The sequence below is a fragment of the Trichomonas vaginalis genome, chromosome IV, assembly GCF_026262505.1.
Source record: "Trichomonas vaginalis G3 chromosome IV, whole genome shotgun sequence".
NCBI lineage: Eukaryota > Parabasalia > Trichomonadida > Trichomonadidae > Trichomonas > Trichomonas vaginalis.
The window spans coordinates 31731778-31851882 of NC_067206.1; the positions used below are offsets into that span (position 1 = coordinate 31731778).

Genomic DNA, 120105 nt, shown 5'->3' on the forward strand with positions numbered 1-120105 from the left:
TTAAACTTCTTTTCTATTGCATCTAATCTTGCGGTTATTTTTTTCAATAACTTGTCTGTATTCTTCATCATCTCCAGCAGTGTTTGGGTCTACGTTTAAAATATTCATTGTTAACCAATTTTTTAATCTACAAATTTATTAGTGTTTGATTCACTTCGTTATGATAACGGTCCATATTCTTTCAATACGTAAGTGAAGACAAAATGCGTCGTAGACCTTCAATTTAAAAGCTTAAAGAACTTTCAACCACAGTTTTGAGGGTCTGTCAGTGCGTCAATGAGACAGTATTCGAAGTCAGTCATAATCTTTTTTTAAGTCATTTCATACAGGATAAAATTTAATGTTGTAAGAAATAGTGTTTATCTCAGAAAAATAAGTTAGTTTTTATTTTATTTATTTTTTTTAATCCTGTATTTAAGAACAGTAATGTCAACATTAGAGAACACAACAACTGCTATCGTTCATGAAGCATAAATGAAGAATACGAATACATACAATATAACAAACAATTGAGCCTCATTCGTTCGTCAAAGATGATATGTAATCAAATGGCAAAGTATAATGAACGCTCTTCGTTCTCCAAAGCAAGCATATCATTGGTTGAAAACCAACAGGCAAAAGAACTTTTTAGAAGAATTTCCTCATATGATTGCTTCCCTCGGAAAACCGAAGGAAGAGATTCCGTACGAAAATCGCAAAGAATTTGGCACCTGGTTTGAAAGGTTATTATGTTCATGACTTTTAGTAATGCTGTAGCATGTGGGCTTTCACCTCGTTATGCTTGTTATATTTTCATGATGTTAGATGAACTATATAAAGCAGACGTGGAGAGATGGAAAAGAAACTTCAAGCAAAGATGAAGTCATTGATCCATTTCTGTGGAACCTGCAGGAAATCATACACATGTTGTAGCTGGTATTACAGACCCAGCAGGTAATGGAAAAGATTATATGCCTCCTTATATAACAATGCACGCTTGGATACGAGTTGGTTAAAATCTTTAACTTTACATAAATGAGCTTGAAAAGAAGTATTCGAACAACATCCATGGAGGTCATTTAAGAAGTTCAATGAAGCTGCAAAGAGTTGGGATTTACTAACAGAGCTGAAGTGAAAAGGTTCTTTGACAAAAATGTTGTACATCAAACAAAAATAAATCCTTACGACTACTTTTTACCAATTTACTCCAACACTCCTGACGCATACCAATTTGACACTCTCATTCAAAGCAGAAAAGGAGGACATAAACCATTCCTCATCTTCATAAATGTTAACACTCGTAAAGCATATGCGTATATAATGAGAAATAAAGGAACTCATGAAGTGTTAAGAGTTTTACAAAAGTTTGTAGCAGAACATAGCCCAAGTACTTTAACATCAGACCAAGACAGTGCATACCTCAGCAACGAAATCACAGAATTTCTCATTAAGCATAACATAACTCACTACACTACTGAAGACCATAACCATAACATACTCGGTATCATTAACCGCTTCATAAGAACGCTCAGAGATTTAAATCAAGAGCGAGACTTTACCGAAGAAACAATGAAACATTTTCTCGAAGTATATAATTCCTCAACACATTCTACAACAGGACATACACCAAATTCAATGACACAACAACAAGAAGAAAAGTATATACAAAAGAAACGAAGCCAAACACAAAATATCAGAAATTCAACACAATTTACTCTCATTCCTGGTACAAAAGTTCGTGTAGTTCTTGACGACAAACCATTGACAAAGAAACGTTTAAGGTTAAGTCGAAATTATTATATCGTAGACTCTACGCAAGGTAATGGATATCTTATAAAAGCTGCTGACGACTCCATAGCATTTTACCCTCGACATAAATTAGTCGAAAGTAGTAATGGCAAACTTGCTGAAACCATTGACGAAGCAAAGCGAGGAGTGGTTATTGAAATACTTGACTATAACACAAACGATGACACTTATAAAGTAAGATATGAAGGAGGCGTTGAAGATGTTATACCATCTAAGAACTTGAGAGAATCTAAACCAACTCATCTGGGACCATTAGAGCGGGAGTACTGGAAAGATAAAAACATGCCAGAAAGAATAAGAAAATTCTTCTAAACTTTTTCGTTGGATGTAAATCAGACAAAAATATAATTTAGGTGAAGAGGTGAGATTCACCTGTTTTCTCACCTCTTTTTTCACCTCTTGAACTTTTTATAACATTCGGTCATAACTTCATCAATTTCATTTAAATCACGATTTAAAAACTCATTGACTTCATCTTCAACCGTGTCATCTTGTAATAAGAATATTTTCTTTAGTTTCATGTCAACATCCCGAACAGCACAAAGGATAAAATCATATTCATTTCTTCCGTTAAACATACTTTTTCTTTCTCGTTCATCGTTAAATAAATTATTGAAAATATAAACAGCGGTGTAAAAGTTATGTACTGTGTTAAATGTTGAAGCTTCACCTATTTTAGATTTTAGGATTCTTTTAGTAAGTAAATTGTTATCGTTCTTTCTCTTTTCCTTATCGTTCATGTCGAATCTGTCGAACCACATATCCTGTATTTCATCGAATTTACGAACTATAGAATCCGTCATTTCCCTGGTTAATGAGGGGTAATCATTATTAATTTTTTCATATAATTTGTCCATATGATTTTCATCGACGTTTCCGGAAAGCATTTAATTAAAGCAAAAAATATATTATAGGTGAAGAGGTGAGATGTCACCCGTTTTCTCACCTGTTTTCTCACCCCAGTTTTTCACAAGCGTTTTACATGAATTGTACGATGTATATTTGAAATCCTAAACAATTTCGTAGCTTCTATTTCTTCTGTCAGTATGTCAAAAGTTTTAACAATGCCGAAAGTTTCTTTATATTTCTTCTTGACGTCAGATAGAAGGAAATCGTCAGCAGTTGGATAGTTTTTGTTCAGAAATGCTAACATGTCCATTTTATTTTCTGCTGGCTTTTCTGCTTCTTTCTTTAAGTCTGCATAGTCGTTTCGCATTCTTTCTATCTCTTTGACGGAGTAGTTATATTTCCTAATTGCTGCTTTACATTTAGAACATTGCGGATTCATTTTTGCGTTATATTCTGAAACCTTACCTGCTAAAACAACTAAGGCGTCAATGGTTTTCTTTAACTCAAAAGCAGTTGGTCTTATCTGTTCGTTCCATATTTTACCTCTTCTATCTTTATCTCTTATCTGCCATACACATTCAGCAACTAACGAAACAAAGTTATCGTAGGTCTTAAACTCCCCGGATTTATATATGTCAGAAACATTCTTATATACCATGTCGCAATCTTTGTCCATAACCTTATGGTTGCAATGAAATCCTAGAAACTCATAGTTTACCTTTCGAATGAACTTCTTTATTTCTACTGAGTCAGTTGGTTTCACTTCTATTTCATCGAATTCAGGAATAGTTAGTTTTTGATGCTGAATTTCAGGTAGTTTAGGTAAATGGTCAATAATGTCCTGCATTTCATAAAGATACTGTTCATTTGTTTCATCTTTCGCACTACAGTCTAAATTACTTGTTAAAAGTTCTTGCTTTATCTTCTGGATTTTTGTTTCGAAAGTATATGAAGAAGGAATGAAGCTTTTCATCTCTACTAACATAGATGTTGGATTCATGACTAACGAGTTTGGTGAAGTTGTTGTGGACAGAGTCCCGCCGTTCGCGGCTTGAATTGTTGTTGTGCCGATTGTTGAAATCATATCTTTACATACAAAATAAAAAAAATAAATAAAATAAAACTAACTTTATTTTTTCTATCTTAAGGAAATTCATGAAAATTCATGAGGGTGAGAAATTAGGTGAAAAAAGAGGTGACATCTCACCTCTTCACCTATAATATATTTTTGGTCATTTACACTCATTTACGAAGAAGTTATGACAAAGCATTTACGAAGAAGTTATGACAAAGCATTTACGAAGAAGTTATGACAAAGCATTACGAGAAGTTATGACAAAGTACGAAGAACAAAGTCACGAGGGTGAAAAAAGAGGTGAGAAAACAGGTGAAATCTCACCTCTTCACCTAAATTATATTTTAGGTCAAAGCTTCCACGAGAGAAAAGATTCCTCATTCGCTAAGGATTCCAAAAATGAAAAAATCATTGATTTCGGCTGAGAAAAAACAGCAAAACCCTTCTTCCACGGGAACAAAGAAATAAAGAAGAAATAAAGTAAATTTTTTATTTATTCCCGTGGAAGATAGAGCACTTTTATGACACTTTTTATTCACGACAAACAAGACAAATAAAGAAAATAAGAAAATACGGCGCTGTCGCGGTTCGAACCACAGACCTTGACCCCTCCATAACACCACCTTAGACCACTGTGCTACGTAGCCTGTCGACATAAGATTTTATAAATTGCATATTTGACGTAAATTTATTTCCATCTGGCTTCCCACTGCATAAGATATTCATACGTGTTTGTAAGACATTCATTAAACTTCTTTTCTATTGCATCTAATCTTGCGTTATTTTTTTCAATAACTTGTCTGTATTCTTCATCATCTCCAGCAGTGTTTGGGTCTTCACGTTTAAAATATTCATTGTTAACCAATTTTTTATCTACAAATTTTATTAGTGTTTGATTCACTTCGTTATGATAACGGTCATATTCTTTCAATACGTAAGTGAAGACAAAATGCGTCGTACCTTCAATCTTAAAGCTTAAAGAACTTTCAACACAGTTTTGAGGGTCTGTCAGTGCGTCAATGAGATAGTATTCGAAGTCAGTCAATAATCTTTTTAAAGTCATTTCATACAGGATAAAATTTAATGTTGTGAAGAAATAGTGTTTATCTCAGAAAAAATAAAGTTAGTTTTTATTTTATTTATTTTTTTATCCTGTATGTAAGAACAGTAATGTCAACATTAGAGAACACAACAACTGCTATCGTTCATGAAGCCATAAATGAAGAATACGAATACATACAATATAACAAACAATTGAGACTCATTCGTTCAGTCAAAGATGATATGTATCAAATGCAAAGTATAATGAACGCTCTTCGTTCTACAAAGCAAGCATATCATTGGTTTGAAAACCAACAGGCAAAAGAACTTTTAGAAGAATTTCCTCATATGATTGCTTCCCTCGGAAAACCGAGGGAAGAGATTCCGTACGAAAATCGCAAGAATTTGGCACCTGGTTTGAAAGGTTATTATGTTCATAGACTTTTAGTAAATGCTGTAGCAATGTGGGCTTCACCTCGTTATGCTTGTTATATTTTCATGATGTTAGATGAACTATATAAAGCAGAACGTGGAGAGATGGAAAAGAAACTTCAAGCAAAAGATGAAGTCATTGAATCCAAAGACAAAAGCATACAGAAAAGAATACCACGTTCAGTACCAAAAGGAAAGGAAAAGAGTTATAAGTATATGATTTATACTGAAGAGTTGGAGAAAGAAGAAGATAGAGATATGGTTATGTTGCATTTAGTCAGAAGAAACAACAAAAGCTTTTACGACCTTGCTAAAATATATAAATCTGACAGAAACTGGTTCTATCGTGAAAACTTACCGATTTCAATGACACCGAATGAGCAAATAAAAGAAATTGTCAAAAATACTCTTCCTCAAACACACTATGACATCAAAGGTTGCACAATACTTACCTTCAAAGAAGACTTAACATTACTGAAGGAAAAAATAACAGAATATTTCGATAACTTCAAAGAGGAAGAATGAAGTCACGACAACATTAACGAAGAAGTCACGACAACATTAACGAAGAGAGAATGAGGTGAAAAAACAGGTGATATCTCACCTCTTCACCAAAAATATATTTTTGGTTAAATAGCTTCAGGGTCAATTTCTTCAACCATTTCACTTCCTTCGTCAATGTCAATTGAAGCTTCTTCAACCTTTGGTAAGAACTTTTGTATAACATCTTTGTTCGTTATTGTCTTCAGAGATGAAGGATAATATTTCACAGATGTTTCACCCTTCTTATATTCTTTCTGTTCGGAAAGATTCATAGCAATACTGAAGAAGTCAATGTTGGAGTTCTTTATGACAGTATAGTGTGTATCTTTGACATTCACGAAGAAACCCTTTTGTTTCAAAACTACTGCTAACTCTTGTGAAGTATAACGTTTGCGGTCAATGACGATAGCTAATGGTCTGACATACTGACCAAACTTAGATTCTTTCACAAACTTCTTGTTAAAGATAACATTAACGTTTGAAGCATTATTGAACTCATTCTTGATGGCAGTAGCGAGAGCATTGTATGAAAAGAACTTGCAATCTTGCATGTGTTTCATTAAAATAAAAATATTAAATTATTTTGAAAAATAACTTAAAAAAAATCTAATCTAATTTTTTCAAAAATATTTTTTTATTTCCTACTAAAGATGTATCGGAAGTTGTCTAAGTTAGAACACTCGGAAATAAAACAACTTCTTACAGAAGCTAATATAGATGTTGCAAAGCATTACGCAACAAACAAAAAAGCACTCGCTGACTTCATTAAAGACTATAATGGTGCAATAAGTTATGATAGAATTCATGAGTTCATAAAGCCGCAACGCGGCGAGGACGAAGTCCATGCAAGAGCATTTCCTTTAAATGACATTGCTATTGACTTATATCATAGACGTTCAGTACCTCATGAAGTAAGAAGAGAGATGTTTGACATAACAAATGCAAACGTTGGTGAAACAAGAAGAGCTGTACCTCATGAAGTAAGAAGAGAGATGTTTGACATAACAAATGCAAACGTTGGTGAAACACGAAAGAAGAGACACACTGAAACAACAGAGAAGAGAGATGTTTAAAAGTGCTATAGAACAAGTTCGCAAAGCTAACGATGTCATTCGTTCCATTGACGACAAACCAAAAGAAGGTGAGAGATGGTTAAAGAAAGATGAAGAGAATAGGAAGAGAAATGTGAAGTCAGGCAATAGACTCATTGACTTTAACATCGAAGCTTTAGATGAACCAAACAGAGACTACTTACACAAACATTTCGGTAAGGTTTTCATGAGACTCTTAGAGAAAATTAAAATAAACTCGCAACAGAGATGGATGGTATGTTATAAACTTGGTGGAAAGTATGAATGTTCTACGTTAAACCTCAATAATATTGGAACATTACTACATCAGCTCTTGAAGGAGAACTTTATATCAGAGATAGAAGCAAATGCTGCAGGTATTGTTGAAATGCACTATGACTTCTTCTTGACAAACATAAAGAATCTTACCGAAATAAAGATGTATGATTTAACAGAATATGAAGGCTTAACGATGTCAGATGTAAAGAAAGGCAAACCAAAAAAGAGACCATATAGAGATGAAAGCACACTGACAAATGACCAGAAAGCCATTTTGGAAGCTCTTAAGCAAACAGGAAACCCAGCACTTATAGAAAGCTTTTGGAAAGATAATGGTGAAAAGAAGTTTTATAAGAAGAGAAGCGGTCAGTTCTGGAAGTATCTTTGCACATTACCTATAAATCTTGAACGCTACCAAATCTTCAATGAACTGAACAAAAGAACTGCAACACTTATGACAGAGGACAATTGTTTCGTTTATGCTTGCATTCAGGCTGGAGTAAATGAAGAAACTATTGACCACATGAGAGAAGTCATTCGTGTTAGAGACTTTCCTCAAAGTAAAGTACAAGAAATTTCCGACAACAGGTATAGCATTTAATGTTACCATTGGTTATTTCAATGACTCAAGACATAATGAAATAAAGAGATATATACCAAAAGAATGCGAAACTGTTAGAACTATTGACTTACTTCTTGTTGAAGACCACTACATGCTAAATGAAAGATTACCAATGACAACATATTTCATTCGCAACTATATAGAAATCTTGAAGGAGTGTGGTGGAATGAACATTGAGAAACAGATGAAGATTTATACAAAGAGAGAAGATAAATATGTAGTTCGTTATGATAGAACAACACCGCTATGGGATGTTATGAAAACATTGTGGGAGTGCAAATATTTCGAACCTATTTCTTATGGAGAACTTTTCACATATACTACTGACTTATATAAACAGAACCTTGCACCATTTAAAGATTTGACATATGCTCCAAAGTATTGTGTACAACTGAAGAAGAAAGCAGAGTCAAAAGAAGTAAATAAAGCTAAATGTAAATTCATTCCTGAGCACGTTTTCTTTGCTGACTTTGAGTGTAGCACAGACGGCTTTCATAAAGCTTTTAACATCTGTTATGACAGTGAAGATGGTTCAGTGAGTGAAAGCATTTGGGGTCAAAACTGTGCAACAGAATTTTTGGAAAGACTTCCTGACAAGAGTTTAATATATTTCCACAACCTCAGTTATGACATAAACTTCATCTTAAGACACATGACAGAAGTGAAAGGAACTCCCATCATTAAAGGTTCACGAACAATGCAAATAACTGGTTTATATAAAGGACGGGCAATTATTATAAAAGACTCTTACAGTGTTATAAATAAGAAGCTTAAACTATTTCCTGCTATGTTTAACTTACAAACAGGACCGAAAGAAGTATTTCCATATAACTACTACAGCAGTGTTTTGTTAGCAAATGACAACAGAACTGGTGTCATTTCTGAAGCATGTAAGTTTATCCATGATGCAGATACATTTATGAAAACATAGATTCCATCAAAGGTTGCAGAATAGATGAAAACCACTTCGACTTAGAAAAATATAGCACGTTTTACTGCAAACAAGATGTAAGAATTTTAAGAGAAGGTTTTGTAAAGTTCCGCAATGACTTATTGAAAGAGTTTGATTTAAACGTTTATGACTACGTTAGTATTTGTTCTATTGCTAACAAATTGTTTGAGAACAGAGTATACTTCCCGAATGGAAATCTTTATGACCTCTCAAATAAACCAAGAGAATTTATTTCGAGATGCATTCAAGGTGGAAGATGTATGTTGTCAGATAACATGAAACAAAAGAGCAAAAAGAAACTCATTGCTGACTTCGACACTGTTTCATTATATCCTTCAGCTATAGCAAGACTTTATACTTTAGAAGGTATTCCAAAAGTATTGAAGGAAGAAATGTTAAGCACAGAGTATCTCATGAGACATTTATTCGATGATGACCAAAAGGAACCCATTGGTGAAAAGTTTATGTCTGGCTTCTTTGTTCTCATTAAGATAACAGAGATTGGTATACCCAGACACTTTCATTTAATAGTTTGCGACCCTGAACTAAATCCAGAACTTAACGTTCCAAGAAGTTCAAACACTTGCTGTCTCATGTATGTTGACCATATAACATTACAAGACCTCATAAAATATCAATGTGTCAAATGTGAAGTGTTGCAAGGATACTATTACGATGGAAACAGAGATATGAGAATAAGAGATGAAGTAAAGAAGTTGTTTGAGTTAAGGTTAAAGTATAAGAAAGAAGGAAACCCCTTACAAGAAATTATAAAACTCATTCTGAACAGCATTTATGGCAAAACTATTCTATCTCCTATTGAGTCAAAAATAACCATAGTAAATGACAAAGATGCTATAAGATATGCTATAAGAAATTACAACCATATAGTGAAGTTCGAAGGTTTGGATGGTTCAGATAAAACTATTTTCAAGCTAACGAAAAGCATTTGCAGACACTTTAACTTCTGTCCACTTGGTGTTAATATTCTGTCTATGTCAAAACGTATTATGAATGAAGTATTCTGTACTGCTGAAGATATGGGTCTTCAAATCTTTTACCAGGATACCGACAGTATGCACTTATATAATGAAGACATCCCAAAGCTTGCAGCAGAGTTTAAGAAGAGATATGGTCGCGAACTTATAGGAAAGAACCTTGGTCAATTTCATAGCGACTTTGCAGAAATAACACCTGGAAAACAAAGTTTAGCTTATAAAAGTATTTTCTGTGGAAAGAAGACCTACATAGACTTACTCACTAACGATTTAAATGAAGTTGCATTTCACTGCAGAATGAAAGGCGTGAAGCAAGATGTTATTGCTTTAACCGCTAATGAAATGTTTCCTGAAGCTATACAATGCTATTACAATGAAGATAAGAACATTCACATACCTGTTGGAACATATGACAAAGACTCTGAGTTCAGTTTAATGAAACTTTACAAAGCACTTTATGATGGTCAAGAGATTGCATTCGACTTATGTAAGTCATGTCAACCTTGCTTTGCTGAAAAGTTCAACTTTTCAATAACGACTAAAACAAGCTTTATTCGTAAGTTGAAGTTCTGAGGTCATTTATTTTTGTCAGCAATGAGGTCATTCGTGATAAAAATAAAGCTAGCGTAGATTTTACAATACTGCGATGGTAGAGTTTAAGAGTTGTGCTTCAATGTAGAGACAGTCCTTATGGTCTGGAGGTAAGAACACTGGACATTTATGGTCATGAGTGGAGAACATGTCTATCCAAAACTCACGATTGAAGCCAGTTAATTTATAGTATTTAGGGTTAGGAAGTGGTGAAGTTCTTGTATGACCAATGAACTCATTTTCAACGCCTTTGGCTATATTAGAGTAAAGTATTGCTTGCTTTCTATCCCAAATGCCAGGTGTTACAATCTTTGAAAATTCATTTTTCCTCGGAAGCATTGCATCATAATTGAAAACATTCTTAAAATCATCACTTGGTTCGGAGATTTGAAATCTTATACGTAATGGATTTTCTTTCTTTTTAGCGACTTCATTGAATGGTGAGAATACAATGAATTGACAGTCATGTGTTCCATCTTCATTTTCATTAAATTCATAATGAAAGTCTATAAGTTGTGGCTGACTACCTTCTTCCTTCAGTTGTGCAAGAAACTCACGTAAAGGCTGTAAAGTTTGTACTTCAATGTTGAACTTTTTCTCGAACATCTCATTAAATGAAATCATACATTGCAACAATGTTGTATCGTCTTTAAAGTATTTGTATATGTGAATGTTTTGGGCGCTTAAAGACTGTTCGTCATTTTCTATCTCGACTTGAAGTATAAAGTCAACCTTTCTGAAAGCACGTGTTATATACATAGATGTTATGCCAATGTACTTCTCTTCATTTATGTTCACAATCCAGTCTGTTGGAAACTTAAACGTTACTCTGTTCCCCTTTATTTTGACGTCAGGGTTTTCACTACTGAACGCAACAGATAAAGGTATTTGTCTATACATTTAATTCGGATAAAAATAAACCATTTACTCTTTCTTTGCTTCAGCTTCCTTTGCTTTTTGTTCTTCCTTTGCTTTTGCTTCTTCTCTAGCTTTCTTTGCCAGCAAACGTGGGTTCTTCTGTCTTCCAGCAGCTAATGCAGCTAGTTTTTTTCACTAAGTTTTCTCTTTGGTCTCTCTGGCTTTTGTTCTGGTTTTTGTTCCTTCAGTTCGGATAAAATTTGTTCACGAATTTCTTTCTTCAATGCTTCAACATCTATGACCCCTTGGGTCTTGTCCGTAGGATTTGACTGAGTCATTTGACTGTAGATAAAAAACTAAATTAAAACTTTAACCGATGTAAAATGAGCTTGTCAAAATCAGAACGAGAGTCTATTATATTAAATGACGCCAGAGGAATACAACATCCTTTCTATTATGTAAGTCAGAGTAAAGATGGTAAAATATATGTAAGAAAAAGAAAGGTTCCATTAGCGAATACAGAGAGCGACAACATTAAGGTGCATGGCAAGGGCGAAGCCCACGAAGCCCATATAAAACCTTCTGTACAAACTGAGCCACCAATAGAACAAGAAGAAAAGAAGCCAGATGTACTTTCAATAACGAACCAAGAGCTTATTGCAAAGTTCGTGAATTTCATTGAAAAGCAAACCGAGTCAAAGAACCCTGACCCACCAGTGAAAGAAGTTGAGACAAAAGAGAATGTACAGTTCATTGAAAATGTCAAGAAACAACTTCCACCACGAATGCCAAGAAGAAGAGTGAGAATAATGAAGTAAATAGATATTTTTATCTGAAGTAAATACATGCAGAACGAACAGCTAAACGAATTTACTCCAGCAGAGCATATTCATCAGATTCGCTCATATTTCGATATCATAGACAATGCAGTTCAAATTGGTGACACTAATAGAAAATATTCTGACGCAAAGATTCCATCACAACCTGGAACTGCTAAAGATAACACATGGGTAACATTCAATCTCTCACCTCCTGGTGAAAATATGTTGGACCTTTACAATACATTCATTACGTATAAAATGGAAGGTCAATTTATTGTAGATAAAGAAATTGGTTCAGGTTCCAATAAAACAAACCCACCAGGATTTTGGATTGGTTTCGATGACGCTTTCTATGCAGTTGCTGGATATCAAATCCTTGCAAATGGTCGTATCGTATATTCTCAAGACAACGCAAGAGAAGAAGCATATATAACTTCAAACTCACAAACTACCGAACAAATAAAGAAAGTAGATGTTTTCTCAAAGACTCGACATGAAGATGTATGGAGTCATTCGGGAACATGCAGAACAGGACAAATTGTTAGTGGTCCAATTACAGCAGGAAAATCATTTGATTTTAAGCTTCGTTTAAGAATTCCTGTTAGAAGATTCCTTCCATTAGAAGCTATTCGATTTATTCCAGCTTTTGCAGGAAACATTCAGCTTAAAGTAAAGTTCAGTAGCGACGCCTTACAATGCACATCTATATCTGTAAATGATATCATTGCTTTCAATCCAACTCTTAAAGTTGCATTTGCTTCAGATTCAAATCCACCGACAAATAAATTTGTTCCATGGAATGAACCATTCACTATGATAACGAAGGCAGTAGAAGCTAGTGGAACAGTTACTATTACAACTGTAACCCAGCAACTATTTCGAACAAAGATGGATTTTAATGAATGTTTCATTCATCCAAAGTCATTCTCTTTAGACCCTAACATTTATACAGAACTTGTAGAACATTATACAAACGAGGCTTTATGTTTTCCTGTTAAAGTTATGGATTGGATTCCTATGGACGGTTCATTCTCAAAGAATACAGATAGTTCAAGTGCAACATTTACAGCAGCTTATACGCCTATTAATGTTAAAAGTATTTGGGCACTATTTAGAAAGAAAGACAACTATTATGTTAATTTTGAGAACCCTAAGTTTAAATATCTTCAGCTTTCCATGGGAGCTTATGGAAATATGCCTGCAGAACCTGAAAAATCATATGGACCTGTATTTTATGAAATGGTTGCGAACGCTTGCAATACAAACAATGATATGATTGGATTTAATGAAGATGTTATGAGGTCATTGGTGGATGATGGTAGTGTGGAACATAAATGGGATAGCTATGACAACACACATTTCTTATGTGGTTTTCCAACAGAAGTGGACTTTTGCTTCCAGCAAGGTCAAACATCTACTGCTCCAATAACATACAAATTGTCTGTTAAAGGACCTATTGAACTAGCAACTGAAAACGTACCAAAGCCACTTATTGGATTTATGAGGGATTGTTGCTTTGCAATACAAGTAAGACAGTCAGGCATACCAATAATAAGACTTGACGACTATAACTTAGCCACGGACGACAGTGAGGAATAAAGGATGAACGTTTATTTTTAAAGCTTATAAATGAGTTCTTCATCAAGCTCTCGTGAACCTTCACCATCTATGAAACAAACTTTACCAAACGATTATGGAGCACCTATTGAATATTTCTTACGAGCTGCACAATGGCAAAGAGCAGTCTCACCAAGGTTAGGTGTTCCACCAGCTCCTGTCAAAAATAGCATTTGGTCAAGTCCTTATATAAAATATGGTCTCCCACTAGGTTTGCTAGCTACAGCAGGAGCAGTAATGATGTTGAAAAGAAATAAAGCAAATGTTATAAATAATACTGAAGTAGCTGAATTTGAACAAACTCCGACACCATCGCCAAAACCAACGTCAAAACCAACGCCTTCACAAACAACACCTTCAATGACTCCTGAACCTATGAAAGTACAAACTCCTGTTCAAAAGTCAACTCCAAAACCGACTCCAACATTTAAACCAGAACCTACTCCTCAAATAAATCGTAAAACTCCTGCGTTTCCTTACTGAAAAAATAATGTTAGTTTTATTTTATTTGAACATTTTATTTAGAGTAAAATGACGACTAAAGTCACTGAAGCAATGAAACAAAAATTTTTGGTAGAATACATTAAATCAGGAGCGGTTCCAGAAGGTTTTTACGTTCATACTATGAAGGATGGTAGAGTTCAGTTTAGAAAGATAAAGCAACCATTAGATAGAGAAGGTATATTAAGGAAGATTAAACTTCATGAGGACAACATTGCTGAACTTAGGAAGAAGTTAGAAGAGTTGGAGAAAGGAAGAGAGTTATAAAGCAATGAATTCATGAGGTGAAAAAAGAGGTGAAAAAAGAGGTGAGATTTCACCACTTCACCTAAATTTATTTTTGTGCTATGTTTTCATACGTGTGAGGGTGGTGATATCATTAATTTTAAGTTTATTTTTTTATAAATGACAGAACAAAAATATAACATTTCTACTCAGCAGGAATGAGACCCTTACTGACTATGTATTCGTTTAATGCTTGATGAAAACAATGGTACATATTATCGTATGGGTATACACAGCGTCTGTTTCCATCGTCGTCGTATATGTAGAGCTCAAATCCAGTCCAACCTTCTTTTGTACAATATGTAGCTTTATTTAAGTATGCATTTATGTAGATAAGGCAATTTTCTTCATCGCTCCAGAAATAATTTTTGTTCTTTGTTGAAATAGTTTTCGTTCCTCTGCGACCATAAGGAATGTATGCAATGAACTTTGCGTCATATGGGATTGTAATATATTCGGGGTTTCTTTCATCGTCAATGGGTCTGTCTTTGTTAAAATGCATGTTTCTCAGTTTTACTTGAGTTTTGAATAGTTCACGGAAACGTTCTGGGAAAGAGTCATAGTAAATGTAGTCGGACATGTCTTTGTAATGAAATAAAAAATTAAAAAAAAAATAAAAATAGGTTATTTTTTATTTAGTGAGGACGGTAGTGAAGTCGTTAGTGAAGTCATTAGTGAAGTCATTAGTGAAGTCATTAGTGAAGTCGTTTATGTGTCAGATGGTTTTGTAAATATTTAAGGTTAAGTTGGTGTTATGGTTGTGTTGTAAAATATACGTTACCGGTTTCGTAAAGTGTCAAAACCGCTAAGTGGTGTACGGAGGCGCGCAGTGCCGCCGTACCCAAGTTAGGGATACTAACTAACTTACCGATTTCAATGACCCCAAATGAAGATGTGAAACAAATAGTTCAAGATACGTTACCTCAAACACACTATGATATTAAAGGTTGTACAATTTTTACCTTCAAAGAAGATTTGCCATTGTTAAAGGAAAAAATAACAGAGTATTTTGACAACTTCAAACAAGTAGAGTAAATTGCACTCTTTATTTTTACGCTTGACTTCAGATGGCTCAGGTAGCTCAATGAGGTAAATTGCCTCGTCAAATCCTTCTGGCATTCCGAGTCCTTCCATCCGACAGGAAAATATTTTCCCGACAACTGGAAAATATTTTCCCGACAACTGGAAAATATTTTCCCGACAACTGGAAAATATTTTCCCGACAACTGGAAAAAATTTTCCCGACAACTGGAAAAAATTTTCCCGACAACTGGAAAAATTTTCCAGTTGTCCGTCCGTAAACCATTCAAATTTTCGAAAATTGAGAAGTTTTTGGTCGAACTTCAGAAAAGTTTTTCTAGTGATGCGAAAAATTCCCAAACATATGGGGTTTCTCATATCCCGTCCCCTATCGTTTCCCCAATTCAATTTTTTTTGGAATTTTATTTTTTTTTCCCGCCCATTTGAATTAAAAATGGGCGATTTTCGTTAATGTGATTGAAATATCATAAAATTAATACGTATTTTAGCTAATAATTCTATTTTTATACAATATTCTCTCATTAAATCAACATTTTTTTCTAATTTTAATTTTTAATTTTTAATTTCTTCATAATTTTAGCGATTTATGCTCATTATTAGCAAATAAATAATATATATAATATACTTATTTCATTTTATTCAGATAGGTCTTTGGGATTGGGATACCTTGTCCAAATTCAGAGGAAGTTTGAGAGGTTGGGATGGGGTAGCCCATATTCAATTATCCCAAGTGTACTCCACGAATTTAAAATTATATTATATTATTGATGACATATCTAAATTTATAGATAAAAATTTCAATGCGTACACAATTTTTTTTGAGAAAATTCTTTTTTTTTACTTATTTTCATTCATAAAAGCTCACGTGAACTTAATTAACAACTGAGACATTTCCTATGAAATCATTTAATGCCGTCAAAATAGACATGTCTAAGCTGTTTTGAGTGACTTTCGCTCGATGTCTGATGCAATATCAGACATCGAGCGAAAGTCTCTCATATTGGCAACACATCCATACGATCAATACTATAGCTACGAATTACAAGCCTGTTTGGGCAATTTTTGGCCGAGTTCTGATTTTTCATTAGATCTCGAGCGAAAGTCTCTCAAATTGGCTGCCAGTTCATAAGAGTGAAACTCTAGCTACGAATTAGAAGCTTGCTTGAGAGACTCTCGCTCGCGTTGGGATCTGCATCAGAACTCGAGCGAAAGCCTCTCAAAGTGGTAAGACCTGCTCATTGTTGAGCAGGAGCTGCGTAATGTGTTCGAGCAGAGTGAGGCTCTTCTAAGATCTTCCTTGTGATTGGAAGAAATTAGAAGAGTCTCACTCTACTATTTTGTAATTGTATGCCCGGCCTTTGAGTGACCAGGGCTGCGTAATGTGTTCGAGCAGAGTGAGGCTCTTCTAAGATCTTCCTTGTGATTGGAAGAAATTAGAAGAGTCTCACTCTACTATTTTGTAATTGTATGCCCCGGCCTTTGAGTGACCAGGGCTGCGTAATGAATTCGAGTAGGATTGTACAATAGCTCGGCAAACGCCGAGCAAATTGATATAAACGTACATCCCACAAAAAATGGATTGTCAAAATTTATCCCAAATTTTACAAAACCACAGCGGTTATGACATCCCAGGGCTAAAAAAATTCGGAAACTCGCATCTCTAGTTTTTCCTTCCGACAGGAAAAAATTTTCCTTCCGACAGGACACAAACGGATGACTGACGTTTCTCTTCCTGAATGCCTTCCAAAGCCAGAAGAACCAACAGCCCCAGCACCACAACAGACTTACTAAGACTAAACACTTACATTTTTCAAGCTTGACTTTTTACAATTTGAAATTTGTTTGCGTAGATATGAATTCTGAAAGAAGTATGAGGGTCTTGTATGACTTTGTACTTCTCCCATAATTCATATCTGTCAAACTTACCTGCCATGGACTCTTTCATAAGTTCCATGAAATCGTCTTCGGACAATCCGGGGAAAAGTATTATGTCAGTAAGTATTCTTTTAACATCCTTACTTAAACTCTTTGCTGTCTGTACACATATTACGACTGAAATGTTAAAGTGCCTAAGTTTCTTGAGAATTCGACACATGTCTTGTTCTCTATTCTTTAACAAAGGATGAGAGGCGAAATCATCTAAGATAAGAAGACATCTATGAGGGTACGTTTTCCAATCATAAGATTGCAATTTCTTCGAAATGTATTCTATCTCTTTCTGTTTGTTTCTGAAGTGTTTCTTCTCTAATATTCTCTGCATTTCCTCATTTGGGTCTTTAAACTTAGAATTTATATACTCATTTATAGCATTATACTTCAAAACTCTTCTTTGGTACTTCTTTATCCAATCTAACAACTCAGTATCCTTTATACATACTAACTTAGACTTCTTTATAATATCTTTGAACGAATTGACGGTTTGGTCAAATTGACCAGAAGTCGAACAAATAACAACTAACTCATAGAATGGGTTCTTCTCATCTAGTTCTTGTTGTTGTGCAGCCATTTTAAGATAAGTGAAAGTCTTACCCGACCCAGGTGGTGCAATTAGACCTGTTATACCATTCTGAGCAAATAAGAACTTGTCATGTATGGGTTTTATCTGAGCATTTTCCAACTTCCTCTTGTTCTTGTTTAAAACATTCTCAAATTTTTTGTCAATGTCAGCAAACTTTTTTTCTAACATATTTTTAGAAAAATTAAAATTTTTATCTTTTAGAAAATGTCTAGCGATTTCGCTATCTATATTCGAGACAAACTTTTTGACAGCAAAACATCTGTCGACCATAAAATCTTACATAGTGTAAACAAGAAAGGTGAATTTGTTCTATAGTTCTGTTTCTGGGAATATGACAAGAACCATAAAACATTACAAAGAGCAGTCTTAAAATTTGTCAATGACAGACTTGTTGACAGAGATGACGCCGATTGGAAAGATGAAGTCCAACAAAAGTTCTTAGAATGCAAAGAAGACACATGCGCTGTTCTTGAAGATGAAATAGAAAACAGAATAGAAGAGCTATTAAAGGACAAAGAACTTTTACAAAAATATGGTTCTGAGAAGTTTGACATAACTCCACCAGAAAAGAAGAAGAGAGAAAAGAAAGAAAAGAAAGTAGAAGAAGAGAAGAAAGAACCAGAGCCAGAGAAAAAGAAATTTGACATGTAAAAATAAAATTTTATTTTTAGAACATTTCTGGGTCAATGTCAATGTTCTCTTCCTCTTTAGGAGCAAACACCGGCTTAGACTCTAAAATCTTTTTACCCAATTTACCTTGAACTTCTACAACTTTAGACTCATAATATTCATAGTCGTCTGTCTTCTTTGGTTCATAAGGTATAACAAGTTTGTATGCTTTGCCTTCTTTAAGGTTTGAAAACCTTCTGTCAAAACTTTCTTTGACTGTTAACAAACCTTCTATGTCTAAGTCTTCAAATTTCGCACCATTTTTAGTCACAATAGCAAACTTAACTGGTTCGATGTTCCAAACTTTGCTGAATGAAGACTTTTCAAAATGGTAGAAGTAAACATTCAAATATGTGAATGGTTCTAGTTCTTCTTTAAGTCCTGACATGTACTTATTTACTGAGATGAATTTTGCCATCTTTTCTTCAGAATAAAAAAATATTTTTTTTAAAATTTACTCAGAAAAATTTTTCTTTGTATATACACCATTCTCAACATCTAAAAGATTTTTGACATTTGCCAAGAATGTTCGTTTAGAAGCTGCCATATAACCATATTCTTGACAATATTGTTTATATTCATCATATAAAGACCTTTCATCTAATGACACAAAGTCAGTTTCATATATGAACAGTTCATATACACTCTTGTTTGCTTCTAACAGTGTTTGTCTCTCTTCGGTATGTGGAATTTGTCTTGGGTTGAACTTTGAAATATCTAATGTCATGAAATATGAGAACAAGTGGTTGTAAAAGTCAGATGTCAAACATTCTGACAAAGCGTCAAAATATTCAGTATCTTGCATATGAGAATCTGATGTTCTGACAACTACATATCTTCTGTCAGAACTTTCTAAATTCATCGGAACAGCATTGTTTGAAACCATAATGAAGTTTGCAACATTTTCACAAACTCTTTGGTCTTTATACTTTCTTTCAACAACTCCAACTTTGTCTGTTATAAGACTCTTCAAAGCATCTGAGTTTAAAACCTTTGTTGTATCTATACTTTGAAATTCATTGCAAACTATAAGTTTCATATTCTCAATTGAAGAGTTAAATTTACCGCAGATGTTTTCTAAGTTTGTCATATTAGGGTTCGAATAACCTTCTAACAGTTTGCACAAGATATCTGTAAAGAAAGTATTCTTACCTGTTCCTTGTTTTCCAATTATAATGAGAGCAGTTTCATTTTTAGCACTTGGATGTTGTAAGATGTTTGCAAACCAACATAAGATATACTCATAAACCTTTTCGTTTCCATTGCATATAATTTCTTTGACATGGTCTAACCAAGCTTCTATAATATTTTCTTTCCATTCTACTTGTTCATATTTATATCCAGTGAAGATAGAATAGAAGTTTGGAGATGGTGTATAAAACTTTATACCACGAACTGAAAAATCTTTAAGTTTTGACAATAAGATATCCCAAGCATCTAACATCTTCATGCCAACTTGTACGACTTTTATTTTCTTAAGTTTCTGTCTACATTCTTGTTCTGAAACTATTGTTGCTCTTGGTTTGTTAAAGACTACATCCCATTCTTTCATAACATAACATTCTGGGGCAGAGTCGACATAAATGACTAAACGTTTCAAATTCTCGACTGCTTTGTTATAGTCTCGAAATGGACACATATTTCTGAATGCTTGGAAGTCATAAAAATCTGAAACATCTATTCTGTACTTTTTATAAAAATAAAAAAATTATTTTTTTATTCTTGACTTTGTTGTTCCATTTGTTGCATTTGTTGTTCTTGAGCTTGTTGTTGAAGTTGTTCTTGTAATACAATACTTTCACCGGTTGCATCTTCCAATTCGAAACTTTCTGCCGTCATTGACAAATACATAGGACATAAAAGTTTTACAGGAACAAAGTTTGCGTCAACTAATGTCAACGTTATACTTGCCAAAGTGTTTGAGTTCACTAAGGTTGAAAATTCTGCATTCGAATGAACAATAGGCAAACCAGGCAGAGAAAGTATTGTTTATACACATAAGTATCTTTTGGTCATAATAGTTTCTGTCGACATTCGAATAACACTTTGAACCTAAGTTTGAAACAATATATAAGATTGGTGTGCTTAATGTCAATGGAATAGACATCCTTGTATACACCTTTTCCTGTTATAGGAAACTGTTGTGTAGTAAAAACCAGATATAAGTTTTGTATTATAGCTCATATCGTTTATAGTAAACTCAGTCGGACATCCAAACATAATGAAACCTGCTCTAGTTGCAGCACATGTTACACCCGTACTGAAAGTATTAAATAAGTCAACAAAACCTGTTGGTGGTATATCTGAATAAGTATCTTCAAAGGAGTATTTTTACCATTCACAACAATAAAGTCTTCTGGTGTCAAAAGAGCAAAACAGGCTTTAGTCGTCATTGTGTTTAAGGTTAGTTTACAATATCGTCCTTGAGGACTTTGTAAGTTTGTTGTTATAGAATTATATGACTCGGGGTTTTTAGTCGTAATAGTATAAACCATTATGTCTTCTGCCATTTACTTAGCAAAATAAATTTTAATGAAATGTTGTGGTCGTCAAATATTTTTATAACGTCTGGGAAACTATATTTTAAGTTCAACGTTTCACCTCCTTTCATAACGTATATCTTGTCAATGACATTATATGAAACACCACAGCAACTAATGTCGGGTTCTATTTCTTTGATGTTTATATCGTCTGCCTCTGTCAAAAGTTTCAATAGTTCTTTCAAAACTTCATGACTTGCATGAGTGCAATGACATATGAGTTCACCTTTACAGGGTTGTGTTCGACCAAGTTTAACATTATACCTAAAGCTTGACAAATCTTCTCCTGAGTTTGAAGTTTGTCTTTCAGTTGTTGGTAGTCGTTTCGAATATCTGCAACAGAACTTAAGTCTCTGTTAACTTCAGGATATGTTGGTTGTTCTTTTACAGGAACTATTGTTATACCATCTTCGTCTTCGTATGGTTTCCCCATTTCAACATCTCTGTCTTTGACATTGACAATAACACTTTGACTGTTTGTTTGAGTTGGTGAATTTAACTTCACATCTGCCACCGCCATTAAACCTTTTGAAACACTTACGCTTCTATTTTTCGGAAATGACATTTTACTTAGAATAAAAAGATGGACGTATTCGGATATCTTATTGAATTGAAGCAAAACAAAGTTTACACACAGAAACAATACAAGTTCATTGACAGAATAGTTCTTTACACAAACAATGGAAAATGTTATAGAATAGCAGTCTTTGCTGAACCAAAATATTTTCATAAAGCAAAGAAAGTTGGTATAACTGAAATGGTGAAAGTTCTTGAAGCAGACAAAAATATAACAACAAAACTGACCGATATTACTAAAGGAAAGTTTATAATACAGTATTATGTCAAAACTGGCGTACTGTCAATATTTGACGGAGAGAAGTCAGTTCAAGAACAACTTACTGACCTGCTGCCAAAATCTGCTCGATGGAAGCTGTCGTTATGCCAATCTGAGGAGCCCCAGCAGGTTTCATCGAACGAATCTTCAAAAGAGCATCTTCCGTGAAAAGTGCTATTGGTTTTGTAAACTTCTTTGCTCTCAATTCATCTGGACCGTCTCTGTCACCAGTATATTGTATTTGAACTGTACCAACAGTTGAAATACCACCCATAAAGTCTTCTGAGTCAGCAAATGGAATGCCAAGCCAAAAGTTTGAACGGTCTCCATTTGTATATTGAGTTTTTTGACCTCCTGTATGAGTCCATAGTTTTACATATGGCATAATAGAACTTTGCATTTCAGGGTTAATAGTTGTTGTGAAGTTGTTGTTAAAGTTCATAGCATCTAATGTCAAGTTGTATGACCTCATATCTTCAACTGTAGAATATTCTTCTCTTGGATAATATTTGCCATCTATGTTTATATGATATTTAATACCAGGGTTGTAGAAACAAGAATAGTCATTTATAGTTCGTCTGAACAGTACAAACATAGTATCTGCATGTTTCATTGCAGTTGTTAAAGCAATATCCGTTCTTGCACCTGGGTCAGCACTTTGGTTTCCAACTTCACCTGCAAAGTCTTTGACAGATATTTGGTGTATAGGGAACATAAGTGGAACTGCAATATATTTGGCAGCTAAAGCATTTGAAATATCTGGGTCCAACATATAGACTGCAAGTCTGCTTTCTATTCTCTTGCATTCAAACTTTTCGCATGTAAACTTAACTGGGTCCCAAGCAGTTCCAGCAGCATTGAAATAATAGTTTACTTCATTGTTGAAGTTTGAGAAACCAAAGTCTAAGTCAACTTTGTCTTTGCAAAATTCGGCGAATGATGTTTGATTTGTTCCCTTTACGTCTGTAATAGTGAATGGGTCTTGTGTTGGTGCAATGACTAAGTTATTTTTGCTTGGAGTAAGTTCGATAGAAATTTTTTCTGCCCAGTTTGGCAAGTATCTTAAAAACCTGAAGATGAGGAAAGATGACAAAGGAACTCTAAGTTTCAGTTTTACTTTGGTTACTGCTGCTGCAGTTTGTCCAGAAAGGTTAACATAAACTCCTGGAACGTTAGGGTCAAGTCTTCTTATTTTCTCAATAGTTGCATACTGGTCTGTTTGTTCTCTAGCTTGTGGTTGTACTGAGTTTCTCAAAGCAAACCATTCATAGTTTGCCCATGTTACTGTTTGAACTAAGTCAGAGTTAGAATATATCTTATATCCCATGAAAACTTCTGGAGCATATTGGTATCCGACATAGAAAATTCCATTGCAACCTTTCTTGTCAGACAACTTGGCAGAAGGTTTTATTTCAATGTCTTGTTCCACGTATAAGAATGAGTTGTCAATAGAAATAATGTGAAACCTGTCGCATGCAATATCTACTGTTGTTGAAGAACCTTCATCAAACTCACCTACATTTCCATAAGAAACAGCAGTTGTATATTCGTAAGTTCCAGGAACTATTTCTGACCTTCTAATGGCATTCTCGCATTCGTTATACCATTCGGAAACATTTCCGTTCATGGCATCCAAAACTGTTGGCGTAATATTCTGAGCGGCGTACATTTCATATGGGTAAAAATATAGAATAGTTGGATTTATGTGTCATAATAGAACCCACTCGGACCAAGCTTTACTTTCTTCCTGACTGAGTTTTTAACTCTTCTTTTTCCTTCATTGCCACTACTTTCACTAGATGAAATTACTTCTTCACTACTTTCACTTTGTTCTACTCTTCTCTTCTTCTTTGGTGTCGCTTTTGGTAACTTGCCCTCTGCTTCAAGTTGTTGCATCTTTGCCTCATGTTCACCTAGTATGTTGTAAATTTCCCATATCCTTTTTGCCTTTGGGCTCTGGTCGCCCATCTCAGGTAACCTATATCCTAGAAAGATTTTGTCATAGTTTGTATTTGAGTCTTCGCTTATTGTTTGCATGACTCTTTCCTGAGTTTCCGGTTCAAGCTCTTCAAACAGAGCTTGTCCATATGGAATAAGCTCGTTTCCAAATATATGTTTTTGTAGCCATTCTGGTTTTCTTTCCATGTTACCAATAATATCTTTTGTGAATGGGAAAGCTTTACCCAACGTTTCAGTCTTGCGTCATTTATTTCTGTAGTTGGTTTTATTTTGTCATGGAACATGTTTTTCAATACTAACATTTCATTTGGTACTGTCCATTTGAGTTTTCTTAAATATTCATCCCTTCTCAGTTCATTGTCCGCAAAGTAAGTTTTTATGACATTTTGCAAACTTTCGTTTGCAAGGTCATGTACAATAGGTTCTCTTCCTTCTCTCTCCCTAACTTTCTTTCTAAACTCTTCACCAAATATACCATCTCTATGGTTCTGTGTAGTTCTTTGAGATAAATGTTCTAGAACGTCAGGTGTTATATTTCCCTCAGCCATGTTCATTTCATACTGGTCCAAAATATCTGCATCTTTCATATCTTTCAATGGCATTAAAGCCGCGCTGAAAATACCAGCTATATCTGGTTCACCATTCACTTCCATTGCGTCTACAACTTCTTGGAATTGAGGTTGTAAGTTTATGAACCACCTATCCGGATTAGCTTTATGACCCCATCTCATTGTAGTTCCATAGTCTGCAGAAACAAAAGTAGGTTTGTTTCCATATTGGTTAGGTTCTGAATGAACTTTAAACAATGTTTCATTTCTATATGTTTTGTTGAAATTTAACCTTTTATTTTCACCGAGTTCAGCCAAAGATTGAACGTTATATGGTCGTAAGTAAAAAGGATTATTGTATTTGTGTACATTATCTTTCAGTTCTTCCATTCTATGCTGAATATTTTCATCTGATGTTGGAGTCTTTTGTATGTCGGTAAACATTTTTCGATATTCTTCTACTATGTCAGCCGAATTTTTCTTAGACTCTTGGAAAGATTCCATATTCTCCTCATACACTTGTTGAGGGTCAAGATTTTTCGGCTGTTCCAAATCTTCATCTAGTTCTGTGAAGTTAGTTTCCAAAGGAGGGATTTGTTCGTTTCCTTCTGGCTCTTCTAGCTGTTGTTGCTGAACTATTTCTTCCATGTCTGGTTGTATCTGAACTTCTTCCTGTGGAGTTTCTTGTACCTCATCTGCTGGCATTTCATATATTCCGAGACCGTTTTTAACAAGTTCCCTATCTAAGTCATCCGGACTCATAAACCTTTCTTCTTTCGTTCCGTCTCTATTTTTTACGCGTTTCATGAAGAGAGTTGAATTATCATTTAGCTCTGACATCAAATATCTCGGAGTAAATTCATTCATGTCATTTGGATGATATGCTATTAAATCATATCCCTTTGCGAGCTTGTATTTTCCAGGTTTGAGATTATATCCGATTTTATGCTGAACCATAAAGCTAAATAGGTTCGGGTCAGTATTTCCTTCCTTGAACTTTCTAATAGCTTCTTTATATCTGTCACTAAAGTCAAGAGTATCTGGGTAACCATAATCTTCCTTAAGCATTTTTAAGAATTCTTGGTTTCCTTTTTCTCTACTTCTTTTATGTCCTTGCTCTGTTTGTGGTTGTTGTTGTGCAGGGTTTTGAACTGTTGGTTGTTGTGCAGGGTTTTGAACTGTTGGTTTTGGTTGTTGTTGTTGTGCTGGATTTTGAACTGTTGGTTGTTGTGCAGGGTTTTGAACTGTTGGTTTTGGTTGTTGTTGTGGTGCTGGATTTTGAACTGTTGGTTGTTGTGTTGGTTTTGGTGCATGCCTATGTCTGTGTCCATGTGACGATGTAAATGTTTTAGGTAGTCCTGGTGCAGGTGCTTCTCTTGGAGGGTTTGGTGGTATATAAGTTCCACCAGCTGGCACATATGTTCCATCTGCAGCATAATGTCCTACCTGACTTTTCGTTTTTAAGAAAGCATTTACTAGGTCTGTTTTGGTCTGTTGTAACTCTTTTTCTTGACTTTCCACAACAGCTGCTCTAACGGAGTCATAGGCACTTTGAACTGCCTGTCTCGTTGCTGCATCTGTTATTTTCGTCATATTTTGTGCTACTTCTCTTAACTCTTTGTCGAAACCTTCAGACTTCAGTTTCTTTCCAGATGAGAAATCGTTCACTTGTTTCACCTTACTATGAAGAGCTTCGAAGGCATTCTTAAAGTCAGCATTCATTAAAGCTTCATTTGAACTGTCTTCATCCGCTTGTATTTTTGTCCTTATTGACCCTATAAGTTGGGCTGCTTTGGCGTTGGCTTGGGCATCTAACCAGTCATTATTAGCTTTTATATATTCTGCGCTTTTCATTGCCTTTTGCATGGCTGCATCGTTATTTTTACTTTCTTGTGCTAAGTTTTCATACTGTACAGTTTGGTTTTGCAACTGTAAAAGTTTTTCTGCCTTTACATTTGCTTCAACTTCTTTTTTATACTCATCGCTATCCATATATGTCTTCAGGGCTTTTTGTTTTATCTCTTCATCTTTCAGTACTTTATATTGAGTAGTATGGTTTTTCAAATTTATAACATCTTGTTCCATTTTTGCTACTTCTGCTGCTTTTTCTGACACTTTTTTCGCATATTCCTCTGTACTTAGTTCTTTCAGTTGTTCTTCTTTCTTCTTTTTCTCTACGTTTAACTCATTGAGTTTCTTTGTCTGTCTGTCATATTCTAGTTTCTTTTCGTTTTCACTTATTTGTTTCTGTATGTCTAGGTTTGACTTTTTGACATCTGTTATTTGATTTTTGAGTGAACTCAAATTCATTTGACTTTGAGGGTTATAAGCTGTTCCGTCTGCAGCTCCACCATAGCCTGCCATTTTCGCTAAAAGTGCCGCTCTTAAACCTCCACTCTGTGCACCAATAACTCGGTTTAAAAGCATAGGGTTGCTTGACATTTGTTGCAACATAGTGGGGTCATTCATCATTTGTTGTTGCAACATAGTGGGGTCATTCATCATTTGTTGTTGCAACTGTTGTTGTGGTGTCAGTTTTACTATTGGATGTTTCAATGCTTCCTTCCTCTTACGTATATTCTTACGTAGCTTACGTGGCATTTTAAGTGAAGTTAAAAAGCGGTTTTTGACAGATGTTTATATGACACTATTAATATGATGTAAATAACAACGGTTTTGGTTTTGTCACCGGCTGGTCAGCTGGGGTTCGGTCCTCCTCTTGGGTCTTGGGCAAAATTTCTTCGGGGCTAGAGGGCGCAACGCGCCTGGAAGCCCTCCGAATAAAAACTTCATTTATACTAAACATCTTCGGGGCTAGAGGGCGCAACGCGCCTGGAAGCCCTCCGAATAAAAACTTCATTTATACTAAACATCTTCGGGGCTAGAGGGCGCAACGCGCCTGGAAGCCCTCCGAATAAAAACTTCATTTATACTAAACATCTTCGGGGCTAGAGGGCGCAACGCGCCTGGAAGCCCCACTACCTTTTTTTAAAGAACCAAAGCATATATCCTTTTGTTCATATTTTCAAAGAATCCCCTAAAAAACTGCGCGAAATTGTAAATTAATAAATATATTTCAAGCATCTAACCTGATTAGAAAAGATTTTAAAGATAAGCACATATTTGATGTTAGATTCGCCATCAATAATGGTATTATATGCATGACAACATAGCATTACAAAAACAAAGAGAAAACAAATAGATTACAGAAGATTTTAAGCAAAGTATGCAAATTATAATGAATTATATAATATTGATTTTTCTTTTGACGTATTCTTGGCTAATTGATGATATTTTTCTCCATCAATAAAATGGTATTACTTTGGAAGGATATATTCAATTGATTTGAAATAAGATAACTTGATTTTTGAAATCAAGCAAATTTGAATATGTTTCAAACTAACTTTTGCTATATTGACTCAAAATCTTTATGAAAAATATAGTGATTGCCTTAATTTTGGTTAATGTTTTCTGTCGAATTTTTTACAAACTTGGAGACAGGCATACTATTTGGATCAAATAGTCAAGATCCGGACTTTTTTCAAAGATTATGCTTGACACCTGTTACAGAAATAACGAAACGAGCAGAAATTCAACAAAAAATTAAACGAATTATAAATATTATAAAATATATCACAAAATCAACGCCAAATACAGATGAAGAAATCCAAAATGCAATAGTTGATTGCTTTATTCGATTACTCAGCCAAGACCATAATACGTTTTTTTCTTTTTACGTGAAAGACCTGATCATGATGATAAATGATGGAATATATAGCTCGAGTTATATTGAATTACAAAATGTTTTTGCAAATTTAATCATTAAACATGATAGAATTGAAGTTCGCAAATTATTTTTATATTTAGTTGCATGGAACTCACAAAATATTCATTTTCATACAAATTGGATAGAAAACCTACATTTATTGATCGTTAATTTAGTTTCTAATACAATAATCAAATGTAAATCATTCGATTACTCAAAAAATCTTATTCTGAGGTTGGCAGTTTCCTTTGTTGCACCTAGATTTAATACATCTTGCGAAAAATATTCACAAAAAACAATTTTTTCGAATTTTACTTATCCCTTATCTGTATTAGAAAATATTGAAATGTTTTCCAAAGACCAAATCAAGTTCACAATACATACAATGAATCTTGCGTATTTTTTTGTATTTTCATCAATTACAAACAAATCAACAGATATACTTACTAAATTCGCACTGTTTTTGCAAACATGCGAAACAGCGCGTGCATCTATTTGCTATGCACTTTATCTTTTATGTTTAGACTCTTCAAAACATTTAATTCCAAGATTTCTTCAAACAATGAATTGCCCAATTGGAAGGACCATCATGGAACAACTGTTCACATATAATACATCAAAAGAGTTTTATATCTTAAATTCTCAATGCGGACAAATTTTCGTTCAATATTTTATGAAGTCCAAAAGATACTTCCCCGAAATGTTTATGACAAGTATCATGCCTCTCAATTTTCAGATTCCAACAGAAGTTGTTGAACAAAAAGATTTATTACCAGAAAAGAATGTTAATATGTACTTGCAATACATAATGAATATGGTAATCAGATTTGATTCATTTGATCCTATTGAAAAAAGCCAATTTATTGAATCAAATTTAATTTTATTGCTTCATCATATATTCAGAACAAGAAACATCCTTTTTAACATAGAAAACTACATTTCTGTCAGAACAATAGATCAGTTTTGTACAATTATCAGCTTGTTTTTTGATTGTACGAAAACAATTATTTTTGATCAGCCATTTAAGATCTCACTTATCAATGATTCATTTGTTGACAGTGTTTTGCTTTGCATGAAGTTTATAATGATCGCTAAAATACCAGAAGAATTCTCAAATGTATTTTTTAACGTGAAAAATGCTTACAATTCAATAATTTCTTTTATTACAAGAAACTCTTCAGCATTTACAAGAATTTTAGCATGCAAATTTCGCGTTTCTCTGCTCCCTGCTGTCATAATTTCTGCTTCCGTTTTAAATCTTCCACTTTGCACTAACTTAACTTTATTGAAATACGTTGCATATAGTACAATTCCAGCAACAGTATCAGCTGCAGTTCTTTTGGTCAGGAATTTACCTCCAACAAATGATTTGGCCGAAGGAATGGTTAATCAGTTATTAGCTTTCTATGTAAAAAGAACAGATAAGCAGAATTTGAGAGCAATTGAATCATACATGACTTTCATGACCATTAAAATCGATAAAAATCCAGAATTTTCAAAAAAGTTAGCTTTGGCTTCGAATTTCCTTTATTGCTATAATTCTCTTATTGGTTATCTTGCTTATTATGAAGAAAATTTGGATTCTCTTATTACACTCATTATTCTAATCAGTAGAATCAAAAATCATGAGCCCAAAGTTAAACTTCAAATTCCATATCAGTATTTGTTTGGAAAAGATGTAGTTAGACATCTAGGAAAACAAGGTTTGGAAGCACTTTTTGATCTCTTTATTGCTGATTTTGTTAAAACAGGAGCGAAATGTGAATTTCAACTTAAAATGGCCAATTATAGCGGCCAGACTATAAGAAATTTTAGAATTATCCAGCAATATATTAATAATCAAGAAATTGATCTCCAAACAATTGAAGCTCCAAATATTGATGAGAAGCAATCGCTCCCATGGAAAGTGAATAATGAGCTTGTAGAATCGCTTACGTTCTTGAACACAGTATATCAAAAAGATTTAGACCATTTCGAAGAGGAAGAAATTGTTGAATAGATTTTATATATGTTTATATTTGTTACATTAAATAGATTATTAGATTGATTATGAAATTATATTTTTTTTTCATAACTCTATATTGGTTTTGATGGTTCAAGGAATCCATTATATGAATTCAACTTATTAATACAGCATTTGGAAAGATATGTTCTTTCATTTTTGAGTAATGGAATTTCCACCAATTAGAGATGTAGATGTTCCTTTAAAGTATGAACAATTTACAACATTAGAAAGATTCATTGTTGACTCAGAGGGAGTCAATAATACAGATATTGCACAGTTTATTGCTGAATCTGGAATTTTGGATAATATTCAAGTACGTCAAGCATTGATGAAATTGAATGTGGATATTACGATTCTAATCGCTAAGAATAATAATACATTACGAACAGAATTAATCGAATTTTCAAAAGATCAACCAGAATTACTTCATAAATGCCTTGAATCTGATCTAATTTCACTTCAAGATGTCTTGAAAACAGTGAAAGAAGAAACAAATATCGAATATTTACAGGAATTTCTCAAAATTTTTTCGAAAGAAATTCCGGATCCATCATTCTTAATTAGTAGAATTCCACCACAGCATCAAAATGCATTAATACAAAATGAAGATCAATTAGACGAAGAAGAAAAGGCTCAATATGAAGTTGAACAAAAACTTATCGAAATTTTCAAGAAAGATGATTTAGAAACTCTCATTTCAACGTTAGACAATGACTTTGATTTAGATATCAAACTCACTAATCCACGTGATACAAAAGAAAATGCTTTTGAAAAAATAAATTTATTAGATTTTGCTGCATTTTACGGAGCTATCAGATGTTTTACACATCTTCTTGAAAAGGAGTTTTCTATCACTCAAAAGACACTTGTACATTCAATTTTTGGACATAATATTGAAATTTTGAAAATGTGCATGGAAAAGAAGTCATTTCCAAGAAAAGTATTACTTTATACTGTTGAGAGTCATAACTATGATGCGTTTGATATAGTTATTAATAAATTACGTGAAGGTGACAAATTAATTTTAAATCAAGAGATAATAGAAGCATTTCATGAATCACTGAACTATGGAAAAGTATTATTTTATGTTTATCTTAAGAACACTGGTGTATCTATTCAAGATTCCTTATTTTACTTGAAATCACCAATTTTTGTTGAAGATTTATTCCAAAAATCACAAGTAAACATGATCAATCTACTTCAGCAGACTCCTTTGTTCTGTGTAAATGATCTTGAAACAATTAAACTTCTTATTGAGAAAGGAATTGATGTAAATCGAAGAGACAAACTAAAAAGAACGGCCATTTTCATCGCAGCTCTCAAAAATGATTTCAAGAAAGTCAAACTTCTTATTGAACAAGGTGCAAAAGTTTACGAAGAATATGAAATCATTAGAAATTGTATTTCTGCTAAACTTTATAGAATGGCGAGACTTCTTTTGAATAGCGGAGCTCCAATTGATGAACAATCAAAGAATAGACTATACCAATTTGAAAATTATAATACTTTGGAAGACGATTTTTCTGATGAAGACGATATGTACGTGATGATGGAAGCAGGAACCGGAATCTTTCATAAGAACCAAGAAGATGATATTTCTTCTGATGGTTACTCTGATTTCGAATTATATTGAAATAAAAACTAAGTTTTAGCGTAAAAGTCTTTTGTTCAGCTTGAATTTCATTATAATAAACTAATCAAAAAGAAATATTTTTATAAAATCTCTAAATTTGATAATAAATGAAAAGATAAGTGTAATCATTATTTACAAGATTCTAATCAGCGTATGATTAATGATCAGTTTTTTTCAAGAACAGAATTTGATGGATCCTCAACAACCTGGACAAGGCAGCACAAAAATTTCAGTATTCGGATTATCATACAAAACTAACGTTAATGACATCTACAAGGCTTTTTCGAAATTTGGAACTCTCGTTGAATGTAAATTAATTTTAAATGAAAATAATGAATCAAGAGGGTTCGCATTCCTATCGTACAAAACCCAAAAAGAAGCCCAATATGCAATTGACTGCACGAACGGAAAGCGATTTGATGGTGGAATGTTAAAAATTCAATGGTCGCGTCCAAAAGACCAAGTTCAGCCATCTACTAGCAACAGTTCAACTACACATTCTAACACAAAAGAAAGAAAAGTTAATTTTCAATCGTTCCAAAAACAAATTGAACAAGAATTAACAACAACATACAAACCACACAGATACGAGAAAAATATGAATTCGAAAGTATGAAATTTTAGATTTAGTTATAATTTTATTTTTTATTTAGCTATGAATAGAAATTTATTACTTTTAACTTCCACAGTTAGGTGTCCATAAAGAAACTGATGAACATATTAAGAAAACAGCATCTAATATTTTATTCCCAAGAAGAAAAGCAAATTAGTGAATATGGTTGTGTTCAATCGCTATGATGGCTACAATATTTCATATAGAATTGGATGTTTTGCTTAAATAACATCAGATTTCAATTGATCTTAATTTATTTTGTCATATTGCATAAATAATTCTAATATATAAATACCAATAGCTACTTATTAATATTGCACATAGAAATTCTTCAAAATAAGAAATCAATGAAATTGATATTTTCAAAGTTATGATCCATATAGTTTGTACACTGTTTTCACCTTACCTATGAACCATTATATCACGAAGCGATATAAACCAGATCAGTTGCAACGAGAAATCTATAAAAGTCAATAGGTTTTGAATTTGAATAAATTACAAAGGTTTTTAAAAATGCTACATTCTTAATGTTTTATAACATTTCGTCATTTTATAATTTATTTCTGATCAATTTTGAATTGATAAAATTTTTTAATTGAATAATTAGAAACCTCATTTTACGATCGATATTTAAATTTTCCATACGTAATATGGTTCTCTATTTGACAAAGTAGTGATCGTAACTGTTTTCCTTTACATCCTCAAAAATATTTTTGTGAAGTTTACACAACCATGGATCAGCCAATATTCTAGTTCTAACGTATAATACGAAACTCATAAAACGAAAACTTTTCTGAAGAATTATAAAAAGTTATTTTTTCATATTTAATTTTTTCTAACTAAAATGTCTTTACCGCCACCACCAGGAGGAATGGGATCGAAATTCCCAACGCAAGGAGGTATGAGCGGTCTGCCACCTCCACCAGGAGGAATGGGAGGATTACCTCCTCCACCAGGTGTAAAAGGCGGATTACCTCCACCACCATCATCAATGGGAATGGGAGGGAACTCGATGTCAGGATTACCTCCACCACCAATGAGCACCGGATTTGGTTCAGGTCGCGGAATTCCGCCAAGTTTGCCAACAGGAGGCGGAATGGGTAGTGGTTTACCTCCTCCACCAGGAGGGATGGGAGGGTTACCACCTCCGCCTGGCGGAATGAATAATTCAAAAATGGGCGGATTACCACCACCTCCAGGAGGCATGGGAAGCAACTTTGGTACTAGTGGAGGACTTCCACCTCCGCCTATGAGCACAGGATTCAACTCAGGAAGAGGAATGCCTACTACATTAAATTCTGGAATGGGCGGAGGTTTTCCTCCAGCTCCAGGAGCTGGTGGATTGCCTCCACCACCTGGCGGAATGACAGGTGGATTACCTCCACCTCCAATGAGCCGGTTTAATTCCGGTCGAGGAATCAACACTTCACAATCAATGGTTATGACAGGCGGTCTTCCACCGCCACCAATGACAGGAGGACTTCCTCCTCCACCAGGAATCCAATCAAACAACCAGTTCAACTCAGGTCGAGGAATTGCACCTTCTGCTTCAATGGGCTTCACAGGAGGACTTCCTCCAGATCCAAACTTCAACTCAGGTCAATTTAATTCTAACCAACTCAGTACAATGAACTCAAACCAGTTCACTCCACACACACTGATGTCTATGAGTACTCTTGGTTCTGGAATTCCTCTTTCATCCCATTTCCGAAGTGCAGTTCCACCTGTTACACAGTCATCTATCATTGGTTTCCAAACAGGTCCACTTTCACCCGCACCAAGTCCTATGAGCATTTCAGCTGAAAGTTCAACACGATACAATCCACAACAAGAATACAACGACACTCCAGAGTCATCACTTCTCAAAACATGCAAAGTATGCAGCAAGATGTGCAAAGACAAGTATTTCTTCATGTTTGGTAACTGTTATTGTCCTGAATGTCTTAAATGCACTCGATGTCAGAAAAGTTTACGTCCTCCAGAATGTGTCATGTACAAAGAGCAGCCAATTTGTTTCGGCTGTGCTAAAATCAACGGCAAGTTGAACCGATGTCCAGTTTGCAGCGAATTCCTTGACAACGAAGAAGACATTGTCAGTCTTAAAGACTTAAACATCACAATCCACAAAGATTGTCTTCGTTGTTACGAATGCGGTAAGAAACTTAATGTTGATGAATACCAAACTATCAAAGACCAGATCTGCTGCAAACGTTGCAAGAAGAAAGCCACACGTCATTCATGCAAACGATGCGAACAACCTATTTTAGGTCGATACGTCTTCAACCGTAGCCACTATTTCCATGTTGAATGTTTCACATGCGAAGACTGCAGCCGTCGTCTCAATGGCAACAACTTTGTTGTTCATCACAACAGGTACTATTGTCCAGAACAAGGTATCAAGTACTTGAAGACATGTGCATACTGCAAGAACGAGATCCAACTTACCGACATCACACGTATTCGGTGGATGAACAAATACTACCACAAGCGATGTTTCTGCTGCCGCATCTGTGGTGTTGTTCTTGATCCAAACGATGCCAAATGTTGCCACAACCGTCCCCACTGCAAGCGATGTTACGAACAGCGTGTTAAAGACGGCGACATCACTAGAGACGGTCGAACTCCGAGTGACCAGAACCACCGTCACCGTCCCGATATTTCAGCCGCCCAACGTGAGCGCTTTCGTAAGAAATTTGGTGACGAAAACTGGAATCCACCACGATACGCGAGTCAACAAGAGAAGAAAGAATCATCCGAATCATCATCTTCATCCTCATCAAGCAGCAGTGATCATAAGCGCAAATCTAAACATTCTAGTCACAGTGGCCATGGCAGTCATCGAGGTCACGAAAGCCACAACAGCCGCCGTGGCAGACATTAGATTTTCTCATTTATTTTTATTTCTCTTTCTTATTTCATTTTATTTTATGTATTATTTTTTTAAATTTATTCATGTAAAATATCGGAATCATCCAAACATTTTTCTCCTTACTTCAAATTAAGATCAATATTTATGTGTTAAATAATCACAGATCATTTGTTCTTATATGGATGCGAGACAAATTGTCTCTGAAAAATTGTTCCGTCTATAAGTGTAGTTTCAGCAGCAATGATTGCAAAGAATAATGATAATTATTATAATTCTCAATAGGATGTAAGAAGCATATTGAGAGAATCAAATAAATCTCATAATAAACACATAAAACTATCAAGTATTGAAGTCTCATTGATGAAGAAAAAGATTATGAAGAGTTAGAAATGTTTACTAAAGTTTGTAAAAAAAGAGAAAGTTCATTAACTTTGGAAATTCTTTTTTTGATAATTGCAAATTCTGCTTGGCAATTACCAGTTGAAAGATGAATCAATTTGTTAGTAAATAGTTCTCTTCGATTAGTAGGTACTACATTTCTATAAAATGTATTTGAAATCGAATTGTCAATGTAACAACTATCAACTGTTAATTGATCATTATTGTTATCTATCAAATATTTACCTTGAGGAACAGTGTTGTTAATAAAAGAACAACTTTTTACAGTAAGATAATTAATTTGATGGTAAATAATTCCATAATATGATTGTGTATTAGTATTATTTATAATATTACATGAATCAATCAAAGCTTTATACCAAATATTTATCATATCTCCATAATTATTTGTTGCTAAATTATTAACAACAGTTGAATAGTTAAATTTTGTTGTGTATTTATCTGGTTTAGCTTCATAATGTCCAGCAGGTTCGTATTGAGCTTTATTTGATGAGAAATTTGTTGATGAAACTACGATGTTATCATACAATGTTTGAAAAATAGAATATTCACTTTCATTTCCTGCATCGAAAATGGAACTTTCAATAATAAAGTTTAAGTTATCTGTGTCAACTTCTGTATATGAAATTTGGCCCAAACCTTGGCCTTTGCACTTTATACAGCAGAATTTGCGTTGAATAATTGAACTATTCTTGCCAATTTTGTAGTAAACGCAACTTCCTTGTAATATTGAAGTGCAATTACTAAATGAACAGCGGTTATGTAGAAATAAAGTGTCGGAAATATCATTAAAATTGATAACACGGTCATGATCATCAAAGAAGTTGCACTCGTCTAAGAAATATTGTTTTTTTCCTGCTGGAAGATTGTAATTTTGACGGTTTCGAGTTTCTTCACCTGTGAATTGAACATTGTAGTAGCTATTCCAAACATTGTCATCCGCTGAGGATGACTTTCTTCCGAATTCATTCAGACTGTCAAATAACCGTAAAAATTCATTGAATAACAAAATCTAAAATTTTACCATTTAATATAATTAGTCGCATCTAGCCTTCCGAAAATTGAGGTTTTCATGTCTGAAGTTTTTACATCAAAAAGAGACCGAATCTAAAACAGTGATGATGGAAAAAAGTGATCAGTCTGCAAGTTTACCTAAGATTACCCTCATATTTTGGTTATGGATAGAATAGGTCATTAGAAGCATATCTTGAGACTAAGGTGTAAAATTATGCAAATCTCAAATATGAATGAAGGGATGAAAATTGAATACTTTTTCAATTTGCAACAATCTGTATGTCTGCTTGATTATCTTCAAGTTGACACAGATAGATCTAAGCCGATCCTTTCAATTTAAATTTGCGTGGGATTTACAAGTAGTTGTATGGATAAACATTAATCATTGTTGGTGAGAGCTCATAACATTTATAATAAGTTATAAATAAATAATTTATTATATACAAAAATACATTCAATTAGATTTAGCCATTTTGATTAACTTAGAAACGTCGTCATCAAATACTTCGTGTGGAGAAGAGTCAGACATTCCATCCCTGACCATTCTGTCTGTCAAGATCGTTGTCCACTGCACTAAAGAAGGCAATGAATCAGGAGGCAAAATAATGTCATCGAAAAGAGGTCCGACTTCGTACTCGATTTGTTTCTTCAGTTTGACTGAAACTCTGAAGAAATTGGAGTTCTCCAAAGGAAAGACAATAATGTGAGCGTCGTTGAACTGGCTCGTAATTGTCGATGTATCGTAATCAAATGTGTTTTCTGCCCATACAACGTGCAAATTGTCGTTTCCAATGTGTCTCTTCTTGTAAATTTGCTGTTTATCGGTTGGATCAATAGGCATTAAAGGAGCAGTGTGATAAAACAGCTCAAATCGAGGTGTCCCGTAGTAGATATGATATCGACCATTTGAAAAATTGGCTGTATCAAGTTTTCCTTGGAATCCGGAGAAATCTTTGAGATCTACAACCTCGCCGAGTGAAAGAACAAAGCTTTTGAACGCAGATGATGTATCTTTCCACTCGGTTGAGAAGATTTCGTTCTGTTTTTGGAGGCCATTTACAAAAATTAAGCCAACTTTGATGTTTTCACGGGGCGAGATACTGAAAACACGGTCAACAGCAATGTCTATCAGGTTTGATGGCTTAGTAGTGATGTAATTGTCTCCGAAAAGGGCCATAAAGAGGGATGTCGTTGGATCATTAGTATGAAACAGCTCCATGGAGGGTCTGTGCTCAAGCCTCATCCTTGGTGATGAAGGATTAGACGTTTGCTGGGTGAAAGAATTGCTGAAATCCTCAAATTTGTATTCTTTCAGCTGATTCTTCGAAATTATGTCGTCAACAAGAGTTCCAATGGATTGGGAGAACTCAGAATTGATCGTTTCTGCTGGAGGAACTTCGGTTTTTTCTTTATCGTATTTTGGTATTTTTGATTTTTCGGCTTTTGGCATGATTACTTTATGGGAAGACTTACTGAAATAGGTCTTAGTAAGTATGGTGAGTTCGTTTCCTTCATTCTTCAGCTTGTGAAGCGTTTCATTGTTTGTAATTACAACTAGATCGGATTTGTAGTTGTAATTGGATTCAATTAGGTCTGAATTCTTGTAGAAATTGAGTTCAGACCTCTTTTGAATCACTGTTTTGTTGTCTTTATGGAAATTACAAACTTCATCTAAAAATTTAGAGTCTTCTGTTTGGACAGTGATGTCAATAAGTACGTCAACAAGTGTATTGAAGATATTCTTGGACAAATCATCCCTTTTTATCAGGATTTCTTTGAGAATATTTCCAAAAATATCTGGAAACTCAGGGAATTTAGATCTAATGACATTAAAATACTCAGAAAAGAATGAGAATAGTCTCAATGAATTCATAGAGAACTTAATATCTCCAGAAAAGAAAGTTCGGATTAAATTTTTCAAATCTTCACTGAAACAACCATCAGATTTACGCGAATTCAGAGTTACAAGGGTTATTAGAGATCCAACAGCTATATTATCCTTAGGAATTTTGGCAAAAATCTTTTCAATAATTTGAATTATCTTTTCTTTGATTGTTTCTTGGTTTTCCATATTATTTCTCGTAGCTATACCATAACAAGACATCAATACTTGCAATGTCTTCCTCGGATCAGGCTCAAATTGTTCACAAGCAGAGATAATTGGTTCAATCAAGCAAAATGACTTATTAATCATACGCGAAAACGCAAGAATAGATCCTTCTATGCCAATACAAACGATCTCTGGATTGTCGCTCCGAAATGCAAAAAGTGTCATGTCAATAAAAATTTTTTGAGATTTTTCTTCAATAGGGGCATTCAAACCGACGATAGAAATGGCGGTTTTGTAAACTGGGATGAAGTTCACCGCTGTAAATTCAGAAGGGAAATATTTCTGAATAATTTGAGCGTTATCAGTGATATTTACCACTTCTACTATATGAGTATGCAAGAGAACATTGATATTGACTATTCTGTACACTAATTCTTCCTTTTTTCCTGGAAAATTCGTAACAATATATTCAAATATTTTGAAAATCTCTTGGTAATCTTCTGTAACCATTCTAAGCTCTGGGCATGTGCATATAAGTGTTGGATCGAATATCCTTCTGTAAAATTCAACAGGTCTATCGTAAATTAAATCCAAATTTGATCGAAATTCTGCTTTAAACCCTGCCAAACCTGTTCTTTTGATAGTAGCCTTGCAGCTCTTAGCTACATCACACAGATTATCCTTATTCAGTTTCATGAAGTACTTGCAATACACAATTGAAAGTAATTCTGCGAAAATTTGAAGAAATTTCGGTTCAAAGTTCTTCATATTGAGGTAACAAATGGCATTTGAGTGATAATAAATAGAGATAGTAAATAATTGAACGAAACATGAGTTCTTGAACTCAGGAATTTCATTTAATTTTTCAATAATCAAAGGATATATTGAAATCTTCTTTTCTGTGTAGTATTTTACAATGATATCAATGATACTCATCAATGTAACAACGTTTATGTTGATACTTCCCTTTGAAACTAAAAATTCGTTCTTAAATTTGTTAATTTGAAAGAAAATGATGTTAATTAAGAATTTGATAGATGTAATCTCATTGGATATGGAATTCAGTAAATCGTATGTGTATTTCTCGGCTTCGCTGTTTATAAATCTCGTGTTATAAGAAGAATAAGTTATTGGCTCAATTGGATCGTCAACCATGGTTGTTTCTATTCTAAATATTGAGAATATCAAAGAATCAATGATAATTGACTGTAATTTTAGATCTTCTGTTTGAATAAAAATCGGATGCAAATAAGAGCTCTTTGACCATATTTTGAGGTAGTTATTTGTAATGTTTGTTTGACATAATGACGTTGTGACCTTTTCCAATGACAACTTAAGCTTCTGATCCAAATTTGAGATGCGAAGTATGGAATACCAAAATAAATAGAAGGTATTAGTACTCGAATTCAATACTTGTAAAAGTTTTTTATCGGAATCTTGTATCACGTTTACGTAATATTGAAATAAATCTACCCATAATTTTGGATCTGTTGTAATTGAGAAAGTATTCATCGAATGGATAAGAATTTCGAAAGTATTGACTTGCATATAGTAATCTTTTTCACTGTATTGGTTCATTAATCGGAAGAAATTTAACAATTTTTCGAAATTACTTTGTTCAATTGGGGAATTTCCTAGTCCGGAAAAGCGTGATATTAATTCTTTCATTAGTTGTGTTAATTTATCAGTATTTTTCTGAATATTTGCTTCTTCTTGTATTTCATCGATGAGATCCTTCCAATCATTCATTAAAAGATCTGATCTTCTGGTTAGCATGTGATATTGAAATACATCTAAGAAAGAAGTTACTAAATATGAAACTACCTTAAAATAGTATCAATATTAATTTCAAATTTATTAACAATATCAATATGCTATTGTGTTAAAACCATATAAATTATTTCAGTCAAAGGCTGTAATTTCACTGTATCAAGATTATATAAAGATAAATTCAAAATTCAATCAAAAATAACTTCATAAAAGCAAGATTTTATCAATCATTTAGCTTTATTTTTATCAAATATAACTATTACAAAGCTATTCATGGCTGTATTTCATGATGTAAATTTTGAGAGAGTGATGTTGTGAATGGGAAATTTCGAAAGGATGAACAGGGATGGAGCTTTCGGTGGAAGGGCTGCTCCTTCATTGGCCAGGGCCATGTATAGCTCCCAGGTACCAGGTAGCTATCAGATGTCTTCCTGCTCTTCAACGCCAAATGCTTTTGGAAGATTTTCTCAGTCAAACTCCATTGGCTTCAATATCAACAAAGAACCGCGTTGCATACTGAATTGCTCACCAAGAGTTGAAGAAGTTGATGATGGCGAAAAGAATGAAGACTCTGGCTGGGCTACAAAAAACAAATTACAAAAATTAGTTTCGGAAGTCGAAAAGAACGTTTGCGATAAGCTCGAAGTTACACTGAACGAACACTACAAGCAGATGAAAGGTAAATTAAAACGAATCCAAGCAAGAATCGAGATAACGGACTCATCAATCGAAAGATTGTCCCAAATCCTTGATGACGTCTCAGAAACCATCCTTTTCCTACCTTCTCCTCAAGTTAGTCCAGTGATACCGCAAATTGTCCCAGGAAATACAAGAGTAATGGCTCAAAATATCAATGTGAACCAAAATACTCCTGCCAAGGGTAATACTCAGCCAACACCACTACTGTCATGGAGAAGAAACAAAAACCGAAACCAAACCCATGCAGGAAACCCTACTAATATGATTTTGTAAAAATCGAGTAAATTTTTGACAATTTTATCATTTGATTGTTTTTTATTACTTAAATTAAATGTATTTTTCAATTGTGTGCGCTTGAAAAGTCGGATTTATGAAATCAAATTTTGAAAAAGCTTTAATACAAAGAAATAAAACCAAAATTAATTTAGTATTCTATATTTAAATATCATATCCATAGATTAAAGTATAGTTGTTGAAAAATCTCGAAAATTAATTTTGAATATGGTAATTATGTCTTATGAAATAGGATTTATGCGAGGTATAGAATATGAATATCATATAATTAAAAAATCACATCAAACAAAAAGTGCGGCATATAAATGGACGACAGTGATTATCTTGAGGTCCTTAGTGATTTAACTACATGGATAACAGAGAGAAGGCAGTACTTACTTAGGGAAATAGCAATGTATGAACAAAAGATCAAAGAAACTCGTGAATTATTAAGCAACCCTGAATTTCTTGAAACAAGGCCTATTTCGATGCAAAACCTAGAAAAAGAATTCAATACTATGGTAAGAGATGCGTTGTGTGAGGTTGCTGATCAAAGAAAACTCGAAATTACTGAAAAATTTAATAATCTTACAAATTCTGTTTCAAACTTATTAAATGATACAGAAACAGTTCTTTCTAAGCTAAATAAAGGCCAAGAGAGTGCAGTTACTCAATATCAGGTCAAAAAAAATACCGAGGAAAAAATTAAAACTCAAGAATACCATAACGGAGCCTATGATGCATTAATGTCGAAGATATCTAAAAGCGAAGCCGCACTACGAGCCAAAACGCTCGAGTATGAGAAGATCAGAAAGGAACTCGAAGAAAGTGAAGAAAGAACATCCAAAAAGTCAAGGGAAATAGAAGCTCTGTCTGAAAAGATACAGAATTGCTACAAAAGGAAGCCGATCCGAAAATTTTCTATCATTCAAATTTCGGATGAAACAGTCAACATTATGCCATCATTGAGAACATTGATTCCGGAACGAAGGAATATACAAGTACTTGCTCCAATAAGAAACAATGTCCGTAGAGGTCTTCGATTATAAATTCGGGATCCAATAAACATATTTTTTAAAAATTTTGAAAAAATCTAATTTTTTATGGATTGTTGATATCTGTTGAAGTGAAATCATTCGAATAAGTCATTTTTTTATTGATATCCGATTCAATTTTTAGTCCTTTTGTTATTTTGAGAATGAAAATAATAACTACACCACTTGTAGAAATTATAGTGTGAATTATATGGAAATCATTGATCAGAAAACAATGAAGTATTAATGAAATAAATATATAATGAAGGTATAAAAGAAACTAATGAACTTATAAACCACCAAAATTTAATGAAAATTGCCCTTATCGATTATAAGAAAATTTGTGAAATTTACGTTACATTTTACAATTATTTTGACATCGAGTTAAAATTATTAGTTAGATATTTGTGAAATGAATGTTCGGATTGAGTTTTGTAAAGAAAAGGAATTGAATCGAAAATGACATGGCAAAAATTGTCCAATGAAAAAGCAGTTAAGTCCTAATATATAATGAATCCAACTATAAAAAATTGTTGTGATAAATATCGTAAATATTGAATTGAATATCTATAATATTTGAATAGAAAATAAAAATACATTCAAAATTATTTATCCTTTAACTATGATCGATTTGAAAAAGATAACACATGTTAAAGCTAACTATTTTTTCAAAATAGCACGTTTCATTAAAAAATTATAATTCTCGATACTATAAAAGCAACAAAAACAAGAAATTAAATACTGTAATTGACCCGTGTAAATAATCTAATTAAATATCACAATACCGTTTATCGAAATACTTTATTCAAACAGATATGATGCGAAATCGCTCAATTGTAAACCAACTTGTTCAAACTCGTTAAAGGCTTCGAGGTGAGAAGTAAAGTCTTCAAATTCTTTGGCACTGATTTCTTCTGTTTTTGGTTCGGGCAATTTAGGAATTATTCCTCTTCTGATAAAAGTACGCCATCTATTCTTAACATTTAACACTGTTCTGCCATTGAAATTTTTGGCGAGTTCTGACCATTTGTTTCCATAATTATTATGGAGGCGAAGCAATTTTTCATCTTCTTCAGGCGTCCATGGTTCGTTGTTGATATCTGGATTTAAATTAGTAAACTATCTTTCTCTGCATTGTTTTCCTGATCTGGTTCCTACAAATTTTGAAATTTGATTCCATTTAAGTTCGCCTATCTTCTTTACAGCTTGAACTAACAAGTAATCCTCTTCCTGAGTCCACTTGCTCTTGGGAGTATGGTTGCTTCTGAGTTTGTGGAATTGCATTGAAAAAAAGTAATTCGAAAATTGAATACAAAAAAATTGAATTTATTTGGGCAGTTGTGATCTGTTGGCACTTTTAGATTGAGAGAATTAAATCTATGAAAGATAACCTATGAAGTCTAGAGAATATATTTTCGTAATTTTCATATTGTGAATTTATAAGAAAAATTTACTTTCTCAAAAATTGTAAAGAGTTTTCAAAATTAGAGGTTATATCCACTTACAAAATAATGAGAATGCCGAATTTAATTTACAAATATAACAAAAAAATTTCAATCATCATTTTACGGTTGGAATTGAAAACATTGCTTAATGAAATATGATATATGATATTGTTGTGTGGCATTTTTAATGCCTAGGCGTTTCTGAGAGGTATCAACTTCTTAGTTAAGTTTTATTTCCAGATCAACCAGAAATTTAGAAATATCACGCAAATCGCGCAACGAATTTTAAAGTCAATGAGATGAATTATTTATGGAAATGATCTTTTGGTACATTTTCCAGAATTTCCGTCAAAATTTTAATTTTTTCGAAATTTATTATCTTCAATTATTATATAATATATCGAAAATTCATTAAAAAAATAATAGAATCATTCATAATTTTCTTTCGTTTAATTTAGAATAATTTTTTTTTATAGAAAAATAGAAATAAAGATGATAAGTATTGGGAAAATGCTTTTGATCAGGATATTTAAAATAAATGAAATATCAAATCGATTTGGAAATGATTTAATAATTTCCAAGCAAGAAAGATCATATTGGAGCTAAATAAATTCAATATCTGCAATCATTGGCTACAATTATGACACTAGGATTAGTAAAATAAGTCTCATACCACTTTCAAAAACTCAAAATTCGATTGAGTTATCAAAATTAGAGATGAACTATGTCTATCACAAATTGAGATTTTATTTTTGATTATTTGTATTATATCGAAATAAGAAGGATTGAAAATTATATTTTTAAGATTATTATATTAGTTTAAGAACAGTGTGTACTGATATATGCTTTACATTATCTCAAATTAACCAATACGGCAATGCGATTCAAAAATAGTGATTATTCGAAAAAAAATATCAAAAATTAAAAACATTATTAATCCCCAGTAGAGTTGATATTACAATCAGTTTTCATTGTCAGTGGTTGCTTGAAAATTGACCTTGATCTGCTTATTAGGTTAGTTTGAGAACTTTTTTCAAAATCATTTTATCGCTAGAAATGATAGATACTATTATTAGTTTGTAAAATGATTGTAAATTTGTTGGTTGGTGAACGTTATGTAATATTGTCAAACATTTTCGAAATTAATTCAATTTTTGAGAAGATTTTACAAATTTGAGTATGATCTCAATTCCGTTATTTAAGAAATGAAAATTACACATATTTGCACAATATATTGTAACAAGCAAAAGGTTCAAACTATATGTGAAAAAAGTTTATTAGTGAATAACAAGAAATATATGATTTTTTGGGGTAAAGAATATCTTAGAACAAATCTGCTTCATCTACTGCGTCATAAAAGTTGAATATATCTAAAGTAAGATCATTTCTTGTTTTTTCTTTGGCATATGTTGGTTCTAGACCTTTCAAACAAGTCTTATTGTTAAAAGATCTCCATCTGTTTTTAACACTTAGAAAAGTCTTTCCTTTAAAGTGTTTAGCTATTGCTGTCCAATTATTTCCATAATCTTCATGAAGGACAATAAGTTTTTCGTCTTCAGCTGGAGTCCATGGTTTTGAGTTAATATCAGGATCAATTTTTGTAAGCCATCTTTCACGACATTGTTTCCCTGATCTAGTGCCAACTATTTCTGCTATTTTATTCCATTTTAAAACCTTCAACTGGTTTACTGCCTTAATAAGAAGTAAATCCTCTTCTTCTGTCCATTTGCACTTCGGAGTATGTTTGGGCAATGTTTTTCTCTCACTCATTAAAATGGTAGTCAATTTAGATCTGCAAAGGTTTCAAAGGAATTCGCGGTTTGACAAACGTCGCTTTCCATTTAAATTTGAACTGAAGTCAATTCAATACTTCACGTCAGTATTTGAATAGAACTGTATTCTAGGTACATTATTGTATTGTAATGAAAAACAATCCGATGTAAACTTTACGATATTTCGGAAATTCGAATATGGAAGATCCAAAATTTCTTCGAGAATCTATTTCAAACACTCTAACGTTTATTGTACATAAATGTAATCTATATTTCTCCTTGATTCTTTTATATTTGACAGTACGTAAATTCAGCGATATCATTTCATTAAGTATTTCGATTCATTTTGGTACGCTATCGATCACATATATTCATTGCGCTTGATTCATTAGTTCCATATCATAAGATAAAAAAAATAATAAATTTTAAATTGAAAATAGTTAAATTAATCGACAAAATATATGCTTTGTGATAAGACATAGTTCAAAAGTTAGAACACTGAATACGATGCCTATAATTTGAGATATTAGGAATCGAAAGAATATTTGATGACATTCATAAGAACGTTTACATTAGAAGCAGTCTTTGTATAGCCTATAGACCATATTGCACCAATTGCTCAATCTTCCCGATGGATTACTATGGAGGTTTTTATAAAGAAAACGAAAAAGCGTTAGAATGATTGAAAATGATATGTTCCCCACAGAAATGATGTATTTTATAGGAAATGGAGATGAGTCATTATGTTTGTATGACTTTTCTCTGTTACCTGCTAAGCTTTATGATAAGTTTTTCAACTCTTTACCAAATATTTTATATAAAAAAGTTTCAAACATAGTTTTCTCATGCGAAACATTCGAAAAGTACAAGAATACAAGTAATATAACAAGTAAAAAGTTGAAAGCAATTACAGAATCAATTGCTTATCAAAAGAAAAATTATTTAAATTATCTGATGAAAATTTTAATCCAAATCCTTCCCAAAACCAAGTCACTTAGATCCCTGCAATTAATTTCATTGGATATCAGCGAACTTCAAATGAAAACTTTATTTACCTCAATTGCTCAATGCAAAACTCTAGAATGCATTTCATTCAAGAACATATTCACCACTGATGAAAACTTCAGTTATCTTCTTCAATACATTTCTCCTTACAAATATCGCGAAATTTCTTTTGTCAAATGCGGTTTGACAAGCAAATCATATCCAGCTATTTGCGAGTTTATACAAAGGAAGCCATTTACATCGCAAATCAACAGAAAACTCAGAATTCTTAACGTTGATGATTGTTTATTCAGTCTTGAAGAGATTAACAAGATTGAAGACTTAGTCAATGATGCTCAAGATGATCAAACAACTGTTGGCGTGGAAACAGTAACTGTTACTGTTGATTCTGAAGAAGATGAAGGAGAATCTCAAGCGATTTCAGAACCAGATGAAGCAATTGAACGTGGCTTACAGAATTCTGATGAACATGAGTCCAAATCCCTCGAAAGTCTTCAGAGCAGCACGATTAATTCTTCTAATTTTGCAAATGTTGAACTACCAAAGCACAGACTTCGTTCACTCAATCCTGAATTCACAGAAGCTACAATTCACCTTAAAAGAATGACTTTAAGCCAAGAATATGATATTTCTGATTTACCAGAGCCAGAAACGTTATCTGATTCTCAACTTGCAGCTCAGAATGAAGAACTTCGTAAGATTCGTGATGCTATTGTAGCAAAATTGAACGGTTCTTTGTATGATGACGATACAATTCTAATTGGCGAAGGATCCAAAGAACTCTGTGAAGTTATGAATGGTATGAAAGCCAAAATTGAGGAATATGAAGCTCTTCAGGACTAATTTTTGTTTTTATTTTAAAATATTTTTATTTGTGTTATGTGTTTAAAAAATCAATATAAATTATTTATTCATAGCCTTTATATACATTGAGAATGTATATGTGAACATTGAAAACGAAATTATTAAACACTCTTCGCCAAAAAACGCAACAATATAGAAATTCTGTGAGACTAATTTATATGCCAGATATGAATATGCAGTTGCTCATGATCTTGTTGGAATTGTAAGATAACCTATCACAGGAATTAAGATTAATTTGAAAATACACATAATATTCATTATGAGTTGTCATATTTATTGATGAGTTTTGGCCTCTCGAGTCTAATATTAAAATATATGCCTTCATAGCTTTGGAATTTAATTAGTACTTGATTTTCATTATTTTCTTCTTCAGGATTTTCATTCGTATTCGTTTGCTCTGTAATGAAATTTTGATCTACCATCCCATGCACTTTGTCTAATGTTTCGTCTGAAATTGCTGTATCTCCGTTATTATTTTCTTGATCGTTTTGATCTTGATTTTCGTTATTTTCGGGTTGCTCAGAATTTTGACTTTTAACTTCATCGTTATTTTGTTCGGTTTCGCCTTGATTTGAATTTTTTTCTGTTTTATTACTTCTTTGAGATGCATTTCCGCTTACGTTAACAGAATTATTGTTAGATTTATTAGATTTGGCAGAGTTCGGACTTGCTATTTCTCCATTTTGCGATTGATTTTCGGAATTATTTTTTGGACTTTGGGGATTTTGTTCTTGATTCGTTCCCTCCTCTGGTGTCTGGTTAGCTTCCAAACCATTTCCAGAATTTAAAGCTTGCTTTATTGATATCATTTTTTAACAAATCCCTTTCAAAAAAAATTGACAGCGAAATAACGTATATTATATCTTTGTTCTTTTGGATATGAAAACCATTTCCAGTTGTTAGCATACTTCAAAGAAAGCCTAAAGACGAGAGATTCAGTTTTAATAAAATAAAGAATTAAAGTAGTAGGATAGGATGGGTTGTGTGACTTTTTTTGTAAACGTAAGAATTCATACAATATCGAGCGATTTTGTATCATTTTTTTAACATATTAATTTTAAAATAATTTATTTTTTTATTCTTACATAAATGACCCAACAAGTAAAACCAGATAAAATAGATTATCGAATTTTAGAGGATGGTGTTCCTGTTTATATTCAAAGATTTAAAGGGAAGCAATATTATAGAATTGTTAATCCTGAATACATAAAACATTTATTTAAAAAGGAAGATTGTGAATTATTAAACGTTAATGAATATGAAACCAATAAATCAAAATTGGAATATAAATATATTGGAAGTGATGAAAGATGCAAAGATAAAGATAAAGTTTATACAGTTTCATATAATGAATGGAAAACCAATAAGATAAGAAAACATTTAGGAGATTATGGTAAAAGTTCTGAATTCTTTAAATCTAGTATGTACGAGAGAGTAAAAGAAATTAGAAATAATTATTTTCATGAATAAAAAATAAACTTTAAAAATTCATGTCTTACATTTTTGAATAATTTATTTTTAATTCGTATGAAATGAGCGTCAAAACTAACGACGTTAAAAAATTGGGATTCACAAATGAGGAAATAAAGGATATATTAGATGAGGCGGGTTATGAGGTTGATAAATATTATTTAAGAAATTGTCAAAAATTCGCGGAGTTTTTAAATGAGTTTGATTATGATGGAAAAATGAATAAAGATGATGTTATAAATTTCTTATATCCCACATCTAAAGAAGAAAAACCTAAAGAACCTGATGTTTTCCCTGAATATTATGAAGAACGGATTAAAGATGATGATGAATACGATGAAATTGAAAGACTGGAAAAAATAAGAGATGAAATAGATGAAAAAATTAAGGAATTAAGAGAAGTTGAAAAATATAATGAAAATGAAGTAGAGGGTTTAATGAATATCCCAGCTTCGGAATCAGAAGTTCAGAAATCTCATGAAGAAAGATATAAAAATTATGTCTCAGAATCAACACAAAATTTATTAGATGGTGAAATAGACGAAACACTTTCAGAAGAAGGTACTAAATTTATTCGTAAACATAAGTTACAATTTATTGATAATGAAAAATACCCCTGTATCCTACTTTCACCCCCTCTCGATTCTGAGAAATTCAAAAAAGCTCTTAAAAACGTGACATATGCAACTAATACGATTAAGAAAGAAGATCATGATATTTACACAAATTATTATTTAAATAAATGCACAGGTGTTGATAAAGTTTTTGATTTATTAGATAAAATATCAAAAGAAACCATTGGAACCTATAAAATTTTGTGTGATTGTGGTTTCATTATTGAAGATACCAATAATGTTTCATATGAAAGAACAGCACCGAAGGAAGACGAAGTGGAAAGGTCTATACCATTCGTTATTAAGAACAAAAAGCATATGAAAACGTATAAGCATTATATTTATTCATTTATTTCAGAAAAAAATGGAAGCAACCCATAAAATCTTCTCATCATTTTATAGCTATTCATACATTCCTTTTCAAAGTTGTGAAATTAAATAAGACAGGAATTAGATTTAATGTATCAGGGTACGCATTCTTGAGTAAATTAAAATGTATTCTCACGTCGCAGATGATAAAAATTTATGTGTTCTTAATTCATTTTATGGACTTAAAAAATAAACTTTATTTTTTAATTTTATTCTTACATAAATGAACAAAAACGGAACCGCTAAAATGAATGATAATCAAATTAGAGCAGAAGGTAGAAGGTTATTTAAACGCTTCTATAACATTCCTGATGGTGTTAATCCTAAAACTCGTAAAGCTATTTAAAAAGCAATAGATTCATATGAAGGGTTTGACATTTCATCAGAAAGTAGAGATTAGCGAAATGAAATGTTAATATTGATTTCTATTATTGTGATCCTCAACCAGAAGACGTGGACATAAAATAAGGTAACTTTCCATTAGTGGATTCAATAATGATAGATCCAGAATTTGAAACAGTAAATATTTTATTAACACAGAGTCCATGTGGAAAACTTCACGCTGACAGAATAACAGACGTTGAAGCACTCACGGCTATAGAGTTTGTCCATATTGTAAAGAAGAAGTTATTCTATCCGTGATGATCCGAAAGGAAAAACCAAAGAAGATTTTTAAAGCATTGTGAGAAATGTAAAGAAAATAATGGGATTAATTCAAGACGTTCAATTGCAAAAGACCCAGCAACCATATGCACCACATATTACGAAACAGAAGATATATCAGGGTTATTAGCTCATAATTTGCAGAATATTATCAACCGACAAGATATTATATTACTTTTGACTTCGAAGCATTAGAGACTAAAGAAGAATTACAACTTTCTGAGTGTGCAACTTTGAACGCTTACTTAAACCATTCATGGTATCATCAACGTTAAATTAAATGATAAAACATATACGAGGAATTTTTGCTTAACTTCGAGTGATTCTTTATTTCTGATTGGATGAGTTTTATTTCAACCTGTTCATTAGTTGCTAAATCAAATATTGAACAATATGAAGAATTAATGAAGTCGCAAACATTAAATGAAAACAGAAGGAAGCATTTAAAGAACTTCTAGAAGGAAATTCAATAAAGTGAATATCATAGGTTTTAATTCGGAAAGTTTGATTTAAATTTAATTCTTCATGATTTAAACACTGCAAAATGGAAAATAAAATCAATGCTGGGTTCATCTTCACAATTTAAGCAAATCATGTAAAGAAAACAAACGTTCCATATGAATTGAGATTATTGACATCAGAAATTATATAGCGGGTGGGACATTAACCAATTCACTCAAGATTTCGGAAACAATAAATCACGTGTTAAATCCTTTTCCCTTATCAATTCATCACACGGAGAATTACGAAGAAGAATTATATAAAGAGGAACCATTCACTCAAGATTCATTTTATTCAGCATTAACCCAAGAAACTATATCAGATAGTGATTATCAAATATATCTCAATGATGCTAAAATTTAAGAATAGATTAGAATATTTTATTCATTATTGCAATAAAGATGTTGAAATTATGATTGACCCAATCGATAAAATTGAAGAAACATTTGTTTATAAAATTGACATGCTTCATAATCTTTCTTTATCATCGAATGCTTCAATGATTCGTTACGCTTTAGCATATAAAGACTTTAATCCTAATGAAAAAATACCTGAGGAAGAGATAGAATCAAGTTTTGAATTAACGAAAAGGTATTGGAAATATAAAATTGAATCATATAAGAAACAAGATGAAAAAGCAGAAAGGGATACTAAAAATAATGTTTCAATGGATGATTTCAATACTATCACGATTAATCCTTTCATCTAAATGCAAAATGTGTGGTAAAGCGTTTACATATGCTAATAAACCAACATTAGATAAATCGATAATGAAAAACCACATACCAAAGAAAATTGCCAGTTAATGTTTGTTATTGCAATGTCGTAAAATCAAATAAAGATGAAGATGTTCAACGTTTAAGAATCAATTTAAGAAATTACGCATTAAAAAATAATTTTACCAATGACTTTAGATTCAGTTGAAGCTTATCACATTCTCCGTAATGGAATTACTGGTGGTCTATCAAATGTTCAACATCGTGTAATCTTAAAGGAATCACGCACATTAATAAACTTTCATATAATCCAGAAACTAAAACTGTATCAAATGAGGACACTTCCAACATCATGACTCATTTCGTTGGTGTGACTTTAATTCATTATATCCTTCATCATTTTCATCTAATCCTCATGATTTCATTCAATATACTGACCATAAAATGTATATGCCGGGAAGATGAATGGTGTTATCATTTGTTATACAGCAACAAAGAAAGCAAAAGCACTGGGAATAATTAAGAAGAAAAATACTTTATTCGTGGCTGAAGTAAAGGGTCACATTGATGAAAAATACATTAATGATTACATAAACTTTTTACCGATAATAAGAAACTTAGATATTATCACAGATGAAAAAACAATTGGCAGTTTTATGTATAATTACATGAAATCAAACAATCTACCAGTTGACCAGAAACAGAGGAAATTAACTCAGTTAGCATCAACACACAACCAATATCAACCATTTCTTCTTATTATCTTTGGTATCTAATAGACAGATTTCATTTTATCATTGATGATATTCAATCAATTTTAACATTTACGAAAAATACTTGTTTTAATAATTTGCGAACAAATTTATGAACGAAAGACAAAAGGCTGAATTAGAAGGAAATAAAGGAAAAAGTTTATTTTGCAAGATTTCACTTAATGGATCATATGGTTACGATGCATGAATACACAAAATTACGCAAAGACTAAAAAATGAATGCACAGAAGTCACGCGTTGCATGTATGTCAATAAGTTTAAAAACATAAAGAAATAGGTGAGGATACATATCAAGTGATGCTTAAAGATAGATTTTATAGATGTGATACATGTTTTACAAGAGGCATTCTTCACTTTAAGATAATGCTAAATACTGGTATTTGGTTTTCATTTATGATTTTATGTATAAATGCATGGATGTTAATCGTTTTCATTTCATTGAAAGGTGATACTGATTCATCTTATTGGGCAATCGCTGGCGATCCAAGTCTTCCTAACACTCAAGCATTTCAAGCAATTGTTAACCGATAAACAATTTTATGATAAAACATTTTCAAATTCGCACCATTTGATTTCTTCTGTTTTGATGAGAAATTTAAACCTAAATTAAAGAATAAAGCTGAAGAAAAAGCACATGAGAAGAAGTTATTGGGTTTAGCAATGAGAAACAAGGTGATAACATGGTTGTTTTATGTCCTAAATGTTATAATATCATTCAACGGTTCAATTGATGGAAGTGATTTTAAAAAGATTGCACAAAAAATGAAAGGTGTTAGTTTACGACAAAATAAGCAATTAACACCTAAAAAATATTTGGATATAATAAATGATAAAGTGATATTTGATGGTCAGAATATTAATTTACAACTTAAAAATGGGTCAATGACTCGCTTAACAATCGGTAAGACTGCATTAACAGGAGCACACACTAAGGCTGTATGTTGTGAAAATGGATGTTGTATGCCATTTATTTAATACAATTTAAAATTTTATTTTTAATGAAATGCCACAGAAGAGACAAAAGGAACCGTTAATGATGGCTTTGATACTATGATTCAAAGAGGTGGGCACCCTTAAAACATTGATTTTATTTTTATATAAATGGATAACACAGATTTAAAAATTTTAATCGGTGATTTAGTACTTAATCAAAATTTTCTTGATTATTATGATTTAAAATCATATCTCCAAAAATATGATAACAATATAACGGGTGATGATATGGATTATTATTATCCATATTATAAAAATGAAGTTTTGAAATATCATGATAAAATAATTTCTGAAATTAAAGACAAAATTAAAAATAATGAATATTCAAAGGGAAAAACTAAATCACAACTTAAACAGTTGAAAGATTCAAAAATAAAGTATTAACAGAAGAAGATATTGATGAATTATATAAATTATATAATCCTGAGCCGCAAAAGCCAAAGGAACAAAACGCCCAGGTTCTTCAGACCATAAATGAAGCACAAGCTTTAATTTATGATTCATTAGTTAAACCATATTCAGCCGACTTTTAAATGAAACAACTTTTGGAATTCATCCTTCAACATAAACTCGAAGCAGGAAAGTATATCAAACCTTTATATACAGCATATTTTAAAACAAGAATAGAATACATCCAGAATTAATGAAGGAAGGAATGAAATCCAAAATCAAAGCAGATAAAATTAAACCACTTGCAATACCAAAATCTCCAACGACAGTACCGCCTCCTCCTCCTTCAGTTAATCCTTCATCATTCACTTTATTATATCCATTTCAAACATTAAAAGAACAAAAAGATTTTAAAAAGGGTTTCAAGATATTAAATAAACCAATTGACCCGAAAATTCAACCGTTAAAGGAAAAATTTAGTCGCCCTTCATTTGCCACCAATACCATATTCATACGAAATCGATCATCTGGAATATTCAAAAGGAAACGTTACTTATTTATTTGCCATTAACATTAACACTAGATATTTATATTGCATTCCAGTGAAAGGGAAAACAGAACAGGAAACAAGAAGAGCTATACAAACTTACTAGATCATGAAAGAGTAGATAATATCAGGGTGATGGTGATAAAGGATTTCAGGCAGCTATGGCTCATTATTTCCCACAAATTAATTTTTTCTTTTCATCCTCTCCATATACGTTTCATAATAAAATAGTTGATGCGGTAATGAGAACTCTTAGAGATGCGTTAGGGGTTAACGGTCAGATATACTGGGATGGAAATCATGACTCTATCATACAGCAGTTAGTATATTATTACAATAATACATGGCATAGAACTATAAACATGAAACCAGTGGAAATGAAAAATGATATTTCAAAAGAATGGGAATATATTAGAAAGCAAATGGAAAGGTTGAATGATGTTAAACGTGAACAAATTAATTCGGGGCTCATGAATTTTAAACAAGGGGATAAAGTTTTGATTCATCTCGATTATGGAAAAACTGATAAATCAATGACAAAAAGAAGACGAAGATTTGACACAATAGCTGAATTTGTTAGATATATTAACGGCAATGCATTAGTTGAAGTTGACAATAAATTAATAGAAATTCCGATTTATTTTATTACTCCATTATATTTAAATAATATTTAATTTTTTTAATTCGTAAGAAATGAGTGACAACGAAGCAGCCAAGAGTCCAGACAATGAATATAAAAAGAAACTAAACAGAATTAAATCAAAAATATGCTATTACAAAAAGAAGCCGCAATGCGGTGGGGTTGATGCCCATAAAACTAATGGAACTGAAAACGATAAAGAAAGAATTGAAAAATTAGAAACTTACCGTTCAATCCTTAAACTGAGTGAAGCAAAAATAAAAGAATTTAATAGAATAAATAAATTGATTGGAAGAGATGAATTTAATAAAGATGAATTTTTAAACTCTATCCAAATTTAATTTTTATTCCTCTTCGACAACATCTCTCTTTCCATCATTACTGCATAACCGCATTTTCTCAATTTTAGTGGTTTGTTATTTTTAACATGTTCTTGCATCATTTTTATCATTTCCTCCCTTGTTATGATTCGTGGTAAATTTTGAGCTTGTGGGGTATTCATTTATGATAAAAATAAAAATTTGTTATCAGTTATTTTATCGTTAAGTGACTCAAAGAGTCCGGAGACAAAGTCTCATGTTTTTAGGTTATTCAATAATTAATTATTTTTGAAGAACTGTGGGTGTCACTACGTCACCATGTGTCACTCGGTTAATTAACTTCTCTGAAAAAATGAGACAACATGACATTTTGACAACAGTCCAGGAAATATATTTTATCGTTAATGTTTTGTCATGACTTCATCGTAAATGTTTTGTGAAGAATATAGCAACCGCCGGAATTCAGACGATTGTTTTTTTATACGAAATTCACGCAGGATTAAGGGGAAGGCAGTTATGAATTATTTTTGAAGAACTGAATGTGTCACCAGGTCACCAGGTCACCAGGTTAATTAACTTCTCTGAAAAAATGAGACAACATGACATTTAGACAACAACATAGGATTAATGCAAAAATAAATTCAAATCATACTTTATAAAGCTTCATTTACAGGTATTTCATCGTCAGTAAATGAATCCTCATTATCGTTTGGTTCAACCTGTTTATATAATCCTTTCATTTCTTCTTTCAAAACATAACACCATGTTTGTTTACCGTCTATTTTTCTTTGTTTCCTTTCACATTTATTCTTAATACTCATTTGGAAATTCTTGTCTTTCATGTCTGATGGTTTGCAGAATAGAGCATTTTCACACGTCATACCTGCACTCAATTCATCATAATATGTATTTATCCATACATCTAAAGGATTTGTTGATAACTCGATTAAATCTTGTTTGGCTTCAGTCATCGGAATGATTCGTACATTAAATGATGAAAGGTCGTAATTGATAAAATACGTCAGCAAATTATCATAAAATTCCTTAGTGCATGAATCCATTAAATTCTTGAAGTAATCAAATTGACCCTTAAATTTACATATCTTCTGTCTCCAACTTCAATTTTGACAGGGTAAACGTTTTGTCATGATTTCATCGTAATGAGTGTAAATGACCCAAAATATATTTTAGGGTAGAAGGGTAGATCTAACCTCATTTCTAACCTCATTTCTACCCTCTTGCGATTTTCATACGGAATCTCTTCTCTCGGTTTTCCGAGGGAAGCAATCATATGAGGAAATTCTTCTAAAAGTTCTTTTGTCTGTTGGTTTTCAAACCAATGATATGCTTGCTTTGTAGAACGAAGAGCATTCATTATACTTTGCATTTGGTACATGTCATCTTTGACCGAACGAATGAGTCTCAATTGTTTGTTATATTGTATGTATTCATATTCTTCATTTATGGCTTCATGAACGATAGCAGTTGTTGTGTTCTCTGTTGTTGACATATCTGTCATTTCATACAAAATAAAAATAATTTTAAAACTAACTTTATTTTCTGACTTTCACAAAACCAAAAATAAACGCTTTATATGTATTTTTCAGCAACTTCGTCAAATAATTTTATAGCTTTATCTATCTCATCTACTTCAAACGTTTACCTTTCATGGGAGCACCATACATTTTCTCAAACTTTTCAAGTAGTTCTGTTTCAGCAGCTCTCATATCATTAACGAACACAACCTTGACTCTATTGACTGTACTGTCATATCTTTGAGTTATATTATATGTTCTTCCTATCTTATATCTCTTTGTATTGAAGTCCTTCGGTTTCTGAACGATATAAAGTAAGCCTTCACTGCAACGTTCTGAGTCGAATGAACCATATGTTATGAAGTTATATCCAACAACTGGGTCTAACCATAACAAAACTATTGGTATAAGACTTTTGTCAATGAGATATGCTCTTGTTCCATGAAATGCTACCGATATCATAAGCTCAGGATTTCTTGTCAAAATTTTCTGAGTTGAAGCATTTCTAACCCAGTCGTTTGTTTTCTTTTCAGATGGAGATATAATGTCTGACAAAGAATATTTGTTGTATTTCTTTGAGTATCTTACGTTTAAATCACCTATTCTAACCACTTTGGTGTCATTGTCTATCTTTCTAACTGTTTCAAACTCAATGTTTGTCATTACTGTTCTTACATACAAGATAAAAATTTTCTTAGAAAAAATTAGCGTTATTTTTCTAACTAATGAAATTCATGAAATTTGTTGCTGAATTCAGCAAAAATAATGTTTAGGGTAGAAGGGTAGATCTAACCTCATTTCTAACCTCATTTCTACCCTCAAGATTTACAAACGTTTAACGTGATATACGTTATGAATTCGTGAAATTTCAAATATTTTTGTAGCTTCTATTTCTTCAGTTAATATATCAAAAATTTTAACAATGCCGAAAGTTTCTTTATACTTCTTCTTGACATCAGATAAAAGGAAATCATCAGCTGTGGGATAGTTTTTATTAAGAAATGTCAACATGTCCATTTTATCTTCTGCTGGCTTTTCTGCTTCTTTCTTTAAGTCTGCGTAATCGTTTCTCATACGTTCTATTTCTTTGACGGAGTAGTTATATTTCCTCATTGCTGCTTTACATTTTGAGCATTGCGGATTCATTTTTGCGTTATACATTGAAATTTGACCTGCTAGAACAACTAAAGCATCAATGGCTTTCTTTAAATCTGAAGCAGTTGGTTTTATCTGTTTGTTCCATACTTTGCCTCTTCTGTCTTTATCTCTTATCTGCCACACACATTCAGCAGCTAATGAAACAAAGTTATCGTAAGTCTTAAACTCCTCAGATTTATATATGTCAGAAATGTTTTTATAAACCATGTCACAATCTTTGTTCATAACTTTATGGTTGCAATGAAAACCAAGGAATTCATAATTTACTTTACGTATGAACTTCTTTATTTCTACTGAATCAGTAACTTTAACTTCAATTTCATCGAATTCAGGAATAGTTAGTTTTTGTTGCTGAACTTCCGGGTAATTTAGGCAAATGGTCTATGATATCTTGCATTTCATATAGCTCCTCTCCATTTGTTTCATCTTTCGCACTACAGTCTAAATTACTTGTTAAAAGTTCTTGCTTTATTCTTTGTATTTCTGTTTCAAAAGTATATGAAGAAGGAATGAAGTTTTTCATCTCTACCAACATTGACGTAGGATTCATGATTAATGAATTTGGTGCCGTAGTTGTGGACAGAGTCCCGCCGTTCGTGGCTTGAATTGTTGTTGTGCCGATTGTTGAAATCATATCTTTACATACAAGATAAAAAAATAAAAATAAAATTAGCGTTATTTCTTCTGTCTTAAGGAAATTCATGAAAATTCATGAAAATTCATGAGGGTAGAAATGAGGTTAGATCTACCCTTCTACCCTAAAATATATTTTTATTGAATTCAGCAACAAAATGAACGAGGTCAGGATGTATGTAAATACCTTTGAATTCATTTATAACGCCCTTAGTAAGCTCATAAAATGCTTGTTTTGAGGTGGAGCCAAAAGTGGCTTAACGAAAACATTAATATATAAAATTCATGAAAATTCATAACGTATATCACGTTAAACGTTTGTAAATCTTGAGGGTAGAAATGAGGGTAGAAATGAGGTTAGAAATGAGGTTAGATCTACCCTTCTACCCTAAACATTATTTTTTGGTGTAAATAAATGGTACCATTAATGATATCATGACTGTTCTCGTTCATGTCTGATTTACATCTAATGAAAAAGTTTAGAAGAATTTTCTTATTCTTTCTGGCATATTTTTGTCTTTCCAGTACTCCCGCTCTAATGGACCCAGATGTGTTGGCTTCAACTCTCTCAAGTTCCGCCTCCTTCATAAGTTTTGACAAATCATTTCCGATGAAGTTCTGACAAATCATTCCCGATGAAACCATTAACGTAAACATTTACGATGAAGTCTTGACAAACCATTAACGTAAACATTTACGATGAAACCATGACAAAACATTAACGTAAACATTTACGATGAAACCATGACAAAACATTAACGTAAACATTTACGATGAAGTCTTGACAAACCATTAACGTAAACATTTACGATGAAACCATGACAAAACATTAACGTAAACATTTACGATGAAGTCTTGACAAACCATTAACGTAAACATTTACGATGAAACCATGACAAAACATTAACGTAAACATTTACGATGAAGTCTTGACAAAACATTAACGTAAACATTTATTTCCAGGACTGTTGTCTAAATGTCATGTTGTCTCATTTTTTCAGAGAAGTTAATTAACCTGGTGACCTGGTGACCTGGTGACACCTTCAGTTCTTCAAAAATAATTAATTATTGAATAACCTGAAACCATAAACGATAAAATATATTTTTGGTCGTTTATGACAAAAATAAATGGTTCATTTACTCACAATATTTTTTTACAAAACGACCCCAAACTTTTAACTTCTTTTCTGCAGTTTCTAATGCTATCTTAGCGAGTTCATATTCTCTAAATTCTCTCTTTAAATCTTCTTGTTCCCATTGGTCTAGTTCGTATGGAGAATCTCTATAACCATAATATATCTCACGTTCATGTTCTAATTGTTTTTTGCACATTTTTCTAACTTCTTCTTCAAACAAATGTTTTGCATTCTCTACTGTATCTTCGAGTTCTTCTTCATCTAATTTCTCATGAACTTTCTTGTCTATGGAGTCCATAATTTTTCCAACTGCTATGCAATATTTTGGAGAAGCCCACATTGCTATATAGTTTATAAGTCTTGGGTCTACATACGTTCCTCTAACCTGTTTGATTTCATCAGGAATTCCTGCATGAATTTTGTATAAAAAGCAACCGTCTGAATTCCGGCGGTTGCTATATTCTTCACAAAATGCCTTATAATACTCTTCCCAGGACTTATTTTCCAACAACTTTCTAAAGTCTTTCCTAAACTGCTGACACATATTTGTTGCATTAATGTAACCATCCTTGTCTCTACGTAGGACTTCAATACCGTTATAAGTGCCTTTTGTGAATGTTTCGCCATTAGATTTGTTCGTAAATGATTTTGCTTCGACTGACATTTCTGTTCTTACATACAAAATAAAAAATGAAACCGATTTTAAAACTAACGTTATTTTTGGATTGCATCAAATTTCCAGGACTGTTGTCAAAATGTCATGTTGTCTCATTTTTTCAGAGAAGTTAATTAATCGAGTGACACATGGTGACCTGGTGACACCTTCAGTTATTCAAAAATAATTAATTATTGAATAACCTGAAACCATTAACGTAAACATTAACGTAAACATGAGACTTTGTCTCCGGACTCTTTGAGTCACTTAACGTAAACATTTATTTCTGCAGTTCATCCATTACTTCATTACCTAATTAATTACAGACATAAAATATATTTAGTTCATTCGGTAAGCCTAAACCCTTTGGGTCATGTCTCAAGCACATTCAATGAACTCGGTAAGCCTGCAAAGTAGGCTCAAGTGTGTTCAATAAACACGGTACCATGCGAATACAGTCACAAATGGTGGCATGTAATCTTTACCCGAGCCTGTTGGATTTGTTGTGAAAGTGTGTGAATGATTACCTGTGGTTCCACAGAAAATACCTGTGCTTGAATCTACTGGGTCAGTTGTGATATCATATCTATTCATTCCCCATCTATCCGAACCCGCTGCAAGATTTATATAACCTCTTTTTGTTATTGAATGTGAATGATTACCTGTTGTGTTTGTAGTTCCTGTATGAGTGTGCGGTGGAAGGTTTGCTTCTTTAATTTTCTTCGAACCTCCTGTTTGCTTTGAATATCTAGCACAGTATAAGAATTTATCTACAATCTGCTTCCATGAACCAAAACCTAAAACTGTTGATGGATTTGTTGAGTTCATTGATGTATAAATAGAACCAACAGGATATAATGTTTGAAGTATTTCAGTCTTTAATGTTTGAAGCTCTGTTTTGTCAGCTTTCTTCTCTAACTCATCGTTAACATAAGTTTTATCTGCTTTCTTCTCTAACTCATCGTTAACATAAGTTTTATCTGCTTTAAGATCTAAACATCCTGAAACCCATTCTGTATCAGCTTTAACTTTAAAAGTCTCAAATGTCCATTCATGATACCATTCAACCTTTTCTTTAATTTCATTATCTTTTTCATCAACATAAACCAAATTTGCCTTCTTATTTAACTCACTATCCACATATTCCTTATCCACCTTCTTCATTATGTCATTTAGGAAACCTTCTATGAATTCCTCATTTAAATTAAATCTTCCAATCTTCAAAACTTTAGGAAATGCATTTAATGCGTAATATCTTTGTTCTTCTGGTGGAATTGATGTTATATCATCCGTTATACCTTTAATTTTAGAATTCATAAATAAAATTTCTTTTATATTTGATATCACTGCACCACCTTTGCAAACGAATTCGAAATGTTCATTTTTCAATACTATCTCCAAATCTCCATATTTCAACCTTTGCGTTTGTTCTGCCGTCTTTGAATTATATGCATATATGGCGTATGTAATGGTCTGAAGGACCTGGGTGTTTTGCGCCTTAAGTTGCTGTGGTTGCTGTTGTTTAATCATTTATTATGATTTAAAAATAAATATTTAATCCGTTATCTCATCAGCTATTTTTCTATTTGAAATTGCCATAATATTTCATTCATGAATTCTAAATCACAATCAAATAGGTCAGTTATTCTAAATTTAATATTTGATAAATCTTTTGAATGAAGAATAAATGAATTCCCGGATAATTGAAACGGATATGATAAAGAAAATGTGTTTAAGTTGATGGATAAAATGTTTTGTATTGATGGGTAAGAGTTATGGTCTAATGTTTGATGTGAAAATCTCATTGGGGTATTAACTTTATCACATTTGATTAAAATGAAATTGGAACCAGTGTCAGAATACAAAACATCCCCAACATCTTTTTCAAAATTTAATATCCCCAACAATGAACGAAGATGAGGAGTACAAAATTTAATTTTCAGCGGAAATTTAATAAGGTTATTTATTTCATCAAGTTCAAAAAGTTTATCAGGTTTTGATTTAAAATTTTCTTCATACCATACGATAAATGATTCATTTAAATAACTTAAAATCATGTTAATATCCCATTTCGTTATCACATTATTTATATACATATCATACGTTTTTTCATGGTCATCTTTAATAAATGATATATAATCTGAAGGGTCTAAAAGAATGGGATTAAATTTACCACTCACAGAAACGAGAGTAACATTATAAATTCCGCTAACTGTTAAATTTAATTCACAGCTATTATTCGAAATAATATTGATAATTGACATTTTTATTACGATTAAAAATATGGTAAAGCGTTATTTTCCAGTGATAAATAAAACTAGAATAAGATTACCTCAAGAATTCATAAATTCAACGAATAAGAAATTCATTCATGTTATAAATTTTAGTGTTTTCAGAAAATATGAGTCAATGTCATATTCATCAACAGGTTATATTTCACTTCATTCAAATTTAGTTCAATCAAACCCATATAATGACCATTTCATAAGATTTTCAGATGGTATTAAAAATGTAATTGATAGATTAAAATATGAACAGATTGACAATATCGAATTTTTGGAATTTTGGTTTAAATATCCCGATGGAAAAAAGATTGAAGTTAAAGATAAAGCTGATACTATAACAAAAACAATTACAATGACCGATCCGGATAGTGGTGAACAAAAAGAAATAAAACAAACGATAGAAACTGGTGAAAGGTCAATTATTATTGATTATGATTCAAAGGATTATTATTCGATAATGTTAATGCTTGAATATTAAATAGCCTTAACAAAGAATTTTTCAAGTGATATTTTATATTCATCAACTATTTTATTATAAATATCATTATATGTTAAATGAAGTTCAGTTGTTGTTCCGTTCTTTGATATCTTAATTGTGCTAATATCCTTTATAGGATTTATTTTTGCAACTGTTCCGCAGCATGAAACCTCATCATCTATGAAAAATTGAATCTTAACGTCTGAATCTTGAACATCACAAAGAATGGCGATAATGTGAATTAATGATTCATAAGGTAAAATAATTAAACCGGATTGGTCAATTAAATTTATTATTGAATCATAATTATTAATTATTATATCACGGTAAATTTTCATTAATTCTGAATTAATGTCTATTTTATATGGGTTCTCGATGTTTGATGAAAGAGGTGGGGGGTATGTTGGATAAGTGGGAATTTCAACAGGTTCTTTACCAGGTTCAGATAAAATGATTGGGTCTCCATCTTCTTTATTTTGCTCCTCCTCATTCTTCGGTAAGTCACGAGTTAATAAATTTGGTTGAGTTGCTGACCTTGTTAATTCAGGGCTAACATTAACTTTAACATTTTGAATAATTCGTGATTTATCATCATTTACGTTATAACCAACCGTAATCTCTGCTTTTGCGTTAGTGTTCTTTTGACTAGTGAAACGTCTTCTCATTTATAATCGAATAAAAAAATATATTTAAACTTTTATTTTGCTGGAACTTTTGAATCTATTATCCCTGTATTTGTTCATGAAGTTGATTTTTAGCATTTTCATCGAAATTAATAGACCGAATATATTCATTAATTGCATTCTTATAATCATCTGATTTCTCAAATTTTCTTTTATCTGATTCCTTAACTAAATCATAAGTTAAACCTCGTTGCTGATATAATGGTTTCTTAATTAAATCTTTGAATGCTTGAGATAAAGCACCTGATGCAATTCTTGCTACTATAATTGGTTGGAATTGATGTTTAAGTTCATCTTTAACATTTGCGAAAACTGGATCGAATAAAGCAACTTTAAAGAATTTCTTAGCTGAAATTTCAGGTCTAATATTTGCATATTGACCATCAAACTGGTTAGAATATCGTGGTAATCCATCCGGTCCCTCTTCAATAGCATTTAATTCTTCATTGAAATAAGAATATGGATTATAACGGTATGCATTAATTGGACCATTTTCACCTTCTCCAATGTGTTGTTTAACAGCTTTTCCATTTTCATCAAATTGCATAGGATAACGTTCATTATATGCTTTACGTTTAGGATAATCAGACATAGTTAATTTGTAACCATTTATGACTTTAATATTACCTTGACCATCAGTAACGAAAACTTCATTTATACCATCAGGTTTTCCATTTGGACCCGTAATGTCTGCTTCGTGTGCTTTCCAATTTGGACCATGACGTTTGGCATATGCTTGAGCTTCTGGTAATGTTAAAACGTTTCTCATTTGTTTAACATCTTTTTGAAGACCAGCAACAACATGAACTAATTCTTTCATTCCATCAGGAACTTTCATAGTTCTATTATATGTACCCTTTTTGTTTGTCCCTTGTTTTAATGGAACCTGTAGAAGATTTACCATTTCTGTCATGTTTAATTATAAATAAAAAATAAAAATTAATCATAAAAAGTTAATCAAATTTAACACTTCCTTTATTTAAATCAACTATTATTTTTCCATGTTCACCTAATTGCTGATATTGTGTGTAAAGTTCATTAATGCTCATTGGTAAATTCACTTGATAAAGCATAACGTTCAACTGTTGACGACTAAACCCTGAAAATGAAAAGTGTTGATAGATTTGATTTAATGTTTGTGCTTAATGCTTTGAAGTATTGAACAGCCATAAAGAATGAACACTGAATGTGTCGACATTGAGTTAATAACTGATTAAAATATGATTTCTCATTTGTTATTAGTTTTGATTTCACTGCATCATCTAGAAAAATGAGTGAATGCAAAAATTCTCTATCAAAATTTGAAATAGAAAGTGTTTCAAATAATTCATCCCGTTGTTTATCAATAATTTTATCCTCTAATCCTTGCTTCTTGATTGTATTATATAATTCTTTATACATTAAAAAGTTTTTTAAATAATCTTCTGCTTCTTCTTGTGATAAATAAATAATTGGAATTTTGATTAAATGCTTTAAAGATTCAAATGTATCATCTGAAGGTGAACCTGAACGGTTGATATAAATTAACACATGTGAATGGGGGAGGTGTTAGCAATAATGATAATTTGTTTTAATATCGTTAATGTTTTACCTTTATTTTGTTTACCAATTGCTGCAGTGATTGAATTTAAGTAACATTCAGAATATGGAATTTTCATTAATTTTTCCTTAGATAGAGCATTTCTATTATCACTCAATGCTTCATTAATCATATCATCTATGTATGTATTATATACTCCGGCTAATTCTTCATAAGGGGTGGATGAATTTAAATCCATTTAATCAAAAATAAATTTATAATTTTAAACATTTCTATTCATCAATATTTCATCATATGAACTTCTATACTGTGGTGGTGTACCTGTTGGATGATATTTCAAACCTTCATCCGGTGTCCATGTCCAATATGTTGTCCTAGTAAACCAAACCTGAGGAGGATTTGTCACCTTTGAACAGTAAGTGTCATTTACACCCTGAATGATTGGATAAGCTTTCACTTGTACTGTAACTTGTGAATTGAAAGTTTCTAATCCATCAAAGAATATACCCGCTCCATCACGTTGAACTGGAATAGTGCATAAGAATGAGGTTTGGTCTTTCCATGTTCTAGCTAATGGCGTGCCATCATCTGCATTCAGTGGTCTAGTTAATGAGTCCTCGTATTCTTCTGTGCATTCATTCACTCCATCTAAATCAGAAGCTTGAAGCATACGTGTAAAGAATATGTCACCCACTGTGGTCATCGCTTGATCGGGGAAGTTTCTGGAATCTATAGTGACCTGAAGACCTCGAAGCATTGGATTTTCTAAAACTGTTCTTTGCATTGCATTCTTCGGAAATGCTAACACAACATCTGTAACATTATGAAGAGCGTATGAGAAATCTGAGCTAATACCTTCAGGAGTGATGCAACCTCCATTTAGTGAACGAACGTCAATATGTTGAGCTGGAATCATGAATGGATCTTCCTTACTGAATAAACGTGGTATTGCTTTAACTGATTCTTCAATTAAACCGTATCCTGGTGTAATGCATTTATCCTCTAAAACTTCCATCTTTGTGCATGAAATAATAACGTCATCAACTGTTGCGTCAGCAGATGTAGCGGCTAAGCTTGTAATTAATTTGGCAGGAAGTCTGATTTGTTGGAATTTGCGATCATATTTATAAACATGATTCATAATCTTTTCATAATTTTCATCAGTTATCTTTTCATAAACGTAATTTTGTAAATCAGCAACTCTTAACGGGTCAACCTGACAAAATACTAAAGTATCCCTGAAAACATAATATTTAAGAATGATATCACCAAATGATTTAGGATAATCATCGAACGCCTGAAATGCTAACAAATCATTTACCGGAATAATCATATCAAAAGTGACATCAACTTCTTCATTTGCTCTTTGAAAACTTCTGAAGGGTCAATATATTTACCACATACTGAGTTATCATATTTTTGAACATTATTATATAACGAATGAACAAACTTTTTAACTTTCCTTTCTGATTTTGGTTTATATGTTGCAAATGCGAAAGATTCACGGGCGCAATCCATCTGAAGATAACCAGCATCACCTCTTTCGGTTTCTACTTCTAATTGTTTAAAGCTTTGATTTGATGATTTGTAACCAACGAATAAACGCATGCATTTAAAAGCGGCATCACATGTGAAAGCTTTATTTGAAACTAGAGTTGCTTTAACTTTGCGTTTAATATATGTGTCACCTAATTGGTTCACATCATGAGCCGGATTTGTAATTCTTAAATGAGTTTGTTTATCATCAAAATATGGAGCATCAGAGTCATAGCATGAACTTTCAAGTTCTCTATAATATCTTCTACCGTCATTCTTTGCGAATATTTCATTTATCTTTTCGAATGAATGAAACACATTTCCATTAATCGGTTTAGTGTTTGGCACCAAATAGTTAGTCGTCATTTATTAATAAATAAAAAATCAAAATTAAAAGATGAAAATGAATTTTTAATTTTAATGAAATAATCAACTATGGCTGCAGGATTCTTTAAAAAATTATGGGATAAAGTAAAAAGAGGAGCGCATAAAGTTTGGGAAACAATGAAGAAAGGAGCAAATTGGATATTTAAGAATAAAGAAGCAATTAGTGACGTTGCTGAATCAATAACACCAAAAGCTGCCCCAATAAGAGAAATATTAAATAAAGGAGAAAAAGTTTATCAAAGACTTCAACCAATACTAAGATAAAAATAATATTTATTTATTTTTCCACTATCTACCTCCTATTTTATTAAGTATTCCTTCAGCAATTCCACCAACTGCGTTACCTGCTTGTGCTCCCATCGCCGGATTACCTGCTTTAGTACCTAATACTCCACCTATGATAGTTCCTGCCGTTTTCGCTACTGGTGCCAAAAAGTTTGCAACGGGTTTAATAATCTTTTTATGAACCCAACCTGCAGCTTTCTTAATTCCATCCCATAATTTTTTAAAGAATCCTGCCGCCATTTCTGATTTAATATTAATTAAAAAATATATTTCATCACTTATATTCTAATTTTTATTTAATGATAAATGAAGCCGATTTTAAAAATAAATGAAACAGAGAAGGAAGAAATAAATGAAAGTGAAGATGTTCAACAAAAAATAAACGTTGTTAAACCAATTACTGAAATAAAAATTTTTTCATCTGTTGAAGAATTTAATGACTATTATGCTAACAATAAAAAATTATTTGAAGAATTGACAACATGTAAATTGAATAAAATGTTTAAAGTTGATGGATTCAAAATTTCAAAAATAAAGGGGGTGGTTAGTTTGAAATCTATTCCCCAATCAAGAATCACCTCATTAATGAAAATTGATGATTTAACAAAAAGAATAGAAGAGATTGAAGAAAGAATGAATCAAATAATTGATTTCATAAATTATTCAAAAATGTAAGACATGAATTTTTAAAGTTTATTTTTTATTCATGAAAATAATTATTTCTAATTTCTTTTACTCTCTCGTACATACTAGATTTAAAGAATTCAGAACTTTTACCATAATCTCCTAAATGTTTTCTTATCTTATTGGTTTTCCATTCATTATATGAAACTGTATAAACTTTATCTTTATCTTTGCATCTTTCATCACTTCCAATATATTTATATTCCAATTTTGATTTATTGGTTTCATATTCATTAACGTTTAATAATTCACAGTCTTCCTTTTTAAATAAATGTTTTATGTATTCAGGATTAACAATTCTATAATATTGCTTCCCTTTAAATCTTTGAATATAAACAGGAACACCATCCTCTAAAATTCGATAATCTATTTTATCTGGTTTTACTTGTTGGGTCATTTATGTAAGAATAAAAAAATAAATTATTTTAAAATTAATATGTTAAAAAAATGATACAAAATCGCTCGATATTGTATGAATTCTTACGTTTACAAAAAAAGTCACACAACCCATCCTATCCTACTACTTTAATTCTTTATTTTATTAAAACTAAATCTCTCGTCTTTAGGCTTTCTTTGAAGTATGCTAACAACTGGAAATGGTTTTCATATCCAAAAGAACAAAGATATAATATACGTTATTTCGCTGTCAATTTTTTTTGAAAGGGATTTGTTAAAAAATGATATCAATAAAGCAAGCTTTAAATTCTGGAAATGGTTTGGAAGCTAACCAGACACCAGAGGAGGGAACGAATCAAGAACAAAATCCCCAAAGTCCAAAAAATAATTCCGAAAATCAATCGCAAAATGGAGAAATAGCAAGTCCGAACTCTGCCAAATCTAATAAATCTAACAATAATTCTGTTAACGTAAGCGGAAATGCATCTCAAAGAAGTAATAAAACAGAAAAAAATTCAAATCAAGGCGAAACCGAACAAAATAACGATGAAGTTAAAAGTCAAAATTCTGAGCAACCCGAAAATAACGAAAATCAAGATCAAAACGATCAAGAAAATAATAACGGAGATACAGCAATTTCAGACGAAACATTAGACAAAGTGCATGGGATGGTAGATCAAAATTTCATTACAGAGCAAACGAATACGAATGAAAATCCTGAAGAAGAAAATAATGAAAATCAAGATAACCAAGAAACAGGGGATAATAATTACATTTCGATCGAGAATTATGATCCAAATAATAAGCAGCCCTTTACGGAACCTGAAACTCTTCAGGCAATTGAAGAAACGGGTGTTGAATTTGATGATTTGTTTATGCCTTCTGATGCAGAGCTTGCTAAGTATCCTAACGATCAAGATATTCGCGATGTTGTCTTAAATCACTATCAAGATCGTATATCAAGGCTCTCAGAATACGTAAAAACTCAAAGACAAAATATAATTGAAGCGCAACAGAACAAAAACCAACAAACAAACGACGGAAATGAAGAAGAACAAGCTAATGAAGACGATAATAGTCGAATTATTCATGATCCTCGTAATAGATACAAAAAAGAATTTGAAGCAATAATTCTTCAAATGTTGAGAGAAGAAAAGAACCAACAAGACAGTTTGGCGAGGACACAAAGAGATTTGGAGCGTGAAAAACGTAAAGAAGAGGAAAGACAACAAAAAATTAAAGAATCTAGAATGAAACACATCCAAAAACTGAAAGAACTCCAAAAGATGGAAGAAGAAAGGCAAATTAATGAAGAACAGATGAGAAGAGAACAATACAAGAAAGAACAAGAAGCAATGCAAGCTCAAAAGAAACTTTTAGAAAAAAGAAAACAAGATTCGATCGAAATGGAAAGAATTCGAAGAGAAAACATCAAAAGAGCACAGTTAAGATTAGAAGACTTAGAAAAGACGAGGAATGAAGAAATTAAAGAGAGACAATTGAAATTGGAAGACCAAGAAAAGAGAAGAGAAGAAAGACTGGAAGAAGAAGAAAAAGAAAGACAAAGAAAAGCAAAAGAAAACGAACAAAAAGTCAAAGAATTGATGCAAAGACAAAAGAATGCAGAACTTGAGAGATCCCAAATAAAGACGGAGAAAATGCAACAGAGGGAAAGAAGATCTCAAGAATGTTATGAAAAATACCAAGAAATGCAAAAACAAAAATCTCTTTCATTAAGGAGAGATTTACAAATGAAAATAAAGAGAAATCAAAACACAAGAAGATCATTATCAATGCAGGATGAACAGAACAAGAAACAGATCAATGAAAGATATTATAATAGTCTTCAAAGAATCAATATGTTGAATGAAGAAAGAAAACAAGCGAAATCAAGATGTGTATCTCGTGATGCAAGTTTGAGACAAGATATGTTGATAGAAAAGCAACATAAAGAACAGCAACAAAAGATAATGGAACTTGAAAAACAACAGAAGCATAGAGAAGAAGAACATCAAAAGTATATGGCTGAATTAAAGAAACAAAGACAGATAAGACAAATACAAGCAAGATTAAAATCAGATGATTGTGAAATTGCTGCAAGAAGACAGAAATATCTAAGAGAAAAGAGATTGAACGATGTTCAAAAGAGATTAGATGAAAATGATGAAAGAATAGAACGCGAAAAACAAAAGAAACTTCAAGAGCAACAAACGAAGATCAAGAACTCAGAGAAAATGGCCGCTCAAGTAGCAATGATGAAATTCGAAATCGAAGAAATAAAGAGATTAGGAAAGAAAGTTGATATTGATAGTTTAGGTCAGAAATATGGAATTGATGTTGAAGCTTTGAGGCAAAGAGTTTATTCAAGACAAACATTGAGTGAAACACTGCCACCTATCAGACCTAAATCAAGAGCTTCGTCTGTCAAATCAACAGAAAGTCAACAAAGTCAATCTTTTGCTCTTTCTCAACAAATCACTGAAAAAGTTTCGAATTTGGGTGATGAAAATCAAAACGAAGAGGAAGAGATGAACCATTTTCAAGAGGAAGAACAGCAACAACTAGAGGAACAGCCACAACAAAATCCTGAAGAAGAAGAAATTCGTCAAAATCAACCAGAAGAAGAAGAGAAAAATGAAGAACAAAATCAAAGTTTGATGTCAGGTTTGAGAGAAAAAATCCAGGATTCTCAGATGATGAGTGACAATCAGAGTGTTAAATCTGATAATCAAGCAAATTCTGTTAGATCTGATAATAACTCTCCAAGTGGAAGATCAAATGGTTCAAAATCACCAGCTCAATAATTTAATTTTATATTTTTTATTGTTTATTTGTTATAAAAACATATGTTGTTTAATGAATTACTTAGATATGTTGATTTGCAAAAATGAAAAATGGTAAAATTTTGCAAAATTTTGGATTTTGTAATTCAATGAATTTTTACGGTTATTTGACAGTGTGAATGAATTCGGAAGAAAGTCAACCTCATCGGATGACAATGTTTGGAATAGTTACTACAATGTTCAATTCACAGGCGAAGAAACTCGAAACCGTCAAAATTACAATCTTCCAGCAGGAAAAAAACAATATTTCTTAGACGAGTGCAACTTCTTTGATGATCATGACCGTGTTATCAATTTTAATGATATTTCCGACACTTTATTTCTACATAACCGCTGTTCATTTAGTAATTGCACTTCAATATTACAAGGAAGTTGCGTTTACTACAAAATTGGCAAGAATAGTTCAATTATTCAACGCAAATTCTGCTGTACAAAGTGCAAAGGCCAAGGTTTGGGCCAAATTTCATATACAGAAGTTGGCAGAGATAACTTAAACTTTATTATTGAAAGTTCCATTTTCGATTCAGGAAATGAAAATGGAGGATCTGTTTTTCAAACATTGTATGATAACATCGTAGTTTCATCAACAAATTTCTCATCAAATAAAGCTAAATACGAACCTGCAGGACATTATGAAGCTAAACCAGATAAATACACAACAACATTTAACTATTCAACTGTTGTTAATAATTTAGCAACAAATGATATATTAAATTTTTGGTATAACTCTTTGATTGATTCATGTAATATTATAAATAATACTAATACAAAATCAGAAAGAGGAATTATTGCTCATTGGTATAATTCTCATACTGTAAAAAGTTGTTCTTTTATAAACAACACTACTCCTCAAGGTTCATGTTTGATATATAACTATTATGATGAATTAACAGTTGATAGTTGTTACATTGACAATTCGATTTCAAATACATTTTCTAGAAATGTAAAACCTACTAATACAAGAGAACTATTTACTAACAAATTGATTCATTTTTCAACTGATATTTGCCAAGCAGAATTTGCAATTATCAAAAAAAGTATTTCTGAAGTTAATAAACTTTCTCTTTTTTTACAAACTTTAGTAAACATTTCTAACTCTTCATAATCTTTTTCTTCATCAATGAGACTTCTGTGTTTATGATGAGATTTATACGAGACTTCTATATTTCTAATTTAGCTGATGTAATGTTTTTTCTTGATTTCTAGAATTCTCTCTGAAAATTTCTGCAACTGAAACTATACCCGCACCTATCTCTTAGTCTCCCAAAAAAAATTCTGTGGAAAACGATTAAAAATTTGTTATTTTTTTTCAAAAATGACAAGCACAATATCACGAACATATAGTGATATATTGGTTGCTTGCACATCTGGAAAATGTTCAATACCATTCGAAAGTGCGCCTTTTGAGTTTGAACGCAGTGATAAAACGAAAACAATAATTCAAGTTGTAGAAGGTGAAGGAAAATACTTAAAAGAGATGCCAAAGCAAGAAGAAGAGGAAGAAAAGAAAGAATTTGATCAAATCGTTGAATATGACATGAAAGGAAAGAAACCTGATGACGTATTAGATGATATCTATGGAGAAGTCAAGCAAATCTCCCAACATATCATACAATTAATGAAATCCCTATACGGTACTTCTGTTATGCAATTCAAAGCTTCTTTCGGGATTTATAACGAACCAAAGAAAATTTTCATTTTAGAAGGAGCTACAGCAGAAAACTTGAAATCTGCGTTTGTCGCTAACTTGTTCGGAAATATACCTAATGGTGAATCCGAATTCCAATATTTCATGCAATGCGCTATAAAACCAGACTTTTTCAAACCACCATGCAAAAATCCCGTTCATAAAGTTAAAAAGATCCAAGTTATATACTATCGCGCTCACATAAAATTCCCTTCAGTAAATGAATACAGATTATACAAAATTATTAAGGAAAGACTACAAGATATGGCTCCAAAAATACTATCAGAGACTGTTAATGTATGCATTGAATGCTCAATTAACTATGCTGGAGCATATAGAGAAGTAAAAGGTACAAAATTGTCAAATGGACAGCCAAAAGAAGTGGATCCACATGTATTTGAAGCATTAACACCTTTAGAAATGTCCCACAGACGTACCTTGCCTACAGGATTTACTCAAAACATGCATAAAGCGTATTGTTTTACTGTAAACCTCAGAGAATCTCCATATTCAGAGCAACCACTTACTATTTACAAGAGTAAACCAGGGAAACCGAAATACGAGAAAATTGCCCCTCTAAAAACCTCCAAAGATAAATGGGTCGAAAGATTAACAAAATATCAAACAGGAGGAGGCAAAATTAGGGAAATCAAGGAAGAACAACCTAACTATGCCCATGATGAGATCCAAATTCCTGATCCGAAACCTTTACCTCCAACATATTCGATGAGACTTGCAAAGAAGGCTTATGCGCCTATTCCTTTCAAATATGACTATGTAGATAAGAAGAAGAATGGAAAACAAAGGAAAATTGACCAGAAAAAGAAACCTCAAAAAACAGATCAAAAGAAGAAGCAAGAACAGAACGAAGAACAAGCTAAAATGGAAGAAGATGTAAAGGAAGAAGAGAAGCCAGAGGAAAGAGAAGTTGAAAATCAGCCAGAAAATACAAAAACAGAAAATGGAGCTCAAGCTGAAAGAGATGAAAATGAAGAAGATAAAGAAAATCAAAAAGAAGAGGAAGAAGAAAAGAAAGATGAGCCAAAACAAGAAGAAAATCAAGATTCAAATCAAAATCAAGAAAATAATGGAGAAAAGAAAGATGAAAACGAAAATACTGAAGCAAAACAAGAAGAAGAACATAATGAAAAGGATGATGAAGACGAGAATTTAGAAAATTCAGAAGGAGATCCGAAATAAATTTAAACCTTTCAAGACATCTGATACCTTTTGTCTGTTCTCATTGCACATCTTCAGTATTTATGCCAGATTGTATTCTATTCCCTTGTATTGTAAAATTTGTTTATATTAATTTTATGAAAACAACAAATTACTATTTCCATCTTCTCTAAAAAATATGAAATCTAATAAATTCATCGCTTAACTTTCAATAATTCAAAAAAAATTTCAATTCATAAAAAATGATAAACACTCAAAACTTAACTAAAAGACCATTGTAATTAAAAAAGAAATGGCATTAACTAATTGACTGTTTAGTAGTGAATAAAGGAAAAATACATGGAGTTTAAGCAGATGGTGGGGTTAATTTGACCTTGCCACCATCTGGTGACTCGATCTCTGTTTCGTTCTTTGTTAAGTAGTCACGGATCTCGTTGAGATGTGTATGGATCCAGAAGCTTGATCTTCTTCTGCAGTTATGGCACTCGCTGCCATATTCCTTGCCAATAGCTTTGGAAAGCTCTTCGCAAACCTTCTTGATATACGGAAGAGTGAGTCTCTTCTTGTCATAAACTGACTGAAGCCACTGATATTCAGCAGATTTTTCTGTCTGGAAGTCAGCATCATTCATAGCCTTCTTGAGGTTGGCCTCAATCTCTTTCTTGGTCATCTTTTTCTCTCCCATGATCGAAAAAAATGAGGTGCACGTTTAAAATAATCGTTTTATATTAGTTCACTTGTGGTTAGATACAACTTGGTATGCCTATTTGAGTCAATCAAAATTTTTGCATAAAAAGTTTGGAGCTGAATTTCCCTAACGGAAATCGACCGATGGAAGCTTTCAATTAAAAATCTTAAATTAAATTAAAAAAAATATCAAACCAAAACGGCATTATAATATTGATCAATGATAAAAATCTGGAATATTTAATCTGATTGATGAAAATCCATTCTTGATATGAGCTTAGAATGTTTCATGCAAAAATAAACTATCTGATGCAGGTATTTTGGCTTTGTAATGTTGAAGAATAGAAAATTGATCATTTTGTGAATAAATAAATTTTAAAAATCTTCATTTATCTCATATACTCAGTTTTTATAGGAAATTTATAATTAGAAATAATTTTTATAGATATGTATACATTTGAAAATGCATTAACTTGTTTTACTGTTGAAATAAACTAATTATAATATATAAATAGAACAAAAAAATGAAAAAGCAAAAAAACAAGATTATGAATCAAGAACAATTACGTATGGTTTTTGAAATTTTGCTTTTTATTTTTATTGTCATTAAGATTAATTAAAGCTTTAAGTGATTCTAAGCAATATGGAAATGTGCTTATTTGTGAATGAAGATCAATATTTTAAATGATTTCTATATGATTATATACAACTCCTAAAATATGAAGTCATGTCATAAATTAAACAACAATTCAATAGATTCTAATTGTATTCTCCTGATCAAGAATGTTATTTAAATTGAAAGCCTATCTTTTTACAAATCATAACTAAGCTGTAAAAACTAACAACCAAATTATTGATTTAAATGAATCTATTTATGTGATTAAATTTCATTTTCATAAATATCAATGTTTCTGAATTTAATATGCCAACAATTAATTGAAAGAAATATTATACTTCATATGACAGAAATTTGAAAATGTGATTTTGAAATTTTTGGAATTTGGTTTTAAGATGTAATGATTGAAATTAATCTGATGTGTAATAGGAACTAATAATATTCAACAAGTATAATATAAAAATACACAAGTTTGAATCTAGGATTTTTGAAAAGATACAATTTTTCATCACAGTTCATAGCAATTAACTAGCATCTGGAAAGAATAAACGATGGTATCATTGAGATGCATATATTTGTAATATTAGATTATTTCATATAATATTTTAGCGGAAGTTTATATTGAGATATTAATTATTTGATGTAATATGTAAAGGTATAGCAGAATATACAAATAAATTAGAAAAATAACTGGGGATCATTGTAAGAAAAATTCAATTAAAAAAGATCTAACATAAAAGAAATCATTCCCTATGGTTCTATTTCACAATAATAACATTAATTATTTGAAATTCATATCGAGGTATAATCTGATTATCGGTGGAATATGATAAGAATAATATGTGTATCAAATTGACAATAAATTCGCTTGCTGGTTGATGATTGAGAATACACTTGAATGATGTAAAATTTGCATCAAAAATTTGAGAAGTGGTATTCAAAAAAATAATCCGCTTGATTTGAATTTGGTTTGACTTTTCAGAAGAAAAAAACATTTTTCATCCAAGTTTGGATAAATAAAATATCATCTAGTATCACAAACATTAACATTACCTTTATTATTTGCTTATGCAAATTATTTTTGAATCTCTGAATTTCGATCAATTCGAATATTTTACGATTTGAAGATATAACATTGTTTGATTTATTATATGCATTTTCCCATTTACTCAACTTTTCATTTCAATTTAAATAGTTGGTATTCCTATTCAGATATGCATATGCTTTTATTACACAAATTTTATTTAATATCGTTAAATTTTTAGAGACCTATTTTATCAAATTTTCGCAACTCACAATTTCATTAAATTTTGCATTAACTCTTTTTGTATATATCATTTACTTGGTTACTAATTGAAGAGGAAATTGCTCTCAATTTTTAATTCTTTTATAAAACTACTACAATTATCATTACAATTGTAAATATCATCAATTGGTCATTAGTGTCACTTTTGCCACACTTTGAATTTGCCACCCTTTCAATTCATACATTCAATTCTTTTACCTCATATTTTTATCTTTTCTTTTTCTCATTTGAACATATATCACCAGTAACACCATAATATGCATTAATCCATATTTAAACTGCGCTATCAAAAATGAGTAGTTATATCGATAATTTCTTATTGAAATATTTAAAAACTGTTTCTGAATTTCCTACATAAAATCAATATTTACCATGTTATCCATATCATCCCGCTCCGGGTCAAAGATCGTTAAGTCTAAGTTCACTCCAGAAGAAGATCAGAAGCTCTTCAGCCTTGTTAATGGATTACAAGAGATTGACTGGAACGCGATCGCAAAACAATTCACACATAGAAATTCTCGTCAATGCCGTGAGAGATGGCAGAACTATCTCAATCCAAACCTTACAAAGGACAATTGGACTGAGGAAGACGACCGTCTTTTGCTTGAACGTTATAAGGAAATGGGTCCTCACTTGAATGCCATTGGAAGAACGCTCGGTAACCGCTCCGGAAATTCTGTCCGTAATCGGTACCTTGTTCTTATGAGATTCCAGCAAAAGCACCCAGAGTCTTCTCTGTTTAAGTCTCCATCATCTCCAGTCGAGATGCCAACTATTGAACCAGAAGAGGTTCAGATGAATTTATCTGAGCCAGCTCCAAAGAAAGATGCGGAAGTTAGTTTGATTGATAAGATTTTTAATCAAAACGTTATTGAAGGACTCTTCTCAACAGATGAGTTCGATTTCTTAGAATCTATGTTCATGTAAACTGTAATTTAATCATGAAGATTGCTTGCAAAAAAATCCATTCCGTTTTTTTTTCGATTCATTTTTCTCTCAATTTTTCTGAAGTGTTTCTGTAATTTTTTTTTCAAGCCAATAGTTTTGGCGCTCATATGACTGGCTTAGTATTTCGTTTTGTTTTATAGTTATTTACAATTTCTTCCGTATAATGAGTCTAAATCTTCGATGAAAATGCTTGACCATTTTTCCAATTGTCTTTGAAACCATACAAAGTACCTATCTTTCTAAGTGATTTCGTGCTAAATTAATATATACCCACTTGTTTATAGTGCAAAAACTATCAGGGACCCTTCGATAAAGACGGTAATTCTCAGTGGTGTAACATTTGGCTTACAGATCTATTATATGAATGCATATTTCATCCGATTATCATCTATTTCATATATCTTAGCGATTAGGCAATTTTAACCACTTATGATTCATTGAAATTATTACATTTAGGATTTGTGTTGATTTCAACATGATTACACTTTTTCTACATGAAAATCCCTAATCTTCTAATTGATCAATCTTTATTTGGTTTCTGATATTTCAAGCATTCACTCATGATCTCTTTGCTTCTGCCTAAAAATGATAATTCTAGACATTTTTGAGTTATTTCTGAGTTAAATTTTCGTTCTTAAGAACGAAACAAGTGGAAGCATAAGTTTTATTTTCATATTTTTTTTTCTAAACAAGTGGAGGCGTATTTTACAATAGATTTGTTTTTCTATAGGGAGGCAAATTTGGTGCAAGGTCTTTTAGTCATAACATGATATCTCAAAAATCTCAACACAATACATAGAAAATATAGATGTGTAAATGCGAAATATACATACATATATGAATACTTTCTAAATTGAATAGATACACTTATGAAAAAGCTAACTTGTATTCATTTTATAATTATTACAGTGAGTTTTTAAAGCAGCAACTAAATTATGCTAATTGATGGATATACCATACCTAATGCATGATTTAGAAAGGATTTTTTGGAAAATGAAACAATATCTTCCTAAGAAAATCATATCTTACCTAATCTAATGGAGGAATTAAAGTACAATCGAACCATTTTGTAAATCTAGCTAATTACTACTAAATGTCGATTTTTTCTTTATGTGGTCGATAAAATTCAATCAATTTTTTTTTAAAAAAATGGAATTTGGGCAAAAATTGAATGAACTAATTAATAAATCAACATACTCAAAGGAAGATATCTTTGAGTTCTTTGATTTACTGTCTTCAGTTAGCTTAGATTCGATTGAAAACCAAAATATAAAAATCAATTTTCTTTATTATCGGTCAATCCTCTCCAAACTATTCTCATCTATTAAAAATATCGAAACAAGCATTACTAGCGAGATAGGTTTGATAGCTACGACAGTTCAAAAATATATCGAATTATATCGAAAAGTTAAAGAAGCTGACAAAGAATTTCCAACAGAAGAACTCTCGAAATTACTAGAATTTCAAGCAATTCAAGAAAATATCGCCGAAATTCCTAAATTTTCTTTTAATGATAAACAAAAAATGCCAAATTATGAAAAATTCTGCAATTTTTGCATAGAATTCTTCCAACCAAAGCAATTTAAGTTTGTTGACCTTATTAATTTAGCTTTCTATTTTAACAAAAATTATTTAGAATTAATTCCAAACTTTTCGATCGATATTTTACAAAATTGCGACAAAGAATTATTTACAGATATTGAATTATCACCAGATTCATTCGTAGCTATCCCAGAAATGGTTCCTCCACTTGATAACGTTTTTGAGATTGATTTTATACAATATATCTATCAATCTGTCTACGGATATGAATTCCCAGAGAAAATATACCTCAATTACGATGTTTCTAACCTACTTTCCAACGAAAAATTTGGATTTTTGTTACATTATTTCAAATTTAATCCAATTCTCGACAAAGACATACCGTTAGATACGAAGCAGACAATATTACTACTGATGAACAACCAAATTGAGTTCTCAAAAGAGTCAATTTCCATTCCAACCTTAATTACTCCGAATTACATCGCTTTAGCGTACTACAGCCTCGAGAAACATGGAGACACAGGTTTTTACAGGGCAATCATCAACCAATCTGTTTACGGAAAGTTTTGGCTCGCATCAAAAGTTATTTCTGGCAGTTATTTGAATCCAAACTTACTTATTTCGATCAAAGAATTACAGACCAAACCGTCAGCTGCTTCAAACTTAATTGGTCACCCAGAAATTTTACCTTATTTAGATTTATCCAACAAATATCATCGAAGAATGAAGATTTTGCTATCAGAAGATAATGAGTTCCCTACAGAAATCAATGTAGAAGCAGAGTTGGCCCTATACAAGCTTAAAGAAAAACAAAATCAAATTATTCAATCAAATGCACCGAAATACTTAAAATTATTGGCAGAAACAGTAAGGAATGACACAATAAAAGACACAAAAGGTAATGGTTACTACGCATCTCTACTTTGCGCTGGATTTTTACCTCCAATTCCAGATACTCAGCCTCTACCGATATTTAAAAAACCAGAAGAGTTGATTGAAGATCAGCCATTCTATACAATCGTATCTAATATAATTTCGATCATTTCTTCGATCAAATTAACAGAAATTTCAGATGATGTTTCAATTTTGCTTTGCCATCGATATATTTCGAAAGAATCGAAGCAGAGTTTAGTAAGTTCGCTAGGTAATCAAGGAGAACAGCTTAGAAATAAGTACATGTGCACAATGATGGCGTTTTCCATGCTAGAAGCTGATTATCCAATATCCGCTGCGTACAAGATCAAGACTATTAGCGATGTTCCCACTGACGTGATCATAACTATCGTAAAATTCCTTGAAAACGACTTATCCAGTTTATGTGAGTTTTTCGGTAACACTCCTGAAGCACAGAACATGTTCAACAGGCTTTCTGAAGACTCCAGGAGGTCAGTTCTTGTATCGCTAATAAGAAGTGAGAACAACGATCCCATACAATCTTTATCATTAGACTTAGAAGACCCAAAGACAATCCAAATGATCCTAGAATTGTCAGGAAAAGAGTCTGTATCACATCCTACCGCTGTATCTCAGATCATGGAGCGAATCTTACCTTCATGCAATGATATAAGTTACTTTTTCGACCAAATTCCTGAAAATATCCATGAAACAACGACAGAATTAATTTCTCTGCTCAGTCTTGTCCTCGATAACGTCAAACACTCTGACTTTGTCGATGCAAAACTCCAAGAAAAGCCAGAAATAGATTTCATCTGGAAAGAAGATATCAATAAAATCGAAAAAGTGACAAAAGATATTTGGTCGGAAGAATTTAATGGAGAATGTCATTTTTCAAGCAATAACAAATGGCCAGCATTCATTTGTTACACTTGTCCCGAAAATCCGATCATTTGTCTCGAATGCGCAACTAAATGCCACAAAAACCATGATTTAGTTTGCATCGGATACAATAACAACGCTGTCTGCCACTGTGACAAGTACTGTACACTCACAAATTCCGTGAAAAGCCAGAATTCATCTCGGAAAAGACAGACCAAACAAAACGATCAAGAAAACAAAATTTTGTCAGTAAATCCAAATTCACTGGCAAAATTTGTCATAAAACTGTCAAATTGTAAATCAAGTAAAGTGTCAGATAAAACTGTCAAATTACATTCTGACATAAAGACATGTGACCTGAAATCAAAGACGATAAATCCAAATTATCCACCATTAATTTTTTCCGAAATTCCACAGAAAACATTACAAACAGGAGATGGAACAAGACTTAGATCATCATTAGAAAATGTTAATGAATCATTTACATTAACACACAGACGCAGTGAAGTTTCTCCTGCCATATTATGCTGCCAAGTCTTAGACGGAAGATTTGTTTTAGTCGGAATCGGTTGTAAATTAACGGTTTTGACAAATGACCTCACTTCTCAACTATTTTCAGTTTCTCTGCCTAAAGTCATTTTGTCAATAAAACCATCGGTCCAAGAACCAAATCTTATCGTCGTCACTTCACTTCACAACTGTTATTTATATGAAATATCAGACAACGGACAAATAACACTTAGAAATGAAGTAGAACTAAGATTGAATAATATTGATTCGTCACTTTTTATTAATAACGTACAATGGATTCCTGACTCGAAATATTTAATGATAACAACAAATTGTTTTGTCACTTTTTATGATCCAAGCAGCAAAAAGTTTTTCGGACATGTTACAACGAAACAAAGAGTTTTCTATACTTCATCTACCATTATTTGTCATAATAAGAAATATTATTGTTTGGTCAGTTCATCTGATGGCAAAATTGGAATTTACGATTTGTCTAATTTAGAAAATAGTGAATTTGATCGTTACTCGAATTTTAAATTAGATGGACAATTAATAACATTGTCTTCCTGTTTAGAAAATAATCTTTGTTTCATTTCTCAAGGTGTTTTATTACATATCATTAGACCTTCTGAATTATTTTCAGAAAAACCGTCATTTTTAACGGTTATGACAGAATTTCCATCGAATTTGTATTTAGTTGATGTTTTTAATGGTGTTTTTGTATTTGGAAACACTAATACAAATGCATTGTTTACTTTAGAATTTACTGATTCAGGATTAGAATTCGAATGTCTTCAAAACGGAACAATTCCAATTGGATATTGTTCTATGTTGAATAACTCAATGATTTTGTTGTCTGCTTTTGTATTGAATAATTCTTTTGTTTGTTTGACGAATCACGGCCAGTTTGTTGAACTAAAAATGAACACAACAGCAGAAACAGTTGCAGATAAATTAATAAATGATGATGACTTCATTTATGAAGAAGAAAAGAATGTTGAACCTTTCTTCTGGGCAAGGACATTATCAACAGATTTATCTAAAATAGAAGTTAAAGATTATGATGGAAATAATATTAATGATGTTTTGCAGAGAAAAAGATATATTTTCAGTTCTAATTCGGCAAGGAAATCAGCGTTAGTTACATTAAATGACAGCGAAAACGTAATTGTTGGATTCAGAGTTGGCTGTGAAAGTCAAAGTCAAAGCCATAGACCTCCATGGATTTCTGTTTTGGGAAGGAAAGTTAATGTTAACAGCCAAAGATCTTTCATGTTCGCTTTGAAACCGAATGAAATAGAACCGAGAAAAACATATGAAATCAGATTCGGATCGAAAGAATATTATGACACAAATTTCGACTTTTTGGATGTTTTTGTTTGCCAGTACAAAATTATCAAAGAAATCTGTGAAAATTCAAGAAAAGTTGTGTCTTTCGATAACTCAAATAATTTGTCTGACTTCAAGGATTCCAATACAGGAGATCCTTCTTTGTATCCTATTTTCAGTCGATTGGAAAAGTGTTTTGTTTCCTGTGCAAAGAATGAAAAACTTTCTGAAGAAATTTTCACAAGAATCGTGCAATTGATTTATGAAAACGATTCATTGTCAAGCATTTCGAGAAAGATTGCTTCTCTATGCAGTTTCGACAACAAAAACGAGATTTGGTCTAAAATTGCATCAAATTGTGTTGAAAAACTCTCCAAAACTACAGCAAAAGATTTTTGGAGAGATTTCAATTTGATGAACGACGAAGACAAAACTAAAGTGTCAAATGACGTCTGGAAAGGAACAGAAATCGAACAAGATATTTTCGATCCAAATATGATTGTTTCTGCTTTTATTTCTACTAATTAAATGTTTATTTATTTTATTTGTTCAGCCTGGCTTTCGTCCAAATAAGCATTGCTGCTTTAAGTTATTGTGGAACAAAGAACTATTAATTACACTACAATATATTCAAATAGGGATTCTGAAGAAGAAGGAAATTACTATTTTTGATATTAATTATTCATGATGGTAATTCTTTTCAATTTTTATGGGATAACCCCTTAGTTTAAAAATGTACGTTATTTACCCCCTGTATCTGCATCTAGAGATATTTTTTAGATTTTGAAACAGTTAAAAGATAGAGTACGATCAAAGTATGCTATTTTATCGTTTATTCATAAAAATATCAATTCTATCATAGAGAAAAAGCTAATTTAAGTTTAAAAATTTGAATAGTTGTAAACTAATATAGTGAGCCATTAAAAATATTACGAAGACCGCATTCTCTTGAATTTTGACGTCTAATTTGGAAACAAATAACATTAAACATAAGTTGCAAATCAAAAAGAATTTGATTCTTATTTATCAATAAAAAATTATAGATTTTCATTTGAGTGACAAGTCTATAAGCAAGCATATCATGTGATTTTAAGTCCGAATGAGATGAATAAAGTTTATTCATAAAGACATAAACTTACTGAATTCCTTTATGCAAATATATCAAATTTGAAATAATATCGTCATTTGTTTGGAAAAGCATATATAATGAAATCTGATTCTTAATGTAATATAATAACCAAGTAATTGGCTTTTTGTGAGTTTGGGTGATAATTATCATTTGAAAAATTGAATTTTTTGCTATTAGGTCAGCACAAAGCGCCAACCAAATAGCGAAGAATTCTGATATATGTCTATTTAAAATATGATTAAAATTTCTGAACGATAACTATCAAAAATAAGTCATAAAAAATATAAAAATAAAAATATAACGTAGGTGGAAAATAAGCCATATTCATCCGGCCAATAATCCTCTCAATTAGAGTATTCAAAAATGGCAGATGCCAGCCAATTTTTTGTATGGTAATGATAAATAATCATTAATATAGGTTCAGGATAGTATGTTATATCATATTTAATCATTATTAAGCAACTTCTATGATATTTTTTATAAAAAAAGTTTTATGAAGTTAATATTAAATAAACTATTTATTTTCCCTTTTCTTTACAATTTTTATACATGAATTAGTAATAAAACAATTATATAATATGATGAAACAGCTCGAGATCATCTGACTTGGAGGTACTGAATATTAGTTTCTTATCGTAAAGCCGTATCTGCGTTGAGTTTTGAATTTTTTGCTAATAATTCAAAAGAAATGCAATCTGAGTGAACTTTATAGGCTATTTAATTAAATCTTTTGGAGATTGATTTAGACTATGTAGGTACTCAGTAACTAATAGACGAAGAATGGAAGAAAACTGCAAGAGCGATTTCGAGGAAATTTTATTAAAATTAACATTCGATTCTTTGACCTGCAAATAAACATATTTGTACTGTTAATCGGTTTTACAGAATAGATCTTGCGTTGTTGTATGTTTTGACAAAGTATCTAGAATTTTTCCTAAGATACTCATTTTGCGAGATAAAATGATATACTATCTACCAGATATTTGTGTATTGCTTCCTATATGTGGCTAGTAACTACAGAAATTGTAGTTTCAGGAAATTTGAATACATTTGGAATTCTAAGAAAGACATTGTAATATTGAGCGTCTCTTATTTCAATATACCATATTAATGAAAATATAAATTCATGTAATCTGTCCTTAAATATGCTATCTAAACTTGTGATAGAAACTCAATTTCACCATAAAATATGAGAAAATTCCAAACTGTGAAATAAAACGAACATATTCGCATATCAGATAACAACCATCTATATTAGGTTTCTCAATTCTTCATTTAAAATTCCAAAAAAAATTCAAAAATTTGAAAATGGAGAGAAGAAATACGAATTTTCCATGAAAATTCGCAAAATGAAAAATTTTTGGAATTACAAACATTAATTATTTTTGATGCTTGTTCCAAAATTTGTCTTTTTCCCCATATCTGATATGAATATTTTCGATTATTATTATAATTTATTTTTAATGACATATTTCATGATATTCATATAATGGTTTGTTTTAAGAAATGAATGAGAATATATTTATTTAAAAAAAGAGAAAAGGTATTAGTATAGATTTTTATTTGAGCGTATTTAAAAGGTTCTATTTCAAAAACTTTATGTAGTTTGCTTTTGTAAGCAACGTAAAACAACATCTTCAAGTTATTTGTTGCAATTCGGGGATTAATCGAGAATTTTTGCTGTATATTAGTTATAAATTTGTTTTAGTAGATAAATTCATCATGTTCCCGTTTGAGACTCATTTTGTTTTTGCTTTATTGATGAAATTTCAATTTGTTGAGTGAATATCGACAAATTTGTTAAATCTTGTTTTAAGCGCAGCAGCAACATTTAGAGTCTATTAATTATATCTAGACTTTCAGTATTTTGCATTATTTTTATGGTTGAGGTTAGAACAATCGCCTAACTAAGTAACGCATGTATGTAAAATGACTTTTTCGCGAAAACGGTCTTGCAGATTTTTATGAGAGTAAGATATCAATATATACAACAATTGAGGATTAATTTTATTGCAGTGGCTTACGATTTTCATCGTTCAAAGTATCGGGGCAGATTATTAAATTTTAAGCTATACAATTTCCATTGTAGAGCTTTATATTTTGAAAGAATAGAACGATTGGATATATTCTTATTAAGTATAAATGACATCGATTTTAAATTGCATATATGTCAACACTGTTTCTGAAATTAATGTAAATATAAAGTAATAAATTACTATGCATGAAGAAAACTTCAATTTCTCTCCACAATTAAGAGAAGTTTGGAGTTTTATTACTGAGAAAAATCCGCTTGAAGTTGTTCATGAGAATTTTTTTTCTTGCGAAATAACGTATTTTTTGTTGACCTACCTTTCCCTCAACTAGAAAAATAAATACTATATGCTATAACAAATCTATACCCAGCATAAAAAGTTTTACTCCATTACTATCAATCTTCCTGGCAAAGGCAAATGACGTCAAAAAATGCCATTTGATACGATGTTTTTCTTTTTTGTTTTTGTATATATAAATGACCATGATTGGGGAAATTATTTTGAACAAGATGATGACAAATATAAAAGCTCTTGTAACAACATAAATAATGATAATGACGCCTGCAGAATTGACAATAATTTTCCAAATCCCAAAATTTATCTTTATCAGTGCATATTTATGCACATCAGCGATAGAGCAATATCTATTGAAAAACGCGCCATCTTAATGATATGCGAATGCAAATTTGAAAATGTAACAAAAACAACAGACACTGGTGGAACCATTCAATATGCTTTTTTGAGGAATAATGATTTAGATTCATCTATTGTTCTTTTAAGAGTGTGTGCTTCAAATGCTATAACAACTGACACCAAATTTTCAAATTACGGAACAGGTTCATTTGGAGTTTTTTATAACGATGCAACAGATGGAAAAAATATTTTAGAACAATGTAGTATTTTTAATTATCAAAGTAAACGCATGAGAACAATAGAATTTGGAACCACTTCTGAAGTTTCTATATCTAATTTTAATTTAAGTTATTGCCGTGCTAAAGATACTGCAGCTATATATGCATTTCCACCAAGTAGTTTTAAACCAAAACTATTAATAAAATATACTACAATATATTCAAATGAGAATAATGAAAAAGAAAATAGCATTTTTGTAAGTAAATACACTACTAACATTTCTATTTGCAACATAATTAACAATAGTCAAAATCAAAACGCATACTATATTTTTAATTTCATTATTTCAGATGTTACAATTAGCGATTCGATCATTTTCAATAATTTACTTCCTCGAGGTGGAGTTATGTTTTATGATTCAGAACGTACTGATTACGAGCATACAATTATTAATGTCATTCATTGTTTAATTGATCAAACAAACCATACACGGCTTACTTTAAATACAGATAAAATATCTACAAATTCATTTAGCAATTTTTATAACTATGATACAAAAGCATGCTTATTAATTCCTATAGATGAAAATGAAGTAAGGGAAGAAGAAAAAATTCGTCAAATGTGTACATGTGATTTTGACTGGAGAGCATATAAACGATCTGGTAACAGAATTTAACGAAAAAATCAAAAATATATCTCATATTAAGATTGGCGATTGGAATGTTATTTCAAGTTTCGATTTCCAAAAAAATATTCAATATTGGTTTTAAAATTAAATTCAGATGACAAAATAACATATAATTACATAATCAAAAATGCCAAAAAATAAAAATCTGGAATTTTTGATGTCAAAAACACTATTTTTATACTTAATAAATGTAAAAAGAATTATCTTAATCTCTGTAAGTACTACAAAGAGAACACAGAATGTATTTTTAAAATATATAGTAAACTCATATTTTATCATGGTACCCGTTGAGAGCTTTTTTAATTAAGGTACTATTTCGATAGAATTTGAACGGTATTCCTTCAATTTTGAGAAGAACCCTTTCATTTTTTGAATTGGGTACCTTAAATGAAAAAAGAACTTACATTCAATCTTAAAATTGAAAAATTCTAATATCTCACCACATGCAGCATTATTCACTCATTATTACTCAGAAGTTTTTTATTTAATTATAGGACATATCCTTATTTCATTCGCTGAAATAAGTGTTATCATTCCCTAAATAAGGGTAGCTCCCCAAAAAAATTCAATTCCCAGTAATCATTTTTGGAATTTTTTTGGAAGCCATTGATAACCAGTGAAAAAGCACAAAAAATAAACATTAAACAGGAAGAATGAGAGAGTCTTCCGATATAATAAGTTCATCAGCACTTACAACCATCTGATTTTAATTCAAATTTTTGATAGCTGATGTGAAACAGCATTGAAAATTAACATTAATAATCTGAATTGAAGGCCATTCCATATGACTTTTATTCTATACAATAACACTCATTTGTAGTTCATCTTTTTCACTCGGATCGTCTTCATTTTCTTTCCTCTTCTTCAAAATAATAAAAACAACAATTGCAATAACAGCAATAACTAAAATTACACCAATAACTACACCTGCAATCCATTTCTTCGATCCGGATTTTCCTTCTTCTGATTTGTCATCTGTTTGATTATAATCTTCTTCTTTTGGCTTCTCCATCTTTTCAAGTTCTACTTCTGGCCATGTTCTTAAAACATGATCTATTGGAGGATCAATAACTGTGAGAGTTAGTTGACTTAAATGCAAAAACTTGCATCCACCATATTTGTTTGATATAATGAAATGAGTTTCTGGTCTAAGGAATGGATTAATTAACTTGATTTCTCTGTATGTGTTCTCTTTGAAATCAGATGGTTTTCCATAAACTATCGTGTATTCGATTTCAGTATCATGGACGAAACCATAGAAGCCAGCCAAAGATTTATTATTATTGACATTCACACATTTCACATTCATTGAGGCTGTGTAATTACCATCTCTAAGGAAATACCATGGCCATTCATGTGCAGCATAATACAGAATCTGAGGCTCATTAGATTGTGTCAATTTCATACTCATTCCTGTTGGAGATTCGCTATCACTGACACTAGTTCTCCAATTTTGATTAACGTAATTCCACATGAAATCAGGCAAAACAATTTTATCTCCTTTTGCATATCCATATTTAATCTTTGGATCACGAGTGCTTTTAACATTATTTCCTTGGAAAACAGGTGCATCTGGGATTTGATCATAAGGAAGAATGACGAAGTTATGATTAATATTATAATCCTTTGGAGGAGCAATGTATTCACCAACAAAAGAAACTCTTACTTTTTGAGAAGTTCTGTTAACATGAATAACAAATGATTCGAAGTTACTTGGACAATTAATAACAATTCCTTTCTTTGTTACAGGATTACATATTGATATCTTTGTATTCTTGTTTATTGTTGCTCCAACATGATCGAATTCCATGTTATCTTGTAATTCATATGATTTCCAATTTCCATTTCTAACTTTGTAACTAATAAATCTTTCGAAACCTAAATCAAGAGTTATCATAAACAAAGGTCTCATTGTAGGACCAGAATCTTTTCTCTTGTAATTGATATCAACTTTCAAACCATCATTAGTTACAGTGTAAGTTCTTGTTGTTGTTGATTTGACTTCTTCAATCTTGTAAACTGTTATTGTATCAGTTTTAGATTGCAAAACATAGCCTAATGGAACTTGTGAATGAATGTATTTGCATTCCAATATATAGTTAAAGTAAATTCCTTCTTCAGAATTCAGGAATTCAGTATTTCCTTTCTTGAGAGATATAACTTTTCCATAGAAATAAGCTTTTTCTGCCGAAACAGCTGTTATTTGTCCACTCTTAATTGTTTGGGCAACATCACCTTCAACGATACTCTTTAGATCAGCCCTGATGTTGTTTTCCCATTCTCCTTTGAGAGAAAGTGCGCAAACACCCTTTGATGTCTCATTTAATATCTTTTGTCCAGGACATCTTTCAAGGATTGTTTTTGCTGCATAAACAGCTTTCACATTACATCCACTTGTTACTCTTCCATTTATAACTTGTGGCTTCTTTTCTCTTCGCAAGTTCCTTACGTATTGGACATAAAGAGATGATAATTGAGACATTTTCACATTATAAATATATCTTGGATCAATTTCAGCATCATTTTTACTTGCTTTTATTGCCATATCCCATAATCTTTTGATGTGATCAATAAATTCTTCAGGAATGAAATCAGGCATTTCCTTATGATATGTTCTCATTGAATTCTTTGGGAAATCATTGAGCATCAGATCTTTTGTTTCATTAAGAATCTGTTTTACATAAGGAGCAGCACTTGGACCATAATAACCATATAAAAAGTCATCTTCAAGATAATCACTGTTTTGATTTGGATCCCATAATAATTTCATTGTCATGTAACCTCTGTATTCTACCATATCATTGTGGTATCTCTTGAAAACAGGTTCATTGTTTGATAGATTAATATAAGCCCAGTTTGTGTCTTCTGAATACATTCCTCTGAATCCATATTTTGCATATGTTTTGATATTAGGAGCAATAACATGATAATTAGGATGGAAACTCATGATTTGATCAAAGTTAGTTGTGTAATCCCATACATAGAACCTTGAAGCAATTTCTGACCATTCCTTAATATCATTCATGTAATCTTTGTTCAACCATGTATAGTTTCCTTCGAATGGATGTCCGTAATCAATATCAATTGCTGCAAATCTGATGATTACGTTCTTATGAGCTTTGATATTCTTCGGAGCTTTACGAGTATAGTCCCATGCGAATGTTCTGATCAATACCTTTGGATGTGTCTTTTCAAGAGCTGTTGCAATTTTGTTTATGAACTCTAAATTCACTCCTGAAAATCTGTCACCGTATTTCTTCATTTTTTCTTTACAATCGTTACAGTGGCAGTAATCACCAGTATCAAATTGGCTTACATCAATAAGATAAACTTCGCTTTTGTCTAAATCTGCATTGATTTTCTTCATGAAAATTTGGAATGTTAAATCGTTTGATAAACATGGAGCATATTGCGATCTCCTTCCATCTGGTAGTAAAGCAAAGCGTTCTGGGTACTTGGAAACTGGATAATCATTGTCTTGCATGAGAGCTTTGAAAGATTCACCTCCATAGTACTCTGAAGTGGCGCCTCCGTAGTAGTAAGCAAGGCAATTAGCAGTATTCATTCGAGATCTTGCACAATAGTCATAGTTTAGTTCGAAATCTGTTGCAAATATTTCGCGATGAACAAAATGTACTTGTGATTGAATATTTACATTTTCTGGGACTTTAAATGTATCTGATGGTGGGTAAACATACATCCAACTTGAATAATATCTCACTCCGCCGAATTTTTCAAGTAATTCGAAAGCTCCAGCAACGATTCCTCTTCTATTTCCGAGTATAACAAGATTACCATCTACAAATTTTATTTCAAAGAAATCAGACTCTGAATCTACCTGTTTAACGGTGGTTTGTGGTGATAATTTAGTAGGTCCTACCAAAATTAAGTTTTTAGTATCAGTGGTTTCATCAGTAACTATAGTGAGCCTTTCTCCCGTGATTTTTTGAATGCCATCTCTTATTTCAATTGCGGCCTGCTTCCAATATACTCCTTTTTCGGTGGTTGGAGGATTTGCTGGGAACATTATCTTGTATCCTCCTTTGCCTTTTTCTGCTATTATGATATCATTTGAAAATACTCCACAAAAAAGGAAGAAACTTAACATTAATCTGAAGATCTTTTCATAGCAATGGTATTTTCTATTTTTTAGTGAAATATGCATTAATAAGATAAATTGGGATTATATCATTTCAGATCCAAAACTACTCTTCTCTCAAAAATTGATAGAACTTTGAATTGATTTCGCATACGAGTTACAATGATATTCAAATGAAATTGATAATCAACAATAACCTATAATGATGCGAAAATGAAATAGGTTGATATCTTCATTCTAGATGCAAAAAATGGAGAGATTTTAAATTTATTTTCGATAATTGCTCTCAGATCAAAAATGTCATCCGAAAATAATATAAAATTATGTATGAAGTCTAGTTCAATTAAATATTTGACTTCAATTTTCTTTAAAATGATCGATATTTCATTCAATCAATTTAAATGAATTTTGTTTTGAAGCAATAAGTTTTCTAAATATCTAGGCCAAACTAAATAATTCCATAATGAAAAGGCCTGCGGTGGCCAGCCTCCAGACACTAAATCAATGAACACAGCTTCATTTGATATATTGAACATCATTGATACTTACACATGTAAAGCAAAACCACAAATAGTGGTTACAGAAAAAATAGCTAAGTTTTTTCAAACAAACAAAATAATCCAAGGTATACTTTGCTTATGGCAATATAAAAGATGAAATTATAAATTTTTACGCCAACCAAATGACTATGTGAGTTTAATATATCTAGAACCATTTGATGAAAATTTCATGAGATTAAAATATTCAATTTTCATTAAAACATGGAAGAACTATGTTTTTATATACCTATCTAAGTAGGAAGTACTTTTAGTTTTCGTTGGAAGCATCTTATTCGATAAGACGGGATTTTTATTATTTTGAATGAGGAAATTATATTATGGCAAAAGTTTTAGATTATATTAAATATAGCATTCTTGGTGTCTAATTAGTCAAATATTGGCATAATTTTTTTTTTTGAAATAAATATTGCGACCAAATGGAATATCCGATTACAATGACAGAAATTCCTACTAATTTGTTGAAAATAGCAGAGTTTTGTAATAATGTATGGTGTTCATCATTAAAAGAAGATGATATTCAAAATATTTCCAATCTTATTACTGAAATTTCTCAAAATAAACATAAACCACCAATCCTACGAACAGTATTAGAGCGTGCATCAACTATAATAGAGCATCGAAAACCTAATTTCGACAAAATTATTCAAGAAAACCTTAATGATGTTAAACCATTAGAAATAGCACAGAAACCAAAAGAAAATTCCTCAGAACAAATACTCGAAAAGAAAAACAAAGCCATTGAAGCAATAACAGCAAAAGATTTTGAAAAACTAAAGGAAATTGCAGCAGATATCGACTTCCCATTCAAAGTAGAGGATGATGAAAGCAGTTCTATTTTAAAAATTGCTTCTGAAATCGATGACAATCAACAAATAATTTCCTTCATTTCAGATTTCGGAGACAAAGAAAGGGAAAACGCAATTTTATCAGGGAACATCGATGTAATTAAAAGAATCGAAAACGATGGCTACAGCTTTAAGCAATACTTACCTTTCAGTATCGAAGTAAACCAAAACAAAATTTCCGATTACATTTTACAAAAATATCCTCAAAAAATTGACGCGAAACAATGTTTAGAATCTTTTAATATACAAGCATTCTGCTATTGCGTAAACAACAATTTTGTCGACGATAGCATTTTTGAATTGATTTTTGACAGTCACTTTTTCGAATTATCGGATTTTATTTTAGAAAAAACCGACCTAAAAATACCAGTAAATCTATTGATAAAATACATCAAAACAGAAGAAAAAGAAATGATTGATTATATTTTAAACAAAAGAATTGATTTGAATTCTGCCAATGAAGAAAATGAAACTCCTTTAATTGCAGCAATAAAGAAAGATGATGTTGATCTTGTTAATTTATTAATAAGTAAAGGAAGTGATGTAAATCTTGTTGTTAATGATGTTTGTCCTTTTACTGCTTGCGTTGACATGAATTCCATGAAAATGATAAAATTACTTGAAAAGAAAGGTTTAAAAGTTAAAAATTCATTGAAGAAACCAATATTAATTTATGCAATTGAAAAGAATGCAGAAACAATTGTCAATTACTTCCTTTCCAAGAATATGTCTGTTTTTGTTTCAGATCAAAATGGGAGATTTCCTCTTTATTATGCACTCGAAAGTGGAAATATTAAAATTGTCAAAAGTCTATTGGATAAAAAAGCAAATCTGAATCAAGTTGATAAAAGTGGTACAAATGGTTTATTTGTTGCAAAGGATTTCGATATCTTCAGTTTATTAATTGAAAAAGGAGCAGATGTCAATGCATTGAACAAAGAAAAAATGCCTATTTTGATTCATTCAATTCAAAACTTGCAAGGCAAATTTTCAATTTTGCTAATCAACAAAAATGCTGATTTTGAGAAACAATTTCGTAATAAAACAGCAATTGTTCATGCAATTGAACAAAAACAAAGAGATGTTGTTAAACTATTACTTGAAAAAGAATGCAAATTACCCGAAAGAATATTCACAAATGCATTAGAATCATTAGATTATGAAATCATTAAACTTGTTGTTGAAAAAGGTGTAAAAACAGATTATCAACAAAAGAAACTACCTATTTTATATGGTATTGAATCACAATCTCTCGAATTATGCAAATTCTTAGTTGAAAGAGGATTTGAAATCAATGGAACATTCAGTAAGAAACCAGTTTCATTTTTTGCATTTAATTCAAAGAATCCAGAAATCACGAAATATTTGGTAAGCAAAGGTTTAGATTTGAATTCTTATTTCGAACCACAAAACATATATTTAATACATTATATCATCACAAAATGCAACAGTAAAATTGGTTTGGCATTAGAAAAATACATTGATCTTTCAGTAGTTGATGGAAATGGAAAATCTCCACTTATTTTGGCGATTGATAACAAATTGAGTAGAGAAATCATTGAGAAACTTATCAACAAAAATCATGACTTAGTTAATATGAATGATAAAGAGGGAAAATATCCACTTTATTACGCACTTAAATACATCAATTCTGATGTCATTAAACTTCTATTAGAAAATGGTGTAAATCCAAATACAACACAATATGATAATCAAGATATCATCTTCTATTTGATAAAGAAGAATGTATCAGTTGAATTAATCAAGTTATTCATTGATCATGGTCTTGAATTTCATCAAAGTGATAAAAATGGAAAGAAAGCATTACATCATGCAATCAAAATTAAGAACAAAGATATCATTGGATTTCTTGTTGACAATGGTTGTTTCAATGATTTCGGTGTGAAATATGAAGAGAAAATAGCAAGTCTTTTCCAGATTCCTGATTCACATGATGAAGGACTTTCAATCTTTTTCGATTATATTGTTCAAAACCATATTGAAACTTCATTTTTCAAGAATGACTTATTTAATTTTGCATTTAAATCGAAAAATCTTAGATTTCTAAAGATTTTAGCTGAAAAATTCGAAGCAATTGAAGCTTCACTCAAAAAGGAATTAATTAAATATGTTGAAACAACAACGAAATATGATGAAACATATATTGAATTATTAGAATTTATGTTAGAGCATATTGAAAACAAAGGTATTCGTGATGAATCTGGAAAACCAATTTTATTGATTGCTATTGAAAAATCAATTCCAATAAAGTTGTTTGAATTCTTGATAAAGAAAGGAGTTTCGATGGATGATCATTTTAATTTATATCCAATTATATTCCATGCAATCAAAATGAACAAAGAAGAATATTATAAATTAATGATTACAAACAAATGCAAATTGGAAAGAAACCAAAGTAATTATCTCAAGATAACTCCAGATAAAAATGAACCAATGAATGCTGCATATATTTATGCAATTGAAACAAAAGATACAGATCTGCTATCATTCCTTAAAAGTTACAATTTCAAGATTGATACTTATCAGATCATTTATGATTCAATAACATATGATTTTAGTGATGAAGTCAAATATTTGAATAAATTCAATTATCCGCCAGAAAACTTCATTGAATTGTTCAGATATGCAATATATATGAAAAATATTACAATCATTGATTACTTTCTAGATGTTTCGATTAACAAATACCACCTAAGTGTTTATTCATTCTTTGCTGAAGCAATGAGGATAAAAGACAAAGATCTTGTTTATAAACTGTACCAAGCGAGAAAGAAAATTTTCGAATCCAAACAGCAAAAAAGTCTAGAAAATAAAACGATTTTCCGCAATGAAGATGAAAAACCTTTCATGTTTTATGTTTATGAATTCATGACAAAGAAGTTTGCTACATTCTTTAAGAATTTAGGTATAGATTTCAATGCTGTTGATAAATTAGGTAGAAATTGTTTGATGTATGCAATTGATAAATCAGCTGATTCAGAAATCATTAAAAAACTTGTTAAATATGGAATAGATGTCAATATAAAGGCCAAAAATGGTAAAACACCTCTTATGTTTGCAATTTCCAACTCAATGAAAGCTGTGAAAGAACTTGCTGATGAAAATGATATTACAAGAAAAACAAATATTATCAATAAGAATTTCGAAATCATGAAAATTTTGATTGAAAATGGTGCAGATATCAATTACAAATACTTTCCAACACCAAAGAAACAAGTTGATGGAAAATATGGTAAAAAGCCTAATCAAAGGCAGAAAGAAACTGAAAAGAAAGAACAAGTAATTGAGAATTTTAGAACTCCAATTTTTTATGCATTGAGAATTGGAAGAGTTGATATTGTTTCTTATTTCATTGAAAAAGGAGCGAACTTAACAATTCAGTCCGGTTATGGAAATTTGTTGGTTTTAAACGCTCTCGAGTCAGCGAAGTACAAACTCAAAGAAGAATCAATTCTCGAGATTGTTAAACTATTGTTTGAAAAAGGAGCAATGGATAAAAAATCAAACAAGAGCATAACAAATCTTATGGGAAAATGCAGAGATTTAGGATTTAATGAAATTGAAGACTTTTTGGTTACAATGAGACCAAAAATGCGCAAAAAAACGAATAAGCAAAATTCCACAAATAATAAGTTTTTTGCACCACAGCGGAAACCCAATAAAACAACATATAATGATGAAAGAAAAAAGGAGCTTCCGCATAAATCTACAAAGCCTAAAAATGAAGAGATAATAATTATGGATGATGTCCCTTTTATATACGAATTTTCGGACGATGATGGAGATGAAATGTATGGTGATGAATGTTTTTGAGAATAATCTCCAAAATGCTAAAATATTAAGTTATGATAAGGGAATTTCCCATTTTGTATTTTTGAAGTAAATGTTTACAATCATTCACATTCATAAAAATATGATATAATTTACATCCACTACATGTTATATCTTAAGTAATATGACATTCAATAGTGCCATTCTTCATTTTTCTTTCATTTGGGCATGTTATATAGCGTAGTCATATGATATTATTTTCATGGAGACGAATTAACACAATTTAGACATAAATTATAATTTGCTCCTTGAAGTTGTTTAACAGCGCATTGTAACTTTCATTTTTGTTATATATACTTTTCCATTTTAATATGAAACTAATAGTGAAGATTTAGGTAGAATTTTTTGATTTGTCGATGAATGCAATTCGATATTCATCAATTCTTCATTTGAAATTTCTATAATTGTCAATTTTATTCAAAAGTAAATGATTCCAAAAAATTAGAACTGTTAACTTATTGGAATATTTTTTGAGCATGACATCATTTTAATTGAAATTGTTTTTCAATTGATTCTCCATCGTTCACAATTGAAATCAAAGTCCATTTTTTAAAAAATTCCAATAATTATAAAATTTTTGATGAAATATGGTAGGAGATGTTGTGTAAGATATATTTATGAAAAATTATCGAAAATAAATTGTGGAATGTTTATGGCACTTTTCGGAATATTCCACAATAAAGACCAATAATATTCCATTTATTCAAGAAATTCCACTATTTTCACTGAACACACTCATAGAATATATATCTTATAGTGTTATTTTTTACAAAACACACAAATTCTAATTAATCATTGTTTAAAAACTTAGCAGAAATAGAAAAACATCAAAATTAGGATCAAAATGTCGATAGTTCAGCATAATTCATCAACAAGTAGGCCTTTCCACAGATATAATGAAATTATTGATTCGGAATTGACAGGACAAATTCAACAATTGACAATTAAATACCAATTATTGTAGGAATTAATGATAAATAATCAAATCGATGTTTCACATTTCACACAATTTTCGAGTCATAAAGGAAATATTTTTTTGACAACCATCACAAAAAATTTCAATGGAACAAGAACCAATTGAATCTAATAGATTTTATTTGGTTCTGAAATTAAGGTCGTCATAAAATACAATTTACTGCTATCGACAGGCAAATCCCACAGTATCATCGTAATTTATATTTTTGAGCTGTTACGATTAATAGCGTCGATCGTTCAAATTTGAATCAATTTGAATATGGAAAATTTTATTTGAATTATTTTAATATATTTTCCACGGCCAAAATCATGAATGTTATTTACTTCGTTCGTAGAATACTGTAAAGATAGCTACAAATCAATCTAAAACAATTTAGGAAAAAAATTATAAGACACAATTTTAAATCTTAACGGAAAAGAAAGATAACATCGGGTGCTGCAATCATATTTTACCATTTGTTGATTATAAGAACAGTATTACAAGCAAATATGTTTCGAAATTTCTTCTTTTATAATTTTCTCATAAGAAGTAAAAATTAACGTATATTTGCAGTGCGTAGGCATGCATCGAGCCTACTCACAACAAAAACTTTTTATTCGTTCTCTGGCCGACAAAGAGCTAGAGAACCGCATCCACATTAACTTATGCTGAAGTTATCTGGATTTCCTTCCTCATTTGGGAGAAATTCAGAAAACTTCAGCATAAACAAATTACAGACATATTCTCTCGCTCTTTGTGGGACAAGTACCACAACTACATTACACTAGGGCAGAGTTCTTCCGAGGCCTCTCATCAAATGAGAGACTTCGGAAAAACTCTGCTCTATTCGAGTAAAAGTACATTCTCTGACACATAAATTGTCAGAGACTATAAGTACACTACATTAGGACAGAGTTCTTCCGAAGCCTCTCATCAAATGAGAGACTTCGGAAAAACTCTGTCCTATTCGATTAATTACAGAATCCTAGGCCTTTTGGGAACTAGGAAAGAGTAGTAAGAGTACTTTAAGGCAATGCTCATTACGAAGTCTCTCATCGAATGAGAGATTTCGTAATGAACATTGCCCATTTCGAGTGAACTTACATCCCTGACCCTCAAGGGTTCAGGGAGTAGTACTGTAGTCCATGAGAGCAATAACATATAAGTAATATCGCCAGAAGCACAACAATTACGCAGCCTAGCTACGCTATCTTAGCAGCTAGGCTGCATAGATATTGTGCTTCTGGCTTGCAGAAACCTCATGGAAGACCCATTGGAGATCTCCAGCCGAAATCACTTGCTGATGTGGATGGAGCAGCACTATGATTGGCCAGATCAAAGGCTGCGTAGCATCCCAGCAAGTAGATAGTCGGCGGCGACACCAGCTGTGGTCCACCATGAGATTATGACACTTTTGCGATTTGGCGCCAAACTTTTTTTTGGTATTGCCATTTTACAAATGTAAACTTTGTAAAGTTAAAATGTCATTTTTCCTAAAATGTACCGCACTCCCTTAAAAATATAAAAATTGGTTATCGTATTGGTATTAATTGATGGGTCAAAGTCCTCTTGCATTTTATTTATAAATGATTTTGACAATTGTTTGGCTAATTGTTGGATCAATTCAAAATTGAGAAAAAAATGATCTGTGTAAATACAATATCCTGCATATGTTTCGAATTTGATATTTTTGCAGAAGAAATACTAAATCACAAAGGTTTATTCATATTTATCGATGTCGTCGATTCATTCTCTGGAAACAATTGTTAATTTGTTGATCCAAGTTCAGAGAACTTAAATTTAATAAATAATGAAGTTTTTTATATCATAATTGTTGAAAACATGATAAATCATTCCAAAAAGATGTCATCTGATTCTCCAACTTACATCATTTATAGATATATGAAAAATAACATAAACTAATATATGATATTCTCAAAGAAGTTTACTTTGGCAAATTTATCTTTGATCCAAGCATTATTAGACGGTAATAGTTGGTCATTTATCTGCTAGTTATTAATAATTATTCGAAATAATGCTTTCCAAAATATGATTTTTTGAGCTTAGTAAAGTTCAAAGTCAAATACTCACTTCTTCTTTATCCTCATCCAGGTAGAGTAGCTGGCTGGCATTAAAAAACAAAAAAAAATTAAATGATGAAAAATTGATATTTATATATAAAATAATAAGAGTTATAGAGTATTATACTTTGTTCTTTGCAATGTGGCCAATGATGCTCACATCGTCTTCATCGCTTCCGAATTGGTCGGAAAGATCGTCAACGTATGGATTTCCGTCAATTGTTCCGATTAATTCAATCTTGTTGAGGGCGATGCATGGAGGTTCTCCTGGGCAGGCTTCATCTTGAATTAATCTGACGTATTTCGCTGTATGAGCCTCACTGAACTTGTAGACCTTCTCTTTTCCGATTTTCATATCGTAGTCCTTTTCAACCTTATGAACTGTCTTCCAGGTGATGTTGTCGTTCGAAATCTGCAAACTCCAGCTGTAAAGGCAGCAGAAGCAGCAGTAATAAGTTTCGTCAATGCAGCAGCATTCTGTAACATCTTTGTCACCACAGCATCCTGCTTTAAGGAAGTAGCCGTTGATATGCATTTTTGAGTTTTTAATACTGAAAGTAATCCATGGAAGATCCTTAGAATGGCGTCCACAATTGGAGCACCAATCATATTTCTTTTCAACTTGGTCGAATGCGTATTCTGGTTTAGTCAATTGAATTGTTCCGTTTATCCTTTGTGAAGCAGAGCCACTGGTTGAATACTCGACCATGCCATATTTATAGCTTTGGCGAAGGATTGAGTTTGATTCGGTTAAAATGTCTTCGCAGAGCAAAAACAAGTTCATCATGAAATGAAAATTTACGAAATCGAAAAACTGACAGTCACTTTTGTGGTAATCATACTCCAAACTTCAATTTCATATTTGGTATATTTCTTTCAACCTCTAGTCACCTTTGGAAACACGCATCGGAATGGCATACCAAATTACATTATTTGCTTGGATTAAAGCATAAGCTCGTTTTTTTTATTTTATCACTTCAAATTCTAATAAGTTGAGAGATTTGAGATGATTACATTGGTAAAATAAGATAATCGTTAATGTGTATATAAGCTTTATTTAATATGTAATCCTCCGAGAAATCAAACTAATGATGGGAAGGATTCAAATAAAGTCATTTCTTGAAAACTACAATTATAAAGAAAGTGTTTTAGAAAAACGCTAATTAAATGCATTAATGGTATTAAACTATATAATTATAATGAAATAAAAGTGTAACAGCTATACAATATGGCGTATATGGATTTATAATAACCTCTTCCTGTCTAATCATATAATAACTTTATACCATAGAATGTCAGAAAGTGGTAAGGATAATAATTATTGATTTGAAAAAAATTATACAAATAGTTTAATATAAATATATCAAAATAAAATAAATAATAACAAAAAATAATCTAAAAGATTCACTCCATTCCTTCATTCTTCATTTTGCGTTTCTTGCAATAAACAACTAAAATTGCGATGAGGATTCCAACCAATGCCAAGAACAAAACAATTGAAATCACCAACAAAACTATTTCATAAATTGACCATCCAGAGATAAATCTGTATCTCAGTTGGTCAGGAATATATTTGTTGCATTTCTCAACTTTCGCATCTGCACCGAAAATTTTTGGACTTCCGTAATTATCTTTAACATAAAAGTTCTGTGCCAAATCATTGTCCAATTCATTGCTTTGCACGTAATCTCCATCATAGCAGATTGTGTACATATAAGTATTTCCATAGAATGAATCTTTGTTTATAATTTTGACACTTTTTGGTATCAAAATCACTGGAGAACCATTTCCTGCATCGAAAACTTTGTTTCCATTTACGAAAACAGGTTCAATATAAGGATTGATTGAATAAGAACCTAATGTTGTAACAGTATCAGGTATCTCGTAAACCCTTGGTAATTCTCCAAATGTTGTTATCAATGTGGAACTTGATTTATCTATCAAAGCTTGTCCTTCAATTCTATACAAAGGATGTTCTTTAGATATGAATTTCAAATTGATATTTCTGCAATTTACAAATGCACATGGTGAAATATCAACTGTTGTATTCGGAATCATCAACGTTTTAATCGATGAGCCATAGAACAACCCAATATATTTGCCATCTTTGTCAAGACCAGGAAGTGAAGTGATTCCAGCCCCTAAAACCACTTTTTTCAATTTTTGACAATTTTTGAAACATAAATTTCCGATTTCTATTGTTGAATCCGGAACATCGAAGTTCTTTATAGCAGTCTCTTGGAAAGCTGACTGTCCAATAACAACAATTGTCTCAGATAACTCTATTTTACTCAATTCAGTACATCCCATGAAACAAAAATCAGAAATGTGACAAAATTGAGTAAAATTAATTTTGTTCAATTTCGAACAATTACAGAAACAACCTTCACCACACATTCTACATGATTCTGGGAAATCTATTGTTTTCAGTTCAGAGCAATTGGCGAAACAATATGATCCAATTGATAAAATATCTGCAGATATTTCAACTTCTTTCAGATTTTTGCAATTAGAAAACATATTTGATGATAAATTGATGTCAAAAATAAAATCATACATTGTATCAGGATTGAAATCAGGTGTAGAAGTTGTTTCATAAACAAACTTTTCTAATGATAAACAGCCATTAAATGAAAAATCAGAAAAAGCAACATAATTAGAAATTGTCACTTTTTGTAAATTTCTTGCATTAATAAACGCATTTGGTCTTATATTTATAACCGTTGAAGGTATTTGTAATTCTAAGTTTTCTGTTTGATCAAAGAAATAATAAAGTATAGTTTTTTGCGTGTTAAACAACATATTATTATAAGTTGTCAAATTTGTATTTTCTATTATTTCAATTGTTGACAATTTTGTACAATTTGTAAATCTAAACGCTTCAAAATAAGTCCATGTTGGTCCAAGAATTATTTTTTCGAGGTTCGTGCAATTTAAGAACGGCATACCATAGAAATAGGGCTGATCAAGCATTTTCACGACCTTTATTCCCGAGTTTCTAAATGAATCTTGATAAAGAGCTGCTTTTGGAGGAATTTCCATGAATTTAATCGGTCCAGCATTCAAAAATGAATATGGTCGGATAATTGTCAAATTTGCGAAATATACTTCTTCTAATGATGTACAATACGAGAAACAATTATTTATAATGAAAGTTACTTGAGAACAATTAACTCTCTTAAGACTGGTGCACGCCATGAACAGATACTGTTGCAAACTCGATACTTCTACATTGACTTCTTCAATGGACGAACAACCAAGGAATAAACCGTTGAAAATGTTGTAATTCGGAGGAATTTCGGTAATTTTTAGGGATTTACAGTATTGGAACGCGTTATTACCCAAAATTACCATGGCCCTGACCTTTGGCCACTCGGAAACAACAAGGCTGACGCAATATTCAAAACTTGATTTTTCAATTTGGACAACTTTTGAAAGATTTATGGACGTTAGGTTTCCGCACATGCTAAAACTATATTGTCTGACACGTGTAAGGTTTTCACAAATAAATTTTTTCAATGATATGCACCCGGCTGCAAAATAAATAGGAACAATGGGATTGCCGAGTTCTATGGACTCTAGGTTCATGCATTCTGACAATAAATAGTCGCCAAGGATGTAATTTGAAGGGATTGAGATAAATCTGATTCTTTGACAACGATAAAAGCAATATTTACCTAATAAACATGACGTAATATTCGGATTAAAGACAATTTTCGTAATACTCGATTGAGAAAAGGCATAATTACCTATTCTGACGATTTTATCTGTTAATTCTAATGTAGGAAGGCCTGTGCCTTGAAAAGCATATTGGCCTATAGTAGTAATAGATTGTAATTCAAAATATGTTAAGTTTATGCATGAATCAAAAGCTCCATCGTTCACAATTTGAACGTTAGCTCCAATTGTGACAGATTCGAGAGAGAAGCAGTAAGCTGCAAAGTATTTACCGATTTCAAACAACGAATCACCAATAACTATTGATCTCAGGGCAGAATTGGCAAAAATATAATCTGACACTGAAGAAAGTCTTAATAAATGTACTTTTTGCAATTTAAAGCATCTGTAGAATGCATTTGCATCGATAACTTCTACATTTTCGAGATTTATTTCGGTAATACTTGAATTCATGAAACAATTTTTGCCAATTGATACGACACCATCATGTATTTCGACTTTCTTAATGTTTGAAGACCCCAGAAATAGATTATCTGGTAAACTCGTAATAAATTTTGCATCGAAAATAAAAGTATAAACATTTTTGAAGTAGTTATAGGTACTTATTTTGGTTAAATCATAACCTTCCAATGCTAATGTATCAATATTTTTGATGGCAATGAGATAACTCATTTTGCTTTCGTCATCTAAGTCTTCTTGAAGGGTTATTGTAAGTTTTGTGCCATCAATGGAAGGTTCACGTGCTAAATATAGCGGCCTATTTAATAAAGCTGCAAATATGTAGCTTCTGAACAACACCGCGAAAACAATTAAATTTGGATTGAAAATTTATCAAAAAATTTGGATTATTAAATTATTCATATATTTATTCATTCATTGATTTTTCAATTTATTGCTTTTTTATAAAAGTGACAAATTACAAAAACAATTCGACCTCTCTGACTCAGCTTTATTACGAGACATTATCTAATATAAACTTAATTTCTTCCTCATTTTGCACCTTAGTGGCTTCCATATGATAAGTCTCTTTAACAAAATTTATAAAATTTAGATTTTTTAAACTGAGCAAACAAAATCGGATAATAAGTATTTTTCTTCTCTTAGCACATGAAGACAATCTTGTAGGCAAGGAAACTAGTCAAATTTTCGGCAATTATAATTATTTCATTTTTTTAAGAAAAAACAATAGCTCCTTGATATGAGTTATATTTTTGAAACATATCAGCAGAAACACAGCAATGAAGATCTTAAAAATATTTTTAATGTTACTTCTTCTTCAATATATGATTATCCTATTACATGTAATGATTTACGACTTGCTTCTCCTTATTGTTTAATATATAAAGATCCTGATTGTATGTGGCATTCTAAGCCAAATGAATATGGCTGGTTAATATTTGATTTCCCTGAAAAAATAACAATAACTGGATATAGAATATTTCCAACCGATTGCTGCAGATTAAAGAATCATTTACTTAAAGGAAGTAATAATGGAGTTGAATGGACAGAAATTGTCCATATTACATCAAATACTCCTGATGATAACCTTGGACATTGGGTTGTCTATAACACTATGGTATCTTCATATAAGATGTATAAAATAGAAGAAGAACAAAGTGAACTAGGAACTTCAGAAGAATCGTTATGCACCCCATACAGATATTTTGGTCTTCTCAAAGTCGATTTTTTTACAGTAAAATATTCTGAGCTGATTGGAAACAACATATTGAAAGAAATGAAATCCTGTTTGATTATATCTCGGCTTAAAATTTCTATTCTATTCATTTTGATTTCAAACATTTCTTTCACAAAATAAAAAAAAGTGTATTTACACCCATGTAATTTTAATTCAAATTTCTGACAGATTGGGTAATACGGACGTAAGTCCACCCTTAAGGAGCATGTTACACCTCTTTTTTTTACCATTTTGTGCCAGTATTCCCTTTTATGAAAGAGTGTCAGAAAATTGAAAAGCTATCATTATAAAATACATAATTTCACATTTAATTCTGAAAGCACTTGATGATGTGCAAATATTTCATACGAATTTTGGGCTGAATTTGGAGGGGAAAAAATTATTGAATTTGAGAAATCAGTATTGTATTTGTAATCTTAAGTAAAATTGTTACGATATTCTTTTAGAAAAGTTCTAAATAAAGTCATTATTAATTTACATAGAGTTCCATTTAAATGGAATAAAAAATGCAAAAGTATCATAAAATTGAAAAGAATACAAAAGTGTCATATTTAGAATATATGTTTTCAGAAAATACCCAAGCTTGTATCAAACAATGTAAGATTTTAGTATCTTTAATAATAGCCAATCATTTTTAAACAATTTCTCCTTTCATTTTGAGAATTTACACGGATTTTGAAATTTAATGAGTTATATTTTTGAAACATATCAACAAAACTATTCAAACCTTGAACTTAGAGATATTTTCAATGTTACATCATCTCCTTTGTATAATGGCCCCACTCCATCATGCGATGGGTACAAAATTCCTGGTTCTCCATATTGCCTGATTTATAATAATCCTGATTGTATGTGGCATTCAAAGTTAAATGAGTATGGTTGGCTGATTTTTGGAATGAATTCGAAATCAATGACGATAACAGGGTATAGAATTTATTCTACTTCTTCTATTTGTTGTACTTTGAAGAGACATTATTTGAAAGGAAGTAATGATGGAATAAATTGGGAAGAGATTGTTCATATTACTACTAATACTCCTGCTGACTATCTCCAAAAATGGGCGACATATAATGTGAGGGAATCTACATATCGAATGTTCAAGATCGAAGAAGAGCAGAATGATCTAGGAACAAGTTGTGATCCTGGTGAAAAATATTTTGGTTTGCAAAAAGTTGATTTTTATGTCACCAAAATATCTGATATTAACAAAATCAATGATAACAAGTGTTTGTTAAAATGTTCGTTTTCCTGCTCTCATATTAATATATTTTGTCTTATATTAATGATTTCATCCATTTCTTTTTCAGATTTCTAAGAGATAGAAAGAAGATAAAATTAAAAAAAAATCCAAAGCCATTTTGTTCGTTCGGTTTATAAATCTGGATAGATATTCAATAAATGAGATGAAACTAAACCTTGAAGTTCACTCTCGTATTTATTCTTATATGAATTTTTAATTTCACAACATTTTGATGTTGAAATTTTTATTGCAACTTCAATTTCTGAATTTTGTCACTTTTTAAAATGTTTTTGTTTTTCTTGAATTCAATTGCCGATTGCGAAAATGGAATATTCCAAAAAGTATTTAATGATAAAATAATTTTAATAGATGTCGGTGGTTCCTCAAAACAAGACATTAATGGCTCAATGCAAATGACAAAGCCTGAATATGCAATATATCCCTGGAACAAGCGATACGACTGGTGTTCCAATTGTGGCCGAAATTATGATGAGCATCCATATATCAGGTTCTCATTGAAAAATAAGAAGTTTAAATTCAATAGTTATTTTGTTCGTTGTGGCTGTTGTTATCATCACAAATGTTGTTGTGAAGATGAAAATATCGGCTGTTTCTACTGTTGCCTATATTCATGGTCATTGCGAATATCAGATGATAATAAAACGTGGACAGAAGTTCATCGAATGAAAGACGAAGAAATGCGTCGATGCAACGAGAAGACATACAAACTCGATAAAACGTACAGTGCTAAATATGTTGAAGTCATCCAGAACGAAGCATGTCCGGGTGATCCTCCATGCATTGCTCTTAACCGATTTGAACTTTATGGCGATGTCATTGATGACAACGGTGTTTCCGATGATTTTGTTTCATACCACGACGATGACGACGATGTCAGTATCATTGGCCATATCTCCAAAAACGGCAATGTCAAACTCGTATAAAAATTCTTACAAAATTTCACAAACAAATTCATATTTATTTAAAATTTTTGTTTTACCCTTACAATATAATAAAAAGTTTAAACTTATGTTTCTGGAAGTAACATAAACAAAGTTATGATGGTTTGAAATCGAAATAAATTATAGTTAATCACACAAGAATGTGGAATAGTAGGGAAAACTTTACCTCTGGCAGCCCATAATCGAATTCTATCAGTAATTACCTCGATTTGTAATTCTTCGTTGAATGATGCAGGATATCCCATTTCTACGTATCTATTACCTTCTACACAAATCATTGCAACAGCATATTGCCAATGGCTAATCCCTGGAAGGCCATCTAATAAGGATCTATTAAGATTTAATTGGCTTAATACGAGACCTCCCCAACCTTCCATTGGTAACTCGGTCACATATCTTTCAAAACCTAAGGCTTCCATTACATTAAGTTTCTCTTTTTCAACGGTTGGAGAATTTCGTTGACGCCAAGAGTTAATTTTATTAAGATTTGGATAATCAAGAATGAAATATCGATATTTGTCTTTCATTAGATATTTTGTTGAGTTTAGATCATATAATATGGAATATTTGCCGTTTTCGTTGATGTTAAGTGCATCTTTTTTACTACTAAAGCATTTGCTGGTAGATGAATAGTTATGTTCAAACACAAGTTCATACCAACTATGATTGTAGTATGTGTATGACTTACCATCATAATAGTATTCTCTAAATCTCATTCAAAATCATATGATGTAAATGTAAATTTAATAATAAATCTCATCTTAAAATGGCAATATCGTGGAGAAACAGCATCGAAGAAAGTATTCGAGATATTGTGACGCTTTATTTTGACATTTTCAAGCTCAGAAACAAATGTTTTGTTTGAAATTGTTTAAAGTCACTTTTTGACACAAAATGATTTTCTATTTGTTTACATCCGCAAATAGCGAAAATGGAATATTCCAAAAAGTATTTAAGGGTCCATTGTAAGGCCAAATAAGGCCTATCGTCATCCCAAAAATATTGCTCAAGATGGTGTTTTTTTTTTAAAAACTTAAAAAACACAAAAAAATTAACTTTACTCTTTTGAGATCCTTATCAGATGTGCAACAATTTGATGCAGTATCGCAATTCAAATCCGATTTTTTAATGTAGATGTACTCTAACATTCTTGAAAAAATGCAAAATGATATTAATTAAGCTTTTCATTTCTGTATCATACACGAAACAAAATCATTTATTATACTAAAATTTATCAAAGTTTGAATAATGAAAAAAATAATATCTAAATTTTTACATTGAGTCGGCTATTGATATGGTCAATATTAAATCGTTTAAAAATGGGCATTGGCCAGAATAATACCCACTAAAATATACTTTTTTTTAAATGTTATCAATTTGTTATGGTATATCTTTATGATAATGAATAAAATGCTTATCTTTCATAAGTAAATACATAATTTATGCTGAAACACAAAAAATAACACGAAAATTTTTTGCCAACATTTCAAAACTAAGGATAATGTTTTGAATATATAAACAATAATACTTTGTCTGGAGAATTAAATTTGTGCTATCCAATTGTCAATTCTTTGAATTTGTTATAAAATGCACGATATTCCGACATTAGCCTCTTTAAATATAAACTACATGCATCACAATATTAGTATGTAATGGCATTAAAGCGAATTTCCTAATTTCTTCTCAATTTAATTCCTAGAAAAACTTAGGAATTAATGATTGGAAATAGGTCAAAAAATTCCTAATATAAAATTCATACTTATAATCAAATCAAAATTCGAAAATATCTATTTTTCAAAACACGCATCCAGAAGCAAAAAAAATAGGAAAAAATCATGTTCTTATAAAACTCGCTGATTTTGCAATTTTTATGTGATTTGAAGTGATAGAATATATTATCATCTTATTAAAACATATACTTCATTGTTACATTCACAAAATATTAATCAGAACACTAGGAAAAGTGGATTTTCGAAAAAAGACGATAACGATTATTTGCAAATCGCCTCTCAATTTTGAGAGACTTTCAATTTTTACAGTGGACCCTTAATGATAAAATAGTTCTCATTGACGTTAGTGGTTCCTCAAAACAAGACATTAATGGCTCAATGCAAATGACGAAACCAGAATATGCTATATATCCATGGAACAAGCGATACGACTGGTGTTCCAATTGTGGCCGAAATTATGATGAGCATCCATATATCAGATTTTCTCTGAAAAACAAAAGATTCAATTTTAACAGTTATTTCGTTCGATGTGGTTGCTGTTATGCACTTTGTTGTTGCGAAGATGATGATTTGAGATGCTTCCATTGTTGCTTGTATTCGTGGTCTCTTATGATATCAGATGATAATAAAACGTGGACAGAAGTTCATCGAATGAAAGACGAAGATATGCGTCGATGCAACGAGAAGACATACAAACTTGACAAAACGTACAGTGCTAAATATGTTGAAGTCATCCAGAACGAAGCATGTCCGGGTGATCCTCCATGCATTGCTCTTAACCGATTTGAACTTTATGGCGATGTCATTGATGACAACGGTGTTTCCGATGATTTTGTTTCATACCACGACGATGACGACGATGTCAGTATCATTGGCCATATCTCCAAAAACGGCAATGTCAAACTCGTATAAAAATTCTTACAAAATTTCACAAGCAAACGACTTTTGAATTTAATTAGTCATTTTATATGATTTCATTTTTATTCTTTTTATTATTAATACATATGATTTTCTCTTTATTTTTATATTGTTTTAAACATCCTCATATACACGATCTTCATTAATATTTTGTATCTATTTATTTTGATTTGCGCGATATGGATACAAATTGAACAAAACAAGTTACTTATGAAGAACTTTGCATGTTCTTATTAGAGATTCATGATCCGGCTCAAACTAATAGTTAAGGACCAGACATCCATCTTCTATGCAGCAGTGATATCTTTTACATTGGCGAAAACCAGAAGGAAACTGTTCTTAATGTTAATCAAGTCAATACTTACGTTGCAGAAGCGATAAGATCTGGGGTGTCGAAGATTACCAACAGAACTATTATGATAAGAATTGTGAAGAAACATATTGCCATAGAAGTGTGAAGGAATTTTAATTCGGCAAAAATGGTTTAATATAACTTATATATGACAATCTACTTAATCTTTTTTTCTATAGAATTATGCCCACATATTTGAATTGAAGAATCTCCATAAGTAGAAAATTGCAGATTATGTATCTCATTAAGACCTCTTCTAATTTCAATAATCATATCTAACATCAATTTGAAAAGCATGATTGCTATAGTTAATAATAAACTCATCTCACTACATCCGAGGATGAAACATAATAATGAAATTATAAAATCTCATGAATGTATCGATGTTACTTTATTTGATTTGATTTATTAATAGAATTTTCTTTGAAAAAAAAAAAAAAAAAAAAAAAAAAAAGGTAGTGGGGCTTCCAGGCACTTCGTGCCCTCTAGCCCTGAAGATGTTTAGTATAAATGAAGTTTTTATTCGGAGGGCTTCCAGGCGCGTTGCGCCCTCTAGCCCCGAAGATGTTTAGTATAAATGAAGTTTTTATTCGGAGGGCTTCCAGGCGCGTTGCGCCCTCTAGCCCATAAAAAATTTCTGAGGACGAGCCAGCCGTTGACTTTTTTGTAGAGCACTCAAAATAGTATAACTTTGTCCGGACAAGTAAGGGTCTATCGTCGCTACAGGAAAAGTTACAGGCGTTCCAAGGAAGTACTTTGAGAAGCCTTTTCTCCATTATAGAATGAGATAGGACGGTTATTTTACAAAACTGACAACACTTTGACCGAGTAGTTTTTTGTGCTGAACAAAAAGTGTCATATAAACATCTGTCAAAAACCGCTTTTTAACTTCACTTAAAATGCCACGTAAGCTACGTAAGAATATACGTAAGAGGAAGGGAGCATTGAAACATCCAATAGTAAAACTGACACCACAACAACAGTTGCAACAACAAATGATGAATGACCCCACTATGTTGCAACAAATGTCAAGCAACCCTATGCTTTTAAACCGAGTTATTGGTGCACAGAGTGGAGGTTTAAGAGCGGCACTTTTAGCGAAAATGGCAGGCTATGGTGGAGCTGCAGACGGAACAGCTTATAACCCTCAAAGTCAAATGAATTTGAGTTCACTCAAAAATCAAATAACAGATGTCAAAAAGTCAAACATAGACATACAGAAACAAATAAGTGAAAACGAAAAAGAACTAGAATATGACAGACACACAAAGAAACTCAATGAGTTAAACGTAGAGAAAAAGAAGAAAGAAGAACAACTGAAAGAACTAAGTACAGAGGAATATGCGAAAAAAGTGTCAGAAAAAGCGCAGAAGTAGCAAAAATGGAACAAGATGTTATAAATTTGAAAAACCATACTACTCAATATAAAGTACTGAAAGATGAAGAGATAAAACAAAAAGCCCTGAAGACATATATGGATAGCGATGAGTATAAAAAAGAAGTTGAAGCAAATGTAAAGGCAGAAAAACTTTTACAGTTGCAAAACCAAACCGTACAGTATGAAAATTAGCACAAGAAAGTAAAAATAACGACGCAGCCATGCAAAAGGCAATGAAAAGCGCAGAATATATAAAAGCTAATAATGACTGGTTGATGCCCAAGCCAACGCCAAAGCAGCCCAACTTTATGGGTCAATAAGGACAAAAATACAAGCGGATGAAGACAGTTCAAATGAAGCTTTAATGAATGCTGACTTTAAGAACGCCTTCGAAGCTCTTCATAGTAAGGTGAAACTAGTGAACGACTTCTCATCTGGAAGAAACTGAAGTCTGAAGGTTTCGACAAAGAGTTAAGAGAAGTAGCACAAAATATGACGAAAATAACAGATGCAGCAACGAGACAGGCAGTTCAAGTGCCTATGACGCCGTTAGAGCAACTGTTGTGGAAAGTCAAGAAAAAGAGTTACAACAGACCAAAAACAGACCTAGTAATGCTTTCTTAAGACGAAAAGTCAGGTAGGACATTATGCTGCAGATGGAACTATGTGCCAGCTGGTGGAACTTATATACCAGCTGGTGGAACTTATATACTAGCTAGTGGAACTTATATACCACCAAACCCTCCAAGAGAAGCACCTGCACCAGGACTACCTAAAACATTTACATCGTCACATGGACACAGACACAGGCATGCACCAAAACAACAACAACAACCAACAGTTCAAAATCCAGCACCACAACCAACAGTTCAAAACACTGCACCACAACCAACAGTTCAAAACACTGCACCACAACCAACAGTTCAAAACACTGCACAGCAACAACCACAAACAGAGCAAGGACATAAAAGAAGTAGAGAAAAAGGAAACCAAGAATTCTTAAAAATGCTTAAGGAAGATTATGGTTACCCAGATACTCTTGACTTTAGTGACAGATATAAAGAAGCTATTAAAAAGTTCAAGGAAGGAAATACTGACCCGAACCTATTTAGCTTTATGGTTCAGCACCAAATGGGATATAATTTCAAACCTGGAAAATACAAGCTCGCTAAGGGATATGATTTAATAGCATATCATCCAAATGACATGGATGAATTTACTCCGAGATATTTGATGTCAGAGCTAAATGACAATTCAACTTTCGTCATGAAACGCGTAAAAAATAGAGACGGAACGAAAGAACAAAAGCTTATGAATGCGGATGACGTAGATAGGGAAATTGTTGAAAACGGTCTCGGAATATATGAAATGCCAGCAGATGAGGTACAAGAAACTCCACAGGAAGAGTTCAGATACAACCAGACATGGAAGAAATAGTTCAGCAACAACAGCTAGAAGAGCCTGAAGGAAACGAACAAGTCCTTCCTTTGGAAACTAATTCACAGAACTAGATGAAGATTTGGAACAGCCGAAAAATCTTGACCCTCAACAAGAGTATGCGGAGAATATGGAATATTTCCAAGAGTCTAAGAAAGATTCGGCTGACATAGTAGAAGAATATCGAAAATGTTTGCCGACATACAAAAGACTCCAACACCAGATGAAAATATTCAGCATAGAATGAAAGTACTGAAAGAAAATGTACACAAATACAACAACCCTTTTTACTTACGAGCATTTAACGTTCAATCTTCGGATGAACTCGGTGAAAATAAAAGGTTAAATTTCAAGAAAACATATAGAAATGAAACATTGTTTAAAGTTCATTCAGAACCTAACCAAGATGGAAACAAACCTACTTTTGTTTCTGCAGACGATGGAACTACAATGAGATGGGGTCATAAAGCTAATCCAGATAGGTGGTTCATAAACTTACAACCACAATTCCAAGAAGTTGTAGACGCAATGGAATTGAATGGTGAACGAGATATAGCTGGTATTTTAAGCGCGGCTTTAATGCCATTGAAAGTATGAAACATGCAGATATTTTGGACCAGTATGAAATGAACATGGCTGATGGAAATATAACACCTGACGTTCTAGAACATTTTATCTCAAAGAACTACACAGAACCATAGAGATGGTATATTTGGTGAAGAGTTTAGAAAGAAAGTTAGGGAGGGAGAAGGAAGAGAACCTATTGTACATGACCTTGCAAATGAAAGTTTACAAAATGTCATAAAAACTTACTTTGCAGACAATGAACCGAGAAGGGATGAATATTTAAGAAAACTCAAATGGACAGTACAAATGAAATGTTAGTATTGAAAAACATGTTCCTTGACAAAATAAAACCAACTACAGAAATAAACGACGCAAGACTGAAAGATTGGGTAAAAGCTTTCCCATTCACAAAAGATATAGTTGGTAACATGGAAAGAAACCAGAATGGCTACAAAAACATATATTTGGAAACGAGCATATTCCATATGGACAAGCTCTGTTTGAAGAGCTTGAACCAGAAACTCAGGAAAGAGTCATGCAAACAATACGCAAAGACTCAAATACAAACTATGACAAACTCTTTCTAGGATATAGGTTACCTGAGATGGGCGACCAGAGCCAAAAGGCAAAAAGGACATGGGAAATTTGCAACATACTAGATGAACATGAGGCAAAGATGCAACAACTTGAAGCAGAGGGCAATGAAGGAAAAAGAAGAGTTAAAAACTCAGTCAGGAAGAAAGTAAAGCTTGGTCCACGTGGGTTCTATTATGACATATAAATCCAACTATTCTATATTTTTACTCATTGAATTGTACGCCGCTCAGAATATAACGCCAACAGTTTTGGATGCCATGAATGGAAATGTTTCCGAATGGTATAACGATGCGACAATGCCATTAGAAGGTCAGAAATAGTTCCTGGAACTTACGAATATACAACTGCTGTTTCTTATGGAAACGTAGGTGAGTTTGGAGAAGGTTCTTCAACAACAGTAGATATTGCTTGCGACAGGTTTCATATAATTTCTATTGACAACTCTTTCTTATACGTGGAACAAGACATTGAAATAAAACCTTCTGCCAAGTTGTCTGACAAGAAAGGTTGCAATGGAATTTTCTATGTCGGATACCAATATGCTCCAGAAGTTTTCATGGGATATAAGATATATTCTAACTCTGACTTAGTTCAAACAGTAACATGGGCAAACTATGAATGGTTCGCTTTGAGAAACTCAGTACAACCACAAGCTAGAGAACAAACAGACCAGTACGCAACCATTGAGAAAATAAGAAGACTTGACCTAACGTTCCAGGAGTTTATGTTACCTTTCTGGTTCAGATGGAAATGCTGTCACTAAAGTAAAACTGAAACTTAGGTTCTTTGTCATCTTTCTCATCTTCAGGTTTTTAAGATACTTGCCAAACTGGGCAGGAAAAATTTCTATTGAACTTACTCCAAGCAAAAATAACTTAGTCATTGCACCAACGCAAGACCCATTCACTCTTACAGACGTAAAGGGAGCAAATCAAACGTCATTCGCCGAATTTTGCAAAGACAAAGTTGACTTAGACTTTGGTTTCTCAAACCTCAACACTGAAGTAAGGTATTATTTCAATGCTGCTGGAACTGCTTGGGACCCAGTTAGGTTTACATGCGAACAGTTTATGCAAGAGAATAGAAAGCAGACTTGCAGTCTATATGTTGGACCCAGATATTTCAAATGCTTTAGCTGCCAAATATATTGCAGTTCCACTTATGTTCCCTATACACAATATCTGTCAAAGACTTTGCAGGTGAAGTTGGAAACCAAAATCCAGGAACCGCAGGTGCAAGAACAGATATTGCTTTAACAACTGCAATGAAACACGCAGATACTATGTTTGTACTGTTCAGACGAACTATAAATGACTATTCTTGTTTCTACAACCCTGGTATTAAATATCATATAAACATAGATGGCAAATATTATCCAAGAGAAGAATATTCTACAGTTGAGGATATGAGGTCATACAACTTGACATTAGATGCTATGAACTTTAACAACAACTTCACAACAACCATTAACCCTGAAATGCAAAGTTCTATTATGCCATATGTGAAAGTATGGACTCATACAGGAAGTCAAAAAACTCAATATACAAATGGAGACCGTTCAAACTTTTGGCTTGGCATTCCATTTGCTGACTCAGAAGACTTTATGGGTGGTATTTCAACTGTTGGTACTGTACAAATACAATATACTGGTGACAGAGACGGTCCATATGAACTGAGAGCAAAGAAGTTTACAAAACCAATAGCACTTTTCACGGAAGATGCTCTTTTGAAGATTCGTTCGATGAAACCTGCTGGGGCTCCTCAGATTGGCATAACGACAGCTTCCATCGAGCAGATTTTGGCAGCAGGTCAGTAAGTTGTTCTTGAACTGACTTCTCTCCGTCAAATATTGACAGTACGCCAGTTTTGACATAGTATTGTATTATAAACTTTCCTTTAGTAATATCGGTCAGTTTTGTTGTTATATTTTTGTCAACGTCAAGAACTTTCACCATTTCAGTTATACCAACTCTCTCTGCTTTATGAAAATATTTTGGTTCAGCAAAGACTGCTATTCTATAACATTTTCCATTGTTTGTATAAAGAACTATTCTGTCAATGTATTTGTATTGTTTGTGAGTATAAACTTTGTTCTGCTTCAATTCAATAAGATATCCGAATACGTCCATCTTTTTATTCGAAGTAAAATGTCATTTCCGAAAAATAGAAGCGTAAGTGTTTCAAAAGGTTTAATGGCGGTGGCAGATGTGAAGTTAAATTCACCAACTCAAACAAACAGTCAAAGTGTTGTTGTCAATGTCAAAGAAAGAGATGTTGAAGTGGGGAAACCATACGAAGACGAAGATGGTATAACAATAGTTCCTGTAAAAGAACAACCAACATATCCTGAAGTTAGAGAGACTTAAGTTCTGTTGCAGATATTCGAAATGACTACATGCAACTTAAAGACAAACTTAAAACTCAGGAGAAGATTTGTCAAGCTTTAGGTATAATGTTAACTTGGTCGAACACAACCCTGTAAAAGTGAACTCATATGTCATCGCACCTCATGAAGTTTTGAAAGAACTATTGAAACTTTTGACAGAGGCAGACGATATAAACATCAAAGAAATAGAAAACCAAAAAGAGAGAGAGAGAGTATACACGAGAACCACGGATCGGTGGCTTCACTCTCTCCAATCTGAGACCGTTCAGCTCTCACAGAGAAGAGTTGACTCCAACGTAGAGTGCAGATGGCTGCAGAGTGTAAGATCCATCGGAGACATAGCTGGTATTTTAAGCGCGGCTTTACCGAGCACTGATTGAAAAGATATTAAAATATGCAGATATACTTGTTGGTATTGGGTCAAGGTAAAGTATTGAACAAAATTAATGTGTGAACGTATGCCATTGTCGAACGAAAATACAGACAAACAGTTATATATGAGTTTGAGACCAAAGAATGGTGTAACTCGACCTGTCCGATTCAAAGACTCAGGAGCGCCATGAAATTAAACGGAAATTAGCTAGGAAGGAATATAAAAAATGGACTGGTTGCCACCACCTCCACCTCCACCACCTTTACCTGTTCCTCAAGTAAATAAGCCTTTCCCGTTCCCAAGAATTCCACATTTTAATTCAAATTCGAATAAAAAACGTTTTATTTCATGCAATGTTTTATTTCTGTGCCGTCTTCAAGTATGCCCCAGTACTTACGCTTGGAGAGGACATGAACTTCGGTGAAAATTTTGTCCAATTTGAATTGACCCATCTTCTCACCGACTAAACCCATTTCAATGAGTTTGTTGTACCCTTCTTCGTTCGTCATGAGTGCGTCAATGTTCTCATAGTAAACCTTCCACTTTGGATTTGACTTCCGGAGAAGAATTTGTTGTAGTTGTCAAGGACTGCCTTTGCGAACTGAGGGTATGACCAATGTTCGACAATAGGTTTTAATGGTGGTTACTAAGCCATTTTGACCTTGAGTGAATTCGTACTTCAAAACAAAAGGAGAAAACCTTCAACAAGTTGTGTCGACCTTCTCATAATGTTTACTCTTCATCTCTTGAGGTTTCTTAATGGAATATCCCATGTCGAATTCATAAGCAATTTGAGTGTCATTGCAAGTTTGGGGTTTGAAGCTTTCTAATATCATACAGTTGTTGTATGACTTTTCCAACTGTATAGTTCTCTTCCTGGGAACTCACCATCTTCCGTTTGGAATTCCAGTCGGAATATATTGGACAAACCTCATGTACGCAAGGCGTTAAGGTCGACATAGTATATCTTTTACATCTGAGTCGAACTTGTCGCAACCAATTGGTCCAGTTTGTGGAAATTCAAGTGAGTCTCTTATCTTCTGAGAAACTTCTTCCCTGTTATCTCATAAACATCGTCGAAGCAACCTGTTTCATATAAAACCTTCTGACCTAACTCAGATGCTCTCCAATACAATTTGACGTCAATTGGATGTCTCAATGGAAGTTTGTTTATAGCATCTTGAAGTTCTTGCAACCTCATTGGAAGTTCTTCTGGTTCAGGTTGGTATCCGAACAATCCAACTCCTTGTGGAATTGTGTACTTCTTTTGTACTAGAACTTTGTCTGGAACAACTTTTGGTCTTGCTAACAATGAAAAGTTTGTTTCGTCTTTTGGTACAAAAGTTTCTGTCAGCTTGTCATCTGGAATCGGTTCCAACAAGCCTTTCTCGAAAAGAATGTTAACAGCTCTGACAATGTTGCACTTGCCTTTTCCGAACAATGGGTTTGTAAGACTTTCGTTCAACATGAAGTGGTTGTGGACAATTACAATCTTCAACCATGGTAAGTCTTTGTCAACAACATAGTCGTCATGTGAAGAACCTTTAGCTGTAGGTATGTTGACTCGGATATTGACATTTGCCAACGGTGCAATTTTTGCCAATTGACCTCTGAGCATGTACCTTGTCTTCACACATGACTCAAGATACTTCATTTTCTCTTCTGTAACAAGACCAGAGTTCCTGAGACATGTAAGAATACAAGGTTCATTGACAATTGTTTCAATTGAATTGTAAATTCCATACCTTGTCAAGTCAATGTCAGACTTATTTCTGAACGGGAAATACCCAGCATGTTGTCTGACTGCTTGAGGGTTAGGTTGGTACCATTCGAACTTGACACTTGCAATTCCTTCAATTGCATTCAAAATGTCTGAGTCGGAGTCAACCATTTGTTCTCTCTTTGTAGTCTTGAAAGCGTCAAGAAGTTTTGCAGCTGTTTGTTCATTGCCATTTGCATAGTAAATGTGACCATCCAAATCTGTTATGGTCAATCTGAGATTGTATCCTTTCTTATTTCCGTCTTGAATTGCAGCAAGTACACCCATGAAGCCTTCTTTGTTCTTTCCATCGTCAAAGTTTACTGTAAAGGTTCGACCAGATGTAATTTGGCTTCTAACTTCACGGTACTTCTCATATGCATATCTTGTTCTTTCCATGGGAGCATGACCATCCTCTGCACTACCTTTTTTCCTTCTCAAAGGATGCAATTGTTCGTCGTGTTTCCAGTAGAATCTGGCAAAGC

General features: G+C 32.0%; 41 protein-coding genes and 5 pseudogenes across 46 annotated transcripts, besides 9 other annotated features; 25 read left to right on the forward strand and 21 right to left on the reverse strand.

The window, feature by feature from the left end:
- Positions 1 to 15183: part of a mobile genetic element that runs on past the window's edge.
- Positions 4883 to 5710, forward strand: TVAGG3_0203830 (KilA, N-terminal/APSES-type HTH, DNA-binding family; the record flags this gene model as incomplete). The annotated part of the gene is made up of 1 exon (XM_051226398.1): positions 4883 to 5710. One exon carries the CDS (start codon positions 4883 to 4885, stop codon positions 5708 to 5710), a length of 828 nt encoding a protein of 275 aa, XP_051111384.1.
- Positions 10283 to 11140, reverse strand: TVAGG3_0203840 (uncharacterized protein; the record flags this gene model as incomplete). The annotated part of the gene is made up of 1 exon (XM_051226399.1): positions 10283 to 11140. One exon carries the CDS (start codon positions 11138 to 11140, stop codon positions 10283 to 10285), a length of 858 nt encoding a protein of 285 aa, XP_051111385.1.
- TVAGG3_0203850 (uncharacterized protein) lies at positions 11281 to 11436 on the reverse strand (the record flags this gene model as incomplete). Its single annotated transcript, XM_051226400.1, has 1 exon — positions 11281 to 11436. The coding sequence occupies one exon, from the start codon at positions 11434 to 11436 to the stop codon at positions 11281 to 11283; it is 156 nt and encodes a 51-aa protein (XP_051111386.1).
- TVAGG3_0203860 (uncharacterized protein) lies at positions 11482 to 11916 on the forward strand (the record flags this gene model as incomplete). The annotated part of the gene is made up of 1 exon (XM_051226401.1): positions 11482 to 11916. One exon carries the CDS (start codon positions 11482 to 11484, stop codon positions 11914 to 11916), a length of 435 nt encoding a protein of 144 aa, XP_051111387.1.
- On the forward strand, positions 13549 to 14019 carry TVAGG3_0203870 (uncharacterized protein; the record flags this gene model as incomplete). The annotated part of the gene is made up of 1 exon (XM_051226402.1): positions 13549 to 14019. The coding sequence occupies one exon, from the start codon at positions 13549 to 13551 to the stop codon at positions 14017 to 14019; it is 471 nt and encodes a 156-aa protein (XP_051111388.1).
- Positions 14287 to 15183: a terminal%2Cinverted (terminal inverted repeat of Maverick-2 transposon ID:TVAGG3_0203750).
- Positions 15184 to 23288: a mobile genetic element.
- Positions 17174 to 18049, reverse strand: TVAGG3_0203890 (protein of unknown function, DUF4106 family; the record flags this gene model as incomplete). The annotated part of the gene is made up of 1 exon (XM_001304685.1): positions 17174 to 18049. The coding sequence occupies one exon, from the start codon at positions 18047 to 18049 to the stop codon at positions 17174 to 17176; it is 876 nt and encodes a 291-aa protein (XP_001304686.1).
- On the forward strand, positions 18332 to 18532 carry TVAGG3_0203900 (uncharacterized protein; the record flags this gene model as incomplete). The annotated part of the gene is made up of 1 exon (XM_051226403.1): positions 18332 to 18532. A coding segment is annotated over one exon (201 nt), but the record flags the coding sequence as incomplete, so codon positions are not given.
- TVAGG3_0203910 (protein of unknown function, DUF4108 family) lies at positions 18549 to 18968 on the reverse strand (the record flags this gene model as incomplete). The annotated part of the gene is made up of 1 exon (XM_001304684.1): positions 18549 to 18968. The coding sequence occupies one exon, from the start codon at positions 18966 to 18968 to the stop codon at positions 18549 to 18551; it is 420 nt and encodes a 139-aa protein (XP_001304685.1).
- Positions 19005 to 20240, reverse strand: TVAGG3_0203920 (uncharacterized protein; the record flags this gene model as incomplete). The annotated part of the gene is made up of 1 exon (XM_051226404.1): positions 19005 to 20240. A coding segment is annotated over one exon (1236 nt), but the record flags the coding sequence as incomplete, so codon positions are not given.
- Positions 21987 to 23252, reverse strand: TVAGG3_0203930 (protein of unknown function, DUF4106 family; the record flags this gene model as incomplete). Its single annotated transcript, XM_051226405.1, has 1 exon — positions 21987 to 23252. One exon carries the CDS (start codon positions 23250 to 23252, stop codon positions 21987 to 21989), a length of 1266 nt encoding a protein of 421 aa, XP_051111391.1.
- Positions 23289 to 23626: 338 nt separating the features above from the next.
- Positions 23627 to 25500, reverse strand: TVAGG3_0203940 (annotated as a pseudogene). Its single transcript has one exon. A coding segment is annotated over exon 1 (1874 nt).
- A 2-nt stretch (positions 25501 to 25502) lies between these two features.
- Positions 25503 to 25842, reverse strand: TVAGG3_0203950 (protein of unknown function, DUF4106 family; the record flags this gene model as incomplete). Its single annotated transcript, XM_051226406.1, has 1 exon — positions 25503 to 25842. A coding segment is annotated over one exon (340 nt), but the record flags the coding sequence as incomplete, so codon positions are not given.
- A 2702-nt stretch (positions 25843 to 28544) lies between these two features.
- On the forward strand, positions 28545 to 30197 carry TVAGG3_0203960 (uncharacterized protein; the record flags this gene model as incomplete). Its single annotated transcript, XM_001304683.1, has 1 exon — positions 28545 to 30197. The coding sequence occupies one exon, from the start codon at positions 28545 to 28547 to the stop codon at positions 30195 to 30197; it is 1653 nt and encodes a 550-aa protein (XP_001304684.1).
- Positions 30198 to 30366: 169 nt separating this feature from the next.
- TVAGG3_0203970 (Ankyrin repeat family) lies at positions 30367 to 31836 on the forward strand (the record flags this gene model as incomplete). Its single annotated transcript, XM_001304682.1, has 1 exon — positions 30367 to 31836. The coding sequence occupies one exon, from the start codon at positions 30367 to 30369 to the stop codon at positions 31834 to 31836; it is 1470 nt and encodes a 489-aa protein (XP_001304683.1).
- Positions 31837 to 32026: 190 nt separating this feature from the next.
- On the forward strand, positions 32027 to 32452 carry TVAGG3_0203980 (translation initiation factor protein; the record flags this gene model as incomplete). The annotated part of the gene is made up of 1 exon (XM_001304681.1): positions 32027 to 32452. One exon carries the CDS (start codon positions 32027 to 32029, stop codon positions 32450 to 32452), a length of 426 nt encoding a protein of 141 aa, XP_001304682.1.
- An 838-nt stretch (positions 32453 to 33290) lies between these two features.
- Positions 33291 to 35433, forward strand: TVAGG3_0203990 (uncharacterized protein; the record flags this gene model as incomplete). Its single annotated transcript, XM_001304680.1, has 1 exon — positions 33294 to 35330. One exon carries the CDS (start codon positions 33294 to 33296, stop codon positions 35328 to 35330), a length of 2037 nt encoding a protein of 678 aa, XP_001304681.1.
- A 1555-nt stretch (positions 35434 to 36988) lies between these two features.
- TVAGG3_0204000 (GTPase activator protein) lies at positions 36989 to 40530 on the reverse strand (the record flags this gene model as incomplete). The annotated part of the gene is made up of 1 exon (XM_001304679.1): positions 37186 to 40530. One exon carries the CDS (start codon positions 40528 to 40530, stop codon positions 37186 to 37188), a length of 3345 nt encoding a protein of 1114 aa, XP_001304680.1.
- Positions 40531 to 40887: 357 nt separating this feature from the next.
- Positions 40888 to 41523, forward strand: TVAGG3_0204010 (uncharacterized protein; the record flags this gene model as incomplete). The annotated part of the gene is made up of 1 exon (XM_001304678.1): positions 40888 to 41523. The coding sequence occupies one exon, from the start codon at positions 40888 to 40890 to the stop codon at positions 41521 to 41523; it is 636 nt and encodes a 211-aa protein (XP_001304679.1).
- Positions 41524 to 41849: 326 nt separating this feature from the next.
- TVAGG3_0204020 (uncharacterized protein) lies at positions 41850 to 42572 on the forward strand (the record flags this gene model as incomplete). The annotated part of the gene is made up of 1 exon (XM_001304677.1): positions 41850 to 42572. One exon carries the CDS (start codon positions 41850 to 41852, stop codon positions 42570 to 42572), a length of 723 nt encoding a protein of 240 aa, XP_001304678.1.
- A 2753-nt stretch (positions 42573 to 45325) lies between these two features.
- Positions 45326 to 45772, reverse strand: TVAGG3_0204030 (RNA polymerase II transcription regulator recruiting protein; the record flags this gene model as incomplete). The annotated part of the gene is made up of 1 exon (XM_001304676.1): positions 45326 to 45772. One exon carries the CDS (start codon positions 45770 to 45772, stop codon positions 45326 to 45328), a length of 447 nt encoding a protein of 148 aa, XP_001304677.1.
- A 678-nt stretch (positions 45773 to 46450) lies between these two features.
- TVAGG3_0204040 (centrosomal protein of 78 kDa family) lies at positions 46451 to 47672 on the forward strand (the record flags this gene model as incomplete). The annotated part of the gene is made up of 1 exon (XM_001304675.1): positions 46483 to 47622. The coding sequence occupies one exon, from the start codon at positions 46483 to 46485 to the stop codon at positions 47620 to 47622; it is 1140 nt and encodes a 379-aa protein (XP_001304676.1).
- Positions 47673 to 47697: 25 nt separating this feature from the next.
- On the reverse strand, positions 47698 to 48506 carry TVAGG3_0204050 (uncharacterized protein; the record flags this gene model as incomplete). Its single annotated transcript, XM_001304674.1, has 1 exon — positions 47901 to 48452. The coding sequence occupies one exon, from the start codon at positions 48450 to 48452 to the stop codon at positions 47901 to 47903; it is 552 nt and encodes a 183-aa protein (XP_001304675.1).
- A 516-nt stretch (positions 48507 to 49022) lies between these two features.
- Positions 49023 to 65854: a mobile genetic element.
- TVAGG3_0204070 lies at positions 49332 to 50283 on the forward strand (annotated as a pseudogene). The gene has a single exon. A coding segment is annotated over exon 1 (952 nt).
- Positions 55373 to 55660, forward strand: TVAGG3_0204080 (uncharacterized protein; the record flags this gene model as incomplete). Its single annotated transcript, XM_051226407.1, has 1 exon — positions 55373 to 55660. The coding sequence occupies one exon, from the start codon at positions 55373 to 55375 to the stop codon at positions 55658 to 55660; it is 288 nt and encodes a 95-aa protein (XP_051111393.1).
- On the reverse strand, positions 57286 to 58557 carry TVAGG3_0204090 (annotated as a pseudogene). Its single transcript has one exon. A coding segment is annotated over exon 1 (1272 nt).
- On the reverse strand, positions 60103 to 60765 carry TVAGG3_0204100 (uncharacterized protein; the record flags this gene model as incomplete). The annotated part of the gene is made up of 1 exon (XM_051226408.1): positions 60103 to 60765. The coding sequence occupies one exon, from the start codon at positions 60763 to 60765 to the stop codon at positions 60103 to 60105; it is 663 nt and encodes a 220-aa protein (XP_051111394.1).
- Positions 61186 to 62286, reverse strand: TVAGG3_0204110 (keratin-associated protein family; the record flags this gene model as incomplete). Its single annotated transcript, XM_051226409.1, has 1 exon — positions 61186 to 62286. The coding sequence occupies one exon, from the start codon at positions 62284 to 62286 to the stop codon at positions 61186 to 61188; it is 1101 nt and encodes a 366-aa protein (XP_051111395.1).
- TVAGG3_0204120 (uncharacterized protein) lies at positions 63516 to 64184 on the reverse strand (the record flags this gene model as incomplete). Its single annotated transcript, XM_051226410.1, has 1 exon — positions 63516 to 64184. One exon carries the CDS (start codon positions 64182 to 64184, stop codon positions 63516 to 63518), a length of 669 nt encoding a protein of 222 aa, XP_051111396.1.
- A 1859-nt stretch (positions 65855 to 67713) lies between the features above and the next one.
- TVAGG3_0204130 (uncharacterized protein) lies at positions 67714 to 67929 on the forward strand (the record flags this gene model as incomplete). The annotated part of the gene is made up of 1 exon (XM_001315402.1): positions 67714 to 67929. The coding sequence occupies one exon, from the start codon at positions 67714 to 67716 to the stop codon at positions 67927 to 67929; it is 216 nt and encodes a 71-aa protein (XP_001315437.1).
- A 24-nt stretch (positions 67930 to 67953) lies between these two features.
- Positions 67954 to 68190, reverse strand: TVAGG3_0204140 (N-acetylmuramoyl-l-alanine amidase family; the record flags this gene model as incomplete). Its single annotated transcript, XM_051226411.1, has 1 exon — positions 67954 to 68190. One exon carries the CDS (start codon positions 68188 to 68190, stop codon positions 67954 to 67956), a length of 237 nt encoding a protein of 78 aa, XP_051111397.1.
- A 916-nt stretch (positions 68191 to 69106) lies between these two features.
- On the forward strand, positions 69107 to 71834 carry TVAGG3_0204150 (uncharacterized protein; the record flags this gene model as incomplete). The annotated part of the gene is made up of 1 exon (XM_001315403.1): positions 69312 to 71834. The coding sequence occupies one exon, from the start codon at positions 69312 to 69314 to the stop codon at positions 71832 to 71834; it is 2523 nt and encodes an 840-aa protein (XP_001315438.1).
- A 1354-nt stretch (positions 71835 to 73188) lies between these two features.
- Positions 73189 to 74760, forward strand: TVAGG3_0204160 (uncharacterized protein; the record flags this gene model as incomplete). Its single annotated transcript, XM_001315404.1, has 1 exon — positions 73189 to 74760. One exon carries the CDS (start codon positions 73189 to 73191, stop codon positions 74758 to 74760), a length of 1572 nt encoding a protein of 523 aa, XP_001315439.1.
- A 279-nt stretch (positions 74761 to 75039) lies between these two features.
- Positions 75040 to 75438, reverse strand: TVAGG3_0204170 (uncharacterized protein; the record flags this gene model as incomplete). The annotated part of the gene is made up of 1 exon (XM_001315405.2): positions 75086 to 75424. One exon carries the CDS (start codon positions 75422 to 75424, stop codon positions 75086 to 75088), a length of 339 nt encoding a protein of 112 aa, XP_001315440.1.
- Positions 75439 to 77720: 2282 nt separating this feature from the next.
- TVAGG3_0204180 (RNA polymerase II transcription regulator recruiting protein) lies at positions 77721 to 78299 on the forward strand (the record flags this gene model as incomplete). Its single annotated transcript, XM_001315406.1, has 1 exon — positions 77721 to 78275. The coding sequence occupies one exon, from the start codon at positions 77721 to 77723 to the stop codon at positions 78273 to 78275; it is 555 nt and encodes a 184-aa protein (XP_001315441.1).
- Positions 78300 to 78361: 62 nt separating this feature from the next.
- On the forward strand, positions 78362 to 84412 carry TVAGG3_0204190 (tricorn protease domain 2 family; the record flags this gene model as incomplete). Its single annotated transcript, XM_001315407.1, has 1 exon — positions 79446 to 83981. One exon carries the CDS (start codon positions 79446 to 79448, stop codon positions 83979 to 83981), a length of 4536 nt encoding a protein of 1511 aa, XP_001315442.1.
- Positions 84413 to 88841: 4429 nt separating this feature from the next.
- Positions 88842 to 88940: a mobile genetic element.
- An 11-nt stretch (positions 88941 to 88951) lies between these two features.
- On the reverse strand, positions 88952 to 92263 carry TVAGG3_0204210 (coagulation factor 5/8 C-terminal domain-containing protein family; the record flags this gene model as incomplete). The annotated part of the gene is made up of 1 exon (XM_001315408.1): positions 88952 to 92263. One exon carries the CDS (start codon positions 92261 to 92263, stop codon positions 88952 to 88954), a length of 3312 nt encoding a protein of 1103 aa, XP_001315443.1.
- Positions 92264 to 93219: 956 nt separating this feature from the next.
- On the forward strand, positions 93220 to 97659 carry TVAGG3_0204220 (ankyrin repeat-containing family; the record flags this gene model as incomplete). The annotated part of the gene is made up of 1 exon (XM_001315409.1): positions 93231 to 97493. One exon carries the CDS (start codon positions 93231 to 93233, stop codon positions 97491 to 97493), a length of 4263 nt encoding a protein of 1420 aa, XP_001315444.1.
- A 1341-nt stretch (positions 97660 to 99000) lies between these two features.
- Positions 99001 to 99736: a mobile genetic element.
- Positions 99737 to 100620: 884 nt separating this feature from the next.
- Positions 100621 to 101407, reverse strand: TVAGG3_0204240 (uncharacterized protein; the record flags this gene model as incomplete). The annotated part of the gene is made up of 1 exon (XM_001315410.2): positions 100669 to 101334. One exon carries the CDS (start codon positions 101332 to 101334, stop codon positions 100669 to 100671), a length of 666 nt encoding a protein of 221 aa, XP_001315445.1.
- Positions 101408 to 101903: 496 nt separating this feature from the next.
- Positions 101904 to 105035, reverse strand: TVAGG3_0204250 (antigen BSP-related family; the record flags this gene model as incomplete). The annotated part of the gene is made up of 1 exon (XM_001315411.1): positions 101952 to 104678. One exon carries the CDS (start codon positions 104676 to 104678, stop codon positions 101952 to 101954), a length of 2727 nt encoding a protein of 908 aa, XP_001315446.1.
- A 2410-nt stretch (positions 105036 to 107445) lies between these two features.
- On the forward strand, positions 107446 to 108105 carry TVAGG3_0204260 (uncharacterized protein; the record flags this gene model as incomplete). Its single annotated transcript, XM_001315412.1, has 1 exon — positions 107446 to 108105. One exon carries the CDS (start codon positions 107446 to 107448, stop codon positions 108103 to 108105), a length of 660 nt encoding a protein of 219 aa, XP_001315447.1.
- A 30-nt stretch (positions 108106 to 108135) lies between these two features.
- Positions 108136 to 108839, reverse strand: TVAGG3_0204270 (uncharacterized protein; the record flags this gene model as incomplete). The annotated part of the gene is made up of 1 exon (XM_001315413.2): positions 108189 to 108839. One exon carries the CDS (start codon positions 108837 to 108839, stop codon positions 108189 to 108191), a length of 651 nt encoding a protein of 216 aa, XP_001315448.1.
- Positions 108840 to 109080: 241 nt separating this feature from the next.
- Positions 109081 to 110169: a mobile genetic element.
- A 68-nt stretch (positions 110170 to 110237) lies between these two features.
- On the forward strand, positions 110238 to 110785 carry TVAGG3_0204290 (galactose-binding domain-like family; the record flags this gene model as incomplete). Its single annotated transcript, XM_001315414.1, has 1 exon — positions 110238 to 110765. The coding sequence occupies one exon, from the start codon at positions 110238 to 110240 to the stop codon at positions 110763 to 110765; it is 528 nt and encodes a 175-aa protein (XP_001315449.1).
- Positions 110786 to 111549: 764 nt separating this feature from the next.
- Positions 111550 to 111648: a terminal%2Cinverted (terminal inverted repeat of Maverick-3 transposon ID:TVAGG3_0204300).
- Positions 111550 to 120105: part of a mobile genetic element that runs on past the window's edge.
- TVAGG3_0204310 lies at positions 112023 to 112814 on the forward strand (annotated as a pseudogene). The gene has a single exon. A coding segment is annotated over exon 1 (792 nt).
- TVAGG3_0204320 lies at positions 112994 to 113751 on the forward strand (annotated as a pseudogene). The gene has a single exon. A coding segment is annotated over exon 1 (758 nt).
- On the forward strand, positions 115110 to 115286 carry TVAGG3_0204330 (protein of unknown function, DUF4106 family; the record flags this gene model as incomplete). Its single annotated transcript, XM_051226412.1, has 1 exon — positions 115110 to 115286. The coding sequence occupies one exon, from the start codon at positions 115110 to 115112 to the stop codon at positions 115284 to 115286; it is 177 nt and encodes a 58-aa protein (XP_051111398.1).
- Positions 116595 to 116918, forward strand: TVAGG3_0204340 (protein of unknown function, DUF4106 family; the record flags this gene model as incomplete). Its single annotated transcript, XM_051226413.1, has 1 exon — positions 116595 to 116918. The coding sequence occupies one exon, from the start codon at positions 116595 to 116597 to the stop codon at positions 116916 to 116918; it is 324 nt and encodes a 107-aa protein (XP_051111399.1).